The sequence below is a fragment of the Papaver somniferum genome, chromosome 11, assembly GCF_003573695.1.
Source record: "Papaver somniferum cultivar HN1 chromosome 11, ASM357369v1, whole genome shotgun sequence".
Taxonomy (NCBI): Eukaryota; Viridiplantae; Streptophyta; class Magnoliopsida; order Ranunculales; family Papaveraceae; genus Papaver; species Papaver somniferum.
This window is the reverse complement of record NC_039368.1, coordinates 134768529-134912707: the sequence shown is the minus strand read 5'-3', so window position 1 is coordinate 134912707 and position 144179 is coordinate 134768529. Positions and strand designations below refer to the sequence as shown.

The following is a 144179-nucleotide window of genomic DNA, read 5'->3' as shown; positions in this document are numbered from 1 at the left end:
CTAACGCTTCCGCAGGCTTTGGCGCAACAATTGGTATTAGAGCAAGGAGATGCTCTTGGATACGGGGACTCAAATTGCAGTTGGAGTGAAGGTATTTTTCTGAAGATTGCTTGAGGTAATAGAAATCTCAAAGGTTCTGTTTTTATCTATATTTGGTTGTTTGTGAACAATGGTTGACGGGTACGAAGATCCGGAAAATCCTTTAGGAGAACATTTGGAGTCCACAAATAAAGATAAAGAAACAAAAGAAGAAATACTTCATTCACATAGATCACAACTCAAGGTAGAAAATTGTACATGAACCAATAACTTTGGTTTATGGAGAACGGACGTAATGGATGCTCTTGTTCATCTTGACCTAGAAGAAGCTCTAGAAGGTCAGCCAGTGGAGATGTCTGAAAAGCAATGGAACAAGATGATAAATTATGTCTTGCTTCGATACGAGGGTGTTTATCAACTGCAGTAAGAGTTAATTATCAACACGAGACTTCAGCTGAGGATCTCTGGGAAAAGCTAGAGAAGGAATACCTTGTGAAGAATGTGGCCAATAGGATACATCTTAAAAGGAATTTGTATCTCTATAACATGAAGAGAAGTGAAACCCTAACCGAGCACCTAGATTCATATAATAAACTTCTTGCTGAGTTGGTTAACAACGATGAGAAGATCAACGACGAGGAACAAGCTTTGTGTCTGATAAACTCTCTTCCTGAAAAGTATGAACCCGTGATTAAAGCATTAATGCACGGCAAGGACAAGATTGCATACGCAGGGGTCACTACAGCATTGAGTAGTGAGGAGTTCAGGAAGATGGATCATGAAGACCTTGCAAGTGAAGCTAACAATGACTTGCTTCTTGCCAGAGGTCGTTCAACAGACAGGAGAAAGAAGACTGGTGTTTATGGTAAAGGTAGAGGACGTTCTAAGAGTAGGACGCGACTGCAGAAAGATGAGTGTGCTTGGTGCCATGACTTTGGTCATTGGTCTAAGGACTGTATCAAGCGTAAGGAAAGAGAAGGAGATAATAGTAATACCGAGGTGAACATTCCTAAAGGTAATGAAGAATCAGATGATGCTTCTGATTTCTCGCTGACTGTGACACCATCAGCTTGTGCTATTACGGATGGTACATGGGTATTAGATACTGGAGCAACATATCATATATGTCCATATCGGGACTGGTTCTCAGGTTTTGAAGATCTTGATGGAGAAGTACGCATAGGAAACAATCATACCTGTAGGGGTGATTGGGATTGGTAGTGTTCGTATCAGGATGCATGATCGTATGGTTAGAGAGCTGAAGGAGGTAAGATTTTTACCTGCCATAAAGAAGAATCTGATTTCACTCGGAACTTTGGAAGCTAAGGGCTATAAGATAGTCGCTGAAAATAGTGTTCTAAAGGTAATATCTGGATCTATGGTAATCATGAAGGGCACACGTCATTATAATTTGTACTACTTTATTGGGAGTACAACAACATGGGATGTGTCTATTTATGAACACATCGAAAGTGCATCTACCGAGAAGACGAAGCTATAGCACATGAGACTTGCACATCCAGGTGAGAAGTCGTTGCATATGTTGATTCAACAAGACTTGTTGAAAGGTGCTATTGCTTGCAAGTTAACATTTTGTGAACTTTGTGTAAAGGGCAAGAAAACAAGAACAATCTTTGGCACAACTATCCACAATACTAGTGGAGTTCTTGACTATGTTCACTCAGATGTTTGGGGTCCTTCCAAGAATGCATCATTGGAGGGAAACATTGGTTTGTGTCGTTCATTGATGACTATTCTAGGCGCGTATGGGTGTACACCATGAGGCACAAGGATGAAGTCCTAGAAATCTTTGTGAGGTGGAAAAAGGCAACTGAGACTCAAACTGGCAGAAAGATCAAAATACTACGTTCGGACAATGGTGGAGAGTACAAGAGTGATCCGTTCTTGCAAGTATGTCAGGATGAGGGGATAAAGAGCACTTCACAGTTAAGAAGACACCGCAACAAATGGGGTAGCTAACGCATGAATCGTACTTTGTGAGAAGGTACGATGTATGTTTCTAATACTGGATTAGGTAAAGCGTTTTGGGATGAGGCAGTTACATGCGTGCTTCCTCATTAATAGGTTGCCATCAGCTGCATTAGAAGGTAAAACTCCTATGGAGAAATGGTTTGGTAAACCAGCTTATGACTATGACTCAATTCATATTTTGGTTGTCCTGCTGGTATCATGTTAGTGAAAAAAGCTTGATAGTCGTGCCGTGAAAGGAATCTTTGTGGGTAAGAGTGGAGTGAAAGGGTTCAAGATTTGGAATCCAGTTGAAAAGAATAGTCATGAGTAGAGATGTCACATTTGATGAGATGTCTATGGTAAAGTTGGGGTTCTCGAGGTAGGACACAAGCACCAGTACTAATGAGCCTTTGCAGCAGGTGGAGATTGATGCAACTCCACCAATTCCAGTTAAGTCTATATCTGTTCAGAATACTTATGAAGACATTGGTCTGCAAGAGAGGTAACTACTGAAGTTCCAAATGATAGTGACACTGTTAGGAAGAGGAACAAGAGTCAGTAGAAGATACAGAAGCTACGGTCATGGAGACCATAGCAACCAGCAAACCGAGAAGATCAACCAGGAAACCTGGTTGGATGAATGATTTTGTTGCTTATGCATTACCAGTTGTTGAAGATGGTACTCCTACTTCCTATTTAGAAGTTGTACGCAGTGCAGAGTGTAAAGAATGGGAAGGAGCAATGCAGGACGATATGGAGTCTTTACAAGAATGGCACATGGATTCTTTGAACTTCCGAACGGTAAGAAGGCCATAGGGTGCAAGTGGGTATATGCTAAGAAAGAAGGATCTTCGGTGAATCAAGTACGCTACAAGGCAAGGTTAGTTGCAAAAGGTTATGCCCAAATAGAAGGGATTGACTACAATGAGGTGTTCTCTCCGGTGGTAAAACACTCATCAATCCGTATTTTGTTGGCCTTGGTAGCACAATATGATTTAGACCTAGTTCAGCTAGATGTTAAGACGGTGTTCTTACATGGTGATCTAGAAGAGGAGATCTATATGACTCAACCGAGTGGGTTCAAGGTTGCTAAAAGAAGATTGTGTATGTAAACTGAGAGATCGTTGTACGGGCTGAAGCAGTCTCCAAGACAATGGTACAAGCGATTTGACCAGTTTATGATAGGCCAAACATACACAAGAAGTCACTATGACTATTGTGTATACTTCAAGAAGCTACGTGATGGGTCTTTCATATATTTGCTCTTGTATGTCGATGATATGCTGATTGCATCAATAACAAGAAAGAGATCGATAATTTGAAGTGCAAGTTGTCATCTGAGTTTGAGATGAAAGATCTGGAGAGGCTAAGAAGATTCTTGGTATGGAGATTCAACGTGACAGAGAGAAGCGTAAGGTTTGTTTGTCTCAGAAGGAATATTTGAAGAAAGTGTTACAGAAGTTTGGTGCCTACGAAGGAACTAAATCTGTAAGTACTCCCCTTGCTGCTCATTTTAAGTTGAATGCTTGTATGTCTCCCACTACTGAAAACGAGCGAAGGTATATGGTCCAAGTCCCATATGCTGAGGTTGTTGGTATCTTGATGTATATGCAGTTAGTATGGTCAGCCGTTATATGCATTGTCCTGGTAAGGGACATTGGAAAGATGTGAAATGGATTTTGAGGTATCTTTATGGTACAGTTGATGTTGGCTTGGAGTTTGTGAAGGATAGAAGTAACAATCAGTTGAGTGTTGGGTATGTGGATTCTGACTATGCTGGTGATTTGGACAAGAGACGTTCAACTACAGGGTATGTATTTACCGTAGCAGGAGCACCAGTTAGTTGGAGATCAATATTGCAGTCTACTGTGGCGCTTTCAACTACGGAGCCGGAGTATATGGCAGTGACAGAGGCATTTAAGGAGGCTATATGGTTACAAGGTTTGCTAGATGACTTAGGAGTTGTACAAGACCAACTGCCTGTGCATTGTGATAGTCTAAGTGCAATTTATTTGGCTAAGAATCAAGTGCATCATGCTAAAACAAAACATATAGACGTACGATTTCACTTTGTGAGAGAAATTCTTGAAGAAGAAGATATTGCACTTGTGAAGATCGATATCAAAGACAATCCAGCTGATATGTTGACTAAAGTAGTATCTGGGGTCAAGTTTCGACATTGATTGAAATAGATCCCCATCCTTCTTGTTTGGTAAGAGACCCTTTGGGGTAGAGGTTCTTAGGAACCAGGTGGAGGCCTTCTAACAAGGTCATTTAAGAGAACTACAGTCGGGTTTGATTCCTATTGAAGATACGTAGGCAGCCAGTGATGGTTCAATCGACGTTGGAAGATGGAGGTGATTTTATCTATTGATCGTCTCATGCATGATCCGAGGTGGAGAATTGTTGGTAGGACTAGATTAGGAAATCCTATACTTGTCAAGGTCAAGGTCAAGGTCAAGGTCAAGGTCTAGATTAGGAAATCTAGTTGGTTAAGGAAACCAAGTATTTGTGTCCTAAGTATAACAGCTTAAGAGGTTTGTCTCTTAAAGCTAAGTTAGGAAATCCTATACTTGTATGAAAGTAATCCTTGTTAAGGAATGCGTCCACTCCTATTGATGTGTATAAATATCCATAGAGAGAACTAGAGAGAAACACACCAGAACTAGTAAGAGTTATCTTCTTCTCTGCTTGAGCTTTGTATATTCCAACCTATACGGTGATATATAAAATTTCTTATTCCTTCCCGAGGATTCAACCTCGTTAAATACTTGTTCTTCTTGTGTGTGTGATTGTGTTCTTGGCGATATTGAGATACCTCGTAGTAGCGCAAGCCTAACGCTTCCGCAGGCTTTGGCGCAACATGAACACCCATACGAATAGTAAAAACATGTCCATATTTATCAGCCATGGATGCTAGTGTTATATGGAAAAGTTTATTTGGTTCAGTACCCATTAGCTGTGGTGAATGACCTAAAATGGGCTAGCTCCGCCCCTGATATTCTCGGAAGGTCAGGCTAGGTAAAATTGTAAAAATGGAGTGACTAATTTAGAGTTTTAGCTGCTTTATAAGGGATTATGGCCCATGGGAGCGTGTAGAATTAATGGGGCTTAATTTGAGACCCTTTTTGGTCACGATTAATTCCATTGTAGTCTCTGTGATTCCCTGCAGCAGGAGCGTAGCCCTATAAGAGCAAATATGATTGCTCTTTGATCTTCCTGCTTTTATATTGGCTGGCTGCGTACAACCCCAAGGAGAGAGATTTAATTCTGAAACGGCGAAGGCAATGCATGTACCGTGAAAATAATTACCCTCTGGCTATATAACATGTAACAACGCATGATAGCAAAAACAAGGAGTATGTGTAAACCCAATCATAAATACTTCATTTTGGCATAAAACTTTAATGCAATCATGCAAATCAGGTTAACAATATCAGTTCAGTGAGGTAGATCCAAATACTTAAGTAAGTATACATTTGTCCAATATTTTATCACATACAACAATGCTAAAAGTTCTTTTGCGAGAAGGAATTGATAGGAAAGTAAACAAAATAGGATATAGTTCAAAACTTTTTGAGACTTTGGAGGAAATTATAGGAAGTTATGAATGGATTTAAAGTTGTTATCCATTAAGGTGAATAATGCGAAAGGAATAATTCTTCCTGGAAACCAACATTTAATTAAGAGCATGAAAATAAGAAAACTACAATGTTACGCTAACAATTCAGAAAGGCAGTGAGACATGGACAACTCCCGTTCTGCATTTATATTATTTTTTTGGATGTCTCTTTCATATATAACGGAAAATGGGTCATTTGTCCAAATGTTTTTAAATCACGGTTCAAATGCTCGAGTCAAAAATAGTTTGGATGAAATGGTAAAAAAAAAAATAACAAGGATGAAACTGGATTCATCCTAACTTAAATTTAAAAAATAGCAAGGATGAAACCGGATACATCCTGTGTAAATTAAAAATAAAAAAAAATATTTGAAAATGGGCCAGATTAAGAAGATGGATAAAGAGAAAAGACAGATGGTTTAAAGTGAACAGTGTTTCCCATATACCGAGAAGACGAAGCTACCGAAAGTGCATCTACCGAGAAGACGAAGCTATAGCACATGAGACTTGCACATCCAGGTGAGAAGTCGTTGCATATGTTGATTCAACAAGACTTGTTGAAAGGTGCTATTGCTTGCAAGTTAACATTTTGTGAACTTTGTGTAAAGGGCAAGAAAACAAGAACAAGCTTTGGCACAACTATCCACAATACTAGTGGAGTTCTTGACTATGTTCACTCAGATGTTTGGGGTCCTTCCAAGAATGCATCATTGGAGGGAAACATTGGTTTGTGTCGTTCATTGATGACTATTCTAGGCGCGTATGGGTGTACACCATGAGGCACAAGGATGAAGTCCTAGAAATCTTTGTGAGGTGGAAAAAGGCAACTGAGACTCAAACTGGCAGAAAGATCAAAATACTACGTTCGGGCAATGGTGGAGAGTACAAGAGTGATCCGTTCTTGCAAGTATGTCAGGATGAGGGGATAAACATGCACTTCACAGTTAAGAAGACACCGCAACAAAATGGGGTAACTAAACGCATGAATCGTACTTTGTTAGAGAAGGTACGATGTATGTTATCTAATACTGGATTAGGTAAAGCGTTTTGGGATGAGGCAGTTACATATGCGTGCTTCCTCATTAATAGGTTGCCATCAGCTGCATTAGAAGGTAAAACTCCTATGGAGAAATGGTTTGGTAAACCAGCTTATGACTATGACTCACTTCATATTTTTGGTTGTCCTGCTTGGTATCATGTTAGTGAAAAAAGCTTGATAGTCGTGCCGTGAAAGGAATCCTGTGGGTATGAAAGGTGGAGTGAAAGGGTTCAAGATTTGGAATCCAGTTGAAAAGAATATAGTCATGAGTAGAGATGTCACATTTGATGAGATGCCTATGGTAAAGTATTGGGGTTCTCGACAGGTACAGGACACAAGCACCAGTACTAATGAGCCTTTGCAGCAGGTGGAGATTGATGCAACTCCACCAATTCTAGTTAAGTCTATATCTGTTCAGAATACTTATGAAGACATTGGTTCTGCAAGAGAGGTAACTACTGAAGTTCCAAATGATAGTGACACTGTTATGGAAGAGGAACAAGAGTCAGTAGAAGATACAGAAGCTACGGTCATGGAGACCATAGCAACCAGCAAACCGAGAAGATCAACCAGGAAACCTGGTTGGATGAATGATTTTGTTGCTTATGCATTACCAGTTGTTGAATATGGTACTCCTACTTCCTATTCAGAAGTTGTACGCAGTGCAGAGTGTAAAGAATGGGAAGGAGCAATGCAGGACGATATGGAGTATCTTTACAAGAATGGCATATGGATTCTTTTGAATCTTCCGAACGGTAAGAAGGCCATAGGGTGAAAGTGGGTATATGCTAAGAAAGAAGGATCTTCGGTGAATCAAGTACGCTACAAGGCAAGGTTAGTTGCAAAAGGTTATACCCAAATAGAAGGGATTGACTACAATGAGGTGTTCTCTCCGGTGGGAAAACACTCATCAATCCGTATTTTGTTAGCCTTGGTAGCACAATATGATTTAGACCTAGTTCAGCTAGATGTTAAGACGGTGTTCTTACATGGTGATCTAGAAGAGGAGATCTATATGACTCAACTGAGTGGGTTCAAGGTTGCTAGAAAAGAAGATTGTGTATGTAAACTGAGGAGATCGTTGTACGGGCTGAAGCAGTCTCCAAGACAATGGTACAAGCGATTTGACCAGTTTATGATAGGCCAAACATACACAAGAAGTCACTATGACTATTGTGTATACTTCAAGAAGCTACGTGATGGGTCTTTCATATATTTGCTCTTGTATGTCGATGATATGCTGATTGCATCAGATAACAAGAAAGAGATCGATAATTTTAAGTGCAAGTTATCATCTGAGTTTGAGATGAAAGATCTAGGAGAGGCTAAGAAGATTCTTGGTATGGAGATTCAACGTGACAGAGAGAAGCGTAAGGTTTGTTTGTCTCAGAAGGAATATTTGAAGAAAGTGTTACAGAAGTTTGGTGCCTACGAAGGAACTAAATCTGTAAGTACTCCCCTTGCTGCTCATTTTAAGTTGAATGCTTGTATGTCTCCCACTACTGAAAACGAGCGAAGGTATATGGTCCAAGTCCCATATGCTGAGGTTGTTGGTATCTTGATGTATATGCAGTTAGTATGGTCAGCCGTTATATGCATTGTCCTGGTAAGGGACATTGGAAAGATGTGAAATGGATTTTGAGGTATCTTTATGGTACAGTTGATGTTGGCTTGGAGTTTGTGAAGGATAGAAGTAACAATCAGTTGAGTGTTGGGTATGTGGATTCTGACTATGCTGGTGATTTGGACAAGAGACGTTCAACTACAGGGTATGTATTTACCGTAGCAGGAGCACCAGTTAGTTGGAGATCAATATTGCAGTCTACTGTGGCGCTTTCAACTACGGAGCCGGAGTATATGGCAGTGACAGAGGCATTTAAGGAGGCTATATGGTTACAAGGTTTGCTAGATGACTTAGGAGTTGTACAAGACCAACTGCCTGTGCATTGTGATAGTCTAAGTGCAATTTATTTGGCTAAGAATCAAGTGCATCATGCTAAAACAAAACATATAGACGTACGATTTCACTTTGTGAGAGAAATTCTTGAAGAAGAAGATATTGCACTTGTGAAGATCGATATCAAAGACAATCCAGCTGATATGTTGACTAAAGTAGTATCTGGGGTCAAGTTTCGACATTGATTGAAATAGATCCCCATCCTTCTTGTTTGGTAAGAGACCCTTTGGGGTAGAGGTTCTTAGGAACCAGGTGGAGGCCTTCTAACAAGGTCATTTAAGAGAACTACAGTCGGGTTTGATTCCTATTGAAGATACGTAGGCAGCCAGTGATGGTTCAATCGACGTTGGAAGATGGAGGTGATTTTATCTATTGATCGTCTCATGCATGATCCGAGGTGGAGAATTGTTGGTAGGACTAGATTAGGAAATCCTATACTTGTCAAGGTCAAGGTCAAGGTCAAGGTCAAGGTCTAGATTAGGAAATCTAGTTGGTTAAGGAAACCAAGTATTTGTGTCCTAAGTATAACAGCTTAAGAGGTTTGTCTCTTAAAGCTAAGTTAGGAAATCCTATACTTGTATGAAAGTAATCCTTGTTAAGGAATGCGTCCACTCCTATTGATGTGTATAAATATCCATAGAGAGAACTAGAGAGAAACACACCAGAACTAGTAAGAGTTATCTTCTTCTCTGCTTGAGCTTTGTATATTCCAACCTATACGGTGATATATAAAATTTCTTATTCCTTCCCGAGGATTCAACCTCGTTAAATACTTGTTCTTCTTGTGTGTGTGATTGTGTTCTTGGCGATATTGAGATACCTCGTAGTAGCGCAAGCCTAACGCTTCCGCAGGCTTTGGCGCAACATGAACACCCATACGAATAGTAAAAACATGTCCATATTTATCAGCCATGGATGCTAGTGTTATATGGAAAAGTTTATTTGGTTCAGTACCCATTAGCTGTGGTGAATGACCTAAAATGGGCTAGCTCCGCCCCTGATATTCTCGGAAGGTCAGGCTAGGTAAAATTGTAAAAATGGAGTGACTAATTTAGAGTTTTAGCTGCTTTATAAGGGATTATGGCCCATGGGAGCGTGTAGAATTAATGGGGCTTAATTTGAGACCCTTTTTGGTCACGATTAATTCCATTGTAGTCTCTGTGATTCCCTGCAGCAGGAGCGTAGCCCTATAAGAGCAAATATGATTGCTCTTTGATCTTCCTGCTTTTATATTGGCTGGCTGCGTACAACCCCAAGGAGAGAGATTTAATTCTGAAACGGCGAAGGCAATGCATGTACCGTGAAAATAATTACCCTCTGGCTATATAACATGTAACAACGCATGATAGCAAAAACAAGGAGTATGTGTAAACCCAATCATAAATACTTCATTTTGGCATAAAACTTTAATGCAATCATGCAAATCAGGTTAACAATATCAGTTCAGTGATGTAGATCCAAATACTTAAGTAAGTATACATTTGTCCAATATTTTATCACATACAACAATGCTAAAAGTTCTTTTGCGAGAAGGAATTGATAGGAAAGTAAACAAAAATAGGATATAGTTCAAAACTTTTTGAGACTTTGGAGGAAATTATTATAGGAAGTTATGAATGGATTTAAAGTTGTTATCCATTAAGGTGAATAATGCGAAAGGAATAATTCTTCCTGGAAACCAACATTTAATTAAGAGCATGAAAATAAGAAAACTACAATGTTACGCTAACAATTCAGAAAGGCAGTGAGACATGGACAACTCCCGTTCTGCATTTATATTTATAATTTTTGGATGTCTCTTTCATATATAACGGAAAATGGGTCATTTGTCCAAATGTTTTTAAATCACGGTTCAAATGCTCGAGTCAAAAATAGTTTGGATGAAATGGTAAAAAAAAAAATAACAAGGATGAAACTGGATTCATCCTAACTTAAATTTAAAAAATAGCAAGGATGAAACCGGATACATCCTGTGTAAATTAAAAATAAAAAAAAATATTTGAAAATGGGCCAGATTAAGAAGATGGATAAAGAGAAAAGACAGATGGTTTAAAGTGAACAGTGTTTCCCATATACCGAGAAGACGAAGCTACCGAAAGTGCATCTACCGAGAAGACGAAGCTATAGCACATGAGACTTGCACATCCAGGTGAGAAGTCGTTGCATATGTTGATTCAACAAGACTTGTTGAAAGGTGCTATTGCTTGCAAGTTAACATTTTGTGAACTTTGTGTAAAGGGCAAGAAAACAAGAACAAGCTTTGGCACAACTATCCACAATACTAGTGGAGTTCTTGACTATGTTCACTCAGATGTTTGGGGTCCTTCCAAGAATGCATCATTGGAGGGAAACATTGGTTTGTGTCGTTCATTGATGACTATTCTAGGCGCGTATGGGTGTACACCATGAGGCACAAGGATGAAGTCCTAGAAATCTTTGTGAGGTGGAAAAAGGCAACTGAGACTCAAACTGGCAGAAAGATCAAAATACTACGTTCGGGCAATGGTGGAGAGTACAAGAGTGATCCGTTCTTGCAAGTATGTCAGGATGAGGGGATAAACATGCACTTCACAGTTAAGAAGACACCGCAACAAAATGGGGTAACTAAACGCATGAATCGTACTTTGTTAGAGAAGGTACGATGTATGTTATCTAATACTGGATTAGGTAAAGCGTTTTGGGATGAGGCAGTTACATATGCGTGCTTCCTCATTAATAGGTTGCCATCAGCTGCATTAGAAGGTAAAACTCCTATGGAGAAATGGTTTGGTAAACCAGCTTATGACTATGACTCACTTCATATTTTTGGTTGTCCTGCTTGGTATCATGTTAGTGAAAAAAGCTTGATAGTCGTGCCGTGAAAGGAATCTCTGTGGGTATGAAAGGTGGAGTGAAAGGGTTCAAGATTTGGAATCCAGTTGAAAAGAATATAGTCATGAGTAGAGATGTCACATTTGATGAGATGCCTATGGTAAAGTATTGGGGTTCTCGACAGGTACAGGACACAAGCACCAGTACTAATGAGCCTTTGCAGCAGGTGGAGATTGATGCAACTCCACCAATTCTAGTTAAGTCTATATCTGTTCAGAATACTTATGAAGACATTGGTTCTGCAAGAGAGGTAACTACTGAAGTTCCAAATGATAGTGACACTGTTATGAAAGAGGAACAAGAGTCAGTAGAAGATACAGAAGCTACGGTCATGGAGACCATAGCAACCAGCAAACCGAGAAGATCAACCAGGAAACCTGGTTGGATGAATGATTTTGTTGCTTATGCATTACCAGTTGTTGAATATGGTACTCCTACTTCCTATTCAGAAGTTGTACGCAGTGCAGAGTGTAAAGAATGGGAAGGAGCAATGCAGGACGATATGGAGTATCTTTACAAGAATGGCATATGGATTCTTTTGAAGCTTCCGAACGGTAAGAAGGCCATAGGGTGAAAGTGGGTATATGCTAAGAAAGAAGGATCTTCGGTGAATCAAGTACGCTACAAGGCAAGGTTAGTTGCAAAAGGTTATACCCAAATAGAAGGGATTGACTACAATGAGGTGTTCTCTCCGGTGGGAAAACACTCATCAATCCGTATTTTGTTAGCCTTGGTAGCACAATATGATTTAGACCTAGTTCAGCTAGATGTTAAGACGGTGTTCTTACATGGTGATCTAGAAGAGGAGATCTATATGACTCAACTGAGTGGGTTCAAGGTTGCTAGAAAAGAAGATTGTGTATGTAAACTGAGGAGATCGTTGTACGGGCTGAAGCAGTCTCCAAGACAATGGTACAAGCGATTTGACCAGTTTATGATAGGCCAAACATACACAAGAAGTCACTATGACTATTGTGTATACTTCAAGAAGCTACGTGATGGGTCTTTCATATATTTGCTCTTGTATGTCGATGATATGCTGATTGCATCAGATAACAAGAAAGAGATCGATAATTTTAAGTGCAAGTTATCATCTGAGTTTGAGATGAAAGATCTAGGAGAGGCTAAGAAGATTCTTGGTATGGAGATTCAACGTGACAGAGAGAAGCGTAAGGTTTGTTTGTCTCAGAAGGAATATTTGAAGAAAGTGTTACAGAAGTTTGGTGCCTACGAAGGAACTAAATCTGTAAGTACTCCCCTTGCTGCTCATTTTAAGTTGAATGCTTGTATGTCTCCCACTACTGAAAACGAGCGAAGGTATATGGTCCAAGTCCCATATGCTGAGGTTGTTGGTATCTTGATGTATATGCAGTTAGTATGGTCAGCCGTTATATGCATTGTCCTGGTAAGGGACATTGGAAAGATGTGAAATGGATTTTGAGGTATCTTTATGGTACAGTTGATGTTGGCTTGGAGTTTGTGAAGGATAGAAGTAACAATCAGTTGAGTGTTGGGTATGTGGATTCTGACTATGCTGGTGATTTGGACAAGAGACGTTCAACTACAGGGTATGTATTTACCGTAGCAGGAGCACCAGTTAGTTGGAGATCAATATTGCAGTTACTGTGGCGCTTTCAACTACGGAGCGGAGTATATGGCAGTGACAGAGGCATTTAAGGAGGCTATATGGTTACAAGGTTTGCTAGATGACTTAGGAGTTGTACAAGACCAACTGCCTGTGCATTGTGATAGTCTAAGTGCAATTTATTTGGCTAAGAATCAAGTGCATCATGCTAAAACAAAATATAGACGTACGATTTCACTTTGTGAGAGAAATTCTTGAAGAAGAAGATATTGCACTTGTGAAGATCGATATCAAAGACAATCCAGCTGATATGTTGACTAAAGTAGTATCTGGGGTCAAGTTTCGACATTGATTGAAATAGATCCCCATCCTTCTTGTTTGGTAAGAGACCCTTTGGGGTAGAGGTTCTTAGGAACCAGGTGGAGGCCTTCTAACAAGGTCATTTAAGAGAACTACAGTCGGGTTTGATTCCTATTGAAGATACGTAGGCAGCCAGTGATGGTTCAATCGACGTTGGAAGATGGAGGTGATTTTATCTATTGATCGTCTCATGCATGATCCGAGGTGGAGAATTGTTGGTAGGACTAGATTAGGAAATCCTATACTTGTCAAGGTCAAGGTCAAGGTCAAGGTCAAGGTCTAGATTAGGAAATCTAGTTGGTTAAGGAAACCAAGTATTTGTGTCCTAAGTATAACAGCTTAAGAGGTTTGTCTCTTAAAGCTAAGTTAGGAAATCCTATACTTGTATGAAAGTAATCCTTGTTAAGGAATGCGTCCACTCCTATTGATGTGTATAAATATCCATAGAGAGAACTAGAGAGAAACACACCAGAACTAGTAAGAGTTATCCTTCTCTGCTTGAGCTTTGTATATTCCAACCTATACGGTGATATATAAAATTTCTTATTCCTTCCCGAGGATTCAACCTCGTTAAATACTTGTTCTTCTTGTGTGTGTGATTGTGTTCTTGGCGATATTGAGATACCTCGTAGTAGCGCAAGCCTAACGCTTCCGCAGGCTTTGGCGCAACATGAACACCCATACGAATAGTAAAAACATGTCCATATTTATCAGCCATGGATGCTAGTGTTATATGGAAAAGTTTATTTGGTTCAGTACCCATTAGCTGTGGTGAATGACCTAAAATGGGCTAGCTCCGCCCCTGATATTCTCGGAAGGTCAGGCTAGGTAAAATTGTAAAAATGGAGTGACTAATTTAGAGTTTTAGCTGCTTTATAAGGGATTATGGCCCATGGGAGCGTGTAGAATTAATGGGGCTTAATTTGAGACCCTTTTTGGTCACGATTAATTCCATTGTAGTCTCTGTGATTCCCTGCAGCAGGAGCGTAGCCCTATAAGAGCAAATATGATTGCTCTTTGATCTTCCTGCTTTTATATTGGCTGGCTGCGTACAACCCCAAGGAGAGAGATTTAATTCTGAAACGGCGAAGGCAATGCATGTACCGTGAAAATAATTACCCTCTGGCTATATAACATGTAACAACGCATGATAGCAAAAACAAGGAGTATGTGTAAACCCAATCATAAATACTTCATTTTGGCATAAAACTTTAATGCAATCATGCAAATCAGGTTAACAATATCAGTTCAGTGATGTAGATCCAAATACTTAAGTAAGTATACATTTGTCCAATATTTTATCACATACAACAATGCTAAAAGTTCTTTTGCGAGAAGGAATTGATAGGAAAGTAAACAAAAATAGGATATAGTTCAAAACTTTTTGAGACTTTGGAGGAAATTATTATAGGAAGTTATGAATGGATTTAAAGTTGTTATCCATTAAGGTGAATAATGCGAAAGGAATAATTCTTCCTGGAAACCAACATTTAATTAAGAGCATGAAAATAAGAAAACTACAATGTTACGCTAACAATTCAGAAAGGCAGTGAGACATGGACAACTCCCGTTCTGCATTTATATTTATAATTTTTGGATGTCTCTTTCATATATAACGGAAAATGGGTCATTTGTCCAAATGTTTTTAAATCACGGTTCAAATGGTCGAGTCAAAAATAGTTTGGATGAAATGGTAAAAAAAAAAATAACAAGGATGAAACTGGATTCATCCTAACTTAAATTTAAAAAATAGCAAGGATGAAACCGGATACATCCTGTGTAAATTAAAAATAAAAAAAAATATTTGAAAATGGGCACAATGAAACTGGTTACATTCTGCCTATTTTTATATTTTTATCCATTTAAACAGTATCAAAATCTAACTGTCCATTTCATCCAGAAATTGTTGATTTTGGTCTTTTTAACCAATTTTGTGCATATATAAGTACTTACAATTTTGGTAATATACAGCTAGATTGAAATCCAAGATGCAACTTATTTATACTGTTACTATTCCTTTTGACTCAACGCGCTAAATCTCTAGGTCTGCCAATACCAATTTATTTCACGGATTGATGTGTGGATCCGCCTAGCTAGAGCTTCCAAATAGTTTGATAAGACACTACAATTGTTATTAACAACTCCCGTATATAGAGAACAAACTATTAAAAGACAGTTAAACTGATTTTCATCTGCTATATATTATTATAGTTTTCTTAATTTTTCTGCTAGGTCATGATTCAAAGCCGTCTGTATTTATTAGCAACCCTCCATCATTACAATTATTTCCTAATTTATTCCAAAACATAGGTGACATGAAAATTCAAGTTCCACCTCAATTTGAAAGGACTAAATTTAGTGGTCTATAGAGATTGAAGAGAAGCGCAAAGAAAACTAGCCACTGATGTCCCAGGATGAGCTAACCGCTGCAAAAAACAGTAGCAAAATGATTTCAAACAAAAACCAAAAAACATATATGAAAAATTATTTCACGCTTCAGTTTCGATTCAAGCGGCTTCTTAAACTACAACTTTCTTTTGAGCGAAAAGTGCAAAATATATTAAAGAAAAGGATCACCCAAAGAGACTAAAATACAATAGCTCAAAGAAAAACATACAACAATAACAGTCAAGAACAATTAATTACAAAAGCATCTCAATTACAGATTAAAGTTGAAGAGGGAAATCATCAAAAGTCTTGGTATGAATCAACCCGTCGCACATATTGCACTCAGTGTAGTCAATCTCGAATCTTAGTCCATCTCGGTTGGAACTGAGACACTGGTACAACTTTGTATCGTGGAGATTATCATTGCAATAGAACATACTGCACTCAGTGTAGTCAATCTCGGATCTTGGTCTCGGTTGGGACCGAGACATTGGGAATGAGACACTGGTAAAAAAATGTATCTTGGAGATTATCATTGCAATTGAACATACTGCACTAAGTGTAGTCAATCTCGGATCTTGGTCCATCTCGGTTGGGACCGAGACATTGGGAATGAGACACTGGTAAAAAAATGTATCTTGGAGATTATCATTGCAATTGAACATACTGCACTAAGTGTAGTCAATCTCGGATCTTGGTCCATCTCGGTTGGGACCGAGATATTGGTACCACTTTGTATCGTGGAGATTATCATTGAAATCTCAGTTCAAAATTTTATACCTGTTGAAAATGCGGGGGGTCTAAGAACCACACCCAACAATTCGTCTGGCAATCTGAGAGGATTTACTCCAATACACTTTCTAGATAATCAACTAGACAGTCAGACTCAATCTAGAATAAAGTATATCAAAGAGTTTAATATCTCTAACTCTTAATTCAATCCGCAATCAACAAATAGAAATCTGCAAGCCCGGTTGAATATAAGAGGAATTACTTGAACGATACCAAAGACCAATGTTCAAGTGTCAATCAATGTAAATCAACAACCAAAGGTTGGATATTCTAATTCATTGATCTTAACGCACAACTTGTGATATTTCAATTATATAACAAAATATAATGCGCAAAAGAAATAACACAGACACCAGAATTTTGTTAACAAGGAAATGGCAAATGCAGAAAACCCCCGAGACCTAGTCCAGATTGAACACCACACTATATTCAGCCGCTACAGACACTAGCCTACTACCAATTAACTTCGGACTAGACTGTAGTTGAACCCCAATCAATCTCACACTGATTCAAGGTACAGTTGCGCTCCTTACGTCTCTGATCCCAGCAGGATACTACACACTTGATTCCCTTAGCTGATCTCACCCACAACTAAGAGTTGGTACGACCCAAAGTCGAAGACTTGATAAACAAATCTGCCTCACATAGAAAATTCTATAGGATTGAATAAATCTGTCTCCCACAGAAATACCCAAGAGTTTTTGTTCCGTCTTTTGATAAATCAAGGTGAACAGGAACCAATTGATAAACCAGACTTATATTCTCGAAGAACAACCTAATATTATAAATCTCCTTGCAATAAACTTAATCGACTAGCGAAACAAGTTATTGTGGAATCACAAACGATGAGACAAAGGTGTTTATGACTACTTTTCTATCTTGCCTATCGGAGATATAAATCTCAAGCCAATTTTACAATTGCACTCAATCACAATAAAAACAGCAAGATCATATCACACAACTACAAAGAGAATAAGTTAGGTCTGGCTTCAAAATCCCAATGAAGTCTTCAAGTCGTTAACCTACAGGGTCTCGAGAAGAAACCTAAGGTTAAAGGAGAATCAACTCTAGTTATGCAACTAGTAACACACATGAGGTGTGGGGATTAGGTTTCCCAGTTTCCAGAGTTCTCTGTTATATAGTTTTCAAATCAGGGTTTGCAATCCAAGTTACCTTGGTAACAAAGTATTCAATAATCACCGTTAGATGAAAAACCTGATTCAACCAAGATAATATCTTTCAACCGTTAGATCGAACTTAGCTTGTCATACACAAATGAAATGTACCCTCATTTAGGTTTATGTAACCGTACCCAAACATGTACACCATGTTGGTTCACAAATAGTTAACCGAGGTTAGCCTTATGATTACTCTCATATCAACCTTATTCATCTTAATCATAACTAGTTCAAATGACTCAAATGAAACTAGTTAAAGAGTTGTTCAATTGCTATATTCTCATGGATTTATACAATAACACAATTGAAGCAAAATCGGTTTGATTCACTCGAATCAACACATGAACTTTATATCCACAGTTTGCAAAGATTGCATTCCTTATTGATAAATTTTTAGGTTCATGTACAGCCGATTTTAGAAAGTAACCACTTAAGTATGCGTACGGGAATGCGTACTTAAGTAACCGTATTTGAGTTTGGTTTGGTTTTCAAACTCAGCAGAAATTCACAGACGTGAACTTTCCGCCAGTATGCATACGGGTACGCGTACTTTATGTAACTGGATGAGTTTGGTTTTGGTTTTGGTTTTTAAACTCATCAGAAATTCACGGACGTGAACTTCCGCCAGTATGCGTACGGGTACGCATACTTACCCAGTCTCCTACAACCTTTTTGTATACACACAAGTATGCATACTTTAGGTTCCCGTTTTTGGACTTATACAATAATGTGCGAACACACTATGCTTATATCCAAAGATGGTTACAAGATTCTAAATTCTTTATTTCAATCATTGATAAATTCTTCTATAATGATAAGCCGTTTTCACACACTATTAACATCAAAGCAATTTTCAAGATATTAAAATAATAATTATAACATTCCAAGTCTTACACCAAATGATTGTATCACACAAACCATGTAAGATGTTACGCGGCAATTTTCTCATGATATAAGATGAACTTGGTCGAAGCGAAAGCTTACCAACACATATTTCGAGAAATATGTAAGCGAGATATACTCAGCTCGAAATCTCGAATTTGTATATAAAAAACTATATCGTAATACGACTTATGTCTCAATATAGGAGATAGAGTAGAAATGGACTTTCCAAGTGATAGATGAGTTTAAGTCTCCACTACCTTTTGTCGATGAAGTTCCACAAGCTCTCCTTAGTAGTTCTTCGTCTTCAAGTGATGAACACCGTGAAGTCTAAGCTCAACTCCACAAACTATGTCCTAGTCCGAGACATCTATAAATAGGCTAGAAATCAAGACTTATAGTTTTGATCATTAACATTGACAAACATGCTTGAGATAGAAATGCATGCGAGTTCAACTGAGCAGTGCTCTAATTCCTATAATTTTGTATCAAACATTTCTACACACATTACACTTGTTAATGTTAAAAATCCTCGGTCCTAACTAACCTCGAAAACCGGCTTGCAAGGATAGGATTTCCCGAGGCTTATTAAACACACAATCTAGCTTGCCCTAGGCGATGTGGGACTATTCAACATTTAAGATATAAGGAAATACCACTAATTTTAAGAGAATGAAAATATTATTCATTCTCAATATAAGAAACCCAATACCTCTAGGAATTTCAATCTTAGATTGAGAGAGAGGTCATTTTCCGTCTGTTCAGGAATCAATCCGAAATTGAGAAAAAGAGAAAGTAAATGGGGTCGTCTTTTAGGGCCTTAATAGTTTCCTTTTGCTAAATTTTCTGAACTATCCACCACTTTAGGTAAATTCTCATTACCACCCGATGTCGGCCACCTCGTCTCGGTCATCTCGATCGATATTTTCGGTCAAATACCTCACCGCCGATATAGTGCATACCATCTCGCTTGAGTGTCGAGCCCGGCAATTTCGGAGAGATCTAGGCCATCTTGGACGAGACTGACTACAATATTAATTGCGCTTAACTGCAATGATAAATTGCTTAATACTCCTACATTTATTCTTTAAGCACCTAACTGCAAAAGGTAAAAAGAATCTAAATCTCATATTTTCTTCACTAGGGTTTCACAACTCTCCAATTATATATTTTTGCTTTAACATAATTAGGGAAAACCCCATTTTGAACCTAGGCTATCATAAATATAGTTCCATACCTTGCTATTAAACTGGCAATGAAGAAATAAATGAGAGTTTTTGTACTGTTCAAAACAAACAAAGAGGTAATTGTACGTACCTTCACAACTCTGTAGAGAAAATATCGAGTTGGCGCACCTTTATAGCACAAGGTCCAAACCAAGAAAGACACCTTCAATGGAATATGAGCATTCAAGATTTGTTTACAGGAAAACACAATGAGTCAATCATTATCAAAAGTATCATAAGATGCAACTACCGTAAATATCGTACCACTTAGCCAAGTTCTTTCATCTGCGCGTTCAACTAAATGATTACTAGGAGAACCAATTAGTTGGAAAACCCAAGTTCAGATTCTTTAAGATTTTTTGAAAAGCTCGGGTTCCCATCTGAATTAATAGCCAATTCAATTACGAAAGCATTCTTACATCTTGAAATTTTGAATAAGAAAGGAAATTAACAAATGAGTATTACCAACTTACATATCTTTCCAAAATAGAAAACTGGCATACCATCCTTACGTTTCAAATTCAAACAGTTGACAACTAATTATCTAGAATTCAAGATGCTTGCCGATAAACTAGTCGCAACTGGTTTTTTAGAAGTATTAGGGAAGGAAAAATTTTTGTTACCTCCAATATTTTGGTGTATAATTTGTTTCCATAGCGCGACTTTTTTCAAACCGTACTTCCAATCCCATTTCGAGTGACCTTTGACGTATGACTTGAGTCTTGGTCACTTTATCTTGATCGTTGACTTCATCTTGAGCTTGACCACCTCGATATATTCTAACACACCCCCGCAAGTTGGACACGGAGAGAATCAAAGTGTTCAACTTGAATACTGACTTAACGAACACAACTTCAATCACGTATTAGGTGTTATCTATAAATTCTTCGACATCTTGATCACATTTGGAAGAAAGTGATAAAAAGTGTTGTCGTAGAAGTACATTTGATCATCTACGTCACTACAACTGAAAAGAATCGCTAGAATAGCAATGGACAACATTATTTTTATGAGTAACGACATCAAACATGAAATCAAAAAGAAAAACATTGATTGATGTGAAAAATAAAATTTGAATTTTGAAGCGGAAGAAACTTGAGCGGATCTCCCCGCTCTGATACCATAATAAATTATGTGTATCATTGAGTCGGATCATCGATTAGACGGAAATTAAATCAAAGAAGACAATGATTAAAATGGTTCGGCACTAACGCCTACGTCCACTGAGGAACCCCGTAGGGTGAATCAGATTGATCTCCAGAATCATTATGCTGGGATGACTTTACATTTACATTCACGCTCTTATTTATAGTGTGATATGACTAAACCTAAGAAGATAATACCTTAACTAAAATATCTTGACTAGGTAAATATTTAGGAAAATATAAAGATTACATTTAATAATTTTGATCTTGTAATCTGTAATTATCTTCTAATATCTTCTCTTCATGGACATTGCACGGACACCTCGGTATCTTCTCTTCACGTACGGTTACCTTGATATCTTGTATATGGGGAATATATTTCAACACCCCCCCTCAAGTTAAATACGGAAATGTTTTGAAGTGTTTAACTTGAACCATCTCAATAAAATGTCTTGTAGCTTGAACTTTGATTGTTGACCATGGTATTTGATCTTCGATCACAGACCACGATAGTTGAATAAAGAAAAGCCGCGATAGCAGAAGCAGCAAAATGATAACTGCAGAGTATATATATGTAGGTCTTTTACGGAGAATTGACTTGATTGGCCAATGGACTTGATTGTTAATTACTAACCATACGAGAAATTCATGTTGAGTCCATGTTGAGAAACATTAATGGACTTCGAAGAGACTCCAATAAAGTGGACACAAAATGGTAAAAAAACTCATTTGGAAAGATTCGGAAGCTAAGATGAACTGATCTTGATTGGAGACGCATAAAAAATCTTGTGACAGACTTTCTTAAACCAAAGATGCAGCAAGGTGAAGGACCATTTGATTTGATCGTGAATGTGCCGGATGAACATGGCATAAATATATTGATATTTCCAAAAATAATTGGAAAATATTTTGTGAAGTATTTGATCACCAAAAAAAACTGACAGAAGATTCTCAGGGAAAATATTGAGATTTGATAACACGTACATCTTTCATTAAGATGCAAGGTTGATTTAGTTGGTAGTATAATGATCAACAATTATTTAAAGAATATTGGCAAATAAGATCAGAGCAAGATGCATCAACAAGATCTTGGAGATCCTGGATAATGATCTAAATGTAGATATATTAGATCATTATAATGATTTTTCTCAAAATCAAAAAGATATTAATAAATTGAAATAATCTTGCCTTGAACGATAGCAACAAAATATTCATGGAATATCTTTACAACTATATCGACAAACCATGTATAAGAAGAATTTATTCAATTGGCCCAAATGAATAAAATCTGGTTATGATTTAGATTGGTGTAATTGAAGAGATCCACGCAAGTTTAGCATCCAAAACTATGAAAGGAGATAATATATTCTCATAAAAATAGAAAATATGTAAAATATTTTCAAATAAATGGATTACCAGAATTTGGCAAGATTTCCGAAAATGGAGATATTTTCGGAACAAAATGACTTGTATACGTAGTTCAAGGAACTAAATAAACTTCCGTGATATCCGAAATGAATATATATACCAGTTTGAATCAAAATCAGTTTGACAACTGGATTACTGATATTGAGGAATCACTGGCTTTGACTAAGGAAATTCGATACATAATCGATTTCTGAAAATATGGAAAATATCCATTTTTGAAATTGACTGGAATCTGCTTGGCAAAAACGAACCAAGAAGTTATATCTATGTGTAGAGCATAGACTCGAAAGCCGTGAATAACACAACATCAAAAGGAACTAGACCCACGAATCCTATATGCGAAGTCGTGAATACTATCGATGCTTTACTGTTGATGGATTAAGAAAAGAATAAGTATTAACTAATGAAATATACCCATAGTCATAATGAAAAAACGAAACTCAAGATGATGAGAGAATCCCTGATTCAGAAGAGTTATTCAATCATAAGTCTGTTGCACGCAATAAATATAATCATCCATTGAAATATAGACTAATATTGAAGATTAGTCCAAGTAAAACAGATGAAAAAGATTGAAAAAAAAAATATTATAAAGCGGAAGCAATCTGAGCGGATCTCCCCGCTCTGATACCATAATAAATTATGAGTATCGAGGGATCATGGACCAAAGAGAAATCGTGACATGAGACAGAGATTTAACGTGGTTCGGTCAACTCGACCTACGTCCACGGAAAAAAACCCGAAGGGAGAAATATTATTCATCACCAGTTTTGATGTCACTGGGATGATTTACAATGACACTCTTTATTTATAGAGTGTATATATAAATAATTAATTAATCAAGATATTATCTTATTCTTGAATATATATTAATTAACTATAACATATCCTAATTAATTAGAATATAGAAAATATAGGAAATTAATTAGATACTTTCCTCTATAGAAAATAAGCTAAATTACACAAGATCTCCTATTCGCGTAAACTTAGCTCGATCTCTGTCAATCTTATGTATTGCTTGATCTACGTCGATCCTCTAGTAGCTTGAGTCTCGACTACTTCATTTTGACCTTTGACGTATGACTTGAGTCTTGGTCACTTTACCTTGATCATTGACTTCATCTTGAGCTTGACCACCGCGATATATTCTAACAGAGGTGAATTCAAAAGCTTCAGTTGTTTGATTCCCACACACCACCTCTTTTCTTTGAAAACGTCGCGTTTGACAAATCTATCCAACCTATCTTTTTTATAATAACTAATAGACCCAAAAGAAAATTCCTCATTATTTTTTCAAGTTCATATACAACGAAAATTGGAATCTGAAACATAGTAAGAAAATAGATAGGTAGTGTTGAAACTTTTGAACAACAATAACCCAAATAACCTTACATTTGAATTTGCTCCACAAAGAGATACCAAGATAATTAATTGGAAATACGGTAACAACACATCCAAATATAGAAGCGCATCCCACGTCATTATAAATCTCCAACACCGACAATCGTATTTTTTTTAAATTAGTTTTGAGACCAGAAAAAATTTCAAGAAAAAAAGAAAAAGAAAAAAGAAATTATTAAAATACAACCTGAATAGAGAAGCCTCGGGTTTTAGGCTGAGACTTCACTTTGGCTGGTGCTTTTGGGTAGGCAAAAAGTATCAAATGAAAACGGTCCAGTTAATGAATGATTGTTTTACCAAAGACCTCTAGGCTTTTTCGAAATGTTATGACTAGAAGAGATACTGATAATAATGATCCATATATTAGAGATGCATAGCTCAATATCATCATACTTACGTTCATCATTAACCACTTAGATTGGAGGGATGGTACTGTGGATTGATGCATTTCAGTCAAAAGACCTAAAGTAGCAAATCATTGGATAAAAATAGTACTTGGTGCAGTTATTGGGCTTAATACATCGATAAGAAGACGTTTGATTGCGGTGTAAATATGGATATCCTTGAAAGTTAAAGATAAGGTAAAAATAGTACATGGGTGAAATTATTGGGCTTAAACCATTGATAAAAAAAACCCGTTTTTTGGGCACCAGCCTTTTTTTTGGGAACCATTGTTTTATAAGGACCCCTATATACAATGTTAAGGGATGTCCTAAAAATCATGAGATTACTAATTTTCCCCTTATCCAAGTTAAAATTAACCCTAACCTAATAACCACATCTAACTTAATCTAAAAAAAAACATTATCATCCTAAACCTAACCGCACAAAAAAAAAAAAAACAGTTTTGAGGAGAAAACTGTTCTCCCTCTTGTTCTTCTCTTCTTCCCCATTTTAACATTGTTTTTATGGATTAATCGTCGATTCATAAAATTTTCGTCGTCGATTAAACAATCAGTATAAGAATGGTTCTTCGAAAGAAAACCACAAGACTCCCAGGAAGAGGTCCCCCATTAGGACATCTAGCAGATCTCCCAAGTGAAATTGAGGAAGAAGTGGAACCGGAAGTTAGAGGCATTATCGAGTGTAAAAGCCGCAATCAGAACCCTGATTCTGTCATGGGACCAATCCGCCGGTATTTTCCAACAAACCCATAACTTTTTTTGATTTTGATTGCTTCAATTGAATAGAAATCATCAAAATAGGGTTCAAATGGAAGTTACAGTGCCTTGTTCGGTTAGGACAATTTTCTAAAAAACCCTAGTTTCTTAACCAAACTTCCTGAAAGGAAGAACACGAAAAACAGTTCGGTTCCATAGGATTTAAAATTATGCAGTTCGGTTGGTTCGCAAAAATTCTTTAAACCTATATAGTAACCGATATCTACCCATATTACAAAAAAAAAAATCCAATGTAACCGAACTGTACTATTTATCCCACTAAGTTGAGTTCTCATATAACCGAACTTTTCCAACTATGTTCGGTTGGTTCACAATTTTTTTTTTAAAATTATCTACTAACCGAGCTCTACCCAAACCGAACTCTTTGTTAATTGCATAGATGTGGAGTTCGATTTGTTCACAACAAAACTGACAAACCAGACTCTTCCCTAATTACATATAATGTGGAGTTCGGTTTGTTTGAAAAAAAGCTGGACTAACAGAACTCTTCCCTGGAACACAATTTTTTTTAGAGTTGGCCTATTTTTGTAAACTTTTGCTACTAAACAAACCTTACTAAGAGAACCCTTATGTCGCCTATGATTTAGTCAATCATTTATCGTTTAAGCTAATATCTTTTGTTTTCTTGATTAGTGACAAAGGCAAAAAATCAAACAAACCTTTACTAGAATATCTGAGAACTCCCACGCCTCGAGGAAAAGTATACTGTGGTGTCGGTAAGCGTGGACCTAAAAATGCTAAGTATGGAGGTAGGTCATTACCGAGTGTTGTCATCCAAGATGCTGTCAATAGAGATAATGTTGACAATGTAATAGAACAAGTTAATGAAGAGATTGTGGAAGAGATGGGCAATCAAGAACATAATCAAGGTGGAGAAGAGGAACCTGCTGAAGAAGAAGAAGGAAATGAGGATGACAATGATGACAGTGAAGAAGATGAGGAAGATGGAGATAAGGATGGAGATAAAGAAGATGACGAAGATGACGAGGACTCGGATGAAGAAGAGGAGGAAGAGGAACAAGTGAAAATAGTTAAAAAAAAAAACCCTAGAAAGACGCCTAAAAAGCCTTGTGCTAGATATGCATACATTCCTGAAGACAATTTGTGTTTGCCTCTAAAGAACCCTACTTATGGTACTCCAAGAGATGGAGGGGGGGTATTTCTTGGATATAAAAACTCATGGGATGCCAAAATCTTTGAGACAAAGGTATTGAATCTTAACCATCAAGATTTCTCAGTCATTTTATTATATTTTGACATATATTTTTCGGTATATTTGTATATAAGATATGATGTTTTTTTTGTAGGATCATAATAATGTTGTTCGTGTTTTGAAACGTCAAAAGAACAAGATATGGAATATAGAGAATGAGTATGATGAGGTCTGGTTGGCGGTATTTGATTGTGTACTATGAAACGCGATACAACATGCGCACAAAAAATTTATGTTGTCACTGTTTCTGCATTTGCCGAGAGGGTTTATCCAGAGACGGATACCTTTCATTTACCATTTGGCGAGATGGAAATAACTCCGGATGATTGTTTCCGAATCATAGGCCTACCAATTACGGGAACAAGTGTTCGAGATGGCTATGATCCCTCGATGAGTTATGAACTTCTTGAAAAGTTGGTGGAAAGGTATCTAGGATGGAGCGATGACAAGGAACAATATGAGTTTAGACGAGCTGAAAAAGAGCCTGAGAAAGGTGATGAGTATAATGAGTTCAACCCAGACCGGTCGTACAAAAAGAAGTTGAAAAAGATCAAGACGAAAGTCTTGTTTGAGGAGTTTTCAGGGACGAAAGATTTGGTTTCTCAAGGAAAGTTGGTGATGACACCGGAGAAGATTAAGCACCATGTGACTGCTTATTTGTTATATCAACTAGGAGCCATTTTCTTCCCCGACACTTTAGGTCACGTGGTAAATGCCCATTACCTCAAGCTATTGGACCACCTTGTTAGGTGAGCAACTATTGTTGGGGAATTACAGTTCTTTCATTCTTTCAAGCGGAGCTCAGAAAAGCTTCTAGGCTTAAGAGTTGTTTTTTTGGAAGCTTATACACCCTTGTTCAGGTACCCGGTTAAATTATCCTTTGCGTGTTTCAAGATATATTTGCGAACAAAATGAACTTTGTTTTTGATAAGTTAATGAATGTGTATTGTTACTAATCATAAAGAGAATGTATCATTTGTGGCTTCTTCTCATAGGTTTGGGTGTAAGACCACTTCTCTAAACTGAAATTGTATCATGCTCACACTCCTTGGCCTTATGAGAAGCCTACAGCTGGTAAATATGAATTTTTGAACTCACAGGACAAGGGTAAGAAAAATAAGGTGTTGAGGTTGAGGGAGACATTGGATAATGCAACGATTGAAGATGTGGTTTTACATCCATACACTATTCAATTAGATGAAGATGAAGAAGAGGAAGATGAAGAAGAGGAAGATGTCGAGGTTGTTGATTTATAGCCTATCGCGGGTTACAATGGACCGTTTTTTTATCTTGGCGGTTGTACAATGTATAATCCTCGAAGAGTATTGAGACAACTTTCTTGTGTCCAAAGTGTCCACGAGAGAAAAACTTAAACTTCAAGGTGAAGAAGCGGGGAACTAAGAACACCGAAAAGAATTTTATTCCAAAATACGAACATGGTCCATAAGTGGACCAATGGAACAACTTTGGGAATTATCTTATTCCAGTTGAAGAGTGTCAAGATTCGTATGATGAGCCAAATGCTGCGGACGAGGGATATATGGAATGGTATGCAAATTTTTCTCATCCTCGTGTAATAAACAGAGTCCAACAAGCCCGTGAAGAGAAAGCAAAAGCCAAGGAAGTGAAGAAAGAGGCTCAGAAAATTATGAAGCATACCCCTACCAGTGGTGATGAGGCCTTGATCTTATGGAATTCAGCGGTACTCTTATTTTTGCTTTTCAAAATGTTATAAAATATTTAAAAATAATAGTTATTTATGTTTTTGATTGCAAAAAGGTGAAGTCAAGTGCTAAATTATTGAAGAAAATGATGGCAAAAATCCGGAGTGGAGAGACGATGAACACTCGAGAACAAACAGACCTCTACAGCCAATGGACTAATGTTTTTTCACCCAACATTGTTTATCCAAGCCAGGTTGTCCAAACTTTTCGCTTGATTCCCAAAGTGTTTATGGTGGTTGGTAAAAGCATAAACGAACCGCTCTTTGTGCGGTTCCAACCATTGCTTAACCACATACGTTACAATATCCTCGGATATTCGGCTCTAGACCAATGTTCGATAAATGCGGCAAGATTTAGATTATACTCTTATTCGGTGAGAAACCAAGTCAATGACTCCCATTCACCGGATAAAGTAACCCATTTAACGTTATTTATAATGTATTATTTAACGAATTCCTCTTTTTCATCCGCCTGTTCATCTTCCGGTAGCTTACTAATCTCTTCAAATGCTTTCCTCTTTGGTGGACAAATTTGAGGCTTGCACCTATTCATCATGTTACACCATATATGGAACGTACAAGGCATATTATGTGCCAATGGGGAGACTCTCTCTATTGCGTTTATTAATGCTACTTCATTGTCGGTCAGATAGTTGGTTGATATGCAATTTGCGAACCAACCGAACTTTGTACACTAAGTCAAATCTTATTTTACGTAAAGTTCGGTTAGTTATTGATTGCGAACCAACCGAACTTCTAGACCCTAAAGTTCTGCAACATTGCGGGAAAACCGAACATTACTCTGTAAATCCTATAAACAAAGTTCAGTAACATGTTTGTTAACCGAACTTCTAAAGACCTCCATTAATAACAAGTTCGGTAAAGTGCGTGTTTGGATAAAGTAACCGACTACACTTTCAGATGATTTCGGTTACCTGTTCTTCACATAAAGTAACCGAACAAGCCCAAATCTACTTCAAAAATTTACATTTTGTTTGAAAATTTGGAGCAATTCAACCAATATTATCTAAGTTTGGAGCATACCTGGGTACCCAAATACTTTTCCTCCGGTTTTGGTTGGTAAAATCAATCGTTTTCATCTTGAGATTGAGTTTGGGGAAGAATACAATCACCATCTAAGAAATAACTCATATCCGGATCATTGTGAAGATTAACAAATACTCTAGGAGAGGAAGGATATGAAGATTCAGATGAGCTATCATCAATTGAACCATCACTTGAATACTCTAGCTTAGTGAACTCAATTTTTTTTTATTTTCCATGTTTTTCTTCTTCATCTTCTCTAACTTTACTCTCTCAATAATTCTACTTCTTTTTAAATAAACCCATCTGATTTTTTAATCTCACTAATTATCTTTAACTTAATCATTTCACTAATCATTACACTAACTAATCATTACCCAAAACTAATCAGGAGGGTAATTTAGGTATTATAATAAATATCTAGATAATGGGTGACCTAGATTTACTTCTAATGTCTTACCCAAAATAAAACAATGGTCCCCAAAAAATCGTTCTGAGAAAACGTTTGCTTGCGGTATAAATATGGATATCCTTGAAAGTTGAAGTGCGCTGTAATATGATGTGTATCCGGTATGTATCCTACACAAAGTGAAGATAAGCCCACGTTTTAGAACTACTCTTCTTCTTCCCCTCCTTAGAGTAATTCCTATGGAATGAACAAACTTGGAGTTTGTTCATTTGGCTCCCATTATGGAATGAACAAACATGAAAAATGGATGTTGAAATTAACAAATCTGATGCTTTGAACATTGAGTCTGAACATCCAGCGCACGTCTATGGTAAGGACGGGCGATCTTGCTACGAACGCGCGACAATGCCAAAAACGCCAACGATTTTCTCATTGACGCCCGCATCTCCTGGTTTAACGCCAAGTACAATCCCTGATTATTTTACTACTTTTTAATCTTATTTTATCTCACTTCATCTTATTTTATCTCACTTAAATTTTATATTTTATTTTTCATCTTAATACTATTTATTTATTTACTTATAAAAACTATAAAAAATTAAAATTATACGATCCTCATGCTTTTTAGAATACAAAAAATTACTTTAAGAAACTGGATGGGATCCAAGTCACCAGTCACCAACACCGTTCTGAATGTCGATGCCTAACCTATGAAAAAATAAATTACATTTCTTTGCACTGAAATCAAACCTAGACAAATGATTATGAAGCCTCTTCATAAAATCCACCATATCCTCCTCAAGTTCCCCAAATGTCGTGAAAGCTAAGGTGCCAAAACCAAAGCCTTCAGCTAAGCATTTATCAAAGTGTTTTTTATTTTTGAGCGAGATAGCATTGATTAATGCCAATCCAGGCTGGAAAGCACGAACACCTCCACCAGTAAAAGGAGACACCCCAGTCACATCCAAACAGACGTCTCGACCATTATCCCAGTTGTAAACCATGATATCAGCAGGTCTCAGAGCTCCACCATCATTAGACAAGTAACCCAAATCAACCTCCTTCCCAGCAGCAACTCCGAAAAAGAAATACTAGTGGGACCCTAGAAAATCAAATCTATTCATTTTCCCCTGCTTTACCACAGTGGAAAAACCCGTTTGACCATCCACGTGGCTCAATAAAATTATGAGTTTAAACATTATCATAGGAACTGCTCTCGGTCCCACTTAACTCACTCACTCTCTGTCTCGACAAACCCAATGTAAAATAGTTCCGTATATCCTAATCAAGGAGGGTATTTTGGAACAAACATGTTGTTTTTGTCTCAAGTGATGAGAAATACATAGATATGCATCGTGTGTTAAGAACCATTTCCTTGAGAATATACCGACCATTTCAATTGCTATGTACAACTCATAAATGTGCCGATTCATGGATAACATGTAGTTTATGGAAAATTGGAAATGGGTGAATATTTGGAAGGACAAATAGATAAGAGATGGTGACAGTAATGTTTCCAAACTTCCAAATGTTATCAATTACTCACTAATTCTGGTAACCAGCCGCCAGCCGGAGATTAGTAATATAACACAACGGCTCAATCAGGGGGAGTAAACTTCCATCTTAAACACTTCATAAAGGGTATTGGGCAAACCATTTGTCTTTTAGACCCAGGATTCAATAATCCACAATGATTCTTCATAATTTGGTCGGAATTATGCTCTCAGGATTTGGAGCACCACAATGAAAATCATTTGATTAGTTTTAGCAGAGAAAGCATGTAGGATTAACAGGGACTTCACTTGTGACCCTTTTCGTGATCGAAAACCAAGGTCTAGACGCACACTTGGTGTGGGGAGGAACGGAACCATACAAGAGCAAGTATGATTGTTATTTGCCCTTCCATTTAATTCTTCAACTGCTACCGCAAAGCATGTTCCTTAAATACGATTTGCCACTGAATAGCATGTAACAATACCCGATAACAAAAACCGGAATTATGTGCAGAAACAATCATAAAAACTTCATTTGGGCATGAATAGAATCATGCAAATCAGGTTAACAGTATTAGTTCAATGATGCTGATCCGAATGATTATATGTACATTTGTCCGATTTTTCACATACACCAACGCTAAAAACTCTTCTGTCAAAAGGTATCGATAAGAAATTAAACAAAATAAAATACTAGTTAAAGTCTTTTTGAGATGTTGGAGGATACTATTATGGGAAATGATTTAAGGTTAATATCAATTAAGCTGAACAATATAGAAATGTTATACTTTCTTCATGTCAGTAATTTAATTGAGAATTTGAAGAGAAAAAACCACGTACATAATTCAGATGGGCTGTGAGATGCAGAAACAGAGCATAACTCATATTTGGGAATAAGAGAAGTAACATTAATCTTTTAAATCTCCGAATTGCCCAACCGATTTTTTTCTTGGTTAATCAATTACTCACCAATGATGGTAACTGGGACACTAATAAAAAAGAAGAATGGTTCAATCAGGGAAGGGAAGTGCAATGCCACCCCTTACAACTTGTGGGAAGAAGATAAAGTGATTTGCGTTTTATTGACAAACGGAAATAAAAAAAAAATCATAGACCCATTTCAAAAACCGTTAATCATACAAAATCTAAAGTAAACACCAACCTTCAAGGCAACAAGTCCATAAAGATAATGCTTGCATGGTTGCACCCAATGAGGTCTCCGATGACAATTTAAAAGAATAGTAGGAAATACCAATTGGTCCTACAAATAATATATTAGAGAGAGTCTAGTCCAGTTGACCTAGTCAATTGTCTGTTTGGTCCTATTTGGTAATATAAATTATAGTTTGGTCCTAGAAATTATGGTTTGGTCCTAGGACGACATCATGGATGATGTAATTGTCATCTTGTAGTAGCAGAAATACCCTTTTAGACTAGGACCATCTTCTTGTAGTAGCAAAAATAGAGAAAAGTAACTTATATGGTCAAAAAGTAAGAGAGAATAAATCATTCTCATATTTACTTTCTCTCTCCTATATTTTCAGATCTAGAATTTCTCTCTCTCTTTTTTTTTTTTATTTTTTTCCTGCTAGTGATGAAGAAGATGAAGATGATGATGAACGATTCTCTCTTTTCTCTATTTTTTTCTCTGCTAGTGATGAAGAAGATGAACGATGATGATGATGAAGTTTTGCGGGTTTTTTTTTTAATGTTTTGCTTTTGTTTTGATGATGAAGACGGTGAGGATGAAGATTCTGCTGCTATTTATGATGATGATGAACCTTTATCATCTTCATATGCTTGGGAAAGTTTCAGATCTACAAAAGAAGTTGAAGATGACGGAGTTCATTTCTAGAATGAACTCTGGTTTGTGATGAAGATTTTGATGTTTTTTCGTCTGTTGTTGCTGCTGATGATGGAGAGGATGAAAATGATGAAGATGAGTTGATGCTGCTGATGAAGAAGATGAAGATGACGGAGTTCATTTCAGGAATGAACTCTGGTTTGTGATGAAGATTTTGATGTGTTTTCTTGATGGAACGAACTCATCTTCTACTATTGTTATTGTTGTCAAAGATAGATCTGTTGTTGTTGAAGATTTAATTAGGTTTTTGTTTTTCTTGATGTTTGCTGCGATTGGTGATGAAGATGAAGACGAACTCAAGATAGATATGTTGTTGTTGAAGATTTAATTAGGTTTTTTGGTTTTCTTGATGTTGCTGCGGTTGGAGATGATGATGAAGATGAACTCGTCAAACCCTAGAAGTCTGTTGCTGATGTTGCTTAAGATGAACTTCATTCCTTGAATGAACTTCATTACTGAAATGAACTTCTTTTTTGGAATGAGCTCTGCTGTTTATATAGGTTTTTATCAAGAGTTCATTCCAGAAATGAACTCTAGTTTATATAGGTTTTTATCAGGAGTCCATTCCAGAAATGAACTCTGGTTTATATAGGTTTTATGAGGAGTTCATTCCAGAAATGAACTCTGGTTTATATAGGTTTTATGAGGGGTTCATTCCAGAAATGAACTCTGGTTTATATAGGTTTTATGAGGGGTTCATTTTAGAAATGAACTCTGGTTTATATAGGTTTTATGAGGAGTTCATTCCAGAAATGAACTCTGGTTTGTTCTTAATAATGAAATTTTTGTAGAATTTTAATGAAATAATGAAGTTCTTTCATATGTGATATAATTTAGTTTTTATTAGGTTTTCATTTGTAAGAATGAACTTTGATGGTTCATCACACAGAATGAACTGCTACAAAAAAATAAGTAAAAATTAACACAGAAGGGTATTTTTGTCTGTTTTATATTTTTAAATAATTATGGACCAAACAGTTTAGGCGTTTTGCAAAAGGACCAAACAGACATGGGCCCACCTAAAAAAGGACCAAACGATATTTTTCCCAAAAGAATATCTTTTTTTTTATAAGAAAGAAATTGCATTAATTGGTGAAATGTTGGTCTCCTGTTAGGAGACTACAGATAGAAGGATTAAAATTTTCATAGCTCTCACAAGCTTGTCTAGTTTCTCTTGGTGATCTTGCAATTGCATTAGCAACTTGGTTATCATCACGACTAACAAAATCAAAAGAACAAGAAATAAAAATAGAGATTAAATGTTTGATCTCCTTTATTAAGTTCCTATTTTCCCATTGAATGGGTAATGAATGATTGTTGATGGACTAAAATAGTAGCTTTGCATCTCCTTCTATTTGTATTTTTGTCAGCTGCTGCCTTTTAGCCCAGTATAATGCCTCACGCACAGCCATGCACTCCCCCGCCTCTGCACCTAATGCTCCATTTCCATAGGTTCATTTGATTCCGAGACAAGTACCTGTGAAATCCCGCATAACAATTTCAGTTCCAAATTCATTAGTCTGGTGATCAAAAGATGCATCTATGTTGAGTTTAATAAAACCTTCTACAGGTGGCTTCCATTTAGAAATATTAGAGTTGCTTGAAATATGACTCAAAGAGTTATTGACTGAATGCAAGTGAGATGCAAGATGATAATGAATTTTATGCACAGAATTAATATGGTTAAGAGATACTCCCTGAAAAACTAAGTCACATCTGTCTTTCCATATGACCCATGCACCTATCATTAAGTAAAACAACCACCTTTCTTCTTCTTCATGCTGAGTAGAAGTGGACCAGCTTATCACTCATTCAGAGACAGTGTTACAGTTATCTCTAACTGCATCTATATTAATATTGATGCCTCTCCATACTGATCTGGCATGTTTACATTCAAACAACAAGTGTTCCATTGTTTCTGCATCACTACCACATATTTCACAGCTGATATCTTGATTGTCATTGTAAATGCCTCTCTTGTATTTAGTGCAGTAAATATCTCTTACGCATTTCCATGCAAAGAGTTTAATACGATGAGAAGCTTTACAACTCCATAATGCTTTCCATACTCTTTTGTTTACTGTGACCCCATTGATTTGAACTTCTCTGTCATTGAAAGCTAGCATTTTATAGGTACTTTTCACTGAGAATTTACCGTCCTTGTCTGGCATCCAGATCATAGTATCATCCTTGCTGTTATCTATATATAGAGCTTGTATTTTTAAGGAGGTATCAGTGTCAAATAACGTGTCTAGTAAGTTAACATTCCACTGTGGAGAATCAGGAAGGAAAAGCTCTGCAACATTTTCATAAAAACGAAAGAAATCATTCTTGGGAAGAGGAGGGTAAGCCATACCAGGTATCCATCCATCTTTCCATATTTTAGTCTTCAAGTCATTGTTGATCTCCATGAAGCAGTTTTGTTGTACAACTAAAAGACCCTTAGTTATACCATTCCAGACATAAGAACAGTTTGTAGCACTGATGTTTTGATGAATGATATCACCAGATTTAAAATACTTACTGGATAGAACCTTAGACATTAAGTTGTTAGGTTCATTGCATAATCTCCATGCAAGTTTAGTCAGCATTGCCGGATTGAGTTTTTCCAAGTCTCTGAAAGCTAGTCCCCCCATTTCTGTGGGCCTGCATAGGTTCAACCAAGCTGTAGGATTATTACCTTTGTTGCTATTATATCCCTAGAAAAACTTTCTCTCTATGCTTGTGAGTTGTTGAAGAAGATTTGCAGGTAATTTGAAAGTGCCCATATGATAAATTGGGACTGAATTGATCACATGTTTAATCATAGTGCCTCTCCCTGCTTGAGAAATGGATACAGCAGACCATGTGGATAACCTGTTCTCAAAAGATTCCTTTATGTTTTTGAAAGAATCCTTTTTAGAGTGGCCAAGAATTAATTGAGAACCTAGATATCTTTCTTTAGAGTTCATAATTTTAACCCCAAGAATTTGTCTAAGTGTTTCTGCAACCTCAGGCTTTGTTTTCTTGCTGAAATGAATTGCACTTTTATCAAAATTTATAACTTGACCAGATTGACTGTTGAAATCATGAAGTAAGTCCAATAAATGATTAACTGAAGTTAGGTTTGCTTGAGTAAAGATCAAGCAATCATCTGCAAAAAGCAGGTGATTAATGGTTGGTGATAATGCAGCCACTTTAATTCCTTTAATTGATTTATTCTCCTGTGCGGCTGTGAGTTGTCTTGATAAGAACTTCATTGCTAGAATGAATAAATAAGGTGATAAGGGGTCACCTTGTCTGATACCTCTGGAAGTTGAGAATTCTTCACAAGGTGATCCAATGAGGATGACTGAGAGAGTAGTAGTGCTGATGCATTGATATATTAAGTCACATAAATCTTCATTGAAACCAAAATAAGAAAGAACCTTCAGTAAGAAAGACCATTGTAGCCTGGAAAATGCTTTTGACATGTCTAACTTTAGAGAAAGCCAACCTATTTCTCCTCTTTTCTTCTTCATTGAATGTATAATTTCTTGTGCTACAACTGTGTTATCACTAATGAGTCTGCCTAAAACATATGCAGCCTGAAAGGGAGAGATAATTTTCTCCATTAATGGCTTCATTCTGTTGACAATAACCTTAGAAATAATCGTGTATGAAGTATTACACAGACCAATTGGTCTGTAATCTGCTGCACAAACACATTTCTTCTTTTTTGGGATTAAGGAAATGTAAGTTTTGTTGATCTGTTTGAGGATGTGTTTGGTTTCAAAGAATCACTTGACCATAAGGCATACATCTTCACCAACTATGTTCCATTGGCTTTTGTAAAAGCCATCTTGAAACCCCTCTCGACCTGGTGCACTCCAGTTTTCCATACTCTTCAAGGTAGCATGAATTTCTTCATCTGTAGGGATTCTTGTGAGAGTCATATTGTCTTCTGCAGAAATGATTGTAGGCAGAATCATAAAGCCCTTCATTAATCACTGGATTGCTGGAGGTACTGATGCTCTGAAAATGCTGAGTAAGATGTTTAGAGATTTGTTCTCTAGACTGGAGCCAACTGTTGTTGTGATCTTGTATAAAATCAATGTTATTCCTTGTCTTTCTTCTATTTACTTTGGTGTGGAAATATTTACTGTTTACATCCATATCTTTGATGAAGTTATCTCTGGATTTTTGTTGATAAAACTCATCTTTAATTTTGTGCCATTTGGTTAACTCACTGTTGATGTTGATGATTTCCTCACTATTATCTGGACCAGAAGGTTGTTCTTGTATTCTCTGCAACTCTTGTTTAAGATGATTGACTTGTTGATTAATATCGCCAAAATTCTCTGTGTTCCACAAAGATAACCTTTTCCTTGTTATGTGAAACTTATGAACAAGCTGAAAAGCTGGAGAGCCACTAACACTTTCTTTCCAAGCATTAGAAATGATAATAGCACATGAAGGATCATTCAACAAAGTCCAAAAAAACTTAAAAGGTTTCCAGCATTTTGTTAAAGTAACATTAGTATCAAGCATAACAGGGCTATGATCACTACCTAGTTGAGAAAGGTGTAATAGGTTAGAATTAGGAAGTTTAGAGACCAGTTCCCATTACCTAAAGCCATGTCTATCCTAGATTTAATAGAACCAGTACCCATATTATTATTGGTCCAAGTAAAATCTTTCCCAACATAACCTATGTCTTCTAGACCACTGCTTAAAACAATGTTGTTAACCCAAGCATCAGTAGAGGAAGATGCACTAGTATTAGATTCAAGGATATGAAAATTTAAATCTCCTAATATAATCCAGGGATTAAAATTAGCTCTACTAATTCTATGAATATAGTTCCATTGTTCTTTTTTCTTTGCATAGTTAGAATAACCATACATACAAGTTACAAAAACTCAGGTTTGTTGGGATCATACTGAACAACTACATTGAACATGTTATAATGAGTATCAATAATGTCACAAGTAAAACCTTGTTTCCAAAGTAAGACAAGACCACCAGAGAGACCTATAGGTTCAATAAATGCACTATTAGGGTACTGAAACTGTTTTAGAAGAGGTTTGCTTTTGTGTTGATCTATCTTAGTCTCACATAAGAAAATTATATCTAGGTTTTGTGTTCTTATAAGGTCACTCAGATGATTTCTGGCAGAAGCATTTTTAAAACCCTGGACATTCCATGAGAGTACTTTCATATTGTCAAACCCAATTATAAAGAAAAAGATGAAACTTAAACCGAGGTAAGTATGATTTGGAATAGGGTAATGCAGGAGAGTGATAACCAAAATGATTTTGAAAGAAAAAAAGAATAAAGTAAAATACTATGTAGAAAAGGTTTTTATGTGTTTAAATTTTACCTGCATCTCTTTTTCTGTGTTTCCAGATTTGTTATCTCCAGTGATGAATCTTTGAGCTGATTGGAATTCTGTGTTGGAATCAATATTGGTGGTGGTGGATGAAACTCCTTCAATGCTGGTATCAGAAGTGATGCTTTCCTCAGTAGCTCTTAGTCTTTTGCCAAGCCTATTGTTCTCTCCATCATCCGTACTCTCTGCCTTCTTCAGCAAGAAATCCAGATTAATTTCAACACCGTCCTTAGGAGGAACAAAAATTGCAGTTTTCGTTGCATTTTTGTTGTTCTTCTTAGAAGATGGTGCATTGGTTGTTGAGTTGATGACGATAGTCTTCCGAATGCTGGTCATTTTCCCAAAGAAGTATGGCTTTTCGTGTGCCTTTTCAAGAAAAATTTTAGCTGCCTTGCATGCACCCTTTATAATGTTTTATGACATAACATTCAGTGAAAATACCAGGAGGTTATCGTTCATAAAAAAGCTTGATCCAACGAGATACACCTGCGTTAATAACAACCTTAACTCCTCTCCTTAATGGGTTGGTGAGGTCGATATTGACACACACGTTGACAGGATCACTACCTGCAAGAATTGCATCTTTAGGTTCAATTGCCACAACCTTACCCATAAGTTCGCCTATTTTAGTTACAACAACAATATTCATGTGTTCCGACAGTAAAAACCTCAGTTGAATCCAGAAAAGTTGAAAACCCCAGTGTTTCTCCTCTGTGTAAATCATATCCGGGATATAATCGTGCACCACAAGAAGGTGCCTGTTGATGCTCCATGGACGCTGCTCAATGAATTTGTTCAACAGATCCCAATTGTTGAACTTAAAAATCATGATATTAGGATTTGTTTCCACAATCCTTAAGTCTCCAACTTTCATAAAAGGCCATGTGAATCCAATATGCTTTTCTACTGTTTCGGCTTTCATTATTCCTTCTATAATGATCTTCCTAATGGCACTTGCTTCCCAAGTTGTATCATCTTCCTCTCCTTTGTCATCAGCTTGAGAAAAATCGATAATCTCAGTGGTGTCACCCAGAACTAGTGCAGCTTGCTTAAACCTGTTAACCAAATCGCCAACTTGCGAAGAGCTTTCTCCTTCCATTTTGGTAATGTGAGATTGTATTACGGTGAAACTCAGTTGATTGTGGGATATATTCTTATGAAGAGGGTGATTAGGGTTTTGAGTATAGAAGTGGTTAGTACAATTCCATATTTCTTGGCTAGAATAATTCGATTCAATTAATAATATACTTTCTTCAACATGGTAGGTATTGCAGCTGGTTTTTGACCAGAGAAAAATCAAGCAAACAATTCTCACAAAGAAGTTGAAATTTTTGAATTTCAAATTTTTTAAACTGAGATAAACGCGAGCTTCATAAATGTTGTGGATCAATGGGTTGACTCCGATCTTGTTTTTCATCCACCACCAACCATTGAATCCAGCACAAAATTCCTGTTCAAACAAACGATTGAAGATAATAATCATCTCGTCAAACGCCATAATCACAAACATATCACAGCCAAATATTACCACAAACATAGGTCAGCAAATACGGCTAGTTAAGTATATGAATCAGCCGCTAGATCACATATTTGTTTTTGAAATCAATGGTGAAAGGTAAAACCCTTAAGTCAAAGGGAAGATATCTGACCTATATAAATCCTAGTATATGTTGGATTAACTTCAACATAGAAGTCAATAACAAGCTGGTTAGGACAAGATTAGGAAATTGATGTAATCCTAAGGGAATTAGAAGTCATCTAGTTCTAAGAAAAGGAAAGACATGTAATAAGGTAATAGTACTAGGAAAAGGAAAAGGAATTCATAGTTCTATATATATATGATCATCAAAGTTGTGGTTTATCATACGAGCAAGATTAGAGCTTGTGTTTAGTTTTGAGAGATTTTCTAAACATCAATAAAGAGAGTTGTCTTTATATAATCTAAGTTTCATCTTGCAGTTGCCATTAATTGGTATCAGAGCTTGTTTCTGAGCCATGGAAAACGAAACCACCGTTGTGGGTGCAAAACAGTTCACGCCACCATCAATACAAGTTCCAATCCTCAACGCCAAAAACTACACAGTATGGTCCATGAGAATGAAGGTACTGATGAAAATCTACAAAGTTTGGGAAACAATTGATCTTGGTACATTGGACCCAGACAAAAAAAATGTTGCCATTGGATTACTCTTTCAAGCAATACCAGAATGTCTTGTTCTACAAGTTGGTCAACAGGAAACTTCAAAGAAAATTTGGGATGCAATAAAGGCACATAATCTCGGAGCTGAACGAGTTAAAGAAGCCTGTATGCAAACCTTAATGTCTGAATTTGAAAGAGTGAACATGAAAGACACTGATACTATTGATAGCTTTGCAGGAAAGCTATCAGAGATAGCCTCAAAAGCTGTGTAAATTGGACAATCCATTGATGAAGATAAACTGGTAAAGAAGTTTCTCAATAGTTTACCAAGATCCAAGTATATTCATATCATAGCTTTTCTCGAACAAGTCTTAGATTTAAAAAAGACTAGCTATGAAGATATAATTGGAAGATTGAAAGCATATGAAGAGAGAATACTTTATGAAGAAAACAATGGAGAAACTCAAGGAAAACTCTTGTACACAAACTCTTACCAACAAAACTCTGCGACAAGAGGAAGAGGTCGTGGAAGAGGTGGTAGAGTAAACAGAGGCCGAGGAAGGGGAGGAAGGTTTAACTCACAAGATAGAACAACAAGTCAGAATGATCAAAACCAAGGGAAAGAAAAGAAGGATAGATCAAACATTATTTGTTACAGATGTGATAAACCAGGACACTTCTCCTCTGTATGCCCTGAAAGAATACAAAATATGGAAGAAGCAAAAAAGAATGAAACAAGGGAAGCATATACAGCTCTTTTCATGCACGAAGTTGTATTCTTAAACGAAGGGAAACTAATACCAAAGAACTACGAATCAAAGGATGGAGAATAAGGAATCTGGTATTTAGATAATGGAGCCAACAATCACATGACTGGTAAGAGACACTACTTTTCTGAACTCAATGAGAAAATCAAAGGACAAGTGAAGTTTGGGGATGGATCTTCTGTAGAAATTGAAGGGAAAGGATCAATTCTATTTCAGAGCAAGACCGGAGAACAGAAGCTTGTCACAAACATCTACTTCATCCCAAACTTACAAAGCAACATTCTAAGTTTAAGACAAGCTACAGAAGTTGGATGTGATGTTAGAATGCGACAAGATTATCTAACAGTTCATGACCCAAGTGGAAGACTTTTAGTTAGAGTCTCACGCTCACAGAATAGACTCTAGAAGATAAGTCTCATGATTGGAAGGCCATTGTGTCTGAATATGAGACAGGAAGTTCAGACATGGAAGTGGCACGCAAGGTTAGGACACATAAGTTTCAGAACCTTAAAAACTATGTCTCAGAACAAGATGGTTCGAGGGATACCACAGATAAACGATGAATCAAGGATCTGTGAATCATGTTTAGTTGGGAAACAAACGCGTCAAGGTTTTCCAAAAGCAACAATATTCAGAGCCTCAAAGCCATTAGAGCTTCTTCATGCTGATTTATGTGGTCCTATTACACCATAAACCCTTGCAAATAACAAATACATATTTGTTATTATAGATGACTTCTCAAGATATATGTGGTCTATTCTTATGAAAGAAAAGAGTGAAGCATTTGACAGATTCAAAGCTTTCAGAAATCTAATAAAAAAAGAGTTAAAAGAGGTGGTAAAAATGCTTAGAACTGATAGAGGAGGAGAGTTCACTTCCGTAGAGTTCAACAAGTTCTGTGAGTCAAATGGAATCAAAAGGCAACTCACAACACCATATACACCACAACAAAACGGAGTGGTGGAGAGGAGAAACATGACTCTAATGGAGATGACAAGAAGTTCTTTAAAGGCTATGCAGGTACCTAATTATCTATTGGGAGAAGCTGTACCACACTCCACATACCTGATAAACAGGATACCTACGAAAGCTCTGAAAGACATGACTCCATATGAAGGTTTTCCAAAGACAAAACCAAACATAGATCATTTAAGAGTGTTTGGTTGCAAAGCATACGCAAAAGTTGATTCTGCAACTCTTAAGAAACTGGATGATCGATCTCAGACTCTTGTGCATCTAGGAATTGAGCCTGGATCCAAAGCTTACAGATTATTCAATCCAACAACGAAAAGAGTGACAGTGAGTCGAGGTGTGGTATTCGATGAAAAACCAAACTGGAACTGGAAAGAAACTAATGATGGACCAAGTAGGGATCCAGGAATGTTTCACATGAGATGGGGTCAAGTAATTGATGAAGGCGAAGGACCCATAATCATCAATACCAATGAAAACAATGATGTTAATCAAGAAGAAGCGGAGATTGATCCAACGAGTTATAGAATAAATGTTGGATGCCTTAGATACTTGTTACACACAAGACCAGACTTGGCTTTCTCTGTGGGAGTAGCAAGCCGTTATATGCAGAGTCCACGCAAGTCTCATGGTGATGTAATAAAGCAGATATTGAGATATCTAAGAGGAACAATCAGCTGTGGGTTGAAGTATGGTCGAGGAGGATTAAAAGGAATTGTTGGGTATAGTGACAGCAGTCATAATATTGACCAAGATGGTGGAAAAGGTACAACTGGTCATATATTTTATCTAGGTGAAGTACCTATTACATGGTGTTCACAGAAGCAAGACACTGTAGCCCTCTCATCCTGTGAAGCTGAGTTTATGGCTGCAACAGAAGCAGCTAAACAATCAATATGGCTTCAAGAACTGTTGGGTGAAATCAAAGGAAGAGAACCTGAAAAATTTCTCATCAAGATTGATAATAAGTCTGCAATTGCACTCACTAAAAATCCAGTGTTTCATGGGAAGACGAAACACATTCACAAAAGGTATCATTTCATACGAGAATGCATCGAGAAGGAGGTCATTAACGTAGAACACATACCAGGAACTGAGCAGAAAGAAAATATATTGACAAAGGCATTAGCTCGGATCAAGTTTGAAGAAATGAGACAACTGATTGGAGTACAAGATATATCACGGGTAAGGTTGAATCTTAACGGGGAGAACGTTGGATTAACTTCAACATAGAAGTCACTGACAAGCTGGTTAGGACAAGATTAGGAAATTGATGTAATCCTAAGGGAATTAGAAGTCATCTAGTTCTAAGAAAAGGAAAGACATGTAATAAGGTAATAGGACTAGGAAAAGGAATTCATAGTTCTATATATATATGATCACCAAAGTTGTGGTTGATCATACGAGCAATATTAGAACTTGTGTTTAGTTTTGAGAGATTTTCTAAACATCAATAAAGAGAGTTGTCTTTATATAAGCTAAGTTTCATCTTGCAGTTGCCTTTAATATAGTCTTCTACTAGGGCATGACTAAGTTGTGCCGCCTCCGTCTGTTTTGAAAAACCAAACCTGAACCCTCAAAATCAAACAACCCGACTTCTCTTATTCTTTGATTCTCATCGACGGAAGCAACAAAATCATGGTAGAAGCAAGTGGTGGGTGGTGGTTCAGTAGCAGCAGCATCACCAACAAAATGTTATTCTTGCACTATGATTTTTCCTCTTAAAATGTTGTTTTTCCATTAACTAATGCTGGTGTGGATTCTTCCTGTAATCTTGTTTAAGGTTGGATTTGATCTTGAACAGTGAGGATCAGATTACTCAGGATCATTTCTCTTTTTCTGTGATTCTAGACCATTCACCCATTTTCCTGTTCAAGCCGATTATCATCCAATTCAGTATCCTGACCCATTTCTGCTTAGATCTTCACAAGAAGCGGGGAAAAGAAATTCGAAGAGAAATTGAAGGGGGAATTAGAGTTGGTATTTGTATTAACACAAGATACGAAAGTAAATTTGTAAGAGCACTCTATAAAAAAAAACAAAAGAATTATAAAAAGTGTGTTCTTAATTTCTATCCATTCGTGTTTATTTTTTGAATTTGGCTGATTTCTTTGGAGATGTAGATAATAAAGATAACCCTTTACAACTTATTGAATTGCTTCTGCGTAAAAAATTATCAAGAGAAGGATGAGATCTGTTGATGCCCTTGAGTCTACTCCTCCAAGGAGCGCAATTTTATCAAAATAATTGGGGTTTTCTACTTCCTGTTCTACCTAGTTCTTGGTTGATGCTCCGTTCCAGTTACTTAAAATTCTCTACGGACATGGTCTTGAAGTTTTACAATAGGGTATGGTACTTATTAGTAGTAGTGATGTTCATTTGGGCAATAAATTTTTGGTATTTAGACAAACCATTAAGCCATCCCCATAAACACCCATAAAGGGTATTGTGCCAACCAGATGGGATGGGGGTGTTGCTCGTCTTTTAGATCCGGCATTCAAAAATCCGCAAGAGTTAAACGATGATGATCTCATTTGCTAACTAGGCTAACAATGAAAATCATTTGATTAATTTTAGCTGTGGGAGCGTGTAGATTTTAACGGGGCTTTTGTGACCCTTTCTGTCACTATTGGTGGCACACTCGGTCATTCCCCTCCGTGCACCAGGAACGGAGCCACACGAGCAGATATGAGTATTCTTTGCCCTTCCTGCTTTCCATATTGGCTGGCTGCCTAAAATCGGTAATGAGATTTGAAGTTTAATCCCCAAGGAGAAATTTGCTCCTACCACTGCTAACGCAAAAGCAGGTACTGTAAAGAAGATTTACACACTGCATAACATGTGTCATCTAACAATTAATACCCGATAGCAAAAACAAGGAGTATGTGTAAAACCAATAATTAATACTTCATTTGGGCATGAAACTTTAGTGCATAGAATCATGTAAGTCAGGTTCAAGCCATTTCCTTAAACTTTCATAATTTGGAAATAAATAAAAACTGAGAAATATATGTGTTGTTTGTTAAAGAACCATTTCCTTTAGAATCCTGACCATTCCATTGTACAAATTATTATTTTTTTCGTTGGAAAGGAAAGGGGGTCAAGGAGACCCCAACCTGCAAAGAAAGAAAAGTAAAAAAGGAAAAAGAAACAAAACTGTCAAAAAGGTCTAAACAACAGACCAAAACATACAGCCAATTACTCTCTAATATACACTTTTCTGCTGGCATCTTCAATGACAATGTTCTTCAATTCTTCTGTGAAGGTGTTAGGATCAATAAGTAAGAAGACCCCGTCTGGATGAGAGCCAGCAATTAGGTCTGCTGCTCTATTTGTTTCCCTGTAGGCATGTTGAACCTTGCAGCTAGAAAACATTGCACGCATGCGCTTAATTGATTCCCATGTATGGTGGCATTCCCAATGAGGTTTTGGGTTTGGGCTCAATAAGTAAGAAACTGCAGTCATAGAGTCTGACCTTAGAGAGACTCTAGAATGATTCTTGAGAATTGCCAGCTTGAGACCTGCTTCCACTCCCTGTAGCTCATGCTGAGTAATTGTGAGGGGCTCTGAACTACCAGCAACAGCTTCCAAGGGGATTCCTTTTTCATCTCTTATAATAGCTCCATAACCTGCAGCCACATCAGAGAGGGAGCCATCAGTTTTAATGGCCACCTCTCCAATATCTAGTTTCTCCCATGTGCATTCCACTTGAACTGCAGTTATAAATCTTGTGTCACAATTCCAATAGTTGGAAATTGTTCTGCTCTCAGGGGTTAAAGGAATTAAAATTGTGTGGGCTGCCATTTTTAACTTCACCTCTTCAATGATGCCATGGTAGACTGAATCATAAGTTCTGCTTTTCTGAGTGAAAATCTTGTTGTTCCTCTCCCACCAAATGTGATAAATGAATGCATTAAAGGAGAGCTTCCTAATAGTACCAACATCCTTCTTGCCTTTGAACTGCCTAATGCACCAGGTAATAGCTTCTTCCCAATTAGAGTGTCTGCAGTTCCTTAAGCCTAACCTCCCTAGCAATTAGTTCCATATAATGATGGAGAATCTGCACTTGAAAAATAGGTGATAGTCATCTTCTAAAAGCTCATTGCACATAACACAAGTTGGGTCCACATCTAAGCCCCAAGAGAGAAGTTTGTATCTTGTCTTCAGCTTCCTGGGTATACAATAAACCAGTGCCTGGGTATACAGTGTGGGAACCACAGAAGAACATTCCAATCAAGGATAGGATTCTTGTGTCTAAGAGCATTATAGGTTTCCTTGAGTGTGTAATCACCAGAATGGCCTGCAGTCCAAACAATTTTGTCTTCAAGGAGACGATCAGTTTTAACTCTAGTGATTGCTTCAGAAACTTCTCCAAGAGCATGAGAGAGGTTAGGGGACAGATGCCAGTGCCCATTTACTAGACAGCTGCTCACCTTTGCATCAGCATTATGGGCTGAATCATAAGACATGTGGGTGGGGAATATGTTCATCAAATTTCCTTGACGAAGCCACACATCTTTCCACAAACTAGTGGACTCACCATTTCCAATCAGGGATAGAATGTATTTGCGGGCAAGCTCCCTGTGGTCTAGTATCCTTCTCCAACACCAAGAACAGTCATAGGGGACTGTTAGAAACCAAAAATCCTTCTTCTTGATTAGATTCTTGCTGACCCACTGCACCCATAAGGTATCTTTGTTTCTAACAATATCCCAAATATGCCTTAAGTTTGCTGCAGTGTTAGTTGTCTCAATACACCTTATACCCAAACCTCCTTCTTTGTAAGGATGACAGATAATGGTCCAGCTGACTGCAGGCTGCTTATAAGTAAGATCTATACCAGCCCATAAGAAGTTCCTAAATAAGGTGTTGAGGCAGTTTATAGTCTTCTTAGGGAGGACAAAACAAGCAGTCCAAAAGATGAGCATGCTACTGAGAACAACCTTAATGAGAAGAACTCTCCCTGCGTAAGATAATACTCTAACCTTCCAAGATTTGATTCTTGAGGTGACATGATGAAAGAGAGGAATGCAGTCTGATTGGGACAGTCTGGTGGAGAGAAGAGGAAGACCAAGATACTTAACTGGGAGAGTGCCCATCTGGAATCCAAGAAAAGTTTTGATGCCATAGGAAGTTATACTGTCCAAAGAAGACATGAAAATGTTGCTTTTGTTGTTGTTGACCACAATGCCTGTTCTGGCAGAGAAGATATTGAGGGCAGTGGCCAAGGCATTAGCAGAAGTAACATCTCCATTCATGAACACCAGTAAGTCATCAGCAAAACAGAGATGGGTGACATAGGGTCCTTGCATCTGGGATGAAGAGTAAAAAGCCCTGTCTCCACTTGTTTGAGCATAATAGAATTAAAAATCTCCATAAGAAGAACAAAAAGGTAGGGGAAAGAGGGCAGACCTGTCTGATACCTCTTTTCCCTGCTATATAACCATGGGCTGTTCCATTGACCATAATAGAGAATTTAGGAGAACTGATACACATACTAACCCATTCAATGAACTTCTTAGGGATGTTGTACTTCTTCAGAGCCATAAGAAGGCATCCCATCTAATGCAGTCATAAGCTTTTCTAAGGTCTATCTTCATAACACACCTTGGAGCTCCACTGTCCCTATGATAGTTTCTCAATAACTCATGAGCAAGCATTATGTTGTCTTGGATTGACCTTCCAGAGATGAAAGCAGACTGGCAAGGGCTTACAATCTTTTTGACAATATGTTTTAGCATAACAGTTAAGATTTTGGTGATGCATTTATACATTGTATTGCAGCATGTTATAGGCCTGAAGTCATTTAAGATGGAGGCAGTTTGAGTTTTTGGGATAAGACAGATAAGGGTTGCATTAACCTCACCTAGGATCTTGGAACTTGAGAAGCAACTTTTGATGGCTTTAATGAAGTCTGTGCCTATAATCCTCCAGCATCTTTTGAAAAAATGGGAAGAAAACCCATCAGGCCAAGGAGCTTTATCTGAGTCTATAGTAGACAGAGCATAAACAATCTCATCATTAGTGACAGGTAATTCTAACCCATTTGCATCCTCCTCAGAGACAGTGTGTTGGAGCTGAATTTGGTCCCATGCAAGTTGATCAATAGGAGAGGCAGATTGTTGACCAAAAAGCTGAGTATAATAGTTAACACACTCCCTGGCTATGTATTCATCCTTGGTTAATCTGTTGCCTTCAGTATCATATCACACAAGCATTCTGTTCATATCTCTTCTTTCAAGGATGGTCTTGTGGAAGAAGGAAGAAATATTGTCTCCAAGCTTAAGCCATTGTACTCTGGATTGTTATTTTTTCATGGCCTCTTCCTGCCTTGCCTTCTTTGCATAATATCTAATTGCTACTTTCTCATTATTGATGGATGCAGGGCAGAAAGGGTTTTCTTGAAGCATAAGCTGAGCTGACACCAAGTGACTCTTTGCTTCAATAACCTGATTGTTCAAATTGGTGAATCTTCTTTTTCTCCAAGCAATTAGGTGGGCTTTAACATTCTTGAGCTTAGTAACAAAAATGTACATTGGGGTGCCTTGCACTTGAATATTCCAAGCAGCCTCCACTATTTCCATGAAATCAGCCTCTTCAGTCCATGTGTTGTAAAATCTGAAGGCTTTTGGACCCTTTCCTCTATCTTCAAAAGTGCTAAGTATCATGGGGGAATGATCAGATATTCCACTAGTGAGGAATTCAGTGATGGAGTCTGGGAAGCAATCAAGCCATGCTAGATTGATGACAACTCTGTCCAGTTTTCCAGTAATTCTGGTAGGAGCATCCTGCTTATTAGACCAAGTGAGGTGGCATCCTATATAGGGGCAATCAAACAGTTGAGAGTCCTGAAAACAATCTTGTAGACTGGACATTGAGGAAGAAGAAACATGATCTCCTCCCTCCTTTTCATGTGCATATAAGTAAGCATTAAAGTCCCCCAGGATGCACCAAGGGAGACTGTTATTAGCAGCAAAATTATTCAAAGTTGTCCAAAGTTCTTCTCTTTGGACTGCAATATTATGGCCATAGACAATAGTTAGAACAAACCATGGTCCATTCATGATGGACATTTTAGCAAATAAAGCTTGATCAGTGCTGAAAAGAAGAAAAACTCTCACAAGACTAGAATCCCACATTAATCAGATCCTACCTAGCTCATGATTGTTGTAATTATCCAAAAAGGACCAGCCAGGCATGATGTTATTCCTAATTCTTTCTTTATAACTAGCTTTCACTCTAGTTTCCACAAGACCACAAAATTTTAAACTACTACTATTTATTAATTTCCTTACCTCCACTTGCTTCAGGGGGTCATTGAGCCCCCTGGTGTTCCAGTTGCCAATGTTATTCATTGTTAACAAGCCTATAAGGAGCTTGTCTAATCCGACCTGCCTTTTTCAGGTCAGTACCTTTAATACCCACATGGAGACCATTTGACTTAATAGATGAAACTTTTGGGTCACCTTGAACTTTGAGAATTTGAACAGGTCCTTTGTCAGTAGAATTAGAAGAAGTTGGAACCTCCTGAATGTTTGGGATGGATTCTTCTCAAAAATAACTATGGGGTCTGCTGAACTTGGAGCTTTTTTCATTGATGGATCACTGGGGACTTCCATATGCTCCAACATCTCATTTCCTTCTCTGTCTTCTAACACAGAGAAAGTGTTGATCCCAGGAACCACATTAACTAAAGAAATGGCAGTTTGATGAACTCTAAATGGCTCAAAACCCGGAGGGTACTGAGGGGAGACCTCTTGGTTAGAATTACTCCCGCTAGGTAGGTCATTGCTCCCAGCTTTCATCAATTTTCTTTTGTTATTGACTGATGTCCATCCCTTCTCTGCTTGAGGCAACACTATATCATTCTGAGATTGAGAGGCTGTCTCTTGAGGAGGAGGAGGATTGGGTTTTGCTTTAGGCACATAGACTTGTGAAGGGGGTACAATAGCTGGTTCCTTCACCTTATTTGGGCATCTAGCTTCACTGTGACAAAAGGTCGAACATGATAAGCATTGAGCCGGCTTCCAAGCATACTCAACTTCCACTGTGCACTTGTATCCATTGTCAAAGACCACTGTAATCTCCTTTTTAAGCACAGATTTAGGGTTGATTTCAACACATACTCGAGCAAAAGACATTCTAGTTTTAGCTGTCGTAGGACCATCCAGAAGTAGAGGTTTCCCCACAACAGAAGCAATGTAACTCAAACCAGTTGGATTAAATACATGAACAGGTACCTTCCTAATTGTCATCCAAACTGGGATAGCTTGGATATTCTCTAATTCTTGCTCAATAAAAGGTTCCCAGTTACGAACAAAAAAGGGAGAGTGAGAAATAAATACCGGACCATGTTCTAGAGTAGTTACACGATCTTCATCCAGAGAAAATTTGAGTATGTAGGACTTATCACCATGTACTGTCATCGACAGGGTTCCCTTAATGTTCCAAGCTTTCTCTATTGCCGATTTCATACGAGTGAACGAAAGTCTTTTTCCCACAAATCCTCCTACAACCAATTTTTCACATTCCACCATATGATCAGCCAAAACCGGAGCTCTGATTCTTGCAACAAGGTCACCATCAATCATTTCTGGTGGTCGATAGCTGAGATCAACTGATGATCTAGGAAGATGAGGACGATTCTGATTCACTGCGCCACTCCAGCTAGCATTGGGTATGTTCAAATTACCTGGATTTCGATCACATAATGAAGTAGAAGGGGTTAAGGTAGGGAAACTAGATGGGTTATGAGGGATTCCTGGATCAGGAGGGGACGGAATCACCATTTTTGCAGAGAAAAAACCCAACCCTAATCACCTTTGACAATGGTCAAAATCGCCCGGCCAAAGTCAAGGAAAAGAGAGAAGAATACGAAAGTGTCTCGGGAACACTCAACCCCATTGTACAATTCTTAGATGTACCAACTCTTGGATAATAGCTTGTGGAAAATTTGAAATAGCAATAAGGTGAATATTTGGGGGGACAAATTGTATATATAATTTGAGTACGAAATACTGGCTCTAGAATGAAAGTTAGGTCAAAAGCTTGAATTCTAGAGTTCCTGATCCCCTACCAATAGGAATCAAGAGTGTTGCATTTTATTCGGCATTCACAACCCAAGGTCTCTACTTTTCCGTAACTTTCTTCCTCTAAAATATCTTATCTTTGCATTTTATTCGGCATTCACAACCCAAGGTCTCTACTTCTCCGTAACTTTCTTCCTCTAAAATATCCTATCTTCTTTTTCCAGTTCGCTTACGGCATGATATTACTTTTGCGGAGACCAGAGATTATGATGTAGGTTTTCGTTCTTTATCTTTGTATACCCCATAGGCTTTAATATCCTAGGGATTTATTAAGAGATTTCCTTCTTTTACTTTTTCTTTAATATCGAAAGAAACATAAAGCAATTTTATTTGCAAAACCCTAATTCCTATTCTTCTTTTTCACATCCTTTCAATCGTTGTTTCTGTTAGTTACAGTCTTCTTATCACGTGTTCTTATTTTCTCTCCACCTTTTGTGCATATCTTTGCAGTGAGGAAACTCTTCTTCTTTCTGTTGTATATGCCCTTATCAGCCCTGAAAAATGAATTGATATAATTCAGATTTTCTTCTCTCTTAGCAGGTGTAGATGCGATAATTTTTGATGGTTGGTGCTTATTTTTGTGATTTATGGTTGGGTAAGTGATTTCAAGGGAGGAGACTGAAACATCACTATATCCATGTAGAGAAAATAGGTTTACTTGCATATACATAGCAGGTCAGTGCACACAAGCCTTAGTTTTGTAATAAATTTAGTTAGGAGAGTCCATTTGTTAATGTGGTTGAGTTGAAATGTTCTTTCGTCAGTGGTATTTGATAATGTTTCTCATGTTCACAAGCGATTTCTCCAATCTCAACCATGGTCACTGTAATGTAATGTGCTTTGACTGTTGTTTATGCTTCTTCTGTAGTATGCTTTCCATTATATATTTTATCTTCTCATCATAATTTACGTGCTCCTGTTTTCGTTTTATCTAGGTTGTTCTCAATAAGATGTGGGGGAACTAAGAGCACGAAATCCAATAGAAGTATGTTATAGGTGAAGGTTGCAAGTGGCTTATATTCTACTCACTCTTTGCAGTTATATATTGAAGGTACTTTTTTTAATAGTGACCAGTTTCTATAATGAAGGTTCAAGTTTGAGGGTGAATGTTTGAACTTATTTTTTTCCATAACTTGAATGCCTCATAAACATAAACTTTGGTATACATGGTATATGGTATAGTAGACTCACTCAATCCCTCGATTATTTTTAAATTGGATTACTCATTCGTGCAGGTTGCTTTTGAGCTTTAAAAGAATTTTGTTCAAGAGGGTGCAATTTTTTTGAATGTCTCAATTATTTTTTTGATTTTTAAATATTCTCTTCAATTGCATTATATCAGATGTATTTCCATGTAAGAAGTGATAAGGGATCATTTCATTCTGTACCCTTGGACAGGATGTAGCTGAGAAGGATAATGTCCAGTTGACGTGCACCATTTAACTTTTTTGGAAGCAAATAGTGAATTTTCGGTATTGAATTTTCGGTATTGATGCTTGACTTATGTGCCTACACTAAATTTTGTTTATAATAACTTGCGCACCTTAATATATTATGGCAATGTATTGATGAGTTATATAGTCAATGTTCGTCCATGGTTGCTTTACAACTTCAAATATCACAATTGTAATGTTCGTTCGAGATCCAGTAGTATATATATATATATGTATATCCCAGACAGATATATTGTATTTTTGGTACATCCATATTGTTGTGGGAGCACCACGAGAAAAGCATGTTGTACACTTACGTTGTTGCTATTCCTATTAGCAACTTATTCTTGATACTTTTCACTTTGCGAATAATTTTAACTGCAGTTCATGAGGTTTCGGAAAATGCTCGGTACAAGGAGGATGGAGGAATATTGAACGAGGTTATTGAAACTCTGGGAAATTTGACTGAATTTTTTGTATTTATCTAGATATTTAGAGGAGTCTGATCATTGCTTATACAAATTTGCAATATTTAGTGAATCATGGGTTCATGTTCTCTTTCAGGTCTCGAATCTGGCACAAACTACTCAACAACTGTTGACAAATGGTCAACTGTTATGAAGTTCAGCAACAAAAAATGCTCCGAGACTTAAGTTATGCGAGTTAGTATATTACAGCTTCCGAAAATTAGCTTCATGCCTTAATGGTATGGTAATGTATTGCATATGAGCTGATTGATAATTACATGTTGTTTAGTATTCAATAAGGTTGCTTTAAATAGGTGGATGTTGATATTCCGTAGAAGAAACAACGTCGACCAAACTCTTAATACACCTAGCTAGATATGCTCAGTTTGGCTGAGGTGAACTGAATGTACAAAATAAGCTTACTGTTTGGAAAGGTACACATTGGAGTTTGTATCATTTTATAGAATTCTGTTGTCGAAAATGTTTTGCTAACCTGTTTTTGCTTTTATCCCCAATACTATTGCAAAAGTTCAGCTGTGCTAGTTGACTTTATAAAATTTTATTCAAGAGGGTGTATATAACTAAGGTGAAGTACTAAGGTGTTTTTTATTTAACTGATCTTTTGTAGCTAGCTAAAGACATCGTTCTCTCCAATTTTGTCAATATCAGAAGATCATTTAACTTAGGGACAGGAAAATTGTTGAATGGTCGAGGGCTGATGTTTAGGTCGATATATTCTAATAGATTTTGTATCAAATTTCTTCAAATTAATAACAGGTTTATTCATAGGATGCGCGAGAGATATTTAAGGTCCCACAAAGTGAAGATAATTCAAAATGGGGCTCCATTGATTCATACTTAGAGGTAGATTGATGATTCTTATTGCCTTCTCCTTTTCTTAGTGTTTGTGTTTACAATTAGTTATAAGCTTTTAACCTGCACTATATTTCATGGTCTTGCAGGTAGGAGAAGACACATATAAACTGATGCACTGCTTATATATCCTAAAATTCGAGCTTCCGGTATCAAATGAAGTTGAGTAAGTTGCATTAACTTTTATCTGTTTACTTAAGTTCCAGGAAAATAAGAACATATTTTAAGTGTAGCCAGTACTTAGTAGGCTCAAAGTCTCTTTTTGGTCGAACGTTCTCATTCGTAGTTCTGGCAACTACTTCATTCTTTGTCTACCTATATAATTTATATTTGTTGTTTATATCTAACTAACCGGATATTTTACGGACACCATCATTGTGACATGTCTTTAAGATAATATCGGCACGATAAAGGAATGATTGGCGTCCTTGAACATGACATTTAACGAAAAAGCTCTAAACCCATTTCTTATCTCATCTTTGTTTCCGATTAAATGTGTATAATATGCTTTACAGACGCAAGGTTGAGCAAAGCTAATTAGGTAGCTGGATGATTAAATTAGGCATGGAATGTGACCGACTTTCAAAAATGTTAGGTGATTCTGTTTGATCTATGTTAATGCCATTACATAGGTAGTTCTTTTATTAATCAACTACAGCCTATGCAATCCAATGCCATATCCATTTTCTAGGGCCTCATGTGGGGGATTCATATCTGAATATTTAGATGATCAGCATCAAAAATGTCTTGCAAATGAGTGTTCCAGCTGCAGACTAGGGAAATACTAACTCATTATAAAAATTCTGAGCGTTGACAAGTATTGCGTGGACCGGTGATAATTCCAAGGACCTCTAAATAATGTAAGGTATAACTCATATTTATGGCATCAGTTACGGCATAGATGAAGCCGCCACAATGGGCAGTGATGTACGCCGTACTGACTTTACTGGTGCATCTGATCATGGCTCTTCATTTAGAGAATCAACAGCTCTATAAAAAGGGTGATGTGAATCCACAAGATATATTTTGGGAGGTCCATTGGTATATGGTTAGGGGAAACTGGTACCAAGGATCGGAGATGCTCTATATTTGCACATTGATAATGAAGCTTTTGATAGACGCATTTATGTGTCTAATATAGCTCATTTGTATATATTGTTAGTACTCGATATTGTACTTATTTGGTTATTTTATGTATTTGTAGGTGTTTTTGGAAAATAATCTCTTGCGGCGAATTTGGCTAAAAATGTGGCATTTGGACCTCCGTTGATAACGTACCGGAAGCGCCTCAGAAGTGTACCGGAAGTATCCCAGAAATACCCCGGAGGAACCCCGAAAAAAGTGCGGAAAATGCCCCAGAGGACACTTGCTATACGGACCCTTGATTTTGGATAAGGGGTAACCTAATTACTAAGGGGTGACCCATTTCCAGGCATCTGCTAAAGGGAGACCAGCCACAGATAAGGGGAGGTCAACTTCTCAAATTTAAAAGCAAATTTTGGCGGGAAAATGCATGCAGCGTCTGGCAGATTTTGGTTCGATTATTGGAGGAGTTTTAATGCGATTAAACACCGGAAATCAGTTGGGATAATCCTGTTAGACCTAAACAGACCCTATGCAAGTGATTGGGCTGATCGAATTGGGCTGGAATGGCCGGGAGAAGTAATCAAAGTTCAAACAGGACACGTACTTTCTGTTCAAGTTTCAAAGATTTGTGAGAGATATTTGGGAGAGTTTGACGCTGGAAATTAATGTATTTAGTCTTGTTCACGTCTTAAGAAGAGTTTGGTACCTATTTTATAGCTAACAGACGCGTACAAACACTGAAGAGGTGATTATTCTCTCAACAGCGCCGAGAAGAAAAAGAAAAGAAAAAGTCGGATTCAGTAGAGATTTTTGGGGATTAAAAGACTATATAAGAGAGGGTTCAAGTCATAGAAGGGTTAGAAACCCTTAGGAGAGAGTTAGGAGGAGTTTAGAGACGAGTAGAGGAAGTTACAGAGAATTGGTGCTGCTGCTGCCATTAAAGCTTCTGAAGAACACGAAGAACAGACTCGCAGAGACAGTCGTTCTTCAGCAGACTTATTTTCATACCACTGTCGTTGTTTCACAGCAGTAGATAGTTATCGTTTACAGCAGTCTTAAATTACCATACTCTTTTGTAACAGTGGCGCTGTAACACCATTACAGCGTTGCAAATTCCTTTTTCATCTTATATTCATCAATAAAAACACCTATTTTAGCCATGAATTTATCTTGTGAGTGTGTTTTTGGGATGAGGAGCTAAACCCATTAGCCAAGGCGACGGAGGAAGCCATTGGTCCTTATTTATGGTATAATTCTAACTTTATTATTTATTTGCAATATTATTACATGATTATTTGCATGGAATTTTAATTGAAAAATTGATTTTTATTGAATAATTGTGATTCATTTTGATGGAGCATGCTTAGTTTAAGACTCTTGATGTTTCATGCTTGGTGTTTACATTTATTACTTCAAAAATCTACAAAAGGCATAATATTAGAATCACTCTAAAAGAAAAATTGCATGAATATTAATTATTAGAATTTATCAAATAATGGGTCAATGGTGGAATCCAAGTCTTGGTGTTTTTCTCTAAAGGTTTGAACTATTTTATTTATTTGTGTGTTTAATTTAAATCTAAAAAAAATTGTTTTCTTCACAAGTCTGAAAAGACCCCTTTTTACCACTACTACTACAATCACTATTTGATAAACCATCAAATTTTTGGCGCCGCTGCCGGGGACCTGTGTTTAGTTAGCATTTTTTTTAGATTTTTATTATTTTTATTATTTTTGTTCTTCTTTACGTTTTTGGTTTTTTTTGTTTCCTTGCAGATTTTTGAAGATTGGAGCGAAAGACAATTTTGCCAAAGCTTGTGGTGATTTACTTAAAGTTTGGGAGCGAAAAGCAAAGCTAAAGGAGCGAAAGAAGAAGAATTTTATTTATTTATTTTGATAAAAAGAGAGAAAAAAAAAGAGAGACATTTTTTTTGTAATTTTTTTTTATTAGACTTTCTTTTCTTTTGTATTTTTTTTTATGGACTTTGGACATTAATTTTGGGACATTTTTATTTTTATTTTTTTTTAACCCTACGGAAGGGTACCCTTAAATATAAACTGTTTGCAGGGAAGGACGACGATTACGATATCGTCTCGGCCCCTCGGGTTCGCACACGGCATAGGAGTCGTGGCCCGAGTCGACTTCAGCGGTTCTTCGCCCGTCTGGTACGGGAGGTAAAATTCTAAACACCCGCGAATCTCCTGCAAGCGGGTTACTGGACTCCTTAAGGTGAATATATGCTGAGGACTTGAATATGGACTGTTTTTAAATTCCTAGTAAAGGGCAAGGACTGGACCATATAAGATAAGGGTTCGGATTTCATCACCGCTCCCTTCTTGCCCGCCTTAGGAAAACGAAACCTAAAGCGAACCTAAGCCTAAAATTTGTACTAGAAAGAGACCTATAGGGTATCGAGCTTAACAGGACAATCATTCGAAAAATATTGGTTACTCTTTTAAGCACACCTCGAAGTTCTTGACGGTTTCTGCGAGTTGAATGCGTGACTGCGCCGCATTGGATCGGTGAGGTTTTGGGTATCAAAGCTCCACTGAGCTTCCCTCGCCTCGATTCAACTTGATTTAACTCGGATTGATTCCAGAGGGGTTTGCTCAAATTGTAACGAATTCCCTTTCGAAGGATTAGAAGCTGGTCTAGAGACAATCTAAGTGGAGCCATCATGCTTGTTGTTTGCTAGAAATCTTTAGGTTTGCTGTGGTAAAGTCGAGTCAGCCTTGTGTGATTGCTAGAACCTTCCTGTTAGGATTTTTATTTCTTTTTGAATTCTTTTTAGTGTATGCCCGATTTTTTAGGGCTTGGAAAAGAGATACTCTAGGTCGATTGATTAGCGAAAAACCTAGTAGTTCTTCTGATTTAAGCAGGGAGCTCGAAGACTCTTCTTTGGAGAGCCCTGTTTTTGGAAACTTCAGTTTTGAGAATTTATTGAGTGAAGTACCCCTAGTACTCCAGTTGTGCCACGATGGCAACTTTGAAAGATTACATGTTCCCAACTAGGACCAACCGAGCTTCATGCATTAAATTGCCAGCCACTACGGCTAATTTCGAGATAAAACCTAGTATTCTTCAATGATCCCTATATTCTTAGGAAAAGATGATGAGAACCCTTATTTCATATTAGGGACTTTGAGGAAATCTGTGGGACAATTAGGATAAAGGACCTTACCGATGAAGTCTTGAAACTTAAGATGTTTCCCTTTTCTTTGAGAGACAAAGCCAAGACCTGGCTTAACAACCTACCGTCTGAATCCATAGAAACATGGCAGGAACTTATCGCTGCCTTCTATATGAAATTCTACCCTAAGCATAAAACTGCAGCTGTTAGGCAGAAAATTAGTGCTAGTGTGCAACAAGAGGGAGAGTCTCTTTATAGGTTTTTAGAGCGATTCAATGATCTCCTATCTCAGTGTCCTCACCATGGATTTGATAATATGAAACTTGTACAGATTATTTATGATGGTTTAGACTATTCGACCAGCCAGATGGTTGAGTCTATGTGCGCTGGTGAGTTCACTAGTAAAAATGCTGATGATGCTTTTGCCTTCTTAGGAGCTATCGCTGAAAAATCCCAACAGTGGGAATCTTGTGTTGAACCCCCTAAAAGACTCTTGGTCAATAGAAGTAGCACCAATATGGTAGATACGAGTTTTGCGTCAGATGCTAAGTTTGCTGCTTTATCCAGAAGGTTAGAAGCTTTAGAAATGGGTCAGACTAAAAATAGGTCCCTTGTTGAACCTAATAGAGCCTCTCAAGTCTCTAGTTGTGGAATAGAGCCCGATAATTCATTTTGGGAAGGTCAGGTTAGTGAAGAGCAAGCCCATGCTGTCTATAACAACTCTAGGTTTGAGAACCGTCAGAAGTTTGACCCATACTCAGAAACCTACAACCCTGGTTGGAGAAACCATCCTAATTTCTCTTGGTCTAAGGGCCAGAGTCAAGGCCAGTCTAGCAATTCTCAGCCTCCCCCAGGTTTTGGTTTTAAGAACTCTTCAGGTCAAACCCAGTTTCAGAACACTTCCGAGAAAAAGATCTCTACCTTAGAGGAAGCTATCACTATGTTAGTAAGTAACCATGACATGCTATCAAAGAACCACATGAGCTTTCAACAAGAAACTAGGCAGGAATTGAAGAATACTTCCCAGAGTCTTGCCAAGTTAGAACTTCAAGTAGGACAAATAGCTAAGTTTATAAGTGAGAGAGAAAATGGAAGGTTCCCTAGTCATACTGATCCTAACCCCAAAGGAGAGAAATCGTACAATCATGTGAATGATGTCACAACCCTAAGGAGTGGAAAGAAAGTTGACAACAAGGTCGCCATGCCTGATAGTGAACATGCTGTAGTTCACCCTGCTGAGCCAGAAAATGAGGAGACTGATAGAGTCTCCAAAGAGACCAATGAGGGTCCTGTTGAGCCTCACTTTGTTCCCAGAGCCCCGTTTCCCCAGCTGCTAGTTCCGACTAAGAGGGAGTCCAACTTTAATGATATATTGGAGGTTTTTAAGCAGGTTAATATCAACCTTCCATTATTAGATGCAATTAGGCAGGTTCCCTCTTATGCCAAGTTCCTTAAGGACTTGTGTACGCGAAAGCGTAAGCTCAGTGTCCAGAAGAAAGCCTTCATAGCTAGTCATGTGAGTTCTATTATTCAGAATACCACTACTCCTAAGTATAAAGACCCAGGGTCCCCTACCATTGCTTGTACAATAGGTAAGTACCAAGTTGAGAAAGCGTTGCTTGATTTAGGAGCCAGTGTGAACTTACTGCCATACCATGTGTACCTCAAGCTAGGACTTGGTGAGATGAAACCTACCCAGATAACACTCCAGTTAGCTGATAGGTCTGTTAAAATCCCTTGTGGTGTGATCGAGGATGTTCTTATTGAGGTCGATAAGTTTATTTATCCAGTGGATTTCGTGGTCCTAGATACCCAACCTGTCCCCGACCCAGAGAACCAAATACCTGTGATTTTAGGTCGCCCATTCTTAGCTACGTCTAATGCGATCATAAAAATGGTATTATGAATCTGTCTTTTGGTAATATGACTATTGAGCTGAATATTTTTAATGTAAACAAGCTACATTCTGAGCTAGATAACACATGTATTGAAGAGGTGAACATGATAGGAACCTTAGTTCAGGAGTCATTACCAAACATCGTATCGGAAAATACATTGGAGAGTTGTTTATCCCATTTTAGCCTGGATTTCGACGATAATAGTAACATTGAACAAGTTAATGCTCTGTTGGATTCTGTTCCTATGTTAGATATTGATATATGGAAAAATAGGTTCGAACCATTACTAGCTTCTGAGTCTATCTTAATACCTTATTTAAAAGAGCCTCCTGAGTTGGAGTCTAATTATACATTTTTAGGCCCACCCGAGTCTTTCCCTGTGATTATAGCTTCCGATTTGGATAGTGATCAGGAAAGTAGGCCAGAGACCGTGCTTCAAGAAAATAAGGAAGCCTTAGAGTGGACCATAGAAGATATGAAGCAAGCTGAGGATGAACCACCTGATTATGACTTAGAGAAAGCAATTGACCTTTTTCAAGAACCCGATGGTCTAGAAATTAGGAACATTGTGACTAGTCATTGTAGAGGCACACAAAATTCTAAGTTTGGGGGTAGAGAACTAGAAGAATCTCTTGAGTATTTTAAGGACTGGGAAGATCCGGAAATTCAAGCAATAATGAGAGGTTTGTGTGAGAGTAGTGAAAACCCTAAGTTTGGGGCTAGTAATGATTCTTGTGATCGTCAATTATCCCCATTAGAAGTCCCTAACTTGGGACTCGAGCCTAGTGAGGTATTCCATGAGTCTATTCAGACTCCACAACCCGATCCTCCTGATAATGTCCAGGAAAAAATCCATATATTAGAGACCCGTTTTTCGGATGAAGCTGTTTGCCGAGACACTCATATGAAGCCCAAGTGGTCACCCGAGATAAATCCAGTTGTCTTGCGAGAAACTTTAGATCAGGTTCTGCTCTATCTGCTCATTTTTCTAATCTTGAGCATTTGTCTCCTATTCGTGGCAGTTCTATTTGGTCTTATGGACCCACAATTGTTTCGACTATTGGTATACGACTTTGGAAGGTGACAATTCTTTTTGAGGTATTTGATGTCTAGCTAATGACTATAAATTTAGCATTTACTGGGAGGCTCCCGCGTTCATGTGATACGGTAATATCCTTCCTTATTTCTTTTTCCTCCAGTGGTAATAGTTTCTCCTTGTTCATGCTTTTAATTTCATCTTTAGAACATTGAGGACAATGTTAGATTTAAGTTTGGGGGTGGGGAAGAAACACTTTTTGTCACATTTTTGCAATAAATAAACTCCAGAGCCTAGAAATTTATGCCTATTGAGGATTGCACCAACTAATCTAAGTGGATGGAAGCATTTTGATTGTAGGAGTTTGAGGAACCAATCTGATTAGATGGAAACATCTAAAGAGTCTATTCATAAAAGCACAGAGCTCAGGTGTTAGAAATAACATGATAGTTTCACCATATCTCGTTGAGTCCTTTTCACTTCTATTTTTATTTTATTTTTTTTTAAACTATGTTTCTCTAAGTGATAGGTGGGGCCCACGATTCAAGTTGTTACCAATGCTAGGGTGAATTAGAGTGATTGAGATACCATGAAAAAAAAAAAAAAAAAAAAAAAAAAAAAAAAAAAAAAAAAAAAAAAAAAAAAAAAAAAAAAAAAAAAAAAAAAAAAAAAAAAAAAAAAAAAAAAAAAAAAAAAAAAAAAAAAAAAAAAAAAAAAAAAGAAATTGAGACCAGACCATTTGACCAAAAGGAATAAATTCAATAAAGTCGACCACTGGTACCCTTGTATATGCCAGTTGTGTTGACCTAGAGTTAGGTTATCGACCACTGGTACCCTTGTATATGCCAATGTGTTGATATTAGTCAGACTAGTATCTCAATCCATTAGGATAGGTTCATTTTGGCGGAGGCCTTCAGACAGATATGGGAAACGTCGTTCACTTAGTAAACATCAAAACCATCTATGTTTTCTATATCCATCTTCTTGATCTATCCATGTGATTAGTTTTGACTCCGAATATGATGTCCATAGTGCAACTATCTGAGTAGAGCTCACTTTATATGAATTTTAGTATGCTTGAGTGAAAACTCGTGTACAGCAATTGGAATTTCGCATCAGGGTACTTCTTCCTGTAGTCAATAGGTATGCCAACCAAGGAGATTCTTTAGTGCCTTCCAAGGTTCTGCGTAGATAGCTAAGGTCTGGAGTACAGGTTTTGTGGGTATATCTATGGTAAGCCCTCCCGAGACTATAACTCGGCCACTAGGGCCACCTAGGGGTTTAAAGGCTTATTGCATACGCTAAATGCAATCGACGATGCCTGCGACAGTGAGTTAGGATTTCATTTCTTAGTTTTGATTTGCTCGGGACTAGCAAATAATAAGTTTGGGGGTATTTGATAGACGCATTTATGTGTCTAATATAGCTCATTTGTATATATTGTTAGTACTCGATATTGTACTTATTTGGTTATTTTATGTATTTGTAGGTGTTTTTGGAAAATAATCTCTTGCGGCGAATTTGGCTAAAAATGTGGCATTTGGACCTCCGTTGATAACGTACCGGAAGCGCCTCAGAAGTGTACCGGAAGTATCCCAGAAATACCCCGGAGGAACCCCGAAAAAAGTGCGGAAAATGCCCCAGAGGACACTTGCTATACGGACCCTTGATTTTGGATAAGGGGTAACCTAATTACTAAGGGGTGACCCATTTCCAGGCATCTGCTAAAGGGAGACCAGCCACAGATAAGGGGAGGTCAACTTCTCAAATTTAAAAGCAAATTTTGGCGGGAAAATGCATGCAGCGTCTGGCAGATTTTGGTTCGATTATTGGAGGAGTTTTAATGCGATTAAACACCGTAAATCAGTTGGGATAATCCTGTTAGACCTAAACAGACCCTATGCAAGTGATTGGGCTGATCGAATTGGACACGTACTTTCTGTTCAAGTTTCAAAGATTTGTGAGAGATATTTGGGAGAGTTTGACGCTGGAAATTAATGTATTTAGTCTTGTTCACGTCTTAAGAAGAGTTTGGTACCTATTTTATAGCTAACAGACGCGTACAAACACTGAAGAGGTGATTATTCTCTCAACAGCGCCGAGAAGAAAAAGAAAAGAAAAAGTCGGATTCAGTAGAGATTTTTGGGGACTAAAAGACTATATAAGAGAGGGTTCAAGTCATAGAAGGTTAGAAACCCTTAAGAGAGAGTTAGGAGGAGTTTAGAGACGAGTAGAGGAAGTTACAGAGAATTGGTGCTGCTGCTGCTGCTGCCATTAAAGCTTCTGAAGAACACGAAGAACAGACTCGCAGAGACAGTCGTTCTTCAGCAGACTTATTTTCATACCACTGTCGTTGTTTCACAGCAGTAGATAGTTATCGTTTACAGCAGTCTTAAATTACCATACTCTTTTGTAACAGTGGCGCTGTAACACCACTACAGCGTTGCAAATTCCTTTTTCATCTTATATTCATCAATAAAAACACCTATTTTAGCCATGAATTTATCTTGTGAGTGTGTTTTTGGGATGAGGAGCTAAACCCATTAGCCAAGGCGATGGAGGAAGCCATTGGTCCTTATTTATGGTATAATTCTAACTTTATTATTTATTTGCAATATTATTACATGATTATTTGCATGGAATTTTAATTGAAAAAATGATTTTTATTGAATAATTGTGATTCATTTTGATGGAGCATGCTTAGTTTAAGACTCTTGATGTTTCATGCTTGGTGTTTACATTTATTACTTCAAAAATCTACAAAAGGCATAATATTAGAATCACTCTAAAAGAAAAATTGCATGAATATTAATTATTAGAATTTATCAAATAATGGGTCAATGGTGGAATCCAAGTCTTGGTGTTTTTCTCTAAAGGTTTGAACTATTTTATTTATTTGTGTGTTTAATTTAAATCTAAAAAAAATTGTTTTCTTCACAAGTCTGAAAAGACCCCTTTTTACCACTACTACTACAATCACTATTTGAAAAACCAGCAGCTATTGTCTACTTTTCTAAAAGGAGGGTCCACTTAAAACTCTCAACTTGCATTCCGCTGATTTTTATTTCTCAATGCATGATTATATTCCCTATCTAAAGATTACTTCATTGATACATGCCTCCTTTTTGTTTACTGCCGTTGAAAGTACTATGATAGCATCATATTGGACTTCTTTGTAAGGTGGAAATGATTATCATGTTATATTACTGATGGGATTATCTGTTAAATATCTGGTAAGGTACACTACCTTTTTCATCACTATGTACACCATAATACTGTTGGGGTAATCTGTGTGAATGAAGCCGAAATCAGGTAAACTCTCCCGTGATATGCTTATGACTTTCTCATGTGCTCTATTATCATTACATTAAATCTAATTACATTAAGAAATGGTTCTTGCTGTGTTAGCTCAAATTTGAGAGCACTTGACTTTCAACCATGATAATATATATTTCTTTTGTTGCTCGCTGCACCGAACATACAAATAAATCCATCAAAAAGCATGGAAGATGTGAGAAACAATTTTATTGAGAGATTATCTGTCAGTTATACATGTAGCATTGTGGCTCTTCAATCCTACATTAGTTTGCGTTATCTATAGTGTAATACTGTAATTTCTAAACCCTCTTATAATTATTGGTTACTAATTAAATATCTTGGCTTACGTTTAAAAGAACTATTCTTCTTCTTCACATGAATCATGCTACATTCAAAGCAAACGTTCACGTAAACGAACAGATTGCCCATGTTTCACAGGCAAAGGGTGATCAAGCTGGAAACGATCATGTGTCAATGAACAATTCAGATGACCAAAGACAAATCAATTGACATGTCTTTTTAGAATGTTAAGTCCAAACATGACCTGAACATGTGTTTACTATTAAGGTATTTATTAACTTCTGCCGAGGGTTGTAGTTCTTTATATTTTCCATTAACCAACTCATGAAATCAATATGTAGATCAATCAATTTGATCCCATGCAACGCACGGGAAAGACACTAGTGAATAAGAGAAGTAACATTAATCTTTTCAAGTCTCCAAATTTCCCAAATGATCTATTGTTGGTTAATCAATTACTCAGCGACGCGCGTTGGTAACTGAGATACTAGTAAAATTGAGGATTGATGGTTCAATCAGAGTGAGTGTAATGGTATCTTAAACACTCCTTACAACTTGTAGGAATAAGACAAAGTGATTTGAGTCTTACTGGCACACCAGATTTTACATTACCAAAAAAGATGGATAACAAGTACATGAATGAAGCATACGTTACTGACTCGGAAAAAAAATTGGAAGCTTAGTTCGTACAAAATCTAAAGAACTCCACAAAGATAATGCTTGCACGACGGTTGCGCCAAAGTTATCTCCTAGCTCATCAAACGTACGTCATCGCCGCGGCTAACCCGGTGGCATACTTAACTACTAAACCTATACAGAACGGCAGAATGGGCAAATGGGAACTTCAATTACTTGAATTTTCGTTCATTCCACTAAAACCGCATGGAGTAAGAGGGCAAGCCATAGCAGACTTATTGACAGCTTTTCCAGGGTCGGATAATACGAATACTTTATTATTCGAAGATATAATTGCAATGGCAACAGAGGAAGCCCCATGGCAAGTGTTCTTTGATGGATCATCTTATGGAACACATGGAGGAGCAGGGATCGTGTTTATCAATCCTCAAGGGGAAAGTACGTCCCACTCCTTCAAGCTAGATTACCCATGCATCAACAATGCAGCGGAATACGAGAGCTTCCTCAGTGGGCTAACTCTTGCTGAGGCAAAAGGCATACGGCACCTTGAAGTAGTGGGAGATTCCAGACTCCTCGTTAATCAAATGGAAGGAGAATTCCACGTCAAAGAGCCAACTCTAGCCATATACAGAGATAAAGACCAAAAATTACCCCGGCACTTTTCGCACATTTCTATCAAGCATAAACCACGGACGTCGAATAAACACGCGGACGCACTAGCAACTTTGGCATCTAGCCTCCAACTGGCTGACGGAGATGAAGAGACGGTGACAGTCATCAGTCGAAAAGAGCCTTCTACCTGGGTCGAAGACCTCATACTGGAAGATGAAGAGGACTGGCGAAGACCAGTCATACTCGACTTAATGAAATCACCTGAAACCCACACCTTGCCTTGGAAAATGCTGAGACCTTACACTTTGTTGGGAGGTAGCCTATACTTCACATCCTCAGGGGGTGCACTATGCAGATGCCTGGGTCTGATAGAGGCAAAGGAGAAACTGCAAGACATCCATAACTCTTCATGCGGACATAACCTATCGATTCCCTTACATAGAAAAATTCAGGGGGCAGGATTCTACTGGCCTGATATGACAGAACACGCAAAAGCTTTACAGGATGATTGTGAGGATTGTCAGGAAACACCACAATATCAGATCTGTTGTTGAATTAATTTAATTAAATTAAAGATGTAAGAGAACCATTGTATAAATTAAATTAAATTTAAATTATAAAAAGTGTCCCCTTAATTCTGTATTATTGAATCTCTTTAAGTCAGCGAGAGATCTGTTTGGTGTGTTTGAATCTACTCCTCCAAGGAGCGCAATTTATCAAAATAATTGGTTTTTCGAGTTTCTGTTATACTTGGTTGATGCTCAGTCTCGTGTTATATTTAGTTAAGAGTGATAAAAAGGTTCAAGGATGACACACATTCAGCTGAATGATGCGGAAGGAATATTACTTTCTTCCAATTACTATTTAATTAAGAGTGTGAAAAGAAAAAAACTAACTCATTACCATTATGATTTAGAGGGGCTGTGAGATTTGGAATCCGAGCGTAACTAACATTTGATTGAAAAATACGGATATTAGATCTGCATTTATATTGGCTATTCTTGGATCTCTTATTATTACACGTATATAACAAATTTGAATTCCAAAATGCAACTTATTTATAGGATTATAAACAGATATAGGCCTAGTTTTATACCCGATAGACAACCGTAGGCTCGTTTTTTTCCCCTTTGCAAATCTAGGCCTCCGTTCATTTTTCCATCCAAATTAGTTATTTTTGTCAATTTCTCGGTCCATTCAGTCAATTTCTCCTGAGATGAGATGAGATAATGATGCGCAGATTACCCATTTACCCTCTATACACATGTACTCATTTTGGTGTTTGATCTGATACTAGTGCTAATCTCGGAAATAATCAACGGGTTAGATTAGATAGCATAGAAAGTCGCCACATGTCATAAACACAATTAATCAAATTATTTGTCGATGCTCATCTCGAAAATAATCAACGGGCACCAATAAACCGATCTTCCAGTTCACTATCTTCTTCTTCACAAAGCCTTTCACTGAGTCTTGTATGCATATCTAATCAGAGGATTCCGATTTATTGAGTTTGATAGAGAAATCTAGGTTTTTTATCTTCTTCTACTTCTTTTCCATGTTATCAACTTTAATAATTTCTTCAGGTACCCTCAGTTTAGTCCATCAGCGAAGGTCAATTCACATAAGTTAACCTAAACTCGATTCAATCTTCATCCAAACCTAAATTTGGATACCAGTTAGCACTTGCAGCAAGATTGAACATGGAAACCTAAAATCGACATCAACTACAACTATTCTTGAAGAAGATTTCATAAGGTTCAATATCATCAAAATCAATTCATTCGAAAGATAAGTTTATTCTTCTATTGTACATTCAATCCATTCGAAAAACTTGATTAATCGAGTTTGAATTGGTTTGCAACTTATGATCATGGTTTCTTAAGGTTCTGAATAACATAAAAACTCATTCATTTGATTTGATTTGGGTACCACTTAAATTCAATTAGTGAGAAGAAATGGAAGAAAGTAGATGCTCCAATTATTCGGTGAGTTGGGCACGAATTGATTTCAGTATGAAGATGGAGTTAGTTGTGGAATTGAAGCTAAAGTGGTGTAGATGCCTTCCTTGTTGAATCAGAGACCGAAATAAGTGGTTTGAGCGCAGGTTGTTATGAATCAGTAAGTTACAAGGAAGAATAAGAGATGAAGATTAAATACGTAGGATTTGGTCCCCATTCTCTGTAAAGAGTCTGTTGGTCAAAGATTTGCAAATGGGTATAGGTTATAGAGTGTGGGTGATTTGAGCTGAAGAAATTGCAGGAAGGATTTGCTGGGTTTGCTGTGGATTGCTTGTTGTTGCAGTAATGGCCACAGTTTTGTTGATGCACATAGACAAGATTCTGGAGGAGATGCAGATGAACTGTTGGTTGTGGTCACGAACATGAAACTGTAAATCATGAGAAGCAGTGGTGTTGTTGCTACAAGGTGGTTGAATTAGTGGAGTTGTTGCAGCTGCAGCATGGTGCTGGTGCAGGGAATGTGCAAGTTGAATGATTGAACCGTCTTGCTTTTTAATAATATTTTTAACTGAATTGTTGTTGATTAGAGAATGAGGAAAAATGGTAGTAAGCGATGTTGTTGATGCTGGTCTGGTGGTGGTAAGTTGATGCTGTTGCGGATGGATAACTACATGTGCAATGATTGCAGTCATGCAATGGAAAATTAAGAAATGCTGGATGATTTGGGTTTGCAGTGGCAATTAGGAATATGAGTTATTGCTGCAGAAACAAGGATTTGCAAAAAAAAAAAAAAAAAAAAAAATTGATGTTGTTGCTGCACTTAGACAAGAAGGAAAATAAGATTGACGTTATGAGCTCTGGGTTGTGTTTACAAGCACTGGTGATAACTATAATGTTTGCAGTTCAGGTTAAGAGGTAGAGGAAATTGTTTGGTGAAAGAGTTTAGAGGACTGAATGGAACTCTTGGTGGCTTGCAGTGGTAGTGTTTTAATAAAATATGGAGGAATTGTTACTGGTGGTGCACAAGAAGTAGCTGAGAAGGGATTGCAGGTGGATATGTGTCCCAAGTGTTAGAACACGAGTTGTTCTTGCAATACTGTGACGGGTTCTAGGGAATGCAGTGAGAGGATATGGCTGAATGAAATTCGAGCTCGCCGTTGTTGCTTGCAAGGGAAGTGGTATTGCAGGTTGAAGTGCCACATGTCGACTGATGGTGATGTTTACATAGTCCACGTGAACAAAAATCATACATGTGAGATACCGAACCGAGTTAGCAAATAAACACGTGGCTGATGTGATGATCTGTATTACACAGTCACAATCGAGTCGATATGCAGCCTCGTCGAGTGAAATGGGAACTCAGTAAGTTGGAAGGGTTTCAAGGACTGATAAGTCTTTTTATCCAATCCTAACAGCAACAAAAAGGAGGATAACTGCCGTTTAGCATTTTTTCATTGTAACGGTCAAAACCGGACTAGATTTGCAATTTTCAAAAGAAAAAAGGGCCTATGATTGTAAACTTGAAAAAAAGAGGCTTATATCTGTTTTTAACCCTTATTTATTCGGTTACTATTCCTTTGACCCAAAACACTGAATCAGTAAGTCTGCTGATACCAATTTATTTCACGGATTAACTTATGGATCAATTGTATATCTCGCCTAGAGCTTCCAAATAATTTGACAAGACAACACAATTGCTATTAAAAACCTCGCATTTTTAGTGGAGATCCCGAAAGAATTAAGGACGATTTTTTTATTCACAACCCATAATCAAGGTTAAGGGATGTCCAAAAAAGAGAAGAATACGTTAATGCCCTTCCGTAATCGGAAGTTATTTTGTGTCCGATTGTTAATATTAAATCGGCAGTTAAGTAACACAAAGATACTACCGATTGATATAAATTTGTGCTAAATGCGTATTTGGGGCTACTATTAATCGGAAGTTAACGATAAATTCATTTACTACCGATTATAGGCTCAATCAAAATTCCAAAAAAAAAGGAGTTTTGTAAAATCTTATTTTGGGGCTACTCTGTATTCGGTAGTTATATAAACTATTTTGACTACCGAATATGATTGAATATTTGCAAAGAGAGCCACCGTACAATCGAAAGTCAGAATTTTACCTCATTTACTACCGATTATAGGCTCAACCAAAATTCAAAAAATTGAGGATTTTTGCAAAATCACATTTTGGGGCAACTCTATATTCGGGAGTTATATGAACTATTTTGACTACCGATTATGGTAGGATTTCGGTAAAGAGATCTACTGTATAATCGGAAGTCAGGATAACTTCATTTACTACCGATTATAGGCTCAACCAAAATTCAAAAAATTGGGGATTTTTGCAAAATCACATTTTGGGGCAACTCTATACTTTGGGGCAACTCTATGTGTAAAACCAATAATTAGTACTCCATTTGGGCATGAAACTTTAGTGCATAGAATCATGTAAGTCAGGATCAAGCCATTTCCTTAAACTTTCATAATTTGGAAATAAATAAAAACTGAGAAATATATGTGTTGTTTGTTAAAGAACCATTTCCTTTAGAATCCTGACCATTCCATTGTACAATAATTTTTTATTTTTTATTTTTTTTTTGGTTGGAAAGGAGAGGAGTTAAGGAGACCCCAACCTACAAAGAAAGAAAAGTAAAAAAGTAAAAAGAAACAAAACTGTCAAAAAGGTCTAAACAACAGACCAAAACATACAGCCAATTACTCTCTAATATACACTTTTCTGCTGGCATCTTCAATGACAATGTTCTTCAATTCTTCCGTGAAGGTGTTAGGATCAATAAGTAAGAAGACCCCGTCTGGATGAGAGCCAGAAATTAGGTCTGCTGCTCTATTTGTTTCCCTGTAGGCATGTTGAATCTTGCAGCTAGAAAACATTGCACGCAGGCGCTTAATTGATTCCCATGTATGGTGGCATTCCCAATGAGGTTTTGGGTTTGGTCTCAATAAGTAAGAAACTGCAGTCATAGAGTCTGACCTTAGAGAGACAAAATGGCTACAAGATGTAGCAAAGAAAAAGAAAAGAAAATCTAAAAATTACATCAACCAAAAGCCAACTCCCAACTGTGAGTTGAAACTACAAAATGATGCCCAAAAGCAGCTGCCCAAGCTATTACTAAAGATTTAGCGTCCAAAGAAAGATCATCGTCTGTTTTGAAAGTATGTTTTCTTTCGAAAATGCGAGCATTTCTTTCTCTCCATAAAACCCAAACCACGGCTGCTGGGATTAAGTTCCAAACTAAACTGTTTCCTACATCAAAGGCATTGTTCCAGCATTTCGCAAGATCATAAACAGACTCCGGAAAAGTCCATGCCCAGTTAGAAGGAGTAATAGAAGACCAAACTTTGAAAGCTACTTTCCAATGGATAAGGAGATGAGATACGGATTCTGCTTCATTACCACACATAATGCAACAATTATCTAGATTTAAGCCCTTACGATTAAGAAGATCAAGAGTATTAAGCTTACCATGAACCACACACCATAAGAGGAAAGTAATATTAGGAGGAACTATCTTGTTCTATATGAAATATTTTGGAAAATCAGCTACTCCATCGGCTTCGATAAGTTTGGCATATAAACTTTTTACAGAAAACACACCATTATTTCCCAAAGACCATCTTATAGTGTCAAACTGATCATTAAGTTGAGGAGGGGAGACACCAATACGTACCAGGAGGTTAGCAAACTGGTTTGCTTCTGAGTTTATCAATCTTCTTTTAAAATCAAAGATCCAATTACCATCAGGAGAAATATGCAAGGCAATACTCAAGAATTTATCCTGTACCAAACAGAAAATATTTGGAAAAGCTAAATATAAAGCTTCGTCTCCAGACCAGTTATCAAACCAAAAAGAAACTTTGTTACCAGAGCGAATAATGAAGGAGGAATATTTATTGATCAACTGTCTTGTGTCTGCAATAATCTCCCAACAAGAAATACCACTAGTTGATGTCGAGATTTTACTTGAAACCAACGATAAACTCATTTACTACCGATTATAGGCTCAATCAAAATTCCAAAAAAAAGGAGTTTTGTAAAATCTTATTTGGGGCTACTCTGTATTCGGTAGTTATATAAACTATTTTGACTACCGAATATGATTGAATATTTGCAAAGAGAGCCACCGTACAATCGAAAGTCATAATTTTACCTCATTTACTACCGATTATAGGCTCAACCAAAGTTCAAAAAATTAGATGATTTTTGCAAAATCACATTTTGGGGCAACTCTATATTCGGTAGTTATATGAACTATCTTGACTACCGATTATGGTAGCATTTCGGTAAAGAGATCTACTGTATAATCGGAAGTCAGGATAAATTCACTTACTACCGATTATAGGCTCAACCAAAATTCAAAAAATTGAGGATTTTTGCAAAATCACATTTTGGGGCAACTCTATATTCGGTAGTTATATGAACTACCTTGACTACCGATTATGGTAGGATATTTGCAAAGAGAGTCACTGTATAATCAGAAGTCATGATAACTTCATTTACTACCGATTATAGGCTCAACCAAAATTCAAAAAATTGAGGATTTTTGCAAAATCACATTTTGGGGCAACTCTATATTCGGTAGTTATATAAACTATCTTGACTACCGATTATGGTAGGATTTCGGTAAAGAGATCTACTGTATAATCGGAAGTCAGGATAACTTCATTTACTACCGATTATAGGCTCAACCAAAATTCAAAAAATTGAGGATTTTTGCAAAATCACATTTTGGGGCAACTCTATATTCGGTAGTTATATGAACTACCTTGACTGTCGATTATAATAGGATATTTGCAAAGAGAGCCACTGTATAATCGGAAGTCAGGATACCTTCATTTACTACCGGTTATAGGCTCAACCAAAATTCAAAAAATTGAGGATTTTTGCAAAATCACATTTTGGGGCAACTCTATATTCGGGAGTTAAATAAACTAAATTCACTACCGATTATGGTCGCATTTTAGCCAAAGGTCTACTTTAATCGGGAGTGAAGATAATTTTTTTTACTACCGATTATAGGATAATCAAAATTCAAAAGATAGAGGATTTTATTTTGGGGATACTTTATATTCGGAAGTTATATAAACTAAATTGACTCCTGATTGTGGATTAACTTCCCGATTGTGAAGTTATCTACCGATTATAAAGGGTAGTTTGGCCATTAAAAAAAAACGGGAGATAAGGGATGGCTACATTTTGTCTTTTTGTGTCGCCCCTAATTCTTTCGGGATCGCCCCTAAAAATGCCAGGATTAAAAACTCTCGTATAGAGACAATAAACCATTAAAAGTCAGGCAAACTGATTTCCATGTGCAATGGGATGCTCTTGCTCACCAAAAATGCAACATGGAGAGTACTCATTTTATCATAGTATTTCATCAATATAGTTTGGAAGCAAGCCATGTCGTCGAGTGGCCTTGATATTACTTTAGTCTTGCACTTCATGTCATATCAATGGGTGCATTTGCAGGTGTTATAAACTCAAACCCATATAGTAAACGAGCCAATGTCCATGGCAAATGTTGATATCACATCGGAATCCTTCAAATTTCAACACTTGTATAAGTGGATATATGATCACAGCCGTATATTAAAACAAATGTTGGTCAGTTATTACGGTCAATTAGGTATATAAATCATCCGTTCGATCAGACAACATAATTTGAAATCAACGGTGAACAGTTAAACCCTAAAATAAACGGGCACATATCTGACCTTTATATATCCGAGTATAGCTTTTTCTATATTAGGTCATGATTCTAAGCTGTGCCGCCACCGTCTGTGCAGAGACAGCAAACCCTAACAACCACTGTTCTCACTTCCTCATTCTCATCCGCGGCCGGCAACAAAACCATGGCAGAAGCAAGTGGTGGGTTAATAATCAGCAGCAGCTATTCTGGCACTATGATTTCTCCTCTCAAAATGTTTATTTGAAGCTTAACCAGTGGTTGTGTGGCTTCTCTTAGTAAACTAGTTCCTGTTCCAGATGCTCATCTTGGGGGGCGAGGAGATTACTTCTGATCTGAAACATAATCATGTCTGTCTTCCTTGAGCTGGATCTGATTTCATATATACCCTCTCCTGTTCAACCCGATTATCATTCAATTCATTATTATCCTGACCAGTGTATGAATAGAATTAAATTTTAATTTTAAAGTATCTTCTTAATTTTATATCTTGTTCATTCGATGTTTATGGAATTTGGCTGAATTCTTGTTTGAAGATGTAGATAATAAATTATTGCCCCTGCCTAATAAGATTATTAAAATTGGTAATAGCAAGAAGGTGAATATGAATAAGAGAAGTAACGTTAATCTTTTCAAATCTCCAAATTGCCCCGCCGATCTGGTGTTGGTTAATCATTTACGCATTCATGCTCGTAACTGGGACACTAGTTAATTATATAGAGGAACGGTTTAATCAGGGGTAGTGAAAGTGTTGGGTCGAGATCGTCTGTGCCATTGCTTGGGTGTGCCCTATGTGCCATACCAATAGAAACACGCCACATCATTCCTCTCATTAACTGGTAATCTCTTTTTTAGTCCATAATTGATTATCTTTCCTAAATGACTGATGTTATATATAGAAAATTTAGTTAGTTAGTTAGTTAGTTATCGTTAATGGGAGGAAATATGTGGCGTCATTCTATTGGTGTGGTACATAGGGCACACCCAAACAGTGGCACAGACGATCTGGACCCCTCCTTATAATTAAAAACGGTAAGGCATCAGACCAGATGGTACAAATTCATTCACTATTGCTTCCCCACGGCCATCCTGAAAGACAAGTTGAATGTTAAATGGGAAAGCCATTGTTACATTTCCACCAAAACAGGACCATCACCGACGCCATTGTTATTTTCCGCCAATGGTTCCGTGGCTTCTCTTAGTAGACTAGTTTGGCGATTGATTTGCTCCGGCAAGTGAAAAAGAGATCATTTTTCAGATGTTTAATCATGTCTCTCTTCTAGATTAGGGATATCAGCTGGATCTCAATTTTCTGTTGGAATCCCTGATCCAATTCTCCTTGGAAGAGAAAGGAAAGGGGAATCAGAGTTGGTACTTATACGAACATAGAAAAGTAAATGTGTAAGAGCACCACCATATGAATAAAATTAAATTTAAATTTACACCCAAGAAATTTCAATCTAAAAATGAATCGCCAATAGACTTAGCGCCAGTAACACTGAGCAACTTTGACCCTGGTCTTATGTAAATTCCTACCTCCTGTGAAGTCCATGAAGTGGTACAGTCTATGGCGTCGGACGGTTCCCCTGAACTCGATGGTTTTAATCTAAAATATTTTCAACAGTCAGATTGTTGGGAAATATGTTACTTAAATGGTTCAACATTTTTTCCGCACTAGGCAGGGACGGACCCAGGAAGGATAATTTTCCTTCTAAGGGCCGTGCTAGAAGTCTTGGTCGAGTAGTAATTTTTTTTTCTTTGGCTTGTAGACCCGAAAAGAAACCTATTTTGAGGCATACTAGATTTTTTTGAGGCATACTAAATAATGCCAAAATAGGGTCACTAAATAAAAAACAACATCACCCCTCATCCACCATTTTTGATAATGGCATAACTACCCTTATATAATTAGTGTAAATGACTATGATTAGAATTGATTAATTATGAATTTTAAAGGTTGATTAAACATTAAATTATTAGTGGTGAATTAGTAGAAAAATCAAATTTATGTGAAAGAGTTGGGATTTTTGAGAGGAAGAAGAAGAAGAAGTGAAGAAAAAAGCTTGGGTTTTGACTTTTGAGATTTTAGTGATTAGAAGTGACCAAAATGTGTGATTCAAATCAGAGGTAAACTTCTATCGAGGTTTAATTTCCTTTTATAAGATGAATCTTCCAGAAAATTGAATTTTTAAAACCCAGATCTGCTGACCAGATGAACAGTTCGGCTGATAACTTTTGAGCCGAACCTCTGTTTTTTTGAAATTAAACCTAGGTTCGGTTGATAACTTGTCAGCCGAACCTAGGTATAATTTCAAAAAAACAGAGGTTCGGCTCAAAAGTTATCAGCTAAACTTCACTCAGAAACTGAATCATCCACTAGGTTCGGCTTGAAAAATTGAGGTTCGGCTGGAAAATTGAGGTTCGGCTGGAAATATTGTAAAGTCGCATTAGCCGAACATAGTGTTTATCTAAATCATACACTAAGTTCGGCTCAAAATTGACAGTGCAAGATCAGCCGAACTAATCTTCTGAAAACCCTAATTTCATCTTTGAAATCATATTCTACCGACCAAACAAAATAAAATCAATCAAAAACAAGATGGGTTTGTTACGCATACATTCTAAAATACATCTAAGAGCAATTGAGATTTGGATTTCGCATTCCAACATCGCTCACTTCGATTCGTGTTTCCTTTGTTTGATTAATTTCTTTATTGAATTGGAGTCCTAGATGTTTAAGTTTAAAGTTTATTTTGATTTTTAATTTTAGGTTTTTGAGGATAAGGGAATTATGACAAATTGAAATTATTTAGGGATATATAGGTAATTACACTACCTTTAGACACCCCTTATAAACCCACTCTAGATAATATAATGGATGAGTATGCCTCAAAAAAAGTGAGTATGCCTCAAAATAGGTTTCCTGGAAAAACTACCCTGACTATAGCCCCTTTAGCCCAGCTGTTGGTCCGTCCCTGACACTAGGCACATCCATAAGTAGATTAACACAACATTTCTTGCTCTTATTCCTAAGGTAAGGTTTTCCGCACTAGGCTAGATGTAAGTTTAGCATTGAAAGCATTGCAGAATCCTCTCAATAGTGTAAAGATGTTGCTAGCATCTGCGAATCAAACTCAAGCATTGTATAAAAACTGTTCTCAACGTACAATTCACATTTCTACTTGTGCTAAGGAGTTTCATTTTACTAGGGATATGCTTGCCGTCAATGCTGATTATCATATAATATATAATGATGCTTTTGTTGGTTAAACATTCTTTACATGTAGGTTGTAGCTTCATTTGGTACAAGCCAAGCGGTCAGTTTGGAGCAGTCAAATGCTGGATCGATAATGCAGGCTCAATATGCCTTGGACTAAGTTTTCCATTGTAAATGACTTTAAATTGGGGTTTCAAGGTTTTCAAAAAAATAATATTATGTATATTAATAGAAACAAAAACCGAGCGGCGGATGTTTTAGCTAAGTATGATAGGAAAGGCTGTGTAAGTAAGGAATGAGTATGTCCCCTCCCGATGTTATCTCATGATTTACCCATTTAACTATGTAATGTTTTCTTCTTATTAATATATTGGTTACTTTCAAAAAACAAAAATAAAAAAACGTCGTCCATTGCGGTGTGAATAAGATATACAAGAAAACGTTCTTGTATTATCGGGTACGAGATGAGATAAAAAGTTACACATGTTGCGTATCGGATACGTATTTTCTACAAATTTGAAGATAATCCCACGTTTCATAACTCCACTTCTTCTTCTGCTTCACTTAACTCGCTCACTCTCTGTAATTTAAGAAATGCCGACCATTTTTGTTTCTCAATCGATTCCCATCCCATTCACAACTCCCTTCATTCTCTAGAGTACAAAAAATAGAAACAATATGCTTGTCTTCCAGAACACCGTATCTCTTTCTCCGTTTAAATTTATTCGGTTGGGATTGCAACATTGATGTCTTCTAACAAAAGTAATGAACAAAAAAAAATTAAGAAACTTTTAAAGTTAAGAAGATAATCTGAAAGATTTGAGTGGAAAAATCAAGTTGTAAGAAGATCATTTGGAGTGATTTGAGAAGAAAAATAAGTCTGTATTTATAAATATTTTTGAATTATGAAATATAACCGTCGTGATCCGACAAACATTTTTGGAATAAAAATGTTTTCTTTTTCTTTTCTTTTTTTTGTCTCAAGTGATGACAAACAAAAACTGAGAAATATACATGTATTGTTTGTTAAGAACCATTTCCTTGAGAATACCGACCATTTTAATTGCACTTCACATATGTAATAGTTTATGGAAAATTGATAATGGTAAGAAGGTGAATATTTGGGAGGACAAATAGAAAAGACACAGTAATATTAATTTTTCTGAACCTCCAAATTGCACAATTAATCTGTTGTTGGTTAATCAATTTCCCACTAGTAGGAGCAGAGCTAGGATTCTAGTCATGGGTAGACAAAAAGATATTCTCGGAAGGTCAGGCTAGGAAATTTTTTAAAGAGTTGTTTACGGAACATGACTTAAAAAAAGGGTGAAATTCTCGCTCTTACTGTTTCCGATCGGATATTTCAAAAATAACATTTTGGACTTTTAGCAACCGTTTTATACTTTTTTTACCCTCAAAAATAGACTTTTAGCAATTATTTTGGTCAAACGATGACTCATTGAATCCCACAAACGTACCATTGACGGTTGACTATTCCATTTGACTGACCCCAGTACTGGGGTGCACTCTACTAGACACTCAAAAATTGTAATGTTGACCGTTGACTAAATAGTGTCGAGTGATGTTGACCATGAACATGAGTCCAGTCGACTGGTCAATATTTCGAACGCACTATTAGTGCACTCCAAAAAATGCTCCCACTATATTCATCGTGTAGTCGTGTATAGGGACATGGGCGTCATTTTTTGGGTCATATATTGCCCTTTTGATCATGTATGATGTTTTTGGAATTCAGTAGTACGTTGACCATATACCGGAATTGAACGATTTTTTAAGTCCTTTTCGAAAAAAATCTCAATTGTAAATATGGGATTTGGAACCCATATAGAAAAAGAAAATTGGTTTAGAAGCCTGCCCATGGTCAACTTCAACTATTGATCTACAATGGAAGAAAATTCTAAAATCTTATAAGTTTCTCCATTGTATCAAGTGGTATCACAATCCTATATTAATACTAATGTAGGTCAGCAAATATGGTCAGTTGAATTCATGAACCAGCCGTTGGATCAGATACCAAAGCTTGAAATCAGTGGTAAAAAGTTAAACCCTAGATAAAACAGGCATTTATTTGACCATCATAAATGCAAGTGTAGTTTTCTACTAGGTCATGATTCATAGTTGTGCCGCCTCTCATCTGTTTAGAAAAAAAGAAAATCGTAACCCTCAAATCATATCGACGACAATGAAATCGTGACAGAAGCAAGTGGTGGGTGGTGGTTCAACAACAAGCCGCTATTCTTGCACTAGAAAAATAATTGAGAGTGTTTTCAAGATTGAATTCAAATTATCGGAACAAAAAATAAAAACTTTTATCTTACTTAGAAAAAGAGAAACTACATTTTGACATCACTTAAATAAACACAAAAATTAGACCAGAACATTACTCAAATAAAAACTGAAACTGAAGCACAACATTCCTTAAATAAAAATAATGAAACTAACCTAGTTTAAAATTCAAATCTAACCCTAACCTCAATAACTTAAATAGAGGAAAATTGTTGTGATGAAGATGATGATAGGGGAGGTTGATGCCTATCCATATGTTTAGTCAAAATGTCTTTCTGTTTTAGATCAAAGTATAGCATTTCATTGGGTCCCAACGTACTGAGATCCATTTGCGTTAATTCCCTTTCTTCCCTCTCTTGATTTTGTGCAATTTATTGTTGTGTTGTTATTAGCAACCTTTCCATAATTACGTTTTGTTGTTGGTTCTGAGGTGTGCTATTCAAAAAGGATTCTTTTAGATAATCAACAACTTTACTGCCCCATCGCTCATTTGGAAAACCAGTGATGAAGGTGTAGCGGGTGTGCTTGGTCGAGAGGCCTTTTTATTGGTCATTTTCTTTCTAGAGCAGCTTTTGACCGGCGGTTATCAAGTCCAGTATTATCGTTGCTAAATCCACCAAACTACGATCCAGGTATTGTAGTTCGGTTGGTACTTGGGGGACATCCTTGTTGAAAAAGGATATCGTAAGGGACTTTAAAAGAGTTTGGAAACTGATTTGCGAATGGAGTTTCAGCAAAAAATTTTTTTTTCTTTTTGGTAACTTAAAGATGGATTTTGAGATGTTGGGGACTGACTAGAAAATATATAGGATATTGACTTGATCCATATCTCGATTTTCATCCTCATTACATTTCTAATATCTTTAAGGATCTCAAATTCTTCATCGCGGGTAAAAGTTTTCTTATATATATATATATATTGTAACATTCAGTTCTCGCCATTATTTACAAACAAAAATTAACAAGTGTTGTGAACATGATTAGATAACACACTCGTTATTAGAATCCATGGACGGATTATTTGTATTGGCTCTTACAACCCATACAGAAAATTTATCCACTTCTTTCTTGATTATGCTAAAGCTACTAAGAATTATTTTTATAGTACGATTAAATGGAATTCCACTACAATCTTGTAGAAAACTTTCAAAAAGTTCTTCATAAAATAGATTCTTATCCGGAGTCCGGACAACTCCCTTCATTTTCTAGGATACAAAACGTATTAACAATATGCTTGTCTTCCCGAACACCGTCTCTTTCTCGGTTTAGATTTATCCGTTTGAGATTGCGACATTGTTATCTACAAACAAAAGAGATTAACAAGAAAAAATTAAGAAAATTTTAAAGTTAAGAAGATAATTTGAGAGATATGAGTGGAAGAATCATGTTCCAAGAAGCTGATTTGGAGTGATTTGAGAAGAAAAAATAGTATTTATAGACATTTTTGAATTTTTTGAAAAAAAAATTAACCGTTGGGATCCGACGGTGGAGAAAAGTCGTTGAGACAATGATGATGTTTAAGATTGGGTATTAGATGAGTGTGACAAAAAAAATGTCAAAACAACTATTATTTACCAATTGATACTCAGTTTCCGTGGAAATGTCAACGAATACTGAGTATCTCTTCCAATTGAAAAAGGGATACTGAGTTTCCGTGAGATTTCGCTCACCTACAAGGTACATTAGATATGATCAACTTTAAAGTATATCTAAGGGATATCGCTACATTTAAGCGACACGAAAGACCATAGTATTAGGATTTCGCAACGAATAAACTATACCAATCGGAATCGCTCACCATTGTGCTTGGCCTAAGTACCAAGTGTTGATGACACCTTGAAAGAAAAACCTAAACCTTTTGTATCAAGTGATGTCACAGCCGTTAGATCAAATACAACATTTGAAATCAATGGTAAAAAGCTAAAGGATTATATGAAGAAATAGGCCTGTTTTGGACCCTCACTTTCGTTTGTAGGCCTGTTTTTTTATTTATTGCTAGACTAGGCAAGTTAAACGGATTCCATCCACTTTAACTATTTCGGTCAATTTATCGCGTTGACTCGTCAATATCTCGCCAAAAATCGTATGGAGAGATCTCGTGAAGGAATTAAGATTACTAGATTACCCTTTTTGTACGCGTGTAAATCTCGCCCACGTTTGTCCATCTGAAAACCTAATTGAACGGCTATGATGGACGTCCATAGGAATTAACTCTACACGTGTCTATCTCGGAACCAGTAATCTGAGATATCCAGATCGCAGAGAAATTGGACGGTCTAGATACTTAGATGCCCTCTAATAGCAGAAGAGAGATGGACCGATTCTTATTTTCTTCTTCCTTCTTCTCTCGGGTTCTCTCGAGTTCATCTAAATCAATTTTAATTTTTTGATTGATTGTTAACGTAGAGAAGCTAGGGTTTGAGATGATTTCAGAGAAAGATAGTGGTAGCTGCAGAAAGGGTGGCGGATGTTTAAGACGAGCTGAGAAAGGGGTTTTGATTGTGGGTGCGAGCTGAGGAAGGGATGAGTTTCATTTGATTTGAGAGATGGTGATGAAATATAAGCAGTTGATGGTGGATTTGAGTTGGGTTTCGGTCGAATTTGCAAACTGACTCTAATTGGAGATGTTACAAAGAAATTAGGGTTGTGTGGTTATCTGCAGTCGAGATGAAATTGAAATGATTTTCGGAGATTCAACGGTTTGATTGTGATGAGAAAATGGAGTTGTTGATGTCAATCGATTGGATAAGTTTAATCTTCTTATTTACCCATTTCGACTGTGAACCGTCTAATCTGAAGTTCCTGAGACAGTATATGGATGATGTTGAGCTCGATCTGTGATGTTTAATTATTTGGCATTGAGATTCAAGCCAATTTGAGGGTTCTTACTGTACAAGAGGAAATTGACAGCGGCGAAAGCAACATTATGTTGGCTGAAAAATGAAATTGAGTTCTTGATATCAATTGAGAAATGAAATTACAATAACGGAAAAATGGACGGAAAAATTTGTAAGAAGAAGAAGCAACAGTTTGTTGATGTTTTGTGCTCAATTTGAGTTGGCTGATTGAATGTGCAGTGGTGATAGTTGGTTGAGCTGTTGCAGCTGGTAGAGATTGAAGACTGTGTTGTCCCCATGAATCAATTTGAATGTGTACCAAGGATTGGAAGTGCAGTCATAAATCCATTTTAGGAGTTGCTTCTCTTGAGCTTTGTTCGGGCGCCATACAAGGATGATATGTGATATGTATCCCACTTGAACTCTCCTAGGTAAAGAAATACTGAAATTGTGTTGATACTTGCTCATTTGCATTTGATGTTCCATACTACATTTCTTCTTAATTCATACTTTATGTTTTATTGATGCCAACCACTTACTCAGCTCCACCAGTCGATAGTTAAAGTAGAATAAAAATGATAGTTGTATTTGAATAAATGCAATGGTTTCCTGTGATGGTTCTGCAAGCAAGGAAGAAATGGAATATAAAACCTGAGTGTTATAACTGGGATTTGAGTTGTGGTTAGCTAAGACATGGTTTTGAAGATGAGTTTACAAAGTCCGGGAACGTGCAGAATGGTTTGTGTGGAACTGCAGGTTGTAATTGCAGTAGAAGATGTTTGTGGTTAATCTTGGTGGTGATTTAAGACAGGAAAAATGGTGGTTGTATGCCTTGGTCTGGTGCTGCAGGCATGAATTGATGATTGTGCAGCATGATAGTCGCTGGTGTTTTGGGTTAGTGTATGTGAAGCTACCGGAAATTGGATTTGGATTGAGTCTGTGTGCAAGATGAAGATGGCTTTGAGGCTGAATTTATGTGGTCATGTTGTTGATATCAAACAGGTATTGGGTGGTGGTTGCCAACAGTTCTCATGGTTATGATTAATGGATCAGTGAAGGTTGAGTTGTGTCGCTGTTGCTGATGTGGATATGAAGTTGGTGACGTGTACAAAATCTACCTAGCATACCCGAGTCCATGTGTACAGAGTCCACGATGATTTACCCGAGTTAAATCAGTAATACATAATTAAATCAGCGATTCAAAGGAGTATTAGGTCTTTTTAGTTACAGCTAACGATGCTAACTTTCCATCCATCACTTTTGGTCAAAACTTGCCTAATTTTGCAATAAATAAAAATACACACCTAGCTTTGAAAAGCACAAAAAAATAGGCCTATTTTTGTAAAAAGCCCAACGCGAAACCCTAAAACTAAAGGGCAGATATCTCACGATTCTCACCTATATAAATCCGAGCAAAGCTTTCTCCTAGGTCATGATTCAAAGTTGTGCCGCCTCCGTCTGTGTGGAGAAACCAAACCCTAACCCTCGAATCAATCAACAACAGTTCTCCGCTCCCCGATTCTCATCGACGGCAAGAAATCATGGCTGAAGAAAGCGGTGGGGTTCAACAACAAGCAGCTATTTTTGCGCTATGATTTCTCCTCTCGTGATGTTAATTTAATTTCTTATCGTGGGTGGTTTCGCTTCTCCTAGTAAACTAGTTTGATCATTGATTTGATCTCCTATAGTGAAGAGGTGATCACTTTGGGTCTGACGGATAATCATTTCTTTTTTTCTTGAGGGACTTCTCCGTGAGGAGTATCAGCTGATCTGATTTTATACCATTCACCCATTTACTGTCCAAGCCGATTATCATTCAATTCATTATCCTGACCAATTTCTGCTTTGAATTTGTAAGAATACCACGTTATAAATAAAATTAAATTTATATTATAAAAGTGTCTTCTTTATTTCCATCTTGCAAATTTGTTCAATCGTGTTTATAGAATTTGTATGATTTCTTCTGAGATGTAGATAATAAATGGAGATCAGTTTGTGTCTATTGAGTCTACTTACTGTTCTACCTAGTTCTTGGTGAATTCTTAAATTCCAATTTATCAAGAAAGTTTTGCGAAATGGTATTGAGGAAACTGTCTTTGGAGCCGGCACAAAATAATCTTGTACCTCTAAGAGCTACCACTATGGAGGGGTTTATCCCCTCCCTATCCCTCCATTTCCCTTAAAAACACCAAAACCCAATCCCTATGGTCTCCCAAATCCCCACATATAAGGGATATCCCTTCTCTAGATAGAGGATCACATTTAATCCCGCCTAAAGAAAAGGGAAATCACACGACTACTGAGTAGCGGTATATATTTACGCTTTACGGATATTGAGTAGCCGTTTCGGAAAATTATTTGTTTGACCTTTTCTCGTTCACACCTCTCTCACACCCGATCCTAGCCATCCATCGTTAATGACGGCTCTATGTTCTCCACTGTCGGATCCTAAAATCCTCTATAAATACCACTCTAATTCTCTACTCATACCACACCAAATCAATTTCTTCTTCTTTTACATCAATTGATTTCTTCATTACTAATTTCCAATTTATTTTTTGTTTAAGTAATAGATTTAAATTTTTTTTTGCTCAATAATGTCGGATACTCAGCGTCCAAAAAAGAAATCTAGAACGGGATTTAGTACTTTGGAAGATCATCACATTCTTACTCAGCACATTGCTCTCGGTTATAAAAGTTATCCAAATAAGGAAGAGTTTTGGGAAATCCTTTTTCCGAAAGTTTGTGGAAGCTTGTGGTGGAAATAGACAAGAACGTACTGTAAAAGGCATTCATAATCGGTATAGCAGAATCAAAACTGAAGTGGATAAGTTTTCCGATTGTGTTGCAAGAGCTAATATAAGTAATCCGGGCTTGGACTCTATTAACCGGGTATGTTATTCAACTATGTTTCATTATAGTTGTTGTATATGTGGTTGGTAAATAGTTTAATTTATGTGTATCTTATTTATGGTTTGTTTATATTGATGTAGATGTTAATTGCGAAAAGCTTACATGTTGAAATTCATGGAAAACACTTTGAGCGAGATGTCGAGTACGACCTGCTTAAAGATGTTCAAGATGTACAAGTGGGTATAGTTGAAGATATGGACCAAGATTCTAATCCTCCATCATCTCAAATGCATGGAATTTTCCCTAATACGTTTAGTTCTCCAAACCCATTTTCTCAAAATCCACCTACAAGCCAATTCATCGAGACTCCATTTGCAAATCAATTTGAAAATCCTAATGTCTAGCGGTATCCCTTTTCCATTAGGATATACCCCTGGTACGAACCCAAGTACAATACCTGGAACGTCGTCAGGAGATAAACGCATTTCTAAAGCGGGAAAAAAAGCCCTAATGAATAAAAATGTCGCCGGGACAAGTAGACCCGCCACACCATCCTCGCAAGACTCCCAGATGAGCGACGCGGGAAGTAAACTTGTTGATTATCTAAAAGAATCCAGAACTACAATAGCACTTCGTCAGCAACAACAAAACCAAATTATGGAAAGGTTGCTAGAGACTACACAACAACAAATTGATGCTGCTCGAGACAAAGAAAAAAGGGAAATAATGCAATTGGATCTCGAAAAGATGGCTCCAAATGCAAAAAAGTACTTTGAACTAAAACAGAATGCCATATTGGCGAGGCAGTTGGAGAGGCAACAACATAATATGTTCAATTTGTAATAGCTTAGTTTAATTGTTGTTGTTTTTTAAAGTAAAGTCGTATTTAAGTTCCTGTAATGTAGTTTCCTTTTTTGTCAGTATCATTAATTTATATTCTAATTACGATAATTTGAATTATATTTTGTTATAAAACGGATATTTAGTAACGGCTAATTTCCAATGGTTAAATTCCGACGACAACTTTCATTGCCTATTATAACTTGTCATAATCTTCGTCAACAAATACACTTCAAAATAGTTGGCGTTAGTAAGTGTCACCAATTTTTTTTTCTTTCTTAAGATAACATGGTAATGGTTAGGTATACCGTCGAAGAAGATGTTGCAATCACCATAGCGTTTGTAAATGCTGCTACTCTGCCTAATGAAGATATTCAAAACCTCTCCGCCCACGAACAATGGACGCTGGTGTTCGACGGCTTTGTACAAGCGTTTGGAAAATTACAACAATAAATATATTTCCTTGTGTTATTGTAGCACGAAGTCGTTAAAGCGCGTTATTTTGAGGAAAAGGGTGAAGCATTCACATTTGATGAAAGCTATAATTTCATGATATCCAAAATTCCAGAGTATCAATCGCCAGATAATTCATATTAAACCCACAGTCTTCTACAAGTTGTCTAGCATGTGAAAATAAACAAACGGCGGTATACATTTCATGAAGTTGGCTTACACTACTTCGATGGTTAAGAGCTAACTGCTTCTCATTTGTCGAGATTGGGATTTTCAGTTTATGATCACTATGTTCTTTAGAAGAAATCGAAATATGTTCATTCATAATTCGTTAAAAATCAGCGGAGTACATCTACAACACATATGGACACAAAATCATCACAAAACAATCTATTTTATTCTAAAATTCTACAATGCATATGCATATATATTGTACAAAATAATGTATCAAAGAAGAACAAAATAATAATTCAATCCTAAATTATCCATCCAAATGCAAATTCTCCGCCAACAATCTTCCCAAGATATAATACCTATTCATTTAATCATCCATCAATCAAAAATTATGAATAATAATACCATATCTATATAAACAATCATTCATAAACAAAGATCACATTGATTCAATCAACAATGTGTCAAACAACATACAAGGAAGCTTTTTAATGAACCTAACATCTCCAATTTAATCATAATCAAACTCAAATTAAATTTAAACCCTAAAATTTAAAACACTCACCTTGGATATTTAGTTAATGAAACACGAAATTGAAATGGGAAAATGCTTCACCGTATACTAAGGAACAAACCCATTAAATCTTAGCTCTTGAATCGCACCAGAGGGTCTTCAAATCAAAATGGGGTGTGGAGAGGAGCAAAATAGAGAAGAAGAAGAAGGAAGAAGAAGAAGAACTGGGGAGGCCGACCTCGCTTCTGAGGACGTAACCCTATGATACGGCTACTGAGTAGTCGTATCGGTCAAGTCAATGAGTTGACTTATACGGCTACTCAGTTGCCGTGTTGCACTATTTGTACGACTACTGAGTAGCCGTTTCATGTAGGGAAAGGATGAGGCGCCTCCATTGCAAACTTGCCTTCCATATGCCATCTCTTCCCTACATATAGGGGATAGGGAAGGGATACCCTCCACCATAGTGCTAGCTCTAATAAATGAAGTTTTGCGAATGTATAAGAGCTATGGTGGCTCTCATCCCTTCCCTATCCCTCATATGTAGGGAAGGGATAGCACAAGGAAGTCAACCTCACTATGGTGCCCTCTTTTCCCTTCTCTACATGCAACGTCTACTAAGTAGCCGTATGCATAGTGTCAAACGGCTACTGAGTAGCCGTATTTTTTTTTCATTTTATTTTATGGGAATTTATTTATGGAGGTAAAAAAAGATATTTTAGGGTAAAAAAATATATAATAGGTAAAAAGGAGATATAATAGGTAAAAAAGGAGTTTTAGTAAAAAAAAAAAGTGAAAATGGAAAGTTTTAAGGTAAAACTTTAAAAACCAGAAAAAATGTTACGGCTACCGAGTAGCCGTAAAGTGTAAAAAAATACGGCAACTGAGTAGCTGTATGATTTCCCTTTGCTATAAGCGAGATCAGATATAATCCTCCATGTAGGGATTCCTGTGAATATCCCTACATGAGTAGGGATTTGGGAGACCATATCACTTGCTTTTTTGTGTTTTTAAGGGATAATGAGGGATAGGAAGGGGATGAACCCCTCCATAGTGCTAGCTCTAAAAGAAACAATTTACAAGAAGATGCACCCAAACAAAAAACACCCGATAAGACTTTTTGATGAGTTGCCAACAGACTTAGCGCTTTGGAACCTTTTAAAACAAACCTTTGGCAACCCTCTGGATCCTCTTCACATTGAAAGAGAGCTAAGTTTATAGCGTGTTTGGATACACATCCAGAAGTAACTTTTTGATTTATAGAAGTCAAAAAGCAAGAAGTCAGTTTGAATGTAGAATTTCAGAATGATTTCTAGAAGCAGAAAAGTCGACTTTTTGTGAAACAAAATATCCGGACTTCTGACTTTTACTTTTGACTTCCGTTTCTGCACTGCTCTCCAACCATGGGCCAACTGTTAATATGAAAATTGCTGAAAACCAATTGCTTCGCGCCTCACCTCCTTGAACCACAACTTGAATCAAGAAATTAGTCTGTGGTTTTTAAATGAAAGCTGAAGTTACCACCACTTGACTAGACTCGGCATATGCGACTTGCTCTTCGGCGGGGTTGGGCAGGCATAGGGCTGCACATGGGCGGGTATGGGCGGGTATAAGCTAAAACCAACCTCGCACCCACATACTGCGGGTTTTTTTTTCATAATCAACCCCGCACCCACAAACAACGGGCGGGTTTTGTTACCCGCCCGTTACGGGTTGGGCGGGTATGGGTTTAAACGGGTTTAAACCCGCTTAATATTCAAGTATTTAGAGTAACTTCTATTCTCCTTGATTAAGTGAGAAAAAAAAAACAAAACCCCCAAAATATTCATATCTAGGAAGTTCACAGATGAAGATTAAGTGCTGAATCTGTTGATTTTTCGATTGTTGTCGATTTCTGGTGAAGATTCGAAGTTGTTGTTGTCGATTTTTGGTGAAGATTTCTGGTAATTGTCGTTCGTAGGTGAAGAAGAAGAACTGAGGAGGAAGAAGAGGAGAGGCCGAACAGAGAGAAGAGTGTAGAAAGTGAATGAGGGTTATCAGTTATCCTATCTACTAGTATTAGGGTTTCATAATGGACGACTAGGATTAGTTTTATCTAATGGTATATAATCTGCGGGTTTTTTGGGCGGGTATGGGCGGGTATTAGCTTAAACCAACCTCACACCCACAGACAACGGTTTTTTTTTTTCATAACCAATCCCGCACCCACAACGGGCGGGTATGGATTAAAAACCCACGGACTTAACGAGTACGGGTGGGTTTGGATGTCGTGGGCGGGTCTTGTGCAGCCCTAGGCAGGCAACAAAGGATATGAAAACGTCTATCGGGGCGTCAAATAAGCCGATACGAGAAAACGTTTATTACCCGACACGAGATAAGAAAAAACATTATACAGGACGCGTATCCGATACGTATCATTTGCAAAGTAAAGATAAGCCCACGTACTCTTCTTCTTCTTCTCCTCCCCAGTCCTCATATCACTCACTCGCTCGCTCGCTCTCTGTCTCCAAAAGTTAACTAGAATTCAAAAAATGCCCGCCATTTTTGTTTCTCAATCGATTCTTATCTCATCTCCATCAACAATAACCACCACTTCTTCTTCTTCTTCAAATAATCTCCAATTTTCCAGTTCTTGCAATTTCTCGAAATACCAAATTTGTCCTCCTCAAACAATCCATCACAGAAGAATCCAATCAAAATCATCATCTGGAAGGATAGAATTAACTTCATCAGAAGAAGAATGGATTAAGAAACTACCAGATAAGAAGAAACCATTGTATTCTCATAGTTTACCATGTATTGAAGCTTGGCTGAAGAAATTAGGGTTTTATCAGAGTAGAGAAGATAGAGCTCTTTGGTTTATTGAGAAGAATGGTGATTGGCATGCTCAGTTATCTCTTGATGTTACTGATCTTTACATAAGGTTTGATTTCTAATTCATTAGATTTTTTTAATAAATTTGATTTTTCTAGGGATTTTTGGTTTTCATTTCAGTTCAGTTCTTGAATGAATTTTCTAGGGTTTTGCACAGTTTTCTGTTGTGGTCAAATTCAATTGACCTGGGCAATTGAGTTTATTTTGATGTGAGTTGTGTTGCATTTATTTGGTTGATTCAATTTAAGATGATGTTTGCAGGTATTTGAAGAGTGGACCTGGTAATTTGGAGAAAGATGTTGAGAGAAGATTCAGTTATGCACTTAGTAGAGATGATATTGAGAATGCAATACTTGGAGGACCTTGAAAACCTAACGAATTGGAGCTTTGCGGCTTTGGATGGATGTTTGAGGTAGTTTCGAGCTATGTTTCTATTGTTACTTTTTAGTACATTTTTTAATTGTGGAATGTATAGTGTTCAATTTTTGTTTCTGAGCATGAAACTTGTATCAATGCAATTATGAGTGATTCGTTATAATCCAAAATGTGTTTCTTTCCGTTTGGTACTGCTTTTGTCTTCCCTAAGCCAAATATGTTTAGTTGTGCCAACAAATTTTGGGTCTCCAACTTATTTGGTTAACTCACCCCTTTATCAATTTCATGAGCTTTCCTGAAAAGGAACTTAAAGTCCATGGTTATAGACATTTCAGCAGTAGGAAAAAAAATAGGCTTAATATATGAACGTGGACACTTTATGGTTTTGTGAAAAGTAGGCTTACACTTGAAATGCATAGTCTTCAGACCTTGCAATTGAGCTGTTTGCTTAAGTCATGTTTCTCAATGGCAACTAGTGTTAGAATTGAAAGGTGCTTTAACTGAGGTCATTACCATCACTGAGATCAAGCGCCTTTTGTGCAGTCCATTACACTTAGTTGGTCTGTTTAGTATTCTAATTTTCAGGGCTCTGTGTGTGTGTATGTGTGTGTTCGTGTGTGTGTTTGTACTAGGGTGTTCCATGTACTTAAATATTTGTATCTAGGAGTCCTCTGGTCGTAGACGAAACAGAACCAACAGAATACTTGCCTGGAGCATGTGTTAATATGGTTTTCCTTCAATTTTGTGAGTTCTTCTTCAGTTATTTGTTTTGGTGGTACCCGAATCTGCCTTAGCCTTTCCATCTAGTAATTAAATAGCAATTTTACATCTGTTTCTCATTTTTGGACCTTAAAAAGGAAATTCACATTTGCAGTTAACTTTCACTGCCATCAGTGGATGTTTTAAGTAGTTTCAAAATACTCTTCCTGTTACTTCAAGTGGCCTTAAAAGTAGGTTGTGTAGTGCACTGAAATTGTTTGTATCAGTATGTTTTTCTTCATGTAATAAAATGATCTTCATTATGATGAGAAGAAGGAAAAATAGAAAATACGATAAGAAGTATGAACTGCAACTACTACAACACAAGCTTAGGAAAAACCTTACATAGGGAAGGCAAGGGTAGAAAGTTTATTCGTAAACTAGAGATGTTGCAGTGTAGCTTCAGCTTGAATTTGCAGAATGAACATGAGACCAATATTCTTTGACGAGCTTCGCAAAGAGCGATCCTTCCCTCTCCATCAACTTCATGGGTTCATCATACTCCATTAGTTTTCCGTCACTGAGAGCAAGCACCATGGTGCAGTCCATCACAGTTGGTATTCTGTGAGCTACTGTTATCACTGTGCAATCTGCAAATTCCACCCTGATCGTTTTCTGAAGAATTGCGTCAGTTGTATTGTCAATTGATGCTGTGGCTTCATCCAGCACTAGTATTCTACTTCTCCTCAGCAGAGCACGGCCTAAGCAGAACAACTGTCGCTGTCCCATGCTCCAGTTTGATCCATCGTCCGCAACTGCAATAGTGACTTGAACTTAGTGAACGCGCCTAAAATATACCAGACTAACAGAGAAATAAAATCTTACCTAGTGAATCCAGTCCCTCTCCTTTCTCTTGTACAGATTCTTGAAGCTGGCATTTTCGCAGAACCTCCCAGATTTCTGAGTCTGTGTGTTCTGACAAAGGGTCCAAATTGTATCTGATTGTCCCATTAAAGAGAGTTGGATCTTGAGGAATGATCCCTAAGCATGACCGTAGATCATGAAGTCCAATTTTTGAAATGTCGACACCATCTATGATGATTTTCCCGCTTACAGGCTCTACCAAACGGAACAGTGCACTGATGAGAGTTGTTTTTCCGCTGCCTGTTCTACCTACAATCCCAATTTTGTGCCCTCCGTCGAATGTGCAACTGATTCCACGCAAAACTAGTGGAGTGTCGATCCTGTATCGAACCTGATTCAAACAAATTTCATTAGCATATTGAAATCTTCACTATAACCAAGAAGCTGCAGAATTTAGCAGAAAAACAGGTTACCTTTAAATCAAGGATCTCTACTCTTCCCTTGTCTGGCCAACTTGGTTGCTGACGATTTGATTCAATTACTTGTGGGGCTTCGCTAGGAACGTGCATGTACTGACTTACCCTCTCCACGGAAATGATGTAATTTCCTACCGTGCACTGGTTTTGAACAGATTGCACAAGAGCTATGTTCAATGACAGACCATAAGATAGCGCCATTCCGATGAATCCTGCATCGTAAACTTGTTAATTGGACTGCTGACGGAATTCTTAAATTTCCTGGCAAATAAAGCTGTTCTTTTCTTGAAAAATGGCTTAATGCACCTACCTGAACCAAAAGTCCCTGGAGGAAGCAGGACCATCATAAGTCCAGAGGAGGAAAGAACAATGGCACTCAGGGTCTCTAAGCGTTGAATCAACCACTCGTTTGCAGAAAAAATGTGAAAGTAAGGACTTGCATTTTTGTCAATGAGATCAAGATTCTTAGCGAAGAATCGTTCTTCCTCCCCGAATGCCCTGATTGTCATTGCTCCGGCTATGGATTCAGCAAGGTGATTTGCTATCACAGACTTGGTTGTTCCATTGATGCGCATAAACTCTTTAGCAGAAGCAAAGTAGTATTTCTGTAAGTGTATCGCCATTACTACCATGGGTATCGAGAGCGCCAGTACTTGCCATGTAACAAAAGCAAGAACACCAAGAATAGAGTATGTGTTAATTGCAGTACTGACAGAGAATATCAATGCAAACGGAATGTCAAGATCGATGATGCTCAAATCAGAAGAGACCTGTGAAAGAAACACATAAACAGTATCCACACTTAGCTCTCTGGATATATTTCTCAGTTGATGCTACAACTTCCGTCAGTTATGCTTACGTACCCGGCTTAAGATCCTTCCAAAAGGCGTAGAGTCATAGAACGATATTGGTGCATGGAAAAGGGACTTCAGAAGCTGAGAGAATAAAGCTTGTGTTGACTGCATACCCAAAGAAACTGTACAAAGACTCCTCACAAGTATGAACAACGTTGACGTAAATCCGATAATCAAGTACACTATAATCAATCTTGCTTTGCTGACTTGAGCATTGTCGACATTAGCAGCCATCCAAGAGTTTTGCATTATTTGCCCTATTACTGTCGTGAGGTGAGAAAAAATTCCTAAGCCAAAGTAAAAGTAACCTTTGTTCTGATTCAGATACTGTATATATGGTTTCAAACCGGTGTCTCCACTTTCTCGCTCTTCTTTCTTGGTTAGTTGATCTCCCACTGGCTCTATAAATTGCTTCTTGTTTTTGCTTACTGCAATTTCCTTAATAGGTATAATGGGAGATGCAACTTCAGTGGGCCGACTTTCAGTACCGGCTGTATCTTTGTGCGCATTGACAAGGTCAGAAAACTCTTTGCTAGAACTCAACAGCGCATGATATGGAGCAGCATGTAGGATTTCCCCATCTGACATCAACTGTCAGAAAGGTTAGAACAAGAAGTAAGTTTGAGCAGAATGGTGATAGATTTGAATTGGAGACTAACCAGTATAGAATCAAATTCAGGAAGGAAATCGACTTGATGAGTGACTAGTAAGACTGTCTTCCCTGAAAGAGCTCCCATTACATATTCCTGCATACAGAACAATACAAGTTAGTTTTCATTTTCAGGGTTCGGGGTTCAGGAGAAGAGAAATGCAATCTCACATTGAATAGGCTTGTAGCAGTGTGAGCATCAACTGCACTGAACGGATCATCCAAGAGATATATATCTGCATCTTGATAGAGCGCACGGGCAAGTTGAATACGTTGCTTTTGACCACCACTTAGATTAATTCCTCTTTCTCCTATTTCAGTGAGATCTCCGAAAGGTAGCATCTCAAGGTCCTTTGACAAAGAACATTTTTCAAGTGTTTCTTGGTATCTTTGTCTATCCATGTTGCATCCAAATAGAATATTATCCTGTATGCTTCCTGACTGAATCCACGCCGTCTGAGAAACATACGCAATCTTCCCAGAAACTTCAATCTGCAAGAGTCGTATAAATAGAACTGAGATGCTGTTGTCAGCTATGAATGTTAGAATCATTTTTTATAGTGGGTGCAAATGTACCTGTCCTTCCACGTACGGAACCTCTCCAAGAACTGCTGCTAAGAGAGTCGATTTACCTGCACCGACCTCTCCGCATATTGCCACCTTCTCACCAGGCTGAACCACTAGGTTTATACCTCTTAGACTTGGCTTTGGTGCGCCCTCTTCCCATGAAAGATTACCTGACTTTATAGAAATACTTGGCTTATGCATCTCTGAATTTTTCTTGTCACTGACATTTTTTTCGTTCTCCAACTCTGGCGCGCCAAGGAACTTCACAATCCTTGAGAATGCAACATTTGCATCGATGACAATTCCAATAACATCAGGGATTGCTTTGATAGGTTCTTGCACGATACGGAAAGTTGATACAAAAGTGAAAACATTGCTAGCATGAAGTGGAACACCAAGAAAGTAACATGTCCCAAAAGTTGCAGCCGAGACCAACACAGGAGCTGACCAGAAGAGAAAACTACTGTATGCTTTCTGCAGTTGCACAATTGACAACCATTTATATTCCTCTTTTCGTAGTCCTTCGATGACATTTTTGAATTGCATCTCCCACGCGTAAAGTTTTAGCACTTTCATGCTAACAAGAGCTTCGGACATAGCCTTTAACCGTTTATCCTGTGCACCCATGAGTTTACCCTTGAACTTATGTTGTAGCTTGGCTAATGGAGTATTGCATAGCACGGTGAGTACTATTACGATCATAGTAGCAACCGTTGCAGGTCCTACAGCACGGATGAGAATCACAAGCGCAACAACAATTTGCAGACCTGTTGTCCATGTTTGGTGAAGATAAAAAGGGAATTCGCCTACTCTGTAAGCATCCACAGTGACGTAGTTCATTATTTCACCAGCTGAATGCATCTTTTTCGCAGCATTAGAAAGTCTCAATTGCTTCCTGTAAATAGCTGCAGAGAGTACTGACCTTACTTGAATACCCATAAGCCTGCTGCGAAAATACCACTGCCTCTGCGACAGGGATTCTAAGCATTTCGCAAACAACAATGTTACAGCCAAGACATAACCTTCATGTTTAAAAGATTCTCTTCCTTCTCCAACCTCAATGAATGCACTGATAAGCAGTGGACCAACAGAAAGTGTAAGAGTCTTGATCATAGCAAAAACGCCTGAAATCAGAATATCCTTCCAGAAGCAATTAATGATAGCTCGCAAAACCGAAGGTGGACTAGACGGATCAATTTGCTTAAGCTTCTTCATTTCCTCGATGAATAACAAATAAGAGGTTTCAGCTTGATCAACCTTCCGCAACCTGGGTATATCCTCGTCCTTGAGGGTGTGTTTCTTCCCTTTTTTCATCAATGGGTTCAACCACCAGAACGACGCTTTACTAAACAACCCGGCTTTCGCAAAAGGGGTTTCAGTAGTCTTACCACTAGGTTCAGCATTCAGGAGAGAATAACCGGCTACATCATTATGGTGTTCACCTGTTTTTAGCTTATATGTGCATAACAGCAATACAATTGCTCCTGGCAGAGATAAAACATCTAAAATAGTCTTGCCTGAAACTTGGTTATCGTCAATGGCATCAACAACAGACAATACACATAAGATTCCTGCAAACAAGCAAGTAGCTATAGCACAGAGCCACATGATTTTTTTCTCCAGATTTTTTCCGTTTAGGCCGACGGTTAAACCAAGACACAACCATGTGAAACCCTGAAGTAATAACACCAGCCACCTATGTACTGGTAAAACACTCCGGTCTTGTAGAATCCAAACTCCGAACCCGACGTATACCAATCCCAAACTGCCATTAAAAATGGCGGAGACCAGTCCGAAAGGCGAAAAAGTACTATTTGGATTCTGCAACGGTCTCGACGAGGGCTTGCAAATAAAGCTTAGGAAGAACATAAGTATTAGCAGGATATTGACCAAAATGACAATGGCATTGTTGGCACATGTATCAGGAGAGTAAATTGCATGGAATGGAGAACCACATGGCTGTCCATGATCACCACTTGAACAATGATCAAATTCTCCACAAAACACAGACCAAAAATCCCCCATAATTGGTGTTCCTCTGTGCTTCTAGCTTTAGGCCCCAAAAATTAACTTTGTGCAAGTTGTACAGAAAAATAACCCTGTGATAAGAATTTGACGCAGATTAAGAATTATCACCATCTAAAAAACTGCTCAATTCACTATGAAAATAAAGAGTTTTTGAAGTTATAAAAATAGACAGATAACTTTCAACCATATCTCATAGCCAAACGTATTGTCTGCGGTAAAAATTCAGTTAAAAAAATACACATGAACATTGTTTTTCAAGCACGCCGTGAAAAGTAAACTCTTCCAAAACCGCCTAGACACATAAAATGGTCTTTTTTTTTTTTCTGAATACCATAACGTTCAGGCCGGATGAACGATTTCGTCGGTTTTGGTGGAATTTTTCTCCACGGTTTATCTAAAATTACTCTTTTTCATTTTAGATTTTTTTTTTTTACGTGACCTGAATTTTTTTCCATTAAAACATCTATTGCTCTATGTGTCATATTCATATACCATATCTTTGTACCTTTGTATAGGTCCCCTTGTGGAAAAGTAAATATATGTCAATTTGACATTTTCCCAACTTTATGCCAAGCAATATTCTCTTAGAATAAAGAAAATATTTAGTTTTTCATAAAATTTCTCTTACTTTCCTAATTTATCCTCGCCTTATTCCAAATATTATATTTTGGTAAATGCATTATAAATAAGGATATTTGAGGAAAAAATAACCTTGAGAATAGAAGTCCACCTTTCTAATGAGACTACAAAATTGACAAACTCCGCTTTAGTGAATGTTTCAGTTATTTAGTCCATGAATGCTATTGATAATGAATGTTATTGATAATGAAGGTGCACCTTGTTTTAGATTTTAGTGAATGTTTCAGTTATTTAGGTCATGAATGCTATTGATAATCAAAATTAATGATTGAAATTTCTATCAAAAAGTTTTATGAGAGTTTCCAAGAAATATTTTATTTTGATGTTTTTCTTTAAATTTTTTGGAATTGTTTTTTGGCACAGCCCATTTAGAATTACTCCCTTTTTTGTATTAAATTTGATGGAAATATTGGGCACAATCTAAAACCTTCATCATACTTTTTGCAATCCTCAGAACTACACCATGTCGCATGATCAAAAGAAGAAACCCTCATCATACCTTTGGCTGGTCAAACTATGTAAATGAAAAACTACTACTCTGCAAGATATATATAGATAGATGGATAGTTTAGACTCTAGAGATAGATCGATTAATGCCAAATAATGAAGTTCGAAATGCTGTAAAAGAATTAATGAAAACTAAAAGCATAGTAATAATAACGAAATCTAAACTTTTTAAAATATATATATATATATATATATACAAAAAAATAGATTCTCCAACATCAACAAACTGTCAAACTAGTTTGAGAAAGTTGATAAACTGGTAATAATTATGAAAGAGTAAATGAGGACAAAGATTACCTGATGAAGTTTCGGATCTTAAGATTCAAAGTAGAACTGAGATTCTGAAGTTGATTCAAAAGAGAAACCCTAAGAGAAGATAAAATGAAACTCTCATTCACATTTTCAGTTCAATTAAGAAATGAAGGAGGAACAAGTAAGTACATGAGCACTGAATATCTTGTCTCATCAATTACTGGAAACCGCTAGAGCTGGTTTGGTTTGGTTATCACTCCTCACACTCTCTACTTATCATTTTTATAAGCACAGGACAAGTTACTTCAACCTCAAATTAATTGTGTTGTAAACTTTTACATAATCATCCTCTGCAGTAGTTTTAAATTTTCACCCTTATTGTCTAAAATCTTTCAAAAGTTTAATTTCTACATTCACCAAGACTTTTTTTTTTTTTTTTTGAGTCTAATACGTTCATTGATCGGATGCACCCGAGAACAAAGATTTTTAAGCTCACAACGTATTTCACAAACTCACTGATTTGTCTAGTTTCTCATATTTCAAAGTGGTCACTATTTTGGAATTGGGGACTTAAACGAAGACAATAACATGGGAATACAATTCAGTTTTCAACAGCTTTGAAGATGTCTAGTATTTTACAGTTTTCTCTTATACTCTCTGACTCACTGCTCAAACATTATTGACTTTTACCGACACTAGAAGAATTTTTCATGTAAAAAAGTGACTCGGAACTGCTAGCTAATTAATTCCTGACCCCAAAAAATGACATAACCTCGTGAGTAGTATATTGTTTTTAGTTACACAATAACACGAGACAAACTTACTTTATTGACCATCTTGTTTTGTTCGAGACATATCTACCAAAACGTGCAACATGCATGCACAATTTTAATCAATTAATTTTATATTTTAAAAGCATATATTTTACTTTTTTGTTGTTGTTCATAGGGCATGTGAAGAATAAAAGGATATCCTTTCCCAAACAATTCAGTTGCCCACTGTTTTCAAAGGCTGCTGCAAGAGGTTACTAAATTCCACTCGCAATCGGATACTTGATTACTGTATCGGGTGGTGAGGAATGTCTTTTTCATGTGGATTTGATAAAACACCTGTGAAATTTGATAACTCCTTGTTAGAGGTGTAAATTGGGTTGTGCCACCACGAGCACAGCCCAACACAACACGCTAAAATCTGATCCCAGCCCAGCACGTTAGTTTCATGGGTTGTGCTGGGTTAGCCTAATCAGCACAGTAGCACAACACAGCACGGATAAGCACGTGCCCCGCCCAGCACAGCACATTAAGAAAGCGCGTCATAGCATGCACAAGTAAACCATATAACAAGGCATAATACATCACATTTTGTGTATATTTCACAAAAGAATTACTATTCTCGCTAGTTTTTGACATTTTATGTTGGCTTATTTTTATAACAACACATATAATACCTAAATATTTGGAAAATATATATCGTTATTATAATCCGTTACCTATATTTGACTAGAACATTAATTTACATGGCAAAGATCCAATTTTATATTTGATGGGCTATTTCTTTGTATTGAATAAACTTGTTAATTTTACTTGAAACAATTTCAAATGATATGTTGTCTATTTAAATTCTCGTGATAATGTCCGAATAAGTGATTTCAAATTGTTTATGTCACGTGTGCCAGCACGGCACGGCACGACACAACATGTTTATTCGTGTGTTGTGCCCGTGGGTTGTGCTGTGCCTAGCTTTTGACTAGTAAAGCATGACACAACACGTTTAAATCGTTGGCACAGCACAACACGACACATGACACGTGAAGCACGCGATTTCGTGTGCCGGACGGGTACGTTTTACACCTCTACTCCTTGCAGTAGTTACGTTTTCGTGTTAGGAAAGGAGAGATTATCTGTTTGGCTAACATCTCTTTTTTCGAGAAGTTGTACTGTTTGTGCTTTCTTTTTGTGCCTAGGCTATTTTTATCTCTTGTCATGTTTTGAGTCATTTTCTTATGATACGAAAGGTCATGACTAAAGGAAAAAGAGTCCGACCGTCTTGGAAACCTCCTCTAGAGGTTTAAACCAATGTTTGGAAAAGATGGTTGTGGGCATGGAATTGATTTATCATTGCCTTTATCCGGAAAAAGAATGTTGTGGAGGAAATTTAGCAAAGATTTTTTGAGCCATCTAATGGCAAACCATGTGATGGAACAATGGACGGTCCTAGCCGGACACATCCAAGCTAATTAATGACAAAAGCTCATTCATTATGCGCAATTTCCAGGCAGGTTCCTAGCTCCCTGACAATGCCGTTGTGAACCGTCGCATGTATCTGCATTCCTATGCTGTCGTTATTGTGCTTTATTTTCCTTTTGTTGTTGGACCGACCTGTATGATAAATGGTAGATCTTGCTGAACAAAGACATACGAAACTGCGGTTTAGACAATAGTTGCAATAGACAACAACGGATACGATTTTGTACGGATGGCTGTCATGGGACGGCATGCATCAAAATAGGACTAATAGAATCTTAGAGTAGAAGCCAAAACCGACAGGGGAGAAAACCTGACCCGTAAGTAAAACGTATTCATATGCTTCTTCCACGAAATTTCCTTCTTAGTTATGCATGCAAATCTCACAAATATATTCATCTTCCTCCTTGAAGGCCTTGACAAAATAAGCTCCCATATTGAACAATGACGAAACCCTCACTTCCTATTGACCGAAATAGACCTTTTCTAATGTAGAAGTTATGGTGGACACTTTACATAGACCTATTTGTGGGAATATCAATATCTGGATTACACTTTGTTTACATTAAGCATTTAACCGTTCGTTAGTAACGGCGGCGTCCACAAAAAAATAGGTGTAACCTAAAAAAATTCGTTACACCAAATACTTAACTGTATATTAGTAACACCATCTCATGTGAACAATACTTTCGTCAAACTCCCGTTCTATTCCGTGAAACTCCCACTCTATTTCAAGACAAACTGTAGATAGTTAATGTTGTGAGCCCACGGAATAGTCAAACTACATTCACTGCAAGATGTTGTTTGAACAGTTCTTCACTGCTGGATTTTCTCGAGTTTGCGGTACAAAATAGCTAATTAAGAATGTTAATTCAATGGCGATCGAACTGTTTTTTTTTTATACCGTTTAAGTGGTAGAGTTGATGGGAGTATAAATATGATAAAAGAGTCTGTCTACTACCATCTAAAAAGATAAAAAAAAAATTGTAAGATAAAGAATTTAAACCAAAAGGGAATCGTGTTATTGTGGAAATCTTGTTGGTAAGGAAATTGTGTTAGTAAGGAAAATGCATGGCCACGCGGCATGAAGAATCCCCGCGCACACGTAATGAAAAATGCATCGTCATGGGAAGGTCGAAACCCCGTCCACAATGATTTAAAAAGACATTAGCACAGGGCGGAACGAAGCCCCACCCACACCAAATCAAAAATATCGTTAAAGGAAAATAACACTACAAGAAAATCTACCTATTGCTTCACTATATATTGCCACACCTTCAATATAGGTGTTGCAAAAACAAATTTCTAGTCACAATACTTTTCAGCTGCAACTAAAAGCTATAATTTACTGCTGCAAAATGAAACATTTGTCACACAACTTTAACAACAATATGAAAAAAGTGTGGCAAAAAAGTATAATCTCTTGCTGCAGCAATAAAGATCAGGTGCTGCAATAGACTTATTGCTACATAGGTTATTGCGGCACTAGTAGGGGTTTCCACCATAACCATTGGGTACTGCAATAGGTTAAGTTTCTTGTAGTGGTATAAGCCCGGTGCATAGCACGGGAACTAATCTGGTTCTGCATTAAAATCCTATCTAATATACTTTGTGGTAGGTAGGGATGGTTATGTATCACACTATCATTTGAATGACTCGCTTGGTGAGATGACTCCAACATCAAAAAGTTATTGCTAGGCTCAGGAACGGACCCAATAAAGATCACCTATATTGGGTGGGGGTAGTTAATCAAGAAAGACTACGTTTAGTACTCCGTCCTTGCCTAGACTAGATCTACTTCAAACCTTGTTTCGGTGAACATAATTCACCGTGCGTACACATCGGTATTCACTTTGGACCAGACTGGTCTACCTCCGATATCATTCCCGTCAACGTTTAAACACTTGTTTTCCTGGCTATTGTAAGTCGTTTTACTTAGGATGGGCAAGAACCCTAATACTCTGTTAGGAAAACGTCAGATGAATCAAGCCAAACAATGCATGTAGTGGGAATGGATAGTAAACGTACTAGTGCTCACGCAAGAAATGTAAGGGAAGACTAGCTGGATAATTTCTAAGTTCCAACCACTACCATCATAATGGTGATTAATTGTTGGCATTCGAATGTACACATCCATGGTGTATCAGTGAACACGTACAGTGCTTGAAGATGTGGTGTTCAAAGACCGGAAGACCCTACTGCACGTTTAATGCAGTCCTTTGGCAGTTTGGTTTACGAAGGAGGATCCAAACATTTGTAGACCTAAAAATATTCTTCTGGATACGAATTCTGTGATGTAAAATCTATCATTGTGGCACAATGTGTGCCCCTCAGACAAATTTGTTTGGTGTCCTTAAAGTCTGTCTTGAACGTTTTTGTGGGGACATCCCTCTTTTTGAGGGGACCACTCACCCAACTAAAAATAAAAACCCTTTTATTTATTTTCCTTTTTTAAATTTTTTTTTTTATTATACTAGTGGATAAATATTATTAAATGAAACTAGTTGGAAGCCTAACAAGTTAAGCTCCAACGACAGGTTGTTGTGCTAATCTATCAGCGAGCCTCATGGGTAACCTAGCCACATTGGAAATTCGAACTTGGGACCTCTTTGAGAGCATGAAATTTTGGAGAACAGGGATGGCAAGCTGAACTAGGGGCCGTTTTCTCTTTAATGTTCATTTCTTTTTTTTTTTACTTTTTTATCTTAAGTTTTGTAAATTCTTTTTTAATTTATCAAGTTTCTTTTGATTCGGCTAGTTTTCCTCAGTATTATATCTTCGACCGGGAAAAAAACACATCGAACCTTAGTACATATTTAAGTTCGGCAAGGAAAAATAAAAAATCCTAGGTGAACCTAATATACAAAAAAATTATACTAAAAGAAATAAAAAGAGAAATAACAAACTTAGAAAAAATAATAATTAATAACGTAATTTAAATAAGTAAAGGTTAACCCTGTCCATAGCATTAGGACATCCTTATCACCAAATGATAGATGGAATAGTCGTTTAAGAGTTTTACAACTTAAAACGATGTAACTTTTGATGATGGAGTCTCTATAGATACTGTTAACAGTTTCTTTAGTGGCAATTACATATGAACCGTTCCCTGACCATGGTTCTGACGGATACGTTACTTCAGATAGAATCTGCAGAGTGACTATGAGACCAGTATTCTTTTACAAGTTTCGCAAACAGAGATCCTTCTGTGTTCATCAATTTCATTGGCTCGTCATATTCCGTTATTTTTCCTGACAAACAAGATGAACACATCGTCAGTTTAAATGAAAATGAAGAGGACTTATAAATCTACAGAACATTAGAAAGTTTTTGGAAGGTCGATTGGTCAATAATAGTGTTATGTAAGGTTAAGAGGCATTATAAAGCTTACCATCACTGAGGGCAAGCACCATTGTGCAGTCCATCACGGTTGGAATTCTGTGAGCCACTGTGATCACAGTGCAGTCAGCAAATTCAACCCTTATGGTCTTCTGTAGAATAGAGTCGGTTGCATTGTCAATTGATGCAGTGGCTTCATCCAACACTAGAATTCGGCATCTCCTCAACAGCGCACGACCCAAACAGAACAGTTGGCGTTGCCCCATGCTCCAATTTGATCCATCGTCTGCGACTGCAATATCAAATTGACATTAATGACTTGGACCTCTAAGACAATGGAACCACATTCAATATCTTGAAAGAATACCTAGTGAATCCAATCCATCTCCTTTCTCTCGTACTGCTTCTTCAAGCTGGCACTTTCCGAGAACCTTATGAGCATACATGAAAAATCATTCTTATTATTGCGGCAAATGATTATTTGATTTTGTTCAACTGTATCATGTCAGCAAAAATTATACCTCCCAAATTTCCTGGTCAGAGTGTTGAGACAGAGGATCCAAATTGTATCTAACAGTACCATTGAAGAGAATAGGATCCTGAGGTATAATACCTAACCGCGATCTCAGATCATGAAGTCCAATGGTAGAGATGTCAATGCTATCTATGACCACTCGTCCCCCTACTGGCTCTACCAAACGGAAAAGAGCACCTATCATAGTCGTCTTCCCACTGCCGGTCCTGCCAACAATCCCAATCTTGTGTCCTCCTTCAAATGTGCAACTAATTCCTTGAAGAACAAGGGGAGTATTGGGCCTATATCTGACCTGCTTGTGACCAATTCATTATTCTTTGAATTGAAAATGAAAATGCAAATATTTCACAAAGGTTACCTTTAAATCCAGAATCTCAACTCTGCCAACAGAGGGCCAACTAGGTAAGGGTCGCTTCGCTTCAATGACTTTTGGGGCTTCACTGGGAATGTGCAGATATTGGTTTAGTCTTTCAACAGAAATGATATGATTTGCTAATGTGCACTGGTACTGGATTGAGATAACGAGGGAAATGTTCAGAGAAAGACCATATGACAATGCCATTCCAACAAATCCTGCAGTAGAGATTAGTTATCATATAATAATTTAGTATCCAGGTATACGGTAGAACACCCAACACATAAGTGATACAGATGTTGTAATTGTTAAGCAGCACCTACCAGAACTAAATGTTCCCAGTGGAAGCAAAACCATCACAAGTGCAGAAGTGGAAAGGACAACAGCACTTAGTGTTTCCAAACGTTGGATCAACCACTCGTTTGCTGAGAAAATGTGAAAAAATGGACTTGAATTGTTGTCTATGAGGTCCAGATTCTCAGCAAAGAATCTATCTTCCTCCTCAAATGCTCTGATTGTCATTGCCCCAGCAATGGATTCGGCGAGATGGTTTGCTATCATAGATTTAGTTGTTCCATTGATTCGCATGAACTCTTTTGCAGAAGCGAAGTAGTATTTCTAAGGGAGAAAGAAAATTCCACAAAGTTAAAAAAAAAAAAAAAAAAAAAAAAGAGGCCATTGAAAATTCACAAGCAAGCCGGTTCAATACCTGTAAGCAGATTGCCATTAGTATCATGGGTATGGAGACAAATAACACTGGCCAAGTAATAACGGCTAATACCCCAAGATTAGCATATGCACCCATAGCCACAACGACAGAGAGTATTAAGCTGAATGGAATATCAAGGTCTACAATACTCAAATCAGAAGAGACCTACATAAGAAACATGGAATTAAGGTTTAACACATACTTATTAAAAAATGAATAAATAAAATCTGGTTTTAATGCTCTTACCCGACTCAGTATCCTTCCCAAAGGCGTGGAGTCATAGAAAGACATGGGCGCATGGAAAAGACAGTTCAATAGCTGGTAAAATAAGGACTTCGATGATTGGAGACCCATAGCAACTGTAGCAATCATTCTAACAAGTACAAGAAATATTGTGCCACATCCAATAACTAAGTAAACTACAATCAGTCGTAATTTAGTGACTTGAGGGTTCTCAACATTCGCAGCCATCCAAGAGTTCTGTAGTATTTGTAAACCCACAAAAATGATGTGGGCCAGAATTGCTATAGAGAAGTAGATGAAGCCTTTGTTCTGATTCAGATACTGCAGATATGGTTTTAGACCGGTGTCTCCAGATTCCCTCTCTTCAAGCTTAATCAACTGATGACCAACTGATTTCAACTGTTTCTCACCATAAGTTTTAGCAATTTCTTTTGAAGAGGTTCCATAACTCAGAGATGAGGATACTTCTGAAAAACTTTCAGAACCAGCTGTATCTTTGTGTGCATTTACAAGTTCAGAAAACTCTTGACAAGATGCCAGCAACACATGATAAGGAGCGGCACGTAAGATTTTCCCATCTGACATCAGCTGCAACGGAAGCCACATTGTTTCATGGTTAAGTTCAGATATCCTAGAAGTTATTCATAGATCAGCAAGTTTCAACAACATTCAGTATTTCGGTTTTCGGTGGATTGGGTCATCCAAAAGGTCTTGCATCATCTATTATGTTATCAAAATGGAGCATAACGATTAAAGTAGTCGTAAGGATTAGAAATGCAATCTCACCAAAACAGAATCAAATTTAGGAAGAAAATCGACTTGATGTGTCACAAGTAAGACTGTCTTTGCTGATAGAGCTCCCATTACATACTCCTGCACAACCAATCTAATTGAATAAACTTTAGACAGAAAGAATTTTCAATTAGAAAAAGAAGAGAATTATTTTAAGGAAGAGTCGCGAACTGACGTTAAATAGGTTTGTAGCAGTGTGAGCATCAACGGCGCTAAATGGATCATCCATCAAGTATATATCAGCATCCTGATAGAGAGCACGAGCAAGTTGAATGCGCTGCTTCTGGCCACCACTCAGATTAACTCCTCTTTCTCCAATTTCCGTCAGATCCCCGAAAGGAAGCATTTCAAGGTCCTTTAGAAGTGAGCACTTCACTAATGTTTCTTGGTACGTTATTCTGTCCATGTTGCATCCGAAAAGAATATTATCTTGTATGGTTCCAGTTTGAATCCATGCCATCTGTGAAACATACGCAATCTTACCATAAATTTGAACCTGCGGAGGAGAGAAAATGAACAACATTAACTATTTATGAATATTCAAAACTAAAGTTATTCCGTAGATAAGCATGGCAACCTTAAGCAATGATACACCAAAAATGTACTGCTATATATAAAAAGTTAAAAACTAACCGTTCCCTCAGTGTTCAAAACTTCTCCAAGAATTGCTGCTAACATAGTTGATTTTCCTGCACCAACCTCACCACAGACAGCAACCTTCTCACCAGGTTTAACCTCCAGGTTTATACTGCTAAGTGTAGGCTTTAACGCATTCTCTTCCCATGAAAAATTGCCCAATTTGATAGAAATTGCTGGCCTAAGTTGGTCTCCATTATCCTTTTGCTTAGAAATCCCAGTCTGTAGCTCCTGTGCCCCAAGAAACCTTGTGATCCGTGCTAACGCAACTTTTGCTTGAATAACCACACCAATAACCTCAGGAATTGCTCGAACAGGTTCCTGAACAAGACGTAAAGTTGCTAGAAAAGTAAAAGCATTACTAGCATAAAGCGGAACACCAAGAAAGTAACATGCCCCAAAAGTAGCTGCCGAAACCAATACTGGGGATGACCAAAGGAGAATCGCATTGTAAGCTCTCCGCAGCTGCACTGCAGACAACCACTTAAGTTCTTCTTCTCGCAATCTTTCAATCACACTCTTGAAATGTGTCTCCCAAGCATACAACTTCAAAATCTTCATGTTCACAAGGGCTTCTGATATAGCCTTTAGTCTCTCATCCTGTGCAACCATAAGGTTGGACTGGAATTTATGTTGTAGTTTAGCCACGGGAGCATTGCATAACACATTTAATACTATTACAACCAATGCTGCAATTGTAGCAAGCCCCACAGTATGAAAAAGAATGACTAGTGCAATGCAAAGTTGCAGAGTTGTTGTCCATGTCTGGTGAAACCAATAAGGGAATTCACCAATCCTATAAGCGTCTACAGTAACATAGTTTGTTATCTCTCCAGCCGAATGTACCATCCTAGCAGAATTAGAAAGCCTCAGTTGCTTTTTATAGATGGCTGCCGAGAGAATTGATCTGATTTTTATGCCTATCAATCTACTACGGAAGTACCATTGCCTTTGCGCCAATGACTCAAAGAATTTTGTGAAGAATAATGAAACAACCAAAACATACCCTTCATATTTAAAAGTTTGTTTCCCTTCTGCAACCTTAATGAAGGCGTTAAGAAGAAGAGGACCAGCAGACATAGTGAGTATCTTGAGCAACGCGAAAAATCCAGATATTAATATCTCCTTCCAGTAACAAAGAAACATAGTCCATAAAATTGATGGTGGTTCAGATGCATTCGTTTGCTTCTGCGAATTTAGTCGGTCCATAAACAACATATAACAACTCTTTGCTCGATCTACCTTCCGCAACTGCGGTATATCTGCATCATTAAGGGTTTTCTCCTTACCACTCTTCATCAACGGGTTTAACCACCAAAATGTCATTTTACTAAGAAATCCTGCCATCGCGAAAGGAGTTTCACTTCCCACATCTGCTTCAATATGTCCATTAGATCCACCATTCAAAGGTGCATAAAGAGAATTTCTGTCCCCAGTTTCACTTGTATCTTCTGAATGGTTTCCCTTCGAAGTGCATAATAATAGAAGCGCTGCTCCAGGAAGTAATAGTATGTCTAGAACAATGTTAACTGAATCCATTTTCTCGACCACAAGGACCAACACTGCCGAAAAACAAAGAAGTCCAGCAATCAAGCATGTAACTACAGAACAAAGCCTTAACATCCCTTTCCCAAATTTCTTTCCCCTAAGGCTAACATTTAAACTAAGAATCAACCATGTGAATCCCTGAAATAATAGTACAACCCATCGATGCAAAGGCAACACACCTATCTGTTTACTAACTTGAAGAATCCCCAAACCCAAGTATGCCGATCCAACACAACCATTATAAACAGCAGAAACAATCTCCAAGGAAGTATAACCACGCGAAGCATTACTAACCGTCTTCGCAGAAGAAGGCTTCGAAATAACAGCAGTTGACAATAACACAAATAGTAGCAGGACATCTAAGCAAACGACAACGCCATTGTGTACACAAGAAGAAGGTTTCAGAAGTTCAAAAAAACCACATGTTGCACCATTACAATCAGAATCTCCGCAAAATAATGTCCAGAGATTCTCCATGATTATGTTTACAAATTCTGCTTCTGTTTAGCAATGAAAGCACTATGTAACTTAAGAATTTCATATACCACTAACCAAAATAAGTAACCAATCCAAGACCAATCAAACATACCCAAAGCAAAATTCTTAAACACAATTACTAAAAACCCATGTAATTGATAATTTAAGAAGCCAGAACCATGTAAAATCTATAAATTCAGAGAAATGAAAACAAATACGTACCATAAAATTCCGAGAAGCATTATTCGGAGAAATGGGATTGTGAATCTCCGGTTACTTTGGATGACGAGGAGGTTGACTTAGAAGTGAACCACATACTGGGATAGATTCTTTTCACAGCAGGACCTACAATAATTTCAGCCATAAGAAAAGAAGCACGATTCTTGTTCTTTTGGTGACATGCTAAGCATATTTCGTCATTGCTGGCGTATTTATAATCATCATTGTATAAAGCTATAAAGAGAAATGAACAGATGACTCACCCTCCCTAAAATCCAAAGAAAGTATTGCAGAAAAACCCAAAACTCCTTCTGTGTCTATATCTTTAGGTCCGGCCACACACTAGATTCTCATCCAAAAACTAACATAATTTTCATTCAATAATTTCTTTATTAGATTGAAAGGGAGCATTCATCAAACACACCTTATTCAATTTCAAAACTACTCTAATTCTCCAAATCCTAATAACCAAATACATCGATTTTTGAGGGTATTACCAGGTTTTGTCTGGTGATTGGTTCAGCATCAGTATTTTTTACATAATAATCAATACTTGATTAATTAATTTTTCAGCATATACTGTATACTATTATTTTACTGATCAACATCACAATCAATCAAGTAGCAGATAAAAGAAAAAGAATGTAATAGAAAAAAAACACATCAATGGCCGGAGAACCGGTATTTTGTTTACTTACTAATTACTATCGTGGTATGCTGGCCGCATAATCCCAGAGCTCACATCAACTACTGCCGTTGCTGATTTTTTTTGCCGCCTCCGTTGTTTTCTTTGTTTTAAAGAGTCTATATGCCGGTTGTGGGTTTTAAGAAGACTAGAATTCCAATGCAAGTGATGTTTGGGTATGTGGCGTCGCGTCTAGCAATTGAGTACGAGCGCGTTTGGTTGTGAGAACTGACAAGTAGAAACTGAAGTCAAAGATTAAAAAATATTTGGGTGATTCATAAAAAAATTGATTTTTCTATTTCCGACAAGATTTCTGAAATTTTCTTGCTCCCAGACTTCTAGAAATCGAAAATTTAATTCTCGATGTGTATCCAAATAGGCCATAAACAAACAGTAATGATGATTGTTGTACGGGGTGAATCCCGCACATAAAACCGTGTGAGGAGCCTAGTTAGTAAGTTCGCGAATGATTCGCGAATTTTTTCGTATCACGGATTTTACCGTCTTATCCGCGTACGTTTGCAACTCCGAACTCAAGTCGCGTATTATGTGGCATTTCCGGATTATTCGCGAATAGTTCACAAATTTTACGTATTCCGAATGATACGTCCGCTTAATTCGCCATAAATTCTTTAGCTTTTACTTTTCAAAGACTTCACTTTTTGGGCTTTACTGCCTCCCGAGCATACACGACCGAATATTAGACGTGTTGTAATTTTTATGAAACAAAAACGACTGAAGAGATTTGAAGGTGAAGGTGAGAGAGATATCAAACTCATTAACCAAGCATCTAAACCACCATACGCCGTCCTCTTGAATAACTAATGTTGTATATATTATTAATATCATCATATTGAGTTTATTTTTTCCTTAAATAACTCACACATATGCATAAAAATTGGTCTATGACCTCATAAATACAAATCATTTGTTATATATAGATACCGAATTTTCAGAGCCGAACTCACATTTATAAATCGAATTATACACGTACGTATGCCGTTCCGAATTAATGACGAATCACGTCCCGTTGACCGAATTTTGGGCCGAATCTGGATTTTACAAAACAGTATAATACTTGTACGTTTGCCGTTCCGTACGTTTTCCGAATCCCGAATTGCTAACTAGGGTGAGGAGAGGTGGGAGAGTGCCGGGACCCACATAATCCTTTACCCTCCTGATGGTGAGAACGCTCCCCTCTCTGCCGCACGATCTGTCCTCGGGATTTCACCACGTATTTTTGGTTGTCGACGTAGCATCGTCCATAAACAAATACTCCCTCCGTCCCACTATTAAGGGACCTAGTTCAAGTTTGCACAATTTTTAAGGCAAGTAAGGAGAAATGTATTTTTAAGCATTTTTTACAGTTATACCCTTATGGATAATAAATAGTGAAATTTTGAAATGGTTTATCTCTCAAACTACACCACGGATGTTCGCAAACTTCGTACCATTGAATAGCATTTTAAAACACCTATGTAATAAATATAAACATGACTATCAAATTATGCATATTTCTTATATTTCTTATAATCAATTAAAGGATAATTTTAGAAATATCTCCTTGTTTAGTGATAGAGGTCACTTAATGGTGGGACAAAATCTAAAAGTAACTAGTCACTTATTAGTGGGACGGAGGGAGTAAGAAGCTACTATTTAAGGTGGGCCAGTTAACAATGTAATGAATAGGTCCCACCTGACCAGACATAAACCGAACTTGTGCCACATCATTCTCTATATTTTAGTGATGTTTTATGAAGCTGCTAGCCATCCCACTTTCATACACCACCATTTTACACCCCTATGTGTCACTCTCATCCACCGTAGATTTAATCCTCAGTCTATCCCACCTGGGAAAAATAGGGGATCCGTTTTAAAAGTGAGCCAATAAGTCATTGACACATAGGGGTGTAAATTTTTTGGGTATAAATGTAAGGGATTTCTAGCATTTTCGGATGTTTTATTTCACGAAATGATTTGTACACCGGAAGACTTTTCTCGTAGTATCACCATGCAAGTGTGATGGTAAGACCCACCTCCACCATTACCAATTATAGATGATAGGGTCATTCCCTATCATCCATTCGATCTCCAGCTTTTGATAATAACAGAATTTATCTCGGTCAATGTAGAATCATCGTTTATTTTATCTCAAAAATTCTTGATGAACTACCTTCTGAAACCATATGAAAAGAGCCTTCATATATTCTCGTACACGGTGGGCCCCAAAAGTGGCCCTTGTTTAATTCCAAGGGAAGTGGGATCCATTTGATGTGAGAGGAGTAGGACTGCACATGGGTCGATTTGGGTCGGTTTTGGCCTCACCCACCACCCAACCCACTAACAGAAGTTGTCACCCGCAACCGACCCAACATCACAATGGGTCGATTTTCACTCGACCCACATTACGGCGAGTTTTGGTCGGGTGGGTGGAGGGTTACCCACCATAATATAAAATGAACATTACAAATTTACAATAATACAGTTACAGTTACTAACAAAGTGTTTACATAATAAAAATCCAGAGAAGTAAGAAGTTGATGCAAAATTGCAAACTCCAAAGTGATAAAGCTAACAATAACAAGAACATAGTTCAATTGTTCAAAGCTCAAAAGATAAAAGAGTTCATTACTATTGAGTATTGCCTACTATACTAAAGCCTAAGATCATATAAAGCGACCAGCAGAAAAGATGTGGATGTTTTACCTCCGAATGCGCTGAAAGCCTGAAATAAGACGAAGTATGTAAATTAGTTACAAAAACAAAAATGAAACAGAAAAACAATGAACTCAGAAAGATCAAGCTACTGACAATGACCCTTGGCGTCATTACCTTGTCTAAGCCAATAGGAATCAATCATCTATGACGATGGAAGAAGCAGCAAGGTCACCAAATAGCTCTCCATCCATTGTGACAAGCAAACACCCACATTGTACGGATGATTTACAGAACATCAACAAACTCAAATATCATTTCATATTTCCAATAAAGTATACCAAACACATTATGAGACAGTCCCCCTTCACAAAGAAGAGAATCAAGCTTCATTCATAATAAAGTCAGAACTAGTGAAGCTATCGATATTACGTGATTAACATAACTTCGAAAGTTAACAGGACCAACATCAAAAGATAAACAACAAAGCTGAATTACTTGTAAATTAAAGTGTGTGGCCAAGTTGTGGCTTTATTGTTGTCTTCAAGACTCAAACTTAGAAACCACACCAACCTAAAGTAATCAAAGACATTCCAACACCATCAAAGCCAATGCAGAGGAAACAACAACAATTTATGGAAACCCATATCTTTGGCATCATCAACAACAACACTAGCTCATTCAATACTAGTTATAACAACTAAATATAGAGACAAAATCAAACCAATCTTGAAAGCATGCTAACTGAATCATTGTTGATGACTGACCTATGTCTGTTTCAGTAGACAAAGTAAGCAATGAACCTTTGTTTTTCAATTCCAAGACTTTCGGTCTTCTTCAGTTCTAATCAATGAACCATGCGCACAGGATCTAGCACACGAACATTTCCATATCTGTAACAAAAAAAAATCAATGAGTCAAACAAGAGACTGAAATTGAAATCACCAGTACCCTAATTGAAATAAAAAACAAGTAATTCATCACACCCTAATTGAAACCACCAGTATAAGCACTCAGATTACATAAAGCAGATAAACCCCAAACTTAAATTAAAAAACAACACCCTAAACAGATATACCCTAAATTGAAAATTACAAGAAATTACATAATCAAAAAATTACAAGTTTACATCGGTTCCTAGTCTTACCTTCCGTTATTGGTCTGATGCTGGTGATGCCGGTGATCCACAAAGCGAATCTGATTTGAGAGATGAGAAGGGTTTCGTGAAAAATGGAGTCTTACTGTCTGAGAAGGAGAGAAGAGGCGGAAGAGAAGGGTTTCGTGAAAAATGCGATTAGGTTAGGTCTTTTATTTCATCTCTTCAACGGGTGCAATTTATTCAAGGTTAGAATTAGATAATCTAAGGGTCAGGAATAGTTTTGGGCGGGTGGGTGGGTCGGTTCGGGTGACGGAAGTTTCTAACCGCAACCGACTCAACATACGGTGAGTTCTCGCGTTCCTCACCCATAGTCGACCCATGCTTAGGTGGGTTGAATCGGGTGCGGGTATTTTTCGGCGGGTGCGGGTTGGGTTGGCGGGTTGGGTCGGTTATGTGCATCCCTAGAGAGGATAGGTTTTCTTTTTACTGCAAAACTATATATTTCATAGATAAAAACGTATCCACCGGCTAACTCGATACTCGTCTAGACGAAAGATCCGAATAATGGTATCAAGCTCCATAGCAATATATAAAACAAAAAAAAGAAATTATAATCCAGGTTGGAATATACCATTTTACCAAACTCGTGAGATAGGGTTAAACCCAGATTAATTCGGGTGTACCAAATAAAACAAAATAGGGTCATTAAGAAGTAAACCCTAAAACCCCTTAGACATATAATTTTGAAAATGGCTAAATTGTCCTTATTTAATTAACTTTTTTTGCTAGGTTCCTTATTTAATTAACACTAATCAGCATGTTTAGTTTAGTTAATTTAGTTAGATTAATTAGTTGAATTAAATGTTATGAAATCTTGTTTAGGTTAGATTGAATTTATAAATTTTGTTGGAAGATTTTTGAGAAAAAAATTGATTTGAAATTTTGTTTCCAACGAAAATAAAACTACACTAGCTAAACACTTTTAAAAAGGGGATTGCAAAAATGTTTAATGGTTTCATTCTCAAAATTACAGAAGAAATCAACAATTTCAGAGTTGAAAGTATGAAAAGTTGGCAAGGTCGACAAATATGAAAGATAACGACCATCGATAATTGGCATGTTGGTAATGATGACGACCAATGCGATTTTTCATACAGAGAAAGGTATTACAAATGCATGATTAGTCGGCGAGGTATTAGTCATCAATAGGAGTGTCAAACACCGACGACTGGAAACTTTATACACAATCTTATCACGATTGCAGATAAAAAACCATGACGACTAAATGAAAAATGGGACACAGAGAAAGATTGATTTAAGCTGTTATTGGTCGTCATGGTCGAAATTGCATAAAGTGACGACGAACACAAAGTCATCAAGGTAGATATTTGAGGATTATGACGACCCTGAAACTTGTAAAACTTATTGAGTCAAAATCGTCAACCTACACAAATTAGACCATGACGAATTTTGAATACAAAGAAAAGTCGTCCTGCTAAAAAAAATGTATCTCCTTGGCGACTTTTCATATGAACTGGAATCATACTGGATATGATATTAGGTATGATTTTATACTCAATCTCAAATTGATTATGTAAATACATACTCGATTTGAGATTGGGAACAAAATTATACTCAATCTCAAACCCCGTAGGCCCAAATTTTAATTTATTTATTTTTTGATTTTTTAGTTTCGTTTTGATTTTTCGTTCTCTTTCTATTTTTGATTTTATCACGTTGGGTTTGAGTTTTAAAGATGAGTTTTGAGGATTGTTTGTGTGAGTTTTAGTTTTACGGTTATGAAAGGGAATTCATGTATTAATAGTAAGGAAAATTTGATCTTTTAATAACATCTTTTACACAACCCTTAGCACACTATATTGAATGGGTTTAAATTTTGTGTACCCCAATTTAACCAGTTTTACCAACTTTTATACATAAGAGACAATTATAATACATTTAAAATGCATAGACATATCCCTCTATGCACCAACTCTTCGTTAATCGTACAAGTTATTATTTTAGATTTCTATTATGGGTTTTTTTGGGCTTCACTAGGTTACTAATAGTAATTCTTATAACCCCTTATCCTCCTATTTTATATAATACCTAATATACCCTTGACATAATTAGTGTTATATATGGTGATTAACTAAATTAACGATGATTAGTGAATGATTAACAAAAATAATCGTCTGATTAATCCTTTGAAAATCAAAAACAAACCTTTTCTTTTGATTTAGAAGTAGGAGAAAGATGTTTTGATGAACTCTTATTGAAAATTTTGGAAGAAACGGATGAAAGACATCCTGAAAATAGTTAGAAAGACCTTGTACCTCCCAATTACAATTTTGTTGATTCAAATCCTTAAAAATCAAGATTAAAATCTGGTTTTTTCAACAATTATGGCTGGGATGTAGCACTCGACCTAAACGTGAATACCGTATGCGGTTAGGAATAGTATGATTCCAAACTGTAACAACAGTTTACGCTGGGACGTGAAGAAATCCTAACCGTGAACCATACGTTCGGCTTGGAAATGAAGAACTTCCGGCGTGAAAAAATCCCAGCCGTATTCAGTATTTGTGGATTGAAACAAATTACGGCTAGGTTTTCCTAGCATATTTCCCAGTCGAAGTTCAAGTTACGACTTTGAATATCTAGCCTACTCAACATGTGTTGTTTTTTTTTTAATATCAGAACAAGTTATGGCTAGTTTTCCTAGCCGTAACTCATGCTTCCGGATGGGAAAACCCAGACTATCGTATTATCACGGCTGGGAAAACCTAGCCGAAAGTAGACCTCTGTTATTTTCTCGTGATTATCAGAATTACTTACATCGGCTAGGAAATCCTAACCGTGAACGATTAATTACAGACGAGAATTAATTTTTTCCCAATCGTGTACCTATTTCATGGCTAGCAATTATTATTTTCCCGCACGTAATATATGGTTTACGGTTGGGAAAATAAGAACTCCCAGCGCAAATAGCTTCAGAAACTGATTTTCTTTTTCCTAAATTCATCGAACCGGACAACTATTCAAAAGCAAAAATAAATGATTGGTTTTCTTAGTTTTTTCTTTTATGATCATCATTTTCATCAAGATGAAATTATGATCATCATCTTCATCATGATTTATGAATGAGAAGAGAAGGAGAAGATAATAGTTTTGGGTTATTTTTCATGATGATCATCCTCATCATGATGAAGTTATGATCATCATCTTCATCATGATTTATGAATGAAATGAGAAGGATGAAGAGAAGATGATAGTTTTAAGTTGTTTTTATTTTTTATGATCCTCATCTTCATCATGATGAAATTATGATCTTCATTTTCATCATGATGAAATCATGATCATCATCTCATCATGATTTGTCAATGAGAAAAGAAGGAGAAGAAGATGAAGTAGATTTAGTTTTTTATTTTTTTTTAAAAAAATAGTGAGATATTGATTTATTTATATATAAGGGTAAATTGGAATTTTCAAATGGATTAGGTCCCCATCCATATTTAGGATATTAGAACCCATTTAAGCATCAAAGACCCATGGAGTTTCAAGCCCAGATAATAGGATTCTTATTTTATCCTCATCTGAAATCTTTTTAATCATATAAGATATAAGTATTTTCATGCAAAGATGTTAGTGAAGTTTTTGCACTGTAAAAAGATATATATGTCTGTGCTTGAGTTGTTCGGGGGTTCATATAGAATCCATTAATATCTTCAAAATAAAAATGCCAGGCTTACCTTAGGCGAGGTCATTAGAACTATTCTGCATTAGAAAGTGCTAGGATTCCTTTCCCTAGAAGTAGGGGCGGGTGTTTAGAGCATCTACAATGGGTTTTTTGGAAATTTCATATATTGTAGGCCATAGAGGATTTTGTGTGTTTTAACAAAAAAATCTTCTCCAATGGAAACTGCAAACGCAAATGTGCGGATGATGTTTCTAGTGGTTTTTTTAGACATCCTCTACTCAATCCTATGGTTTTAGAGCTTCTCCAATCGTGGTTATGTGTGTTTCCTAGGTAAGAACGTAAACAAGACATTTTCGTTCCAATTTTTCCTTAAATTGGGGATGGGAAATAATTCATCTCCAATGTTGTTGTTTGTGATTTTTATGGATTAAATGTAAATTTTACTTTTAGTAAATTTTATATTTTACTAGAGTTAAAAATGGTTATTAAATAAATTGGAATTAATTTTTGTTAAGCAAAAGCTGACTAGGATAACTTGATATTGTCAAGGTGAACTTCAATGCCGAACAAAAATTAAGCCATGTCATCTTCACATTGATTTAAGAAGTTGGGGTTGGAGAATTTTTTTAGGGAAAATGAATGTCTATCATATATGAACTTAACATTTATATTCACATACTTTCCACTGGAGAAGCTCTTAGAGGATGTAACATCCTAGTCATCAAAATCTAAGGTCATTAATTAAGGAGTTAAATATTTAAGTTTAAAATTAATGGTTTAAAATGTTTTCAACTAATAAATGTAGTTTATGGTTGGAGATGAATTCCTTTTCACATACTTAAGTTAGAGATATTTTATTTCACATTGATAAAAGAACTAGGATGCACACAAAGTAACCATTGAAGATGCTCTTAGGTTAGGTAAGCAAAGGTAGGCTTAAATTAGGCAAATGTTAAAATACCAAAAAACAATAAAAAAGATACCAAGTTCCACCCTCAAAGCTTGTCTTTTTCTCTTGATAGAAAGATTATATTATATTAACTAGCCGATATAGTATAATAAGTTTACAATTTCATTTTTATCGAATATATTGGAATAAACACTAGAGTTTTATACCGTCAAACCTTGTCAGATGCCGAAAACTTTGTACAACACCAAATTCATATTAAGATGCAAAAATTCTTAACAAACCGTTAAGAAAAACTATATATAAACCTCCCCTTGTAACTCACTCGAAGGAAATACGGTTCTTTGCAACCATATTCCGAGATCTCATAAGAGAAACTCCAATGGGCTCATCAAACATCTTGGTTTAATGATTATACACCTACAATGGGGCTGGCAAACTATTGAAACGGATGAATAAACCCTTGAATAAAAAGGTTTTTCATCACGTCTCAGATTGAGTCGATCGATTCAATCTGAGCCCATCGGATTTCACTAAGACAGTCGGTGCAGCCTGAACCGAGTCTCGTCTCTGATGGAACCGAGTGTCGTTCCATACTGATCCGGTCGGTTCCTAGTGCCCCGACAATGACTAGTTACATCCAATTCCTATGAGTCCCCCCCCCCATAAATTCAGTTGATTTCAACCTCAAACTCACACCCTTTTCACCTTCTACACATAGAAAATTCTTATAATTCATCTTTAATCTCTCCTACAACGCCCATAAAAATTTATAGTTTCACTTCAGTCACACCTTCTACAACCACCTTTCAATTTCACTGCATTATCTGTAAAACAAATTTTTGAAGAAAATGGAAAGTCAAGCAGATACACAAAATTCTAAATCACAAAGAGTTCGCGGTCCGAAGTTCAGTTTGGATGAAGATAAATCTATCTACAGAGGCTATGTAGGAAACACGCTTGATCCAATCAATTGGGTTCAACAACTACATGCAACGCTTTGGGGAAACATTTTTACACAATTCTGTCAGGAAACCGAGAATCCAAAAAACCGTGATGCTACCTGGTTGTCACATCGTTTTAGTGCAATCAGTAAAGATATGAACAGTTGGGTTACTTTGATGATGAAAATGAAACGAAAAGGGGGAAGTGGTGATACTGATGTCAATCTGGTAGGTTGTACTAACATACTGTTTAATTGATTTTTAAATCTTTTTATCAATTTGTTGTGAAATCCTAATTTATATATTGTTGAAACTGCAGTAACGAAAAACAAGAGAGCAATGACAAAAAACCAGAACTTCTAGTTTCAAGCATGAGGCATGCTTCCACATCCTCAGAAAGCTCAACCGATACAACCCTGATTTGTTGGATGGATATGATGTACCAAAGGAATCCCCTTACGAGACCGGTGGATCCCAACATGGTAGTCAATCCCAACATGGTGGATCCCAACATGATTCTCCAGGTTCTCCTTATTCTTCACCAGAAACAAACTCACACCCTCACCTCAACATTAGTGCATCAGTACATGGAAATTCTAATTTGAATGTTAATGGAAAGTCTAATGTATGGGAGGGAGTCGGTATGAAAAAAGCTAAAAAGCTCAGAAAGGAAGCTCAAGATGTCACACAATCATCAACTTCAGCTTCAGTAGAGTTAAAATTTTAAGGTTATTTTACAAACCAAGAAAATAGTGATATGGATAAACTAGTCATACGTAGTAAAATGGCTTCAGAAATGAAGAAAGGTCATAAGGTAGTTGAAAAGAATATTTTTAATGCACACATGCGAGGAATTATGGGAATGGACACTTCCAAGATGAATCGGGCACAACTTTGTTTCTGGCAAGATGCATTTGATGCAATCCAAGCACAGAAGGCCCCACAACGGCCATCAGCAACTGGCAGGTCTTCTTCTATGGAAGAAGACAACCATGAGGAGGAGGATATTGATAATGCCATTACATTGGCATAATTTTTTAAATTTATGACTTTAGTTGTTAGTTTTACTTGTTCTGTGTAATCCTTTTAGTTTTAGTTTTAGTTTTAGTTTTAGTTTAATCTTTACTTGCTAGAGTACAAAAATCAAACTACGGAAATCAAAGTACACAAATCAAATTACACTAAAAAAACACTAAATTCTACGAGGGTTTCTTTTTCCAAAATCATCCCACAAGTGAACAGTGAGATCCTCCCTTAGTCTTAAATGTAAACCTCTGTTTTGAATTCTCTATTCCACCATTCTGTAACCTCTTGCAGGGACACCCCATGCGGGTTGAACTTCCTTCCTCAAATATTTATCTGGATGATGAACCCAGGTTTTAACTCGTCGAGTTTTCTCGATTACCATATTCTGCAAAATGATGCAGATGAGCATAATCCTGTTCAATTCTATTGGTTTAAACGAACGATATGGTCCACAAGTTATATGGAACTTTCTCTTCAAAATTCCAAATGCTCGTTCCACATCCTTCCTACACGCCATCTGTCTTTTGTTAAACAACCATTGAGCACAAACATATTCCCCGTTTATAGGTATCTCTTCGTAAGATTGAACTAAAGTTGACCATGCCAGATAAATTCCGTCCGCCAGAAAATACCCCATGTTATAGTGATTGTCGTTGATTGTGAAATTGGCAGCTGGAGCATTTCCATACTTCAATTCTTCGAACAACGATGATTTGTGCAAGATATTGATGTCGTTGTTACAACCCGGAAGTCCAAAAAAAGCATGTCATGTCCAACAATCATAAGAAGCTGCGGCTTCCAAAACCACCATTGGTTTTATGTAGTGGACCTTATATTGACCTTGCCAAGTATACGGACATCCATGCCACACCCAATGCATGCAATCAAGGCTACTTAGTATTCCAAGAAAGTCTCTGGCCCGATTCTTAACTAGTAGACAATTGACATCATCTTGCGTGGGTTGTCGAAAAAAATGTGTACCAAAATGGTGGACTACAATTTCGCAAAACCTGTGCAGTTGTTTTGGCCATACGAATGTACTCATCACAAGCATTCGCAGGAACCCCATGACCAAGAATCCTAAGAGCTGAAGTGAACTTTTGTTCAGGACTTGTCCCTCATATGTTTCGTGCATCGAATTGATAGTTAAATTTAGGATTTACCCGACAAAGATATCCAATAACCCGCATGACCATGTGTTGTGGCATTCGTTAGCGACGTTGAAAATCCTCATCAGAGTAGACACTTCTATTTCGAAAATAATCACGTATCATTTGTTGGCGACCTTCCTCTCGAAATATGCACGTATATCTTCTTCTCAATTCAGCTCCTGGTTCTGGATCTCTCATCGTTTGAATCTACATCCATTTGATCCAGCTGCTGCATAAACGCTTCTTGTTGATGGAAAAATGTTTCCGCTTATAATTGAATTTCTCCATTCTCCATTTCAGAATCCATAATGAATGAAACTAATGAAAACAAGAGAGAGATTTAAGAAAAATTGGAAGATTTTTTTGAACAATAGAGAATGAAATGTATTTGAGTGCGTTTATGATCGGTGGATTGAATGTTTTTATATAGATGTGGAACTAAACATAGCTGTTGGGGGCGAGTGGAAAAAGTAGTCGTTGCCTAACCATAGAAGACCGGCCGGCTCACGGTGGGACGATTTTCGGCTCAGCATGAGACGAGCATCGGACCGTATTGAGCCGAACGACCTCATATGGCACGCTCGGCTTATTCTGACCCGATAATCAATTTTCCATTGCACAAAACTCAGTTTTCCCATCCACCTGACACCACAAACTACTTTATTTTCATAGTCCCATTGGAGTTGCTCTAACTCACTGTAAAGTTATTATTAATAGAATTTAAAAACTTGTGAAAATAAAATGGGAGCACAAACCTTATTTACAAATAGTGCGCTTTATGCTGTCTAATTAATTATGCGGTTGGTCTAGAACAGTTTGTTGGGAACAACTGCCTAGTACAGTTGGTTGCTCAATGCCCATCTACTCCCCATGCGGGAGACTAGAGGCTGTTTGTTGGGAACACGTGATTCACACGGAGGCTGTTTTGGGGCTCATGTTTTCCCACCACTCGGGATTTTCCCTGGTAGGTTGCATATGTGGATAAAACGATTGAATCGTGTTCTCGTGCAAATCAATCATGCTTCACCGGAGAAGTAGTTGTTCTCTTGTCATGTTTCAGTCGATTTATTATGACAGTTCACAAAAGCAAAAGAGTCCTTGTTCTGAAAAGGAACTTGTGGTGTGTGTGTGGAATTGATTGGTTGCCTTATCCTGAAAGACAAGGTTGTGGAGGAAATTAACCAGCGAAGATTTTCGAGCCAAAACCATTGTACGTGCATGTAAAACTACTGTTTTTTTTTTTTGTTTTTTTTTTTGCTCGTAGTAAAAGTGCTGTTGTCTATTTTCCTATCGGAGTTGGATAAGACAGATCTTGCAAAACAGAGGCATGTATAAAGAAGCAAATAGTAGTAGCATCGTTCGTTCCATTGCACAGGGAGATTTTTTATTTCTTTGGTGGACTCCATTTATTTAATTTATTAAATTGTCTTTCCTATTAAGAAAAAGAACTGGTACTATAATTTAAATTATAAGTTTTATAATCCCAAATAATAAGCATCACCAAAATATCAATTTAAACTAGCATCCTGACCCAGCAATAGTCCCTTCTTCACAACGGAGTATTTGAGACCCACCTCTCAAACATCGTATAGCATTCTCCGGGCTTGTACCCTGCAGCTTCATGGCCACCTCCCTGAAAGGGGTAAAGAAAATCGAAAGTTAGACTTGTAGCTATGTACCCTATATCGTTCATATGCAGCTAGCTATGATGTTTATGGCTAGCCAGCTTTAATTACCTTAACAGTTGCATATGTTAAGCCATTAGAGTAGGCCCTTGTGTACCTACAAATTAAAAAAGAGAAAAAAAGAAAGAAACTGTTAAACAAATTAAACCAGTATTATTAATCCTACGAATGAATCATTCATTGTATAACATACCCTGCGATTTGCCCACTGAAATACCACGGACGCCATTCATCGATTACAGACAAGTTGGCGAGTGATCGTATCCATGATTCGGTAGATATATGTGAGACTTTCATATCATGATCACCGCTGTATATTGAAGGTTACACAGATTGTGTCAAGTTATATATTAGCCATAGTATGCCGTATTTTTCTGCTTGCTTGTTGTTTAGTTAATTTGCTATAGCTGAATCTAAAAAGCGCAGTCCTGAAAGAAATCCTCATCACCTGTAGATAAGATGTCTATAACCTTTGGTGCTAATGTTGCGATGATATGGTATGCTGCTTTTAACATTCGTTTCATATGGTAATCCCCTTTGGTTGCATCTGATCCAATTTTCGACTGTTCCCTGTTATCATTAGTACATCAAATTAGCAAAATTACATAACTCATTCGCGGCCTTGAAATAAAACCGTCAAGGCCGGCCTACAAACGCATATATATACCTCCCTGACATGGAGAGCTTTACGAACCGCAGCATCATTTGCCCAATATTCCGACAGCAGTGATAACTACATAATTTATAACATGGTGTTGGATCTTTTAATAAAAAGTTTGTCTAAATATTCTTTTAGTAAAAGCTGGATTGCAATGCAGGTTCGTGAGAGAGACAAATTAAAGGAGCGATTACCCGCCAACAACTATAATAAGGAAGAACACGTTCCTCGGATAAACCTTCTCCAGTTCTCTGAAGTGATCGCCGGTGTTCCCTATACTTTATCGTCTCTTTGGGTTTCAAGGAAGTAGTAAGAGTACTATCACTACTGCAAAGGGGTTCCAATACTGACGACAGATTTATTCCTGCCGTCAACTAGAGAATTCATGCACAGTCATAATTAAATACGTTGGAAATCTGAAACAGCTGAAACGCTTGTACGTAGTATAAATAACAGAATATGGAAACTTACATCTTCGAAGACTTTGCGATAAGGCAAACAATTAACATTTGTGAGATCAAAACTTAGAAAATTCCCATTACAGTTTTCCTTCATAGACTGTTTGGCAAGAGAAAAGATGAATTACCCGTAAATACACATTTGAGAATGGGATAAAAAAATTATACTCCCAACTCCTAAGCATTACGCTCACCTGGTAGAGTTCATACGATAGAAGCCCCAAATGATATGCATATTCAACTCTTGCATTTAATTCCATTTCGATGTAAGTAACCGGATTGCCCAATGAATATCCCTAGTTAAGGAAGGTACATTGTCAATTGCAAAGACATTTGATGTCTGAGATACGGTACACGAATTATAACCCTAAAGATGTCACTATCCATCTACAAAAAACTCATCAAAACAAAAATAACACAAAAACCCCAAAAAGACAAAACTAACACAAAAATCTCAATGAATTTGATGAATTTTGGTTTCATCACAAAATTTGATGAAATCAATTTTGAAATTTGAGAATTTTGTATCAATTTTTTAAAATTTGGGGTTTTGTATCAATTTTGTTTAAGATAAAGTTTTAATGGATCCCAATAATTGAACCGGTTTTTTGTACCACAAGTTTGGTAACCTTGGATTTTTATGACCAGTTAATGTATATACTAGTTATTCAGCCGCATGCAATTTTCAAACCGTCTTTTAGCCGCGTATTGGTTTTCATCATAGCCTCTCTTATTATTTTCTAAATTTGTACCAAGGTGTCCAAGTCTACGTAGGATAGAAATTTTGAATATATATATACAGTTGAAATTGAGAACCTTGAAGTTGAGGAAGGGGTAGTTTCCATCTTCCATATCTGCAATTTGTATATAGAAAAACAAGTTAGAACATTACCCGTTACCGTATTAACTTTGTATCTACCTAATTAACATAGTAGTAAATTTTTTTATCACCTCTAATCAAATCTTGAACTAAGTTCGGGGCTATAATGCCGGAATAGGAATCACCAGCAACATAAAGTGGGTTAGATTGGAATTCCGGATTTTGAATCAACCACTGCCAGTAAACCAAACATGAGTAGGTAAATGATATTAGAAACGCTGGAAAGTGGTATTCAAATGTGAGTGGAAGGATGCACAGACACGCCATAACAGGTCCCACTTGTAGCGTTGGACGATTACGACACGAGAAATAGTGGAAACCACCCACCTTTGTAAGGAATTCGTGTGTGTTATTAGCTGATACAGTGTCGGACATTATTGGATCGTTGGACGACTTTGAATATGAGAATCCACTGTGCACAGGCTGATCCAAGAAGATGATGTTGGCAGTCTATAAAAGTAAACAGTGTTAGCTCTGTTGATGATCGGGGAAGTGGTACTACAGATTAACATTAATTAATTAATTAGATATCCAAAACACTATAATACCTTCGTCCATGAGTTTGGATTCAATGTCAGTTTGGGTAAGCTGCCATTGATGTATTCCACTTTGGCCATGGATATAGGACCTATATATAGATAGATATTCATATTATTACATAAACCAGTTTCAATTGTGCACCGGGGAAGCCTGTTTCCATGAACTTAGCTAGATCGCTAAGGTATTCTTTCGAGTCGTCCAATTATGGAGAATTTAGATGTTTATAGTTATAATATGAAGAGAAAAAACTATGTAATTATTATATATACTAACCTACTTCCAGTGCCAAACCACTGAATCCAGAGCAACGAGGACCACCGGTGAGCCATAAAACAAGAGGATCTTCTTTAGGATTTCTTTCTGAATGGACAAAGTAGTAAAACAGTTGATAATTTTCACTATCACCAACACCTATATACCTGCAATATGGATTGATGGATCACCGGAGTTAATATCATAGCCCCATTTATGACATGATCACAGGATTAAAAAGGAGAAGAATTGAATGATGAAGTTATATATGCAGACCCGGTTTCTAAGTGGAAAGGAAGAGGTTGAACTTCTAATCCAGGAAGATAAGGAACCACTTTACCACTTGAGACTGCCTCACATTCTGGGAGCCGTGGGAATAGATGGAATACTAAGCAGATGATGAACAACTTGTAAGCTGCCATTGCTGGGTAATTATGAAATACGTAGATTACAAATGGGAGGAGTTGTTGCGGAAATAGGCTGCATCATATAAACTTATAGGTGAACTCAAGAGGGTTCTCGTGGCTGTGCTCAAGGAGAATCTTACATAGTAATAACTAGAGAGAAAAAGGGCGGGGACCACCCACCTAATGGGCTACCCCAGGTCCCATGTGTAGAGCCAAGAATTACAAAAAAGGCGTGCAAAAAATTGTTGTGAGATGCGGCAAAAGTTTTTTAACCGTGATTTTGGATATACCTAAATCTTTTCACGCATACAAAACAATAGTCTCATCTTGAGTGACCTTATAGGGGATACCCTATGGGTAGTTCAATTACCTACATATCCTTGATACAAAAATCTAAAATCAGTTTTCAAAAAAATCAAAATCAGTTTCCCTTACCATCTCTTCTTCTTCCTCCTCCTCTAGCCGAACTCTTCCCCCTCCTGCGAAAAAAAAATTCATCATCGTGATTAACTGTCGATTCGTAAAAATTTGATCGTCGATTAAACTCAACCACATAATGACTCGTATAAAGAAAAGCAGGGACTAGGCAAACAAAATCGTCTTCTAATCCATCAATTGAAGAAGAAGAACCAATTGAAGATGAAGGTGTAGAAACTGAAAATAAACCTCCAATCGAACCAGAAATTGAACCAACTGCATCTCCAACTCCGGAAATGAGGATAAGAAAGCAAATTTTACAAACCCAATCTCCTATTTGCTGTTTTTCATCGATTAAATGACTGTTACAGTGTTGGGTTCGGCTGAAAATTGAGTTGCGGTTTTAGCCGAACTGTTCTTCACAAAAGCTTCCTGTAAGTGTATATGAACAGTTCGGCATGAAATTTCAAGCCGAAGCTAGTCACAGATAGAGATGCATAGGGGTTCGACGTATTCGATAATCATAATATGTGCCGAACCTAGCACATTTATGAGGTTCGACTATTACGATATTCTCAATATGTGTCGAACCAATTACAATATTTTAACCGAAAAAATACAAATTGATGTTCGGCTCATACGATTTTCGAAATGTAAGCCGAACTAGTAATTATTTTTTTTCCGAGCTATTCAGGATGTTGTTCGGCTTACTATGAAACTTTCATATAAGCCGAACTAGTGTCTAGCAAAAGGGTTGGAATTGAATATTATAGGTTCGGCGCATGCAGTAAATAGATTCAGTGTGCCAAACCGCTCATCAATTGGTAGATTCGGCTCATAGATGTGAGCCGAACCTCAACCTGTTTCGTCGAACCATGATCCAAAAAATCATCTAAACAACCTTTATAATTCTGAAAATTATCTTAATCACTAAAAAAATATTTAATCACTAATCAATATTACTAACACTAATACGTAAAGGGCAGGTTCGCCATTAAAAAAAATTTGGGTTAAGGGGTAATCTGATTTTGCTATTTCACAGCCTTTTTGTCTTTATGCAATATGCCTAGTAAGATTTCAGTATGCCCAAAATCAGGGTTCAAGTTTTTAGGGGAGCAAAGAAGTAAAATTAGGTTTGTATAAAGAAAAAAAATCTAACTGGGCCTGACTAATCTTGTACAGATTGGTCCAAATATATGGAAAGTACACTAATAACCTTTATTATTATAATTTAGTCCAAATATTTGCATTGTAGTCCAAAATGACTCATGATGATGCCAACAATTTTAAATAATTTATAAATAACTTAAAAACAATTTATCTTTCGAACCGCTCGTCCAAAATTCACAAACTTTATATATTCGGAAAGCTCTCTTCGAGATCTACAGAAAGAGTACCCATATGACTATATAATTTCCACTTTTAAAAGTTTTTTAATTCACACTAGTGTACAAGTATGTACACATCAACAAAAATACAGAAAATCCAACATTCAATAACCAGAATGCCACTCCACGCCAAGCTCTAGCTGAATAATGGCTGGATTTGCCTAGAATGGTTTAGCAGTTAACCTGCATCTAGGACAAAACAATAAAACATGAGAAACCACAGCTTGAAAAAGAAGTGATAATCTTTCACCAACAACAACATAAGAAACAAAGCAAAGAAAGGGATTTAAGTAAAAAAGTTAGTCAGATATTAACTTAAAGAGACACAATCCATTTGGGCCTAACTGCACAAACTTAATATGGCAGCAGGGATAATGGTGTATAACTATATATATATAGTTAACCAAAATTCAACATTTATACTCAAAAAATATGCAATATATCCATGAAAACTGGACAATGGTGCACAACTATGTAAACATTTACGAGAACCTAGCAAAATCCAACACAATACCCATAACAGACGTTATATATCAATGAGTCCGTAACGTGGAAACTCAGACGGATTTGAATCATAAAAAAAATAATCGTCCTCCCATGTAACTGTCCAAAGAAGTATGAATCCATCCTTCAATACCACAACGCTCGGACCCCTCCTTTCTAAAACTAGAAGTCAGTTTATACCCTTCCCTTTGGTAACAAATCCGGCTATTTGTCTATCAATATCCACATACTCAACCCAATCAATCTCTTTTACATTTTGATCTAGTTTATGTGAACATGTGTTTCCTCCAGATTCTGTCAATCGGCCTACTTTTCCCATTCGGGTATCTATGTGATACAAACAACATACCAATATGTACACTTGTACTCCAGGTGCACCAATATGTACAGGTGCACCAATATGTACACTTATAGAAGGACACTATCAAGCTATATCGACAACTCTACAAACCATGCACTGTAGATAAGCATCCTTATTGCATTTCGGAGATCACTAGGCTTACACAGTATCATTCTTTTGAGCATTATGTAAGACTTAACTAAGATTAGACCAAGGAGACCAGCATATTAGAATTATAAAACATACCTCTTTTTGTCAGTGCGGTAAAACACTTAAGTCAGGTTAGACGTGGAAGCTCACCGATTCTTTGGCACGTTCGCTGTCAAGCAAAAGTGGAAACAAATTAGATCATCTGATCGAAAGCATGAAAGACTATATAATGATACCAAAGATAAGCTTGTGGAGCCGTTATTTTCACATGTGTACCACTTTGTACATACCTATAAAACATGCATGAAACCGCTCATTCGTACTCACATTAGGACTTACTTTTTTCATGGAAAATACGCTGGTATACAAGTATGTACACACCTAGTAAATATGGATGAAATCAAGCATTTTTACCCATAAACAGGATATTTCTCATAGGAAATAGACTGGTGCACCAGTTTAGACTCTCCATATAAAGGAGACAGACTCCTGATTACGACCTTCTTATTTATGCACACCCCTGCAAAACATATATAAAACCGATCATTCATAACCACACACAAACCTAATTTTTCATGGGAATTATACTGGTGTACCAATATGTACACCTACAAAACATGCATAAAATTGATCATCCATAATCCCGCACAAACCTATTTTTTCATGAGAATTACAAGGTACACCAATACGTACACACCTACAAAACAGGCATCAAATCCATCATTTATACCCATATGCAGACCTATTTCATGAAAAATACACTAGTTCACCAAGATGTACACCCGCAACAAAACATGTAACCAATCAAACGTATTCACTTATAAACAATTCTATTTCATGGGAATTACACAGGTGCACCAATAAGTACACACCTACCGATATTGTATAAACAACATGTTGTGAGCCAGACAATGCTACATGTCACAACGCGGAAAGAAAAAAGAATGAGCAGAATTTAATACCTGTAAAATCAACATGTGTACAACTTTGTACACATTAAAAATTAACTTGTACAATTATGTACACATTAAAAATTCAATACCAAAATACACACTAACTGGTAAGATATGCATGAGACAATCAAAAGATAATCCATAAAAGCGAAGGTAATTTGTAGTTACTAAGAAATATTCATGCAAAAAATAAAAAGAGGCGCAAATAGGTTAGAGTGAACAGCCTAACAACACTTAGGTTGAGTTTACTATGATCCTTACATGAACTCCACTGACCGGTGCAGGGACATGTACCAATATTGGCTTTGTGACCATAGCAATAAAATGAGCACAAATTATAACACTGGGAGGCCAAGTATGATCATAATTAGCAAGTATTTCCAGTTATCCTACAATAAGATAAATTAGATGTCGTGGTCAAACAGATCTCATCAATCAAAGAATCAATCAACAGGTGTACAACTATGTGCACATAAAAAATCAACATGTGTACAAATGTGTACACATTAAAAATTAATATGTACAATTATGTACACATTAAGAATCAACATGTATACAATTATGTACACATACCAAAATATTCACAAACTGCAAGGTCGGAGATGATACTGAAAAATACTGAATACGCATATCCTTCGTAATCACTAACATTTCTATTTCATTGTTACTAAACAAAGCAACTACAATTATATATATAACGAATAATAATCAGTCATTTTTAGGATGAAACTACATAACAGCTTGATCTGCAAGGTCGGAGATGATACTGGTAGAATTGCAGCCTAGAACTGTTCAATATGTACAAACTAAAAAATCTTTTCTAAATATGAAGGAAGAGGTTATTTTATCTAAATTAAGAGAGTTTTTTTACCATAAGAATTCTTGAAACAAGATGCAACATTGACAACTAGAGGGACTGCTATACTCCTGAGATACTACATTATTTTTCATCAGAATAAAAGAAGTGTAATTATCACTACAAACATGTATTTTCGAACCAACTGTTTTCAATCGATAAGAACTTGTTGGGAACCAAGAGTTCTGAGATGTCTATTCCACTCTCTATACAGCAAACACACACCATTTCTATTAAACGCGTACATCATGTGAGCACGGTTCCCAGCACCGCTGGATATGGGAGGTGATGAACTGACCTCAGAACCTCTAAAGAACTGCATCCCTCAGAAACTTCAAACAGTTCTTAACAGTCTCTTGTAGCCTGTCAAATCAAATTAATGCTCCTCAATGTCTAATGCTTAGATACGGTATGCTTTCTATTTAGAAGAGCAAACAAGACGGGTTGTAGCAAGCTTAACACAAATATAATATGACATCACAGATACAAACTAGAATAGAACTATGGAAGAAAGACATTTAGAGAAGCTGAATCAACACTTTAATGAACCATCTAGTAGTCACCAAGAACTCCCTAATGAAGTTTAAAATTACTGATTGTAACTGGCAGGGATCATTGACCTTCTTGTTAATTTGGAAGCCTGGTGTTGTCCCAATAGTAGCGTAACATTTCTTTTTGCTGATTTATACATCACAAACGTCACTATACTACTTTTGACATGAGCTTATGTGTAGTTGCAGGAAATCCTACACTACATCCCTCACAAGATTTCATTAATATTCAACTCATTTTAGATTAACAATCTTAATCTTATTGATCAATCTTTGAACAATCTTACAAGAAAAGATAAAGGAATCAAGAATAACCACCGCTCTAGATTTTCTCTCTCCTATGTACTTGCTTCTCACTCCGAAAAAGATTTTTCTCCTTTCTTTTACAACTGAACGACTATTTATAGGGAAGTACATAGTGGATGACAGCTAATCTGTCCTTTATTTTCGAATATGGCTTGCGACATTCTCGCAACCTTACAAATGTTAATCTCGCAAACTCTCTAATTTTCGCAGGACCATCATATTTTTATCATGATTTTAGCTGGGTCGTTTATTTTGTCATTTCTGAAATTGTTCTGCGACACTGTTGTGTTATGTTGTTGATAATTTCGCTGAGACATTATTGTTGCGAGATTCTGATCCTACATCTTGCCTCTTCTCATATCTTCTCTGCGAAGTAGAGAACGATGTGAGAAATGCCGCAACTATTCATTTCTTCATATTCTACATTCATCACATGTATCTTTTCTTCCATCTATTTCTTGACACGTCTTTTGTAACCGCTATTTTTTAACCGCTCACGTCTTTTCGTATTAATAGTGTTTATTTCTTCGAGTAGAAAATCCTCTCTATATATATTCTTCTTACTCTTCTTTCCATTTTCTTTTTACTTTCTCTTCTCTTTTTATTCTCTCATCTCTGCAACTCTATTGTTCTTCCGTAAATTCTGCCATTGTAATTTTCTTCTTTCTTTTTCTTTTATTCTTTTTATTTTCTTCTTCATCTTCATACTGTTCCCTTTGAAGATCTTCACTGTTCGTAACTTTCTTAATTTTTACGAATTAATTCTCCTGCTGGTGTTTTCCATGGATTCGTCGAGGTTAGTTTTCTTTTTTCTTTCTTATAGGTTTTGCTGAAATTGATCTTGCTTACTGCTTTATTTGATGATGATGCTTATGTGATTCCCATATTGTTGTTATTTCAGCAAAAACGCCTCTAACACGAAATTTACGGTTCAAAACCCTAATATTACCAAATCGCATCAAAAGATTATTGTACACAAAAGAAAGTCTGCGAATCAGAAGGTAGTAAGAAACATTATTATTTTCTTATAACAATATTGTTTCCTCTGTTTCTTATCTGGATTGTAATTCGCAGGATGATAAGAATGCCAACAAACCTCTCAAAAAATCTCGCCACCTTAAAACCGTTGAAACCTATGTTCCATTCCACTTACTTATGTCTTCTAAATCTCATGCGACATCTTCGCAAGTTAAACCATTATCTCCAATTCGCGAAAAGGCTGCCTCAGATTTTGTTTCTTCAACTGAACTTTCAATGATTGAAACCCCCCTTATTGATCATTTTGTGAATGAAACTTTTTCTCCTCTTGTTGATAATGTTTTTCAACCTTCTATCATTGCCAGTTCTCTATCTGAGCCTCTTCCCTTTTCGAAATAAACCGTGGAAGAAATAGACATTGCTTTCAAAGTCTTGTATGAAGTCCTGGATGATGGCAAGAGGTCTCCCACTGATCCTGTCAAGTCTGGTATTTGCGAAATTCTGAGTAAGTATTTCGGTTCTGACAGAGCTGCTTCGCAAACATCTTTGGAAAAAGAGTGTAATGCTCTTCGTCTCGAAAATCAAAAGCTTCAGAATGTTTCGCTAGATCGCGACAATCTTCGCTAGAAGAATGATAAACTGAAAGGTATGATTTCCTTATTTGTTTCTTCAATTTGCCTTCCTAATGATTTTATCCTTCCCATATTTAATTATCCTTGAAATCTCTCTTTCGCATGTTAAGCCTTAAACCAGAAATGAATAATGGAGAGATATCAAATTGAATCTGTTGTTGAAGAAGCCCGTGTTGATAAAGAGATTTTGATGGATCAATATAACCAATTAGATAACCTCCATTCGTACTCTGTAGATCATATAAATAATCTTACCAATGAAAATACCCAATTAGTTCGGAGGCAAGGTTTATAAAGTAATTAAATGTCTCGCCTCTCTTATTCTTTAACTAAAGCTAATCTTGGGATGAAATCTTTATCAGATGAGAATAAAACTCTATCTCAAGAGAAACGAATTTGTTTAAATAAGATGGCGATATCTTCGCAACAACTTAGCATCCTTCATAAAGTATGTGATGACCAAGAACAATCTCTTCGCTCTTTGAGAAATGAACTTAAAGAAGTAATAGAGTCATCTATCGCTGAAAGAGATACACTCATTCAAGGTAGAATAACTTTAAGTGTAAAGGCGAATCAACTTAAAGAACAATATTCCAAATTAGAAGAATTTTATTCTTCTCTTGTGAAGAAAAATGCCTTTCTTATTTCTAAAGAGAAAAATCTTCAGTCTCGACTTAAAGGTTTAGTTCGAGATAAATTTGATGATGCGATGGGCCGTTGGGAGAATAGTTGTCTGAAATTGATTCAACATCTTATTTCGCAAAAGGAAGGTAGTCATAATAGTTTGACTGCCTTAACTATCTTTTCTTTGTCATATCTTTTTAAGTTCTTCATCTTACTGAAATTTTGTATTCTATCTTTCGCAGAGTCCGAGAAAAATCTTCATTCCTCCATTTCTATTTTGGAGGCTAAATATGCCAAAATTCGCAAAGAAAATGCATTACTCGTCTCTGTCCTTACTGGTTCTCGCGACCGAGCAGAAAGAAGACTTGATTATCTTGCTTACTTTAAGGATATTCAAGATAGGAATCATCAGAGAGCACTTCTTCGTCAAGTTCATCTTCGGGATGAAGTCCTTGTAAATGATATTTTATTGTCTAAATCTCTTCCTCCTACATCAATCGAACCTTTGGAAGTAGATGATGATGAAGTTCCTCATCCTGCTGACGGTGATTACGATTATGAAAGTGGTGCAGAGGATAGTCTTTTGGAAGATGGAGAATAGGTTCCTTCTAAGGAAGCAACTGCTGGTGTTAATCAAGATGAAAATGCAAAATAAATCTCTTCTGAAGAAGTAATTGCTGGCGATAATCAAGGTGAAGATCAAAATCAAAATGAAGGAGAGGCTGGGGATAATGAGAACATTGGCGAAGAACGTCTATTATCTCCTTCTACTGGAATTAATAGTAAAGCATGAGCTTCTTATCTAGTCTATCTTCTTGAATTGTCTCATCTTTATTGCTTTGTGCGAATAATATTCTTCAACCAACTTTGGAATCAATTTTCCCTTTTAGTATTTTGCTAGTGAGAAAGATAATGCCTCTTGTTTACTGATTCCCATACTTGCCTCTCATTATCTTTCTTGCGAGAAATGATCTGTTATGAATACTTATAAATATTTTGGTTTGTTATGTGGTCTTATTTTTCCTTTCTAATTAAAGGTCTTATCACGCCACCTTTTGTCATTGCGACAAAATCGCAGGACGTCTTTGCACTTTCACGCAAAAACCAATTGATCTTGCCTTAAATTTTTCTATTGTATTATGGCCTCTTCAAGAATGTTGCGACAATATGACAAGCCTAAATATTCTTGCGAAAATAAATCCCCATGACATTGCCGTCTTGCGACGAAATCGCAGGACGTCTTCGCACTTTCATGCGAAAACCCATTGATCTCGTCTTATCTTTTTCTCTAGTATTATTGCCTCTTTAGGATTGTTGCACAAATATGACAAGCCTTAATACTATTGCGAGTAAAAAGCCTCATGACATTTGCGTCTTAAGACACTTATCAGCTCCCTAATGGAAGGTGCCGCCCTTATCTCCCCCTGGTTTCCCCTTCAAGGAGGCGTACATCTACCATACAAGGTTAGCTCCTCCCATCCAGTCTTAACAACAACCAGTTGTTTTCGGAGCCTCTTGTCCCTTTTACCTATAGGGCTTATGGTCACGAGACTACAGCCTAAGTAGGGTTTTCTTCGGGCCGAGTGCAGTATAAACCAAGACTTGTCAAGAATGGCAAGGACGCTTCAAACGCCCCTGGAACTCTTGACTCAACCGTGTACCTCGGCGCCTTGATCAGATTCTGCACTCCTTGGGAGAGTCCTTATTACCTTAGTCGCCCAACCTAAGTCATATGCTTAAGTTGAGAATCCAAGGTGCCTCTCCCGGATCCATGACTCAGGTTCCGGTGGCGGTGTAGCCTTTCCCTGAGCCATGCAACAGGTACCCCCTTATATGACGTACTTTAGGTCTTACATTTGCCTCTTGCGAAATTTTATTCGCGAACTAGGGTGTACGCCATAAAGGTTCGCCCCTTTCTTTTATGTCTTTGTTCTATGATTGTCTCTGGGAATGTTTCGCACATCATGATCTTGTTTTGATATGAATAATCTTGCAATTATACTTTCAGAATCCATAACTTCTCAAAGCTTCTTACGGATAATATCTTTTTAAGTACAATCTGTTTCATGGTCTGTCAAGTATATGACCAACATCTCTACCTTCTGGATCCATTAATTTTTAAGATCTTGTTCCAACTATCTCCTTAATGATGTAAGGTCCATCCCATTTTTTCGCTAATTTTCCACCATTTTCTCGCTGATATACTGGTGTTTCTCGCAGAACTAAATCTCTTGGTTGGAATTCGCGTACTTTGACACGTTTATTATATTCTCGGGCTAATCTTCGCTGATAATTCTCCAAATGTTGTAAATCTCTTTCTATTTTTTCTTCTAATTCATCAAGTTTGTTTAAGATCAAACCCGCACTAAGATTTTTCTCCCAAGCTTCTCTCTTTGTTGTCGGAATAACAACTTCTGTTGGTAACACCGCTTCAACTCCGTATGTTAAAAAAAAAGGTGACATTCCAGTAGCTTCTCTTCTAGTTGTATTATAAGCCCATACTGCATTATGTACTTGTTCGCACCATGCTCTATGATGTCCTTCCAATTCTTCTTTAATATATCTGCAATTGTTTTGTTTGTTGCCTCTACCTGCCCATTAGCTTGTGGATACAAAGGAGTAGACTTTCCACATTTTATCTTAAATGCATTAAGTAACATTTTTATGTTCTGTCCTTCAAACTGTTTCCCATTATCAGATACTAACTGCGCAGGAATTCTGAATCTGCAAATGATATTTTCGAATATGAATGTAAAGATATCTTTGTACGCGAATATGCTGTACTTCCTTCACTTATGTCCATTTTGTGAAATAATCTGTTACGACTATTAAGTATCTTCTTTATCCAGAACCTGGTAAAAATGGCCCCACAATATCTAAGCCCCACTTTCCAAAAGGCCACATACTGGTTGAAGATGACAATGGTGCTCCAGGTGCATGTATTTTTTTCCATGCCACTGACAATCTTCGCAACATCTTTATATTTGTTTTGCTCTATGTGCCAAAGATCTTCCCCCGCTATGATTGCCAGCATCTCCACTATGTAACATTTTTAACACCTTTTCTCCTTCTTATCGTGTCAAACATCTGAGTGATGGTCCATTAAATGATTTTCGGTATATCAGCCCATCTCTTAATTCATAATTTTTTGCACGACTTTTTAACTTGTGTGCTTCCAATCTATTTCTTGGTGTTTCTCCTTTCGCTAAATATGCATGAAGTTCTGTTCTCCAATCTGCGATATTGTTCGTTTGTTCTTCTTTTTCACCGTCTATTATCATCACGTTCATTTCTTCTTCTTCTTTATTGATTGAAGGTGACAGAAGTGTTTGTATTTTTATGCATCTCACAGTTGGATCTGTTATCATGCTTGAGATGAAAGAAAAAGCGTCTGCGAGTCTGTTATCCTTCCTTGAAATGTGCCTCCATTTTATTTTTGGGATTTTCGCTGACAATTCTTCAACGAGCTTCTTGTATTTCTTCAAGGATGGTTCATTTGTAGTGTACTCTCCCTTTATTTGGCGAATAACTAGCTGCGAATCACTAGTGGTCCTGGCATTTTCTAGTTTCATTTCTATTGCGAACTTTAAGGCATGTATTACAACTTCATATTCCGTTTCTTTATTAGTTGATGCAAAATCCAATCTGAATGAAAAAGCCATCTTCACTCCTTCTGGCGAAATTAAAACAATTCCAACTCCATTGCCTTCTCCATTTGATGATCCATCTACCAATATATCCCATCTATTTGGTTCTGTTAATAAGTCTTTTGGATATCTGTGTTCTTCTTCTATACCCATCATTTCTTCTACTGCTTCATCTTTCTCTAAAGGAAATTCTACCAAGAAATCTGCAACAACTTGTGATTTTGGTGAAGACAAAATTTCATATTTAATATCAAAGTGGCCTACTTGTGCATTCCATTCTCCACTCTTCCTGATCTTTTTGAATTCTTCATCACTTATTCAATTGGTACTTTTGTTAACACCTTTATCTTGTGCGCTTGAAAATATATGCGGAGCTTAAATGATGCATAAACTAATGCTAAGATTAGCTTCTCAATCTTTGAGTAATTCTTCTCGGCAGCATTAAAAGTTTTGTTAATATAATAGATGGGTTTCTCCACTCCTGCGTCTATTCGCGATAACACGACACTTAATGCATGTGGCGTCGTCGCAAGATAGATGAATAATTCTTCTCCTGATTCTGCTTTTTGTAAAATAGTTGTATTCATAAGATGTTATTTGATCCATTGAAAAGCTTTTTCGCATTCATCAGTCCATTGGAATTTCACACCCTTCTTTAGTAGAAAAATATTTGCATTTTTCTGATGATCGTGAAATGAATCTCCCCAGCGAAGCTAAAAGTCCATTCAACTTATGTACATCTTTTATTGTTGCTGGTGTTGGCATGTCAGGAACTGCTTGCATTTTTTCTGGGTCAACTTGTATTCCTTCCTTTGATACAATGTAGCCTAAAATTTTTCCCGATGCAACTCCAATAGTACACTTCTCCAGATTCAGTTTAATGTTGTACTGCCGCATTTGTTCAAAAATATCCCTCAGGTCCTGTACATGGTATTTGGATTCTTTACTCTTTACTAACACGTCGTCCACGTATACTTCTAATGTTTTGTGTATCCATTTCGCGAACACCTTCTCTACCATTCTTTGATATGTTGCTCCCGCATTTCGCAAACGAAAAGGCATTTTTGTGTAACAATATAAACCTCTAGGGGCGGAAAAAGCAGTATGCTCTTGATCTTCTTCAGCTAGAGGGATCTGATTATATCCTTTGTACCCATCTAAAGATGACAGTCTATCATTCCCCGCTGTTGATTCCACCATTTGAGGAATATCTGGTAATGGAAAGCTATCTTTAGGGCAAGCTTTATTTAAATCAGTGAAATCTATGCAAATCCTTATTCCTTTATGTTTCTTTGGAACAATGATCATATTCGCTATCCACTCTGGGTATTTAGCTTCTCTTATGATTCCTGCATCAAGCATTTCCTGTAGTTCTTCTTCTATTTGGGAATGGTAAGTTGTTGCGATTTTTCTTATTCTTTGTTTAAATGGCCTCACATTCTTGTTAATCTCCAACTTGTGACATGCAATTGATGGATCTATTCCCGGTATCTCATCCATGCTTCCTGCGAAAACGTCTTTATATTCTCGCAAAAGGTTAACGGTTCTTTCTTCTTCTTCTGCATCCATCTTGGGTTCCAATTCTCAATATTAAAGGTTCTTCTATAATCCCAACGTTTACTTATTTTGTTGGTTCTGCGGCAGTGTAACTGGACTTGGGTTCTCCCATTAGTGTTGGTTCTTTTATTGTTTTCACAGGTCCTTCTCCTTCTTCCGAAATTTCGCTGGGTATTCCCTTCCTTCTTTTGCCCTTATCATGTATACTCTAAATTCTTCTTCTTTCTTTGCCTCCTTTGCCAACTTTCTGCGAATTTTTTTCCTTTTTGCTTGTCCTTCATAATGCTTTACTTCAATTTGATGACATAATTTCGCATTATCAACATCTCCTCTAATTTCACCTATTCCATTTGGTGTGGGGAATTTAATACATTGATGCAACGTTAATACTACAACTTCTATCGCATGCATCCATGGTCTTCCTAGCAACATATTATATGGTTATTCCATATCCACCACGCATAGTGCCACGTGTGTTTCGATTTCTCCTATTGGAATTCGTACCACTATTTCTCTTTTAGGTTTTGTTATGGATTTTCCAAAGCCATGAACAAGATATGTTGAACTGGACATTTCTTCATCTTTAACTCCCATTCCCCTGAACGCATGATAAAATGTTATATCCACTGAACTTCCTGTATCGACTAAAGTTCTGTTCAATCTCCATTCTTCCATGGATTTTGTTGTTGTCCCCTTCTCTTTTCGCGTAATAGGCACTGTAATAATCAATGGAGATGTGTGGTTCAAATTTTCTTTTGGTATTTCTGCCGCCATGAATGTGATTTTTTGCTTTTCCCAATCTTTCAAGGGTGATGTCTTTTCTATCGCCATAACCTTCCTTCCTTCAAATTTCGTTTATGTATTCTTCATTTGATGTTTTCATGGAATTCATTAACCATTGTTTTTGTTATCATATTACACTCTAATCTTTTGTCATCTTCATTGGCTCTAATCATTTTTCTTTTAACTGGTTCACTGATTTGTTTAATCATTTTCTTGATGTGAACAATCTCAACAACAATCTTCAACTTTCGATCTTCAGCCCCTCCTTCTAACGCCGTTATGTAGTTACAGGAAATCCTACACTACACCCCTCACAAGATTTCATTAATATTCAACTCATTTTAGATTAACAATCTTAATTTTATTGATCAATCTTTGAACAATCTTACAAGAAAAGATAAAAGAATCAAGAATAACCACCGCTCTAGATTTTCTCTCTCCTATTTACTTGCTTCTCACTCCGAAAAAGATCTCTCTCCTTTCTTTTACAACTGAACGACTATTTACAGGGAAGTACATAGTGGATGACAGCTAATCTGTCCTTTATTTTCGAATATGGCTTGCGACATTCTCGCAACCTTACAAATGTTAATCTCGCAAACTCTCTAATTTTCGCAGGACCATCACATTTTTCTCATGATTTTAGCTAACGTCGTTTATTATGTCATTTCTGAAATTGTTCTGCGACACTGTTGTGTTATAATCTGCTCTAAGCAAGCGAGCAACGTTGATTCCTATCTATGACAGCACTCGAATTAAGTCAAGCTTCAAAAAATTCCTAGTAATAAACATTTTAATTCCTACATTGCCTTATCACTTATCACAATATTCTCACAACGAGTAACATTTTTTTCTTTTGAAGCATGCATATAATAAAAAGCAACTAAACTGTTATTACACAAGGGAATGTGATTTCCTTTGAATCGCCTGATAAAATATGGTTAAGAAAAGCCGGGTTCGTATGGTCCCATGTTGAGCTTGAATAGTTTCCAGCTTGGATACCGTCCGCCGCATAGTTCACTAGACCATCTGCTGCTTGGTTTCCTTCTCTGTAATTGTGTTGAATAGCACAAGATGAAATCTGGCGCATCCGGTGCTTAATTTCTGTCACCATTTCTGAAATATATCAAGAGGCTTCTACTGGAGTGTTAATGAAGTGTATGAGTAACATAGCTAAAAGAACAACCCACAAAGGAAATGTTGTTGTAAAATAACCACGTCCACCTAACTCCTAATGGAGTTCACTTTCCCAAATAAGCAAAAGCATCTCTTTGCTTCCCATACTAAGACGTGGAATCCATATGGTGGTGTTGACAACTAATAAACAACTAACTTTGGTAGCCAGTAATTGATTTAGTTCGTATCTTTTGGAGCCTGGAGATGCCTAGCTAACATTTCAGCAATACCGACAAAATGCATAACATAAACAAAACAAGTTTACAATATTCAACTACAATTAATCAAGCCAAACAAACACAAATAAAATACCACAATGATCTCCAAAATTTCCTCCAAATCCCTAAAATGTTGTTCCCTCTTTATCTTTAAAATGAGATATACATTCAACAATACTCACAAAAGCTCATATGTTTACACTAGAACCCATCGTTTCATATGAAATTTATACCTAATCAACAAAAAAAAACGGAAAAAACCTAAATCCCTCCCAAAACTAAAATCATAGATAAGATCAAATTTACAGAAATTAAAGGAATTAGATGGATGCAATTACCAGTGATTATCGGTAGACAGTTCAAAAAGAATCGCCATGAAACCAAAATTTATGGTTCCAACTCGTTTTCTCCTCGACCAAGACTCTGTTTAATTGAAAAGAAGAAAAGAATAACATCTGGTAACTCATCAAAATAAAATGAATACTTAAAGCATCATAAAAGAAATTGTAATAAGATTGTAAAGAAATATTAAAAAAAAAAACTGCTGGTGTAAAATTTAATGAGTTTTGTTTAAGATTTAGATGAAATTTACCAGATCTGTTTGTTTAATTTGTGATCTTCTTCCATAGATTCTTTCGTGTTGAGAGAAATGGAAAAGGTAGAGACGCCTAAAATGATGTAAACCGGATCATGAATCGAATTCGTGCTGAAGTTTTGTCAAAATCTTATGATGTCGTCTTTCACCGAAGTAGATGGAGAGCTATGTTTAGTTTCGACAAATGAAACCAAGAAATCAAAACCAACGATGAAGAAGAAATGTTGATGGGTATTTTTGTCACCAAAAAAATATCATTTTGGACTAAATCGTTCACCAATGGATCAACTCGTTTTAAATCGTGTAAATTTGGACCTCCTAGTACTAGGCTTGAGAGGAGAGGACTAGAGTGTCCAAATCCTAACAACTTTGGGATTAAACGTTAATTTCTACGTTTTTTTTTGGGACCATGATTTTATCTTGGGTAAGATATTTGAAATAAATCTAAGTCACCCTGAAAAGCGGGGGTCTAACAATCACACCCAATATTTCGTTTAGGCAATCTGTATGAACAAACTCCAATATAGTTCCAAGAGAATCAACTAGACAGTCACACTCAATCAATGAAAATATATCCAACAGTTAAATTTATGTTTCTCAATGTAATCAACAAATCAAACAGATAGAATCCATGAGCCTGATTAATATGAGAAACAACTTGAACGGTACCAAAGACCAATGTTCAACTGTCAATCAAAATTTATATCAACAACCAAAGGTTGGATTATCTAATTGATTGAACTACGCACAACCTGTGATATTTTAATTATATAAACAAATATAATGCAGAAAATAAATAACACAGACACCAAAAATTTTGTTAACGAGGAAACCGCAAATGCAGAAAACCCCCAGGACCTAGTCCAGATTTGAACACCACAATGTATTAAGCCGCTACAGACACTAGCCTAATGCAAGTTAACTTCAGACTGGAATGTGATTGACCCCTAACCAATCTCACATTGATCAAGTTACATTTGCGTTCCTAACGCCTCTGAATCCCAGCAGGACTCTACGCACTTGATTCCCTTAGTTGATCTCACCCACAACTAAGAGTTGCTAAGACCCAAAGTCGAAGACTTGATAAGCATATCTGTATCAAAAGGAAAACTCTTTTGAATAGGTAAATTTATCTCCCATAGAAATACCTATGAGTTTTGTTCCGTCTTTTGATAAATCAAGGTGAACAGGAACCAATTGATACACCAGACTTATATTCCCAAAGAACAACCTAGTAATATCAATCACCTCACAATAATCTTAATCGTATGGTAGAGAAACAAAATATTGTGGAATCACAAACGATGAGACGAAGATGTTTGTGACTACTTTTTATCTTGCCTATCGGAGATTAAATCTCGAGCAAATCTTAGAGAAAATAGTACTCAATACGATAGAACAAAGTGATATCAGAACACGCAACTACAGAGAAAATAGTTGGATATGGCTTCACAATCCCAACGAAGTCTTTAAGTCGTTAACCTATAATCATTTTAGGAAAAACCAAGGTTCAAGGAGAATCGACTCTAGTCGCAACTAGTGTCACGGGGTGGGAGGAGTGGGGATTAGGTTTCCAAGTTGCTAGAGTTCTCCTTTATATAGTCTTCAAATTAGTATTTTTGCAATCAATGTTACCTTGGTAACAAAGCAATCAATATTCACCGTTAGATGAAAACTTGATTAGACTCAAGGTAATATCTTTCAACTGTTAGATCGAACTTAGCTTGTTACACACAAACGAAAAGTGATTTCATTTAGATATGAGTAATCGTACCTAACCATGTACACCTTGTTGGCTCAACAATAGTTAACCGAAGTTATCCTATGAACACTTTCATATCAACCTTGTTCATCTTAACACAACTAGTTCAAATGACTCAAATGAAACTAGTTATAGAGTTGTTCAATTGTTTATATTCTCGTAGAAGTATACAAGACACAATTGAAGTAAAATAAATTTTGATTCACTCGAATCAATTCATAAACATTATAGCCACGGTTTGCGAAATATTGCATTCCTTAATATATGAATGTATTAGTTCATGAACAAACCGATTTTAGAACATAACCCACTCAAGTATAAAAAGGGTATGCATACCCAAGTAGCCGGACTTGAGTGGCACAACACGCGGAACGTGTTAGCACGTGGCACAACACAACACGGCACGCGAAGAAAACATGTCACATCATGCGTAAAATACTACACAATACATCACATTTGATGCATATATTTCATAAAAGAATCATTGTTTTAGCCAATTTCTGACATTTTATTTTCGCTATGCTAATTTATTTCTGTAATAATACATGTACTAACTAAAATATCTCAAACATATTGATAGCAAATTATCATGGTATCTAAATTTGCTAATGGGCTTTGAATACCAAAGGGGTCTTGAATATCAATGGTCTTTGAATACCCTTTGGAACTGTTGGGCTGAACTGAGCTTGGGCTCAGAAATATGGACTATGGGCTTTAGGTCTTAAACCTTGTTTTGGGCTTTTGGGCTGAACTGGGCCTTTTCTTGTTCTGAACCTATTTCTGGGCCTTAATGAACTAAACCTTGGGCTTTGTACCTTTGGAATTGCACTGGGCCTTGGGCTTTAAACCTTTGGTTTCAATGAACTGAATTGGGCTCAGCTTTAGAAATGAGCTTTGGGCTTGAGTGCACAGCAGAGCAGATGCAAGCAGTAGCAGCTGGGGCTAACAACAGTGCTGCAACAAGGGAAAACAACAGCTGCAACAAGGAATGGCAGCAGGAGAGGAAGGCAGCAGCACAAGTGCTGCACAG

At 37.0% G+C, this 144179-nt stretch overlaps 5 protein-coding genes across 6 annotated transcripts; 1 reads left to right on the top strand and 4 right to left on the bottom strand.

The window, feature by feature from the left end:
* Positions 1–45140: 45140 nt before the first annotated feature.
* On the bottom strand, positions 45141–49395 carry LOC113325232. Its single transcript, XM_026573441.1, has 7 exons — positions 49229–49395; positions 48371–49138; positions 47648–48226; positions 47453–47525; positions 46245–47352; positions 45243–46068; positions 45141–45156 (listed from the first exon to the last, which is right to left on the bottom strand). Exons 1-7 carry the CDS (start codon positions 49393–49395, stop codon positions 45141–45143), a joined length of 3537 nt encoding a protein of 1178 aa, XP_026429226.1.
* A 39859-nt stretch (positions 49396–89254) lies between these two features.
* LOC113323591 lies at positions 89255–90216 on the top strand. The gene is made up of 2 exons (XM_026571913.1): positions 89255–89708; positions 89921–90216. The coding sequence occupies exons 1-2, from the start codon at positions 89317–89319 to the stop codon at positions 90024–90026; spliced, it is 498 nt and encodes a 165-aa protein (XP_026427698.1). The 5' UTR covers positions 89255–89316; the 3' UTR covers positions 90027–90216.
* Positions 90217–90973: 757 nt separating this feature from the next.
* LOC113321762 (ABC transporter C family member 10-like) lies at positions 90974–97833 on the bottom strand. Of its 2 annotated transcripts, XM_026569677.1 has the most exons (9): positions 97615–97833; positions 94153–96242; positions 93748–94068; positions 93587–93673; positions 92937–93518; positions 92384–92843; positions 92071–92285; positions 91619–91988; positions 91196–91548 (listed from the first exon to the last, which is right to left on the bottom strand). In XM_026569677.1, exons 2-9 carry the CDS (start codon positions 96166–96168, stop codon positions 91196–91198), a joined length of 4404 nt encoding a protein of 1467 aa, XP_026425462.1. In that variant the 5' UTR covers positions 96169–96242; positions 97615–97833. The 2 variants fall into 2 exon arrangements, with proteins under 2 accessions (XP_026425463.1, XP_026425462.1); XM_026569678.1 differs by lacking the exon at positions 97615–97833 and having other exon boundaries at positions 90974–91548; positions 94153–96168.
* Positions 97834–102715: 4882 nt separating this feature from the next.
* On the bottom strand, positions 102716–108446 carry LOC113321761 (ABC transporter C family member 10-like). The gene is made up of 11 exons (XM_026569676.1): positions 106419–108446; positions 105961–106281; positions 105780–105866; positions 104997–105581; positions 104751–104915; positions 104365–104659; positions 104045–104259; positions 103673–103978; positions 103519–103582; positions 103204–103443; positions 102716–103063 (listed from the first exon to the last, which is right to left on the bottom strand). Exons 1-11 carry the CDS (start codon positions 108444–108446, stop codon positions 102951–102953), a joined length of 4419 nt encoding a protein of 1472 aa, XP_026425461.1. The 3' UTR covers positions 102716–102950.
* Positions 108447–122144: 13698 nt separating this feature from the next.
* On the bottom strand, positions 122145–125832 carry LOC113322081 (serine carboxypeptidase-like 8). The gene is made up of 14 exons (XM_026570099.1): positions 125582–125832; positions 125327–125472; positions 125062–125141; positions 124841–124963; positions 124585–124687; positions 124450–124487; positions 123828–123929; positions 123647–123733; positions 123370–123549; positions 123185–123250; positions 122966–123087; positions 122711–122827; positions 122569–122614; positions 122145–122465 (listed from the first exon to the last, which is right to left on the bottom strand). Exons 1-14 carry the CDS (start codon positions 125725–125727, stop codon positions 122382–122384), a joined length of 1440 nt encoding a protein of 479 aa, XP_026425884.1. The 5' UTR covers positions 125728–125832; the 3' UTR covers positions 122145–122381.
* Positions 125833–144179: the final 18347 nt, after the last annotated feature.

Bases quoted from the DNA above. Each gene is read 5' to 3' on its own strand.
- LOC113322081 (XM_026570099.1), bottom strand. From the start codon at position 125,727: ATGGCAGCTTACAAGTTGTTCATCATCTGCTTAGTATTCCATCTATTC. The intron at 123,734-123,827 runs GTGAGCGTAATG...CTTGCCAAACAG, and splicing joins TATCGTATGAACTCTACCAG to TCTATGAAGGAAAACTGTAA. The intron at 123,550-123,646 runs GTAAGTTTCCAT...TGAATTCTCTAG, and splicing joins ATCGCAAAGTCTTCGAAGAT to TTGACGGCAGGAATAAATCT.
- LOC113325232 (XM_026573441.1), bottom strand. From the start codon at position 49,395: ATGAATAACATTGGCAACTGGAACACCAGGGGGCTCAATGACCCCCTG. The intron at 49,139-49,228 runs GTCCTTTTTGGA...TCTTCTTTTCAG, and splicing joins AATAACATCATGCCTGGCTG to CACTGATCAAGCTTTATTTG. The intron at 46,069-46,244 runs GTATACCCAGGC...ACTAATTGCTAG, and splicing joins TCTTCTGTGGTTCCCACACT to GGAGGTTAGGCTTAAGGAAC.
- LOC113323591 (XM_026571913.1), top strand. From the start codon at position 89,317: ATGCCCGCCATTTTTGTTTCTCAATCGATTCTTATCTCATCTCCATCA. The intron at 89,709-89,920 runs GTTTGATTTCTA...TGATGTTTGCAG, and splicing joins GTTACTGATCTTTACATAAG to GTATTTGAAGAGTGGACCTG.
- LOC113321762 (XM_026569677.1), bottom strand. From the start codon at position 96,168: ATGGGGGATTTTTGGTCTGTGTTTTGTGGAGAATTTGATCATTGTTCA. The intron at 93,674-93,747 runs GTGAGATTGCAT...TTCTGTATGCAG, and splicing joins CTGCTACAAGCCTATTCAAT to GAATATGTAATGGGAGCTCT. The intron at 92,286-92,383 runs GTAGGTGCATTA...TTTACGATGCAG, and splicing joins TCCAGGGACTTTTGGTTCAG to GATTCATCGGAATGGCGCTA.
- LOC113321761 (XM_026569676.1), bottom strand. From the start codon at position 108,446: ATGGAGAATCTCTGGACATTATTTTGCGGAGATTCTGATTGTAATGGT. The intron at 103,583-103,672 runs GTATAATTTTTG...TATGCTCATAAG, and splicing joins CTGACCAGGAAATTTGGGAG to GTTCTCGGAAAGTGCCAGCT. The intron at 103,064-103,203 runs GTAAGCTTTATA...CTTGTTTGTCAG, and splicing joins GGTGCTTGCCCTCAGTGATG to GAAAAATAACGGAATATGAC.